At 44.7% G+C, this 117,001-nt stretch overlaps 2 protein-coding genes across 3 annotated transcripts; both read right to left on the bottom strand.

Moving 5' to 3' along the window:
- Positions 1-30,043: 30,043 nt before the first annotated feature.
- On the bottom strand, positions 30,044-37,004 carry RASL10A (RAS like family 10 member A). The gene is made up of 3 exons (XM_044288553.1): positions 36,789-37,004; positions 32,122-32,243; positions 30,044-30,305 (listed from the first exon to the last, which is right to left on the bottom strand). The coding sequence occupies exons 1-3, from the start codon at positions 37,002-37,004 to the stop codon at positions 30,044-30,046; spliced, it is 600 nt and encodes a 199-aa protein (XP_044144488.1).
- A 28,252-nt stretch (positions 37,005-65,256) lies between these two features.
- AP1B1 (adaptor related protein complex 1 subunit beta 1) lies at positions 65,257-105,788 on the bottom strand. 2 transcript variants are annotated; one of them, XM_044275284.1, is made up of 22 exons: positions 105,663-105,788; positions 100,536-100,597; positions 99,598-99,703; positions 99,190-99,325; positions 95,747-95,992; positions 95,266-95,456; positions 94,966-95,187; positions 94,756-94,876; positions 94,569-94,664; positions 94,246-94,361; positions 93,273-93,438; positions 92,849-92,947; positions 92,415-92,674; positions 92,043-92,247; positions 89,554-89,583; positions 87,554-87,688; positions 87,088-87,233; positions 86,875-87,004; positions 86,132-86,216; positions 84,681-84,767; positions 74,452-74,606; positions 65,257-65,681 (listed from the first exon to the last, which is right to left on the bottom strand). In XM_044275284.1, exons 2-22 carry the CDS (start codon positions 100,570-100,572, stop codon positions 65,607-65,609), a joined length of 2,844 nt encoding a protein of 947 aa, XP_044131219.1. In that variant the 5' UTR covers positions 100,573-100,597; positions 105,663-105,788; the 3' UTR covers positions 65,257-65,606. The 2 variants fall into 2 exon arrangements, with proteins under 2 accessions (XP_044131219.1, XP_044131220.1); XM_044275285.1 differs by lacking the exon at positions 105,663-105,788 and adding an exon at positions 105,493-105,560.
- Positions 105,789-117,001: the final 11,213 nt, after the last annotated feature.

Below are 117,001 nucleotides of genomic sequence, written 5' to 3'. Positions count from 1 at the left end.
TAACGGTGTCCTCCACAGATCCACCCCATAACGGTGTCCTCCACAGATTCCCCCCCCCCCATAACAGAGCGTCCTCCACAGATTCCCCCCCCCCATAACAGAGCGTCCTCCACAGATTCCCCCCCCCATAACAGAGCGTCCTCCACAGATTCCCCCCCCCATAACAGAGCGTCCTCCACAGATTCCCCCCCCCCATAACAGAGCGTCCTCCACAGATTCCCCCCCCCCCATAACAGAGCGTCCTCCACAGATTCCCCCCCCCCCATAACAGAGCGTCCTCCACAGATTCCCCCCCCCCCATAACAGAGCGTCCTCCACAGATCCCCCCTCCCCCCATAACAGAGCGTCCTCCACAGATTCCCCCCCCCCCATAACAGAGCGTCCTCCACAGATTCCCCCCCCCCCCCATAACAGAGCGTCCTCCACAGATCCACCCCATAACTATGTCATACCCAGCTGCGTCAGCGGCTCATATGGGAAAATCCAAGCAAATAGACCTCTAGCACAATTCCCTTAAAATATCGCATTGCAGATCGTTATTGCAATTTTTAGGGCCCTAATCGCAATCGCACAAAATTCCCATATCGTGCAGCCCTAATGCATGCCAAAGGTGCATAATTGATGCTCAGGATCCATTTTCTTTATTCTGACGATTCATAATATTTCTATGGGTCTTATCTTCCAGTGATGCTTTCTGTACCAATATAGCCAATCGGAACAATCTACAAGGGGTTTTCAGCCATTGCTTTTTGTGGGAATATGGATATGTGGATTTATGGATAAGCAAGTGTAATGTTAATAGGGGAGGAGGTTTAGAAAGTTCGGGCAAATGTATAGCTGAAAACAAGCTGAATGGACCGTCAATTTTGTATCCGCAAAACAAATTGGATTGTCTACCTCAGAGGCGAGAGTCGCACTGGGTTTAGGCATTGTCTTCACTGGAACTTTTTTGGGGACGTTAATTCCCACAGAAATAATCTTGTTTTTGTTACGATGAAAGACAAGGTAGCGTGTACTACTCGGGACAGTTATGGCAAAGATATCCCAATAAATATTAGCCTAATGTTCAGCTAATGAACATCTATGAGCCTGATCGATGTATATGGCAGGAGAATGTGTATGCTGAATGTAAAGCCCAGACGTGCTGCGAGACAAGCCTCACTTATGGTTGACATCATGGGAGACAGATCTTATGTAAAGCACTTGAAAGAGAAAATGTATTTGGAGCAATACTGGAAATGGGATTTAGGAGTGTAATCAATAAGTGTACTTAAGAGTGAGTGTTAAAAGAAGGGTTTTTTTCTGGTCATTTAAAGGTACAATACCACTATTGTTGTGTAATTCATTGCTACATTATCCGATTTCCAGCCATTATACACCAGTAACAACCACCCAGAACTTAAAGGGAGTCTGTCACCTCATTTTACTGCTGTACTCCAGCTTGTCAGTTGCTTGCACTAAAAAACAGTCTTTATTTGATATGCACATTATGCCGCAAGTGCCCAGGAGGGCGTTCTCCATTCTGCATGTGCCCAAGCCCGCCTGTCCCAAAGGGTACAGAGCTCCTCCCCTCTCCCTGTGATGTTATGCATCCCCCTCCATGAAATGCTGCCATTTCAAACACCATTGTGGGCATCGGCTTCCCGGCTTGTAATGCGCACGCACCGTCGAGCAGCACATTGCAGGCCTGCTGGAAGAAGAGGAGCTGAGAAGCCAATGTCTACAGCAGGGATCAGCAACCTCAGTCTGTTCAGAAACTACAACTCACAGAATGCTTCATTCACGTCTATGCAAGTTAGAAGAACAATAGAGAATGTGTGCATAATGGGAGTTGTAGTTTCACAGCAGCTGGAGTGCCGAAGGTTGCTGATCCCTGGTCTACAGTTTCTCATCTTCCTACAGAAGTGAATCTTGCTGCTGTGTGAGCGGGTAGTATTTGCATGTTGCTGGCCTCCCAGAATTGATTTTACTGGTGGGCCCTAGGCACCTTACTCCGACACTGCCTACAGACATCCCTTGACTTTTTTTTTATTTATTTTTCCCCTCAGATGGAATAGTTAGACAGCCATGCTCTTTTTTTTTTTTTTTTTTTTTTTTTTTTATTGCCACAGGCCAAGATAATGGCCATCTAGAGAACCACAGGGGCAGCAGACCAATGCTACGTAAAGTTCAGGGTGGTGTTAAAAATTCAGTTTAGCACAGAATATATATTATAATATTGCAATATTTTAACATTCCATTCAGCTTTAAAGAAATCACAGCTTTATATCCATATGTAGAAGTTTAATGTGTATGATGTCTTATTGTCAACCAGTCAATGATTCAGGTGGTAAAGAAGAGGACATAAGATATTTTTCTTCCACAGTTTAACTGCTGATGTCATGTGCGTCTTACCAACGTATACAAACTCCTACGGTTCCCGCCATCTGGACTTTATTACCGCAGTTGAAATACATGTCCATTTGCTGTGGCGTGCATGAACCTTCTTTTGCTCTTCCATATATAATAGTTGCGCCTTTTGGCCAGCTCAAAACTGACAGGAAATCCTAACCGAAAAGTGTTCCTTCTGATAAACCAAGCCATTCACTTGTCGAAATTGACTGTTTGCAGAATGCTTTTATAGAGTTGATATTTTACTCTGTGTAATATGCAATTTTGGTGCTTTTTATCCCTTCTTTGCTCGATAATCCAATGTAGTATTCACTGTGCGCTTGGCCAGCTTTGACCAAACAGGAATGAACTTGACTGAAGGTATCAGACTATTCCTAAATTGAGCACCTCTGCAGGTGTAGCTTAAGTGTGACGTATCCGCTGGGTCCCCACCCTGATGAAATTAAATTCCAGGTATGAGACTGTCGGAACAATAAGGACTAGAATGAGTAGTGAAATGTTGAGGATCGGGAGCAGAAGAGAGGTTTCTGTGTGAGTGCACCGGTAATGTACGTGCAGAGGTGTGTGTATCCAAGAATGGCTGTTGACAGAAGAGAAGTGTCTACTGTAATGTTGATTCTTGCTGCTGATTAAATATTTTGGGGAATTTGTTTGCTGCCGGTGTTTTTATTGTGTTTATGACTCATGGTAAACCACATGCAAGGCCTGACCTGCTGTACTCATGCTCCACTTTTAGAAGACCCAATCCATGAAGCTCCAAATGGCCACCATCCTCAATAATAGCAAAGAATGCAATGGGAAATGTGTCTGGAAGATGACCACCAATGTTTTAATTATGAAAAAGGATCCCGTGTATACAAAAGCAATGGAGCTAGAAGCAAGTAACTTCTCTGGTATGTTCCATTCATGTGACCTGACAACAGAACGAGGCTTTGTTCACATGGGAATCATATCTCCCACACATCGGTTTACTGTATTAAAAACAAGATGTGAGGTCACAGAGTTGGGGGCTTTTTTGTATTTGTTAAATAATTTTGACAGCTATTCATATGACTAGGTAGAGCAGTGTGTGCCAGTAGGAAAAATACTTGATAATATATGTAAATAAACAGAAGCTATTGATGATGTTATTCGTAGGTCTTGGCAAAAGAGGGGGTGCTCCTAACCAACCAGCAGTACAAAAATAAGACAAAGTAATACCAAGGAAAAAACAGGCGTATGTCAAAATATATATGGCATTATTATTCTAGGAATTAACAGGCTTGGTTTCTCCCTGAGTTTTCGCTGTCACCAAAGGTTAGTTGTCTGTTTTAGAAGTTGATGAGGATGAGGTTGATTTGGATGTACTTTCAGTACTTTTTCGCATTACTGTAAGTGCACAAATTAGACTTTAAAACACATTAAAAACCAACATTTTGTATAGCCATGATGAAGTGACCATACCCAAAGGTGTATGTGTGTGTGTGTGTGTGTGTGTGTGTATGTGTATATATATATATATATAAATATATACACAGTACAGACCAAAAGTTTGGACACACCTTCTCATTCAAAGAGTTTTCTTTATTTTCATGACTATGAAAATTGTAGATTCACACTGAAGGCATCAAAACTGAGAATTAACACGTGGAATTATATACATAACAAAAAAGTGTGAAACAACTGAAAATATGTCATATTCTAGGTTCTTCAAAGTAGCCACCTTTTGCTTTGATTACTGCTTTGCACACTCTTAGCATTCTCTTGATGAGCTTCAAGAGGTAGTCACCTGAAATGGTCTTCCAACAGTCTTGAAGGAGTTCCCAGAGATGCTTAGCACTTGTTGGCCCTTTTACCTTCACTCTGCGGTCCAGCTCACCCCAAACCATCTCGATTGGGTTCAGGTCCAGTGACACTGGAGGCCAGGTCATCTGGCGCAGCACCCCATCACTCTCCTTCATGGTCAAATAGCCCTTACACAGCCTGGAGGTGTGTTTGGGGTCATTGTCCTGTTGAAAAATAAATTATGGTCCAACTAAACGCAAACCGGATGGAATAGCATGCCGCTGCAAGATGCTGTGGTAGCCATGCTGGTTCAGTATGCCTTCAATTTTGAATAAATCCCCAAGCGTGTCACAAGCAAAGCACCCCCACACCATCACACCTCCTCCTCCATGCTTCACGGTGGGAACCAGGCATGTAGAGTCCATCCGTTCACCTTTTCTGCGTCGCACAAAGACACAGTGGTTGTAACCAAAGATCTCAAATTTGGACTCATCAGACCAAAGCACAGCTTTCCACTGGTCTAATGTCCATTCCTTGTGTTCTTTAGCCCAAACAAGTCTCTTCTGCTTGTTGCCTGTCCTTTAGCAGTGGTTTCCTAGCAGATATTCTACCATGAAGGCCTGATTCACACAGTCTCCTCTTAACAGTTGTTCTAGAGATGTGTCTGCTGCTAGGGCGGTCCACATGTGAGACATTTTCTTTGTAGCGCTTGATGGTTTTTGTGACTGCACTTGGGACACTTTCAAAGTTTTCCGACTGACTGACCTTCATTTCCTAAAGTAATGATGGCCACTCATTTTTCTTTACTTAGCTGCTTTTTTCTTGCCATAATACAAATTCTAACAGTCTATTCAGTAGGACTATCAGCTGTGTATCCACCTGACTTCTCCACAATGCAACTGATGGTCCCAACCCCATTTATAAGGCAAGAAATCCCACTTATTAAACCTGGCAGGGCATACCTGTGAAGTGAAAACCATTTCAGGTCACTACCTCTTGAAGCTTATCAAGAGAATGCCAAGAGTGTGCAAAGCAGTAATCAAAGCAAAAGGTGGCTACTTTGAAGAACCTAGAATATGACATATTTTCAGTTTTTTTCACACTTTTTTGTTATGTATATAATTCCACATGTGTTAATTCATAGTTTTGATGCCTTCAGTGTGAATCTACAATTTTCATAGTCCTGAAAATAAAGAAAACTCTTTGAATGAGAAGGTGTGTCCAAACTTTTGGTCTGTGCTGTATATATTTGCGAAATCCTTTCCTAAATGGCTAGTCTATGTTGACAAAGTAGTTTTTTGTCCTGAAGGAGTAAATAATAATTAGCTTCTCTGACACTAATCTTAGTTATGGCGAACTTTTTTTTTTTTTTTTTTCAAAGGAGGAGATGGAACTTTTTTTTTCAAAATATTAATCTAAAGGTCCATCTAGCTATTGATCCGTCATCATAGTGTATTGATCCCAGGGGACTCATCATGATGGACGTTAGCAATCTCTACACCAACAAGCCAACTAGAGAGGCTGTACAGACCACTAGAAGAGACCTACCGACATATCTAGATAGTCGGGATTTCAACACCCAGAGAATTTCTCTTATTGTTGTAACAACTATGTTTTCTGTTTGAGGGCTTGTCCTATAAAAAGGTATCCAGTACCGCAAGGTGGTACTATTTTTGAAGAATGGTTTGTGTATGTAATTGTCGTCTGTGTTTTGACAGGGAACAGTCAAGTCCCTCACTGAATTTCAGTGATTTTTCACTAAACCACATCGCATGACTAATTCTGTTTCTTGATGTGTTAGTATAAGTGTTTCTGTAGTAAACACACAGACAAGAACAGTTGTTAAAATCCAAAAGCCATCACCCATATTCACTGATCAATTTGCTTCTTTTTTTTAATCAAATCTTTATTTTCAATTTTTGACAAATGTCCATCAAATTGACATGACAATGGCAGGTATACAAACAATAAATAACTAGAAGAACTCCATAATCCGTTACGGTCACATTAATTGTTAAGTAACATAGCACAATAGTGATGTAAGCTAGATAAGTAGCCATACTAATTAGCTGTGTTTTAGATCAAACAAACGACACTAAGAAAATGACATACTGAGGCAGACCTAGTCATGGCCTACATATAATAGTTAAGACAACTCCTTGCACAACAATCCTATTATACCTTACCTATATCCGGTAAGAAGTGATATACATACTGCATCTATGTTCTTCGATTAGTGTAGCTCGTATACCACTCCTTCCATTTATCCCAAGCTACAAGAAACTTATCATGCGCTAGAGTCTCCCAGCTAATAAGTTCCTCCAACTGATAAATCTCCTGAACCTTAATAGCCCACTCTCTCAAACTAGGAGTTTCTTTGGATAGCCAGTACTTTGGAATAAGTAGCTTTGCTGCAGAAATCAGTTGTGCAGGTAAAGCGTTATTAGCTAGTTTATAGTGGCTATCGGGAAGATTGAGCAGAGCCACTAATGGGGTAATGGATGAGCTAATCTTGCATATCTTTTGAACGTCCCTTGAGATTAAGTCCCAATACTTTGCGATTTGAGGGCACGACCACCATATGTGGTACATGGTTCCTCTATCTTCGCCACATCTCCAACATTCTGCTGCTACTGAAGGGGAAATGGTGTGCAATTTATCAGGAGTTCTATACCATCCTGTGACTATCTTAAAAGAATTTTCCTGAATCTTAATGCATCTTGAATTGCCATGGGAATGTGCAAGAATCCGTCCCATTGTACCTTCATCTAGAGCTTGGCCAATTTCCTTTTCCCATCTTTCAATAAACAGCGGTTTGGTATCAGAATCTATTTCTAATATTTTATTGTAAAGTCGAGATACAATGCCTTTGGCGTGTACCGTTTGATTCCATATAGCATCATACCAAGTAGGGGTATAATTACTCGAGGTGTTCGCTAAGTACTGGGTGCATACCTTATTAAATTGAGAGTAATGGGTTACGGCCCATGGGATGTGTTTGAACCTAGCTCTCAAAGCATGGATATTAGGAACCGTCCTGTTTTCCAATAAGTCGCCAATTGCTACTTCTCCTAATGTCGCCCATAAACCCATGTCATCATGAAAATCTGCATGCAATAAATAAGGCAAGCATCCAGTGGGAGTGAAGGGCGACAGGCAACTGGAGGGGTGTAAATGCTTCGACAATTTAAACCAGTTATTGACCATGCCCCATAGGGAACCTGGGATTGTGTCTGTGTGAAGGGACTTTTTGCTGGGATGCCATAACATGGCTAATGTTCTCGGTCCCAATATCTTCCAGCCTAATTTAGCAACTCTAAAGTTATTTAGTTATTTCTGAATGAAGTCTCATTTGAGTTGCCCCATAGTAACCACAGATATCTGGCAGTCCAAATCCTCCCTTATATTTAGGTAACGTTAGTTACTGGTATGCCAGTCTAGGTTTAGCATTATTCCATACAAACGCGGAAAAGGTTTTCCGTACCTGAGCCAGATATTGGGGTCGGGCTACTGGTACAGTCTGCATTAGGTACAGCACTTTAGGAAAAATATGTTTTCAACACATTCTTCCTACCTAGCCAAGTCAAAAAAGGAAATTTTAACTCCTTCAGTTGGATTTTAATGTCCTCTAATAACTTGGGATAATTAAATGAAAACAGTTGATTGGGATCCCTGGTTATGCGAACACCCAGGTAACCTATACTATCCGTTTCCCATTGAAAGGGGTAATCTGCTTTTAGGCGGGCAATGGTTGCCTGGGGTGTGTTAATTCCTAAAGCTACACATTTGGCCAAGTTAATTCTGAAATTGGACAAATCTCCAAATATATCCAGCTGTCTCAGAAGTGCCGGGAAAGCTGCTGAAGGGTTAGTCAGTAATAGTAACATATCATCCGCAAAAGCCGCTACTTTGTGGGTCTGGGAGCCGATGCTAAGACCCTGGATGTTTTCCTCCTGTCTTATGGCTTGAAGTAAGGTCTCTAGGCGTAATATGAATAAAGTTGGTGATAGTAGGCAGCCCTGCTGGGTCCCATTCCGAATTTCTAAATGAGGGGTGAGATTACCATTTACTCGTATCTTCGCTGTGGGTGAGGAGTACAGAGACAGTACAGCGGCTATGAATTGAGGAGGGAAACCAAACCTATGCAAAGTGGCCTCCATGAACCTCCAATCCACTCTATCAAATGCCTTTTCGGTGTCTGTCCTCAGAAGAGTGAGTCCTCTACCATGTGTCAAGGCATATTGTTGAGCTAGTATCACCCGGAATGTACTGTCCCTGCACTCTCTGCCCCCCACGAAACCAGACTGCTCTGGGGAGATTAAGACTTTGAGTAAGGGCGCGACTCTATAAGCTAATATCTTAGCCCAAAGTTTAATGTCTGCGTTAAGCAGTGAAATTGGCCTATAACTAGCCGGTAAAGCCGGGTCCTTCCCTGGTTTGGGCAATACTGTGCTTCAAGGGATTGCTTATGCAAAGGTATACCACCTAGTAAGGAGTTAAAGAGGGAGACTAGATGGGGACCTAATATGGGAAGAAATTTTTTGTAATAAGCTGCCGTGAGACTATCTGGTCCTGGACTCTTGCCTTTAGGAATAGTTTTCAAAACCTTCTCCACCTCTCCCAGCGTTATAGGGGCTGTCAGAATCTCCTCCTCTGTTCCAGATAATTTTGGCAAAGTGAGATTACCTAGATAGGTCATTATCTTGCTGCACCTTTCCTGAGCTGCACTACTAGTTTCGTCCCTCCGTATGTTGTATAAATCTTGGTAGTATGATGTAAATACCTTTGATATCTCATTAGCATCAATTGTTAATACTCCGTCAGGGGTCCTCATTTGTTTGATATGATTGCTCTGTTCTCTTTTTGATCATTGCCGACAATATTTTACTTCCCCTATTTCCATGGACATAGTGTTTTTGCTTCACTCTTAAGTAAGCATTAGCGGCTTTAACGATTAGTAGGGACCTAAGTTCCTGTCTGAGGGTTACTAATGACTCTAGGTCTCGTAGAGCTAGTGACTCCTTATGCGATTTTTCCAGCTGAGAGATTTTGAATAACAAATCCGTTAGCCGTTTTAATCGCTCTTTTTTAAGATGGGACCCCTAGAGCTATAAACTCCCCGCGTATCACCGCTTTATGCGCCTCCCATATAATAGGAGGGGTCATGTCAGAATTCACATTAATTTCAAAATAATCTCTAAGTTTTTTCGATATAGAGTCCACATGCGTTTGAGTATCTAATAGCGTATGATTAAGTCTCCATGACTATTCCCTCCCAGTTACTTCTGGAAACACAATGACGCAACTCATCATGGCATGATCAGAGACCGTTATATTGGTAATGTCAGCTGACTCTACTAGGGTTAAGTTTTGTTCAGGAATAAGAAGGTAATCGAGTCTCTGATAAGACTTATGAGGGTTTGAATAAAAGGTGTAATCCTTTTTGTCCCCGTGAATGGAACGCCACACGTCTACCACATGTAGATCACCTAATCGTGTTTTCAAGGATTTCAGAGCTCTGAACGAGACAGCCGACTTCTGTGATGAAGAATCTAGTAACGGGTTTAAAGTTAAAATTGAAATCCCCTCCTATGAACCTCAAACCAAAAGAGAAGGCGGCTATCTTTTCCAGCGTCTCCAACAGCCAACTCACCGGTTTGACATTCGGGGCGTGCAAATTGCATAATGTAATTTTCGTGTGGCCTATCTCACAGTTCAGCAATAGGTATCTACCCTCCGGGTCACTCAATTGGGAATGGAACGTAAAAGGTACACCTTTTTTCAGCCCAATGCTAACACCCTTGGAGGCAGGATTATCAGAGCATGAATGAACCTAATAGGTGAAAAGAGGAATTGCCCAAGTTAGGTATACAATGGGGGGAAAATGCGTCTCTTGTAGCATAATTATGTCTACTGCTGCATTTTTAATTATCCGAAAGATACGACTCCGTTTAACAGGGCCTTTGCAGCCATGAACATTAAAGGTTGCTATATTAAGTACTTGAAGGTGCATTCATGTGACGTTTTGAAAAACAACAGCTATCGCGTGTGGTAATGTGACCAGAAAATGGAGTAAATAACATTAGGTACTTCTCAAAAATAAAATAAAAAACATCAGTAACAAGGTATGAACTACCTGATATTGCATGAGCATCTGTGATCTACAGATGCCCTTAAGTAGTGGGAGGGGGGGGGGATCAGTCTACTATAGTATATCCTGATCGGCCTAGATCTCTCATTCTATCCCCTATGGATAAACCAACCCGGATATTTTACCACCCAGTCGCTGACAAACCCGCGTCTAGTGGGAGTGGAATCAGATTCGAGAGAATATGATAACTTATAACTCTAAAACATCACATCTTAGCATTAGGAGAATGTAACGGCCATCCGTAGTAAATGCTATTCAAGGCCAGCAGTATGTGGAGAGTGCAATATATCAGCTTAACAGTTGTTCAATCTATAGAGTGGACGGCCTTGAGGTGAAGTAGACAATACTCTACAGCTCGTCGAACAGGAGATCAAATGTCCAGTTCTCGGTTCACAACTTTCTTGTTGCGCCCTGTTCGTTGCTGCTTCGGCTTCATCCAGGGCGAGATCTTGGGTAACGGTGGCAAGTCTTCTTCCGGCGCCACTGGCAGCCATAACTGCACTTCCTCAGGCGGCAAGTCCGTCATATCCCAAAAGGGAGTCAGATCAGCAGGAGAGCGGATAGTGAACCGGCGGTTCCCCGCCGAGATCAACAGGCCAAAGGGGAATAACCACCGATATGGAATCTTAGAAGGTCGGTTAGCGGTTTCAGCAATCTCCGCTTCTGAAGTGTGGAGGCTGCTAGATCCTGAAATATCTGTATGGCTCTTCCCTGTAATGACACTTCTCCTTTCTCCCGCGACTTTTTCAGAATCTCCTCTGTATCTCTATAGCTTAATAAGCCACATATAATGTCCCTGGGGTTTTCAGAGGAACTGGGCTTGGGTCTCAGCGCTCGGTGCACTCTCTCAATAGTAATGCCCTTAGCTCTATCTTGGCCCAGTAAGGTTGTTAATAACGAGTCCATCACCGCAAACAGGTTCTCCCCAGCATCTGCCTCAGGAAGGCCTCTTATTCTTATGTTGCGCCGCCTGTTCCTATTTTCCTGATCTTCCATCTGTAGTAACAGGCTGTTCATGACTCTGGTATGCGAGCCCAGCAAGTGTTTAACCGTTGTGTTAAAGGAGATCAGGGTGTCCTGGGCTTGCTCCAGAGACTCCACTCTATCTCCAATATGGCGGACCTCCGCTTTTATAGTGGCGAGATCTGCTGCAATCGGGGCTAAAGCCCTGTGAAGAGCGCTTTCCAGAAAATCTCGGGTGAGCTCCGCCGAGTCTTCTCCAGCGTGTGAGCCACTCACTTCGTTTGATTCTTCATGCACCGCTGCACAGCTTGCATCTCCAGCCACCACTTCTTCCCCACCTCGCTTCAGCTCCATCTTATGAGTGCGCGTGGTTTGCTGAGAAGCTGGCTTCTGGAGGAACTTCTCCATGTCGGAGGGCTGTGAGGTGTCTTTCCTTTGCTCAGAGGTGGTTCTCGACGAGTCCTTGGGTTGAATCTTCATCCCTTTATTCGGGAGGTGCTTAGAAATGTGCTGAATAGAGATCTAGTGGCAGGAGCTCTGTTCTCAAGCAGCCGCCATCGAGCTCGGTCAGGCCACGCCCCCTGATCAATTTGCTTCTTCATGTAAATGATGCCGGTGAAGTGCGTCTGACCCTGAGACCACTGAGGTAAGACTGTGTGCAGTGTGAAAATGTAACCAAAGTCCCCACATTTACACATTCACTTTCAGACCGGAAGTTCCAGATCAAGGGACCTTTTTCATGCAATAGTGACTGTGATCTATCTCATGCAGAGTACGCCATTCAGAAAATTATTTCCCAACTGTAATCTGGTGGATTTACACATACCAATAATTGGCCAGATTATCGGGAACGACCGATCTGGCCATCTTAACCACTTCAGCCCCGCTAGCTGAAACCCCCTTCATGACCAGAGCACTTTTTACACTTCTGCACTACACTACTTTCACCGTTTATCGCTCGGTCATGCAACTTACCACCCAAATGAATTTTACCTCCTTTTCTTCTCACTAACAGAGCTTTCATTTGGTGGTATTTCATTGCTGCTGACATTTTTACTTTTTTTGTTATTAATCAAAATGTAACAATTTTTTTGCATAAAAATGACATTTTTCACTTTCAGCTGTAAAATTTAGCAAAAAAAACGACATCCATATATACATTTTTCGCTAAATTTATAGTTCTACATGTCTTTGATAAAAAAAAATGTTTGGGTAAAAGTTATAGCGTTTACAAACTATGGTACAAAAATGTGAATTTCCGCTTTTTGAAGCAGCTCTGACTTTCTGAGCACCTGTCATGATTCCTGAGGTTCTACAATGCCCAGACAGTAGAAAAACCCCACAAATGACCCATTTCGGAAAGTAGACACCCTAAGGTATTCACTGATGGGCATAGTGAGTTCATGGAACTTTTTATTTTTTGTCACAAGTTAGCGGAAAATGATGATTTTTATGTTATTTTATTTTTTTCTTACAAAGTCTCATATTCCACTAACTTGCGACAAAAAATAAAAAATTCTAGGAACTTGCCATGCCCCTCACAGAATACCTTGGGGTGTCTTCTTTCCAAAATGGGGTCACTTGTGGAGTAGTTATACTGCCCTGGCAATTTAGGGGCCCAAATGTGTGAGAAGTACTTTGCAATCAAAATCTGTAAAAAAATGGCCTGTGAAATCCGAAAGGTGCACTTTGGAATGTGTGCCCCTTTGCCCACCTTGGCAGCAAAAAAGTGTGACACATCTGGTATCGCCGTACTCAGGAGAAGTTGGGGAATGTGTTTTGGGGTGTCATTTTACATATACCCATGCTGGGTGAGAGAAATATCTTGGCAAAAGACAACTTTTCCCATTTTTTTATACAAAGTTGGCATTTGACCAAGATATTTTTCTCACCCAGCATGGGTATATGTAAAATGACACCCCAAAACACATTCCCCAACTTCTCCTGAGTACGGCGATACCAGATGTGTGACACTTTTTTGCAGCCTAGATGCGCAAAGCGGCCCAAATTCCTTTTAGGAGGGCATTTTTAGACATTTGGATCCCAGACTTATTCTCACACTTTCGGGCCCCTAAAAAGCCAGGGCAGTATAAATACCCCACATGTGACCCCATTTTGGAAAGAAGACACCCCTAGGTATTCAATGAGGGGCCTGGCGAGTTCATAGAATTTTTTATTTTTTTTGCATAAGTTAGCGGAAATTGATATTTTTTTTTTTTCTCACAAAGTCTCACTTTTCGCTAACTTAGGACAAAAATTTAAATCTTTCATGGACTCAATATGCCCCTCACGGAATACCTTGGGGTGTCTTCTTTCCGAAATGGGGTCACATGTGGGGTATTTATACTGCCCTGGCTTTTTAGGGGCCCGAGAGTGTGAGAAGAAGTCTGGAATATAAATGTCTAAAAATGTTTACGCATTTGGATTCCGTGAGGGGTATGGTGAGTTCATGTGAGATTTTATTTTTTGACACAAGTTAGTGGAATATGAGACTTTGTAAGAAAAAACAAACAAAAAAAATATATATTTCCGCTAACTTGGGCCAAAAAAATGTCTGAATGGAGCCTTACAGGGGGGTTGATCAATGACAGGGGGGTGATCACCCATATAGACTCCCTGATCACCCCCCTGTCATTGATCACCCCCCTGGTAAGGCTCCATTCAGACATCCGTATGATTTTTACGGGTCCACTGATACATGGATCGGATCCGCAAAACACATGCGGACGTCTGAATGGAGCCTTACAGGGGGGTGATCAATGACAGGGGGGTGATCAATGACAGGGGGGTGATCAATGACAGGGGGTGATCAATGACAGGGGGTGATCACCTGCCTGTCATTGATCACCCCCCTGTAAGGCTCCATTCAGACGTCCGTATGTGTTTTGCGGATCCGATCCATGTATCTGTGGATCCGTAAAAATCATACGGACGTCTGAACGGAGCCTGACAGCGGGGTGATCAATGACAGGGGGGGTTATCAGGGAGTTTATATGGGGTGATCAGGGGTTTATAAGGGGTTAATAAGTGACAGGGGGGGGTGTAGTGTAGTGTGGTGTTTGGTGCGACTTTACTGACCTACCTGTGTCCTCTGGTGGTCGATCCTACAAAAGGGACCACCAGAGGACCAGGTAGTAGGTATATTAGACGCTGTTATCAAAACAGCGTCTAATATACCTGTTAGGGGTTAAAAAAAATCACATCTCCAGCCTGCCAGCGAGCGATCGCCGCTGGCAGGCTGGAGATCCACTCGCTTACCCTCTGTTCCTGTGAGCGCGCGCGCCTGCGTGCGCGCGTTCACAGGAAATCTCGGGTATCGCGAGATGACGCGCCGATGCTTCCAGGAGGAACAAATCAACCACCTCCCGGACGCATCGGCGCGTTAGGCGGTCGGGAGGTGGTTAATGTGCCGCTGATCACTCTATGAATGTGCGAAACGCTCATTCATCGGGCGATCCTGTTGTTCGTGCAGGCACTCCAATCATCGTTCCTGGGCGTCAGATTACGCTGTCTAAACAGTTATTTGCTGCCCAGAAACAATGATTCTGTATGGGGACGAGGGATCACAATAGCCACCCCTCGTCATACTGTGAACGAGATCGCTGAGCGTCCACTGACTGCTGTTCCACCGGCCTGTGTAAACCTGTCTTAACTCCCTGGGTCAACGACCGTTCTCCAGAAGTCAAACATAACCTGTAATATTACACTCCAGAAATACATCCAGGCCTCTCTTGAACTCTTTTAGTAAGTTCACTACCACAGCCTCCTCTGTCAGAGTTCCATAGTCTCACTGCTTTTACAGTAAAGAATCCCCTTCTATATGTTGCTGTAGAAATCTTCTTTTCTCTATTCGTTGTGGATGTCCTTTCATCACAGTCCTGAATATAAACAGATCATACTATTAAAATGTACAGGTGAAACTCGAAAAATTTGAATATCGTGCAAAAGTCCATTTAATTCAGTAATGCAACTTAAAAGGAATTGCATTAATGCAGCTTAAAATTAGAATTTTGTGAAAAGGTTCAATATTCTAGGCTCAAAGTGTCACACTCCAGTCAGATAATGAATCCATACCCCCTGACAACAACTAAAGGCTTGAAATATCTCGCTTTGCATGTAATGAGTCTCATATGTTAGTTTCACCTTTTAAGTTGCATTACTGAAATAAATGAACTTTGCACGATATTCTAATTTTTCGAGTTTCACCTGTATATAGTGGCTCACCCCTTGAACTATGGATGACCTTTTAGTAAGTGAAAATGTGTTTTCGGTACTCAGAGCTAGAAAATAATAATACAAAATAAAATATAATCACCTCTCGAGGACCAATAAAAAATATTTAATATAAGTAAATCAATGCAATATACAGCATTAATAAAAACTGTATAAAACATAAGGAAAAGCAGACAATGTAATCGTCCTCTCTGCTGTATGCAAACGTTGAGCAAATACAGTTTGATTAAATATTTGCAGTCTAGTGACATTAACCAGCGGTGTACACTGTGTATTTGTAGTTATTTCCAACTATATGCCATCACCACTCTGGTAGTTATTTCCAACTCTTTACCTTTATGTGTATATAGATTATATACTGTATATACCCAGTTTTGTTGGCAGCGTATGTAGACTACATAGTCTGCTTTTATTATATTTTGGTTGGGGAAATATCCTTATAGACAAAGTCCAACAATATGTGTATATATATATCTCTATATCTGCCGTTCTTATTCACAAGCAGTTCAGGTATTGGAACAATGTTGCATGTCTTAGGCTACTTTCACACTAGTGTTGCTAGAATCTGGCAGGCAGTTACGGCAACGGAACAGCCTGCTGGATCCGGCAAACCGTATGCAACGGGATACTTTTTTTTTTTTTTCCAGATCCGTTTGACAGATCCAGCAAAATAACTGATCCGTCTCATCTGTTATCATCCGCTTTCAAACGGAATAACTGGTCCAGTATTTAAACTTTTCAAAGATCAAAAGAACCAATTTCAGATGGAAATTGTACAGTGGCTATAAAAGAGGAACGAAGGTCCCATATCCCTCAGATGCTGCCTCAGAAGATAGCAAGCAAACATGATGCCAGACCACATTCAGTTTGGATTTTAGGCTCTAATCCTTGTTTCCCACTGGAGGAGACGTCTTCGAGCCAGACGGTGCCGTCGCTATTGGGTTCATCAGATCACTTCGGCCCGAATGAGAAGGGGTGCATTTGAAGTTCTTTTTCCCGAACTGTGGAATTATCCTGACAAGTTTATTAACTATCTACGGATGTCTCCAGTTTTGACGATCTGCTACGAAGTCTCTAGTCGGATGGAAAGACAGGACACCATTTTCCATCGAAGTATTTCACCTGCAGAACGGTTAATGCTTGCCATAATGTAATTAGTACCGTATTTGTCGCCCTGTAAGACGCACCGGCCCATAAGACGCACCTAGGTTTTTGAGGAGGAAAATAAGAATAAAAATATTTTGAACGAATAGGTGTGCTTTTGGTGGGTTTTGAACTAATTGTGGTCTGTGGATGGCGCACTGTTATGGTGGATCTGTGGATGGCAAACTTATGGGGGATCTGTGGGTGACGCACTGTTATGGGGGGTCTCTGGATGGCACTGTTATGGGGATCTGTGGATGACACATATATAGCATCTTATGCTATATGTCATCCACAGATCCCCTCCATAACAGTGTCCCTGTAGTGAATGACCCTCAATAAAAGGGGTGGGGGTCGCATCTGCTTTTATAATGACAGCGGGGCCCGTGCAGTGACTGTATTCTACTACACGGGCCCCGCTCACTGTATAATCGTATCTGTATTCTGTAATAGTTATGTAAATACCGGTACTTACAACTACAAGCGCTCGGTAGGTAGCAGAGAGGAGGGAGGAGGCAGGACGGGCGCTAGCAGCGTGAGTCACTACGTCATGCGCCCACGCCACCTGCTTCATTCATAAAGTGGGCAGCGCAGGCGCGTGACACGCCGCCCGCCCGTCCTCCAGGCTTGCCTCCTCTCTGCTACCTACTGAGCGCTTGTAGTTGTAAGTAGCGCTGATTATGCGATTACCGGTATATACACAATTAACTACAAACCGGATTTCCAAAAAGTTGGTACACTATACAAATCGTGAATAAAAACTGAATGCAATGATGTGGAGGTGCCAACTTCTAATATTTTATTCAGAATAGAACATAGATCTCGGAACAAAAGTTTAAACTGAGAAAATGTACAATTTTAAGGGAAAAATATGATGAATCAGAATTTCATGGTGTCAACAAATCCCCAAAAAGTTGGGACAAGGCCATTTTCACCACTGTGTGGCATCTCCCCTTCTTCTTACAACACTCAACAGACGTCTGGGGACCGAGGAGACCAGTTTCTCAAGTTTAGAAATAGGAATGCTCTCCCATTCTTGTCTAATACTGGCCTCTAACTGTTCAATCGTCTTGGGCCTTCTTTGTTGCACCTTCCTCTTTATGATGCGCCAAATGTTCTCTATAGGTGAAAGATCTGGACTGCAGACTGGCCATTTCAGTACCCGGATCCTTCTCCTACGCAGCCATGATGTTGTGATTGATGCAGAATGTGGTCTGGCATTATCTTGTTGAAAAATGCAGGGTCTTCCCTGAAAGAGATGACGTCTGGATGGGAGCATATGTTGTTCTAGAACCTGAATATATTTTTCTGCATTGATGGTGCCTTTCCAGACATGCAAGCTGCCCATGCCACATGCACTCATGCAACCCCATACCATCAGAGATGCAGGCTTCTGAACTGAGCGTTGATAACAACTTGGGTTGTCCTTGTCCTCTTTGGTCCGGATGACATGGCGTCCCAGATTTCCAAAAAGAACTTTGAATCGTGACTCGAACAGTCTTCCATTTTGCCACACTCCATTTTAAATGATCCCTGGTCCAGTGAAAACGCCTGATCTTGCTTAGAAATGGCTTCTTCTTTGCACTGTAGAGTTTCAGCAGCAAGTTTTTGGCAACGGCGGATGGCACGGTGGATTGTGTTCACTGACAATGGTTTCTGGAAGAATTCCTGAGCCCATTCTGTGATTTCCTTTACATTAGCATTCCTGTTTGTGGTGCAGTGTCGTTTAAGGGCCCGGAGATCACGGGCATCCAGTATGGTTTTACGGCCTTGACCCTTACGCACAGAGATTGTTCCAGATTCTCTGAATCTTCGGATGATGTTATGCACAGTTGATGATGATAGATGCAAAGTCTTTGCAATTTTTCGCTGGGTAACACCTTTCTGATATTGCTCCACTATCTTTCTGCGCAACATTGTGGGAATTGGTGATCCTCTACCCATCTTGGCTTCTGAGGGACACTGCCACTCTGAGAAGCTCTTTTTATACCCAATCATGTTGCCAATTGACCTAATTAGTGTTAATTGGTCTTCCAGCTCTTCGCTATGCTCAAATTTACTTTTTGCAGCCTCTTATTGCTACTTGTCCCAACTTTTTGGGGATTTGTTTACAACGTGAAATTTTGAATCAACTTATTTTTCCTTTAAAATGATACATTTACTCGGATTAAACGTTTGATCTGTCATCTACGTTCTATTACAAATAAAATATTGACATTTGCCATCTCCACATCATTGCATTCAGTTTTTATTCACGATTTGTATAGTGTCCCAACTTTTTGGGAATCCGGTTTGTATATCTGAATAACCCATCCAGTTTTAACCTTTTTACCATTGATAGAACATTTTAGGGTTAGTTTAACTCTCTTTGGTAATTAACCTCTCTGTCTCCAGCTTGGCTGCCTTAATCTGTCTTTTACATATTTAATTTTTTTCTTATAGTTGTTTAGTGCTTCTTCACTACCTTCCTACTTTAGTAATTAAAATGTTTTCTTTCTCTTATTTATTGCCTCATGTACATTTTTATTTATCCATATATTTTTATTTTTTACTGTTCCTAACCCTTGTATTCCCACAAAACAACTTCTATCATGCCCGGACAGCCTACAAGTATGCACTGTTCAGAATGAAAATTTGTCCTTCAATATACTTTTAAATATGCTTCATAACATTCAATACCCATGACAGTGTTGACTTTTGCACCACCATACACCGATGGCCTGCTTTTTTTTTTTTCACCAGTACACATCTTTCTTGGGTATCGAATGTTCAGGCTTATAATGTACAATGTGGCAATCGCTATTCATGAAACCACTATCATATCATGGATAGCGATGGTTCAAGTTTAACAAGTTCAAGTCAACACTCTGCATAGTTCTAACCTCACAGGGATACTGATTATTCTCTACCTTCTCTGAGTGAGTTGTTCATAGTGAGTGTTATTCATGCATCAGTGATGTTTGGGATAGAGTCTGGTACATTTCCAAAAAGGTTCTAGAATATTTATTGTTTTTACTTAGTTATTATGTGTTTTCTAATAGATTTTAATATACAATTTTATTAGCCCGGGTTTTAACAGGGCAGCACCCCCCCCCCCCCCCCCCCCCCCCATGGTCAATAAATTTGGAGGTAATACCTCTGCTTGTTTGTGTTTATATATCATCATTATTGTTGTGATGTTTTTCAGAATTTTTACCTCTGTTGGTAACATCTGCATGTCTTGAGGGAGAAGCGTGTTCATGCCTGTCCTCAAAATCCTATCTACACTGTTTAACACTGAGAATGTAATCTATGGGGACAGCGGCTCCACAGAATTGCTGAATGAGAGTCAAATGTAGCTTCCATTAGGAGGGGTGGTTCATGGGGACAGTGCTGTTCTCAGTGAGGGAGGGTGGGAAGGGAGCAATGCTGCTGCAGTTAGGAAAGGGGTAATTTGAGCAACATTGTTGCTGCCAGTAGGGGTGGGGTGATCTGTAGACAATACTGCTGTATGTGAGGGAGCAATAGGAAGAGAGGACAATGCTCCTGTGAGTAGGAAGAGATTGCTGTTTTCAAGTGTAGAGAACTGGGGACAATGCTGATGTTATTGAGGGTGAGGTTAGAGGGACAATACTACCGCCAATAGGGGAGGGTGTAAGGTATGATTTAATTAAGGGGTCTGGTGTGGGGTCTGAATTTATGTTGTTATAGAGATACCAAAAGGCTGCAGAAGCCAAAGTCTAGGCAACAAATGTTTCAGTCTTATAGAGAAGATTTCATAAAAGAAGAGTTTGTGTCGCAGTGTAGGGGGAGGGGAGGAACACCAGAATGACAACAGAAGGAAAATGACCAGGAACTAGGCATCAAGGCTAGGGAAAGGGAAATAGTGACCACCTAAGGAAACCCTAAACCTAGCCCTAACTCCTGTTAGTATGAATAGACCCTGAAGGTGGGAATATTCATGCACCGGAAAACTAGGCCGTAGTAACCCTGAAAATCCCTAGGATTAGTTAAGGGGTCTGAGACTACTGGTTCCTTCCCAGATTAATGAACCAGCGTCCCCCTGAGGCCTAGTAAACAACAAGCAAATGGGAGCAACAAAATACCAAGAGAAGTACACTTATCTTCAATAGAAAATGGATGAGCAGGAACTCGGATGAAGACCACACACCAGCTCTTCCAACTCCAGGCAAAGAATATCACCCGCATGATATGAAGTGTGAGTCCAGACTAAATAGAGGAGCTGTAATGACCACAAGCTACACCTGAGACAAGAGGTGTGGTCATTACCAACAACAACACTGCAACAAGTGAAAACAGGCTGTCAGGTGACCTAACGTGCAGCCAGTCTCTCAGACCTTCTAACCTCTGTCACTGGAGGGACCGTGACAGTATATTGCCATGCTCAGAGTTTTATTATTAATATTTTATGCATCTTTTATGAGAACTTTGGGGGTAACTTATTAAGACCGGCGTTTTAGACACCAGTCTTAAAGGTTATATATAGGTTATAGTTACCTGGTCCCTGGCACCCACTTCACTCCTGATCACGCACAGCTGCTGCATCTTCCTGTCCTGCGATGGTGGGGAGGGGGGCGGTGTTCAGCCAATAGCAGGCTGGGACGGGGAAGAGCCTCCCTAGCATCACAGGTGACACGAGGGAGGCTCGTCCCTGTCATGGCCTGCTATTGGCTGCCCCCCCCCCCCCCCCCTTCACAGGATGTTTTGATCCACGCTACAGGAAAATGCAGCGGTGGTCCTGCGGGGATCAGGAGTGACATGGGTGCCAGGGAGCAGGTAACTATAAGCTATATAAGGTGCCCAGACATTGTCGGTGTCCTTATAGGGGTTGGATAACCCCTTTAATAACCTTTGCAGTGGTGGTGGATGCGCCTAAGTTATGCTGAGGCGCCGGACTCTACATGACTTACGCTTGTCCACTGTCTGTCTAAATCTATGACAGCTCCCTCGCTGGCATAGATTTAGACCATTTTCTATGCCTAAAACAGGTGTGGAGGATGATAAATTAGATGGGCCTACCGGCCCTTTCCCGTCAAATCCACTATACCTTTTTTGATCTGGCGTGCTCAGGAAAAAGTCACAGATTACGGAGCAAATAACCTTTGTGCAGCAATCTGCGACAAATATACACCAAAAAGTGGCTTATATCTGTTAGTAAATGCCCCCTTGAGCTTTACTACTGTACAAAATGCCTGCCTTGATGTAATTTGGAGGTTCTATCAGAAAAAAAGGCGTCTACATAATAGAGGCAGTCCTGAGCATGGGACCCCTTTCTGTGAGCCACAGTGGAGAGACCTGCTTCAAACAGCAGCTGTCCTTTGGGACGATGTAGAAAAACCACTGACTTTAATAGATGCTGCCTCGTCGGGGATTTTACTCTCGCCTGATCAGGGGTTGCCCATACCAGGCAACCCCTTTAACACAGTGTCCAGCTTTTTCAGAATTGGTCCTTGATCTCTAAGGAACAAAAGATACATCCACCTAGCCAATTAGGTCAACCATTTAGCAATAAATGGGGTGAGATTTTGCAGCCAGATCTCTCCCACATACAGTTTATTATCCTCTCTTGAATCCTAGATGGTGACTTTCCTTGAGGTAGTGGTATGCTATTTTCATGTGATTCTAAAAAAAGTTGTGACCATTTGACATATGGTTACAATGCTGTATGTATTTTGCATTCTTTGGTTTGATTCATACTTAAAGGGAACCTGTCACCCAAAAATCGTCTATCAAGCTGTTTACAGTACCTTATAGTGCTGTGTCCTCGTTTCTTGATGCACTTTTTGTTCGTTTTGCCGCATGTCTGCTCATTCAGAAATCGTAGTTATATTCAGCTGCTGCCCCGTGCTTCAAGTCAGGCTTGAAGTCACGGGGGCAGCGGCCTCGGCGTCTTCCATGGCCCTCTCCCCGCCCCCTGCCTCTGTGACTGACACCCGAACATCCGAATCCGGGACCGCGCTCAACGGCCGCATGCGCAGTAAAGGGCGGCAGGAGCGCGGTCCCGGCTGCCGCGCGTACTACGCGCCGTCTTACTTTCGCCGCACTGCGCATGCGCCCGACATCCTGTATCAAACGCGCCCGCGCCCAGATGCCGGGCGCGGGCGCGTTTGATACAGGATGTCGGGCGCATGCGCAGTGCGGCGAAAGTAAGACGGCGCGTAGTACGCGCGGCAGCCGGGACCGCGCTCCTGCCGCCCTTTACTGCGCATGCGGCCGTTGAGCGCGGTCCCGGATTCGGATGTTCGGGTGTCAGTCACAGAGGCAGGGGGCGGGGAGAGGGCCATGGAAGACGCCGAGGCCGCTGCCCCCGTGACTTCAAGCCTGACTTGAAGCACGGGGCAGCAGCTGAATATAACTACGATTTCTGAATGAGCAGACATGCGGCAAAACGAACAAAAAGTGCATCAAGAAACGAGGACACAGCACTATAAGGTACTGTAAACAGCTTGATAGACGATTTTTGGGTGACAGGTTCCCTTTAAGATCCATCACGTATCACTAGGTCATAAGGCTAGACATCTGCCTTCTGCAGGACCATAAGGGTACTGCCACTGCAGTTTTTGAAGCCAAGACCAGGAGTGGATTTAAAAAAAGAAGAGATGTAGCATCTGTCCATAATACTTTCTATCATTTTATAATCCACTCCTGATTTTGGATTCCTACACTGCATCACAAAGTCTGTAGTTAGGTATGGCTGCACCCTAACCTACTCATTGACTGCGTTGCCCCAGTAGTTGCCACCACTCTGGCAAATAGGATGGAGCAGAGAAGATAAGTTCTACAGTGTGCACTCATCCTTAGTATAATGTATTCATTTTTTTTTTTTTATTAAGTAATTTTTATTAGCATTTTAATAATACAAACATAAGTCCCCAGCCCCCACATATAATGCATTCTATTACAGCACAATTACAAGCTGCTTGCTTGGGTTGTTCCATAACCCTCAGTGACTTCAATAAAGAGTGCTATGCACAAGCAAGTCTATGGGAACATTGGCTACATAGAGCACTAGGCCATGTTTCCCACTGGGCAGGGGGGGATCACCCAGGGTACCAACAAGCTAGCTTTAATTGGGCTGTCTAGAATCAGATCATTATTAAATATCCTCCCACCCACCCAGCAGGTCCTGTTGAGGAAAGCAAACCAATCTGCTCCCAGATGCTTAGTTCCAGCTCTGTGGGTCTCAGGCTGTCTTCAGTGCGCTTTGGTTACCTGCACATAAATGTCAGGCATGGAAGGGAGGTCGTGTCCACCGCACGTCAATGACTCTCCGCAGTACTTCATGCTGCATGTGACCACAGTGACTGTAGCCACACTCCAAACAACTGGCTTCTTGGACTCCAAGAAAGAAATGTGTCCTCCAAGCAGCCTCAGCTGCTGCAAAGTATTACCCTCATAAAATAGGATCAGTCTCCTGTTGAATTCTGCTGACATCTGGGGCATCATGTATGAACTCTTGAAGACAGAAAGTGGAGACTTACTACAGCAGGGATCAGCAACCTTTGGCACTCTAGATGCTGAGAAACTTCAACTCCCAGCATGCAAACATGCTCTGCTACTCTTCTAACTGCCCTATTTTCCAATCTAAAATAACAGATCTCTGATGGAAATGGCTCAAACGGATGCCAATGTGCATAACTGAGGCTCAGGATTTGTTTTTTTACAGGATCTGTTTTTTCTTTATTTTTATGTTCTTCTGATGGATCAGAACAGAAAAATAAACAGTGATGTGAACTACATGTAAAAACAAAAGATTAAAGCAAAAAAATTCTAAATAACACAATGGACACCTAGAGTCATGTGTCCCCCAAGTTCATATCTGTGATGTACATTATATGAAAAGAATTATAATCTTTTGAATGTGCTAGGCTCTTTATAGATCAGTCAAAAAATGTATACTACTGCCATCTGTAAAATTAATCCATTCTGGGGGGGGGGTTCAGATGGATCCAAAAACATGTGGGAGGGGGGGGGGGGAATCATTAAGCCTACTGGTCCATAAAAGTGGTGTCAAAAAGTTGGATTTAAAAAAAAAAAATTAAACGTTTCTCAAAAAATTGGGCAGACAGATGATTAAGAAGGCCAGCTCTGTCCTAGGATGTCCCTTTGATCCAGTGCAGGAGGTGGGTGACAGAAAAACTCTGGCAAAATTAACATCACTGTTAGACAATGTCTCGCACCCCATGCATGAAGCTGTTGTGGAGCTGGAGAGCTCCTTCAGTGACAGACTGCTGCATCCTAGGTGCACGAAGGAACGTTATTGTAGGTCCTTCCTCCCAGCAGCGGTTAGGATTTATTGTTCCCAAAAAAAAACAGTAGTGAATTTTTTTAAAGTAAATTCTGTTATGTTTTTCTTGTATTTTTACTCTTTCATTTCTAAATACTCTTATTTTTGCTCCTGTTGTGAATGTGATTTATGCTGTTATGCCAAAATTTCCCCACTGACGGACAATAAAGGGATTTTCTTAAGGCCTCTTGCACACAAACGTTTTTTTTTTTCAGTTTCCGTTCCATTTTTTGCGTTCCGTATACGGACTGTATACGGAACCATTAATTTCAATGGATCTGCAAAAAAACGGAAGGTACTCTGTATGCCTTCCTTTTCCGTATTTCTGTTTTTCCGTTCCGTTCAAAGATAGAACATGTCCTATTATTGTCTGCATAACGGACAAAGATAGTACTGTTCTATCAGGGGCCAGCTGTTCTGTTCTGAAAAGGTGCGGGTGCTTTGCGGGAACATGCACGATTTTTCTGCGTGAGTGCAAAACATTGTAATGCATTTTGCACGTGCGTGAGAAAAATTGGCATGTTTGGTACCCAAACCCGAACTTCTTCACAGACGTTCGGGCTTGGGATCGGTGTTCTGTAGATTGTATTATTTTCCCTTATAACATGGTTATAAGGGAAAATAATAGCATTCTGAATACAGAATGCATAGTACAATAGCGCTGGAGGGGTTAAAAAATAAATAAAACATAATTTAACTCCTTAATCCACTTGATCGCGCAGCCGGCATCTCTTCTGTCTGTCTTCTGTGCTGTATGCAGGAACAGGACCTGTGGTGATGTCACTCCGGTCATCACATGATCCATCACCATGGTAAAAGATCATGTGATGGATCATGTGATGACCGGAGTGACGTCACCACAGGTCCTGTTCCTGCACACAGCACAGAAGACAGACAGAAGAGATGCCGGCTGCGCGATCAAATGGATCTTGGTGAGTTAAATTTTTGTTAAATTTTTTTTTAACCCCTCCAGCGCTATTGTACTATGCATTCTGTATTCAGAATGCTATTATTTTCCCTTATAATGATCGGGTCTCCATCCCGATCGTCTCCTAGCAACCGTGCGTGAAAATCACACCGCATCCGCACTTGCTTGCGGATGCTTGCGATTTTTACGCAGCCCTATTCACTTCTATGGGGCCTGCGTGCGTGGAAAACGCACAATATAGAACATGCTGCAATTTTCACGCAACGCACAAGTGATGCGTGAAAATCACCGCTCGTATGCACAGCCCTATAGAAATGAATGGGTCCAGATTCAGTGCGCGTGCAATGCGTTCACATCACGCATTGCACCCGCGCGGAATACTCGCCCGTGTGAAAGGGCCTAAAGGAACACTCCATGCAGAACTGTTAGGCCTCTTTCACACGGGCGTGTGCGCCCTATGGTCGTGCTGCGGCCCGCAAAATGCAGGCTGCAATGCACGAGCACAGTCCGTGGGGCAGCTGCAGCGGATTCCGGACCCATTCACTTAAATGGGTCCGCGATCCGGCTGTTCCGCAAAAAAGATAGGACATGTTCTATCTTTTTGCGGAACGGAAGTACAGTATGAAACCCCACGGAAGCACTCCGTAGTGCTTCCGTAGGGTTCCGTTCCATGTTTCCGTTCCGCACCATTACGCATCTCCGGATTTGCGGACCCATTGAAGTGAATGGGTCCGCATCCGTGATGTGGAATGCCCACGGAACCCCGTGTATTGCGTATCCGCAAATGTAGTCCGCAATATGCCAACGGGACGCACACGTTCGTGTGAAAGAGACCTTAGGCCCCTTTCACACGGGCGTTGCGGGAAAATGTGCGGGTGCTTTACGGGAACACCCGCGATTTTTCTGCGTGAGTGCAAAACATTGTAATGCGTTTTGCACTCGCGTGAAAAAAATCGCGCATGTTTGGTACCCAAACCCGAACTTCTTCACAGAAGTTCGGGCTTGGGATCGGTGTTCTGTAGATTGTATTATTTCCCCTTATAACATGGTTATAAGGGAAAATAATAGCATTCTGAATACAGAATGCATAGTAAACTAGCGCTGGAGGGGTTAAAAAATAAATAAAAAATAATTTAACTCGCCTTAGTCCACTTGATCGCGGCCCGGCATCTCCTTCTGTCTCCTTTGTTGAATAGGACCTGTGGTGAGCATTAATTACAGGAACAGGACCTTTGGTGACGTCACTCCGGTCATCACATGGTACGTCACCATGGTAAAAGATCATGTGACGTACCATGTGATGACCGGAGTGACGTCATCAAAGGTCCTGTAATTAATGCTCACCATAGGTCCTATTCAACAAAGGAGACAGAAGGAGATGCCGGGCCGCGATCAAGTGGACTAAGGTGAGTTAAATTATTATTATTATTATTATTTTTTAACCCCTCCAGCGCTGTTTTACTATGCATTCTGTATTCAGAATGCTATTATTTTCCCTTATAACCATGTTATAAGGGAAAATAATAATGATCGGGTCTCCATCCCGATCGTCTCCTAGCAACTGTGCGTGAAAATCGCACCGCATCCGCATGTGCTTGTGATTTTCACGCAACCCCATTCATTTCTATGGGGCCTGCGTTACGTGAAAATCGCACAATATAGAGCATGCTGCGATTTTCACGCAATGCATAAGTGATGCGTGAAAATCACCGCTCATGTGAACAGCCCCATAGAAATGAATAGGTCGGTATTCAGTGCGGGTGCAATGCATTCAACTCACGCATCGCATCCGCGCGGAATAATCGCCCGTGTGTTTGTTTCTTTTAAAATTGTTTTTATTGTTTTTACAACAAAAGGATCATACATTCGTTGACATTGCCCTACCAGGGCTCAAATATAGGAATACATTTGAGACAGTACAATCAGATTGGTTACAATCAAAGTATTAGATAAACATAGAATCAAAGGAACAAATAATAAGGGGAAGGGGGGGAGGAAAGTCGGAGGGAGAGAAAAGGAGGGGGTGAGGATAAATACTCGCCCGTGTGAAAGGGGCCTTATACTGTGTATTGCCTGAGGGGTGGTACATGTCATCCAAGAATAGAAGTCATGTACTGCCCCAAACTCAGGCCCTGAACTGGACATAATTGTGCACACCAAAGCTTTAGACCTGTCTGACAAAAGTGTCCTAACTCTAAGGCTACTTTCACATTTGCGTTCGGGGCTCCGGGGCTCCGCTCTGAGTTCAGTTTGAAGGCTCTCACAAGCGGCCCTGAATGCATCCGTCCAGCCCTAATGCATTCTGAGTGGATGCGGATCCGCTCAGAATTCATCAGTCTGGCAGCGTTTGGGCTCCGCTCCGCTCAGCAGGCGGACACCCGAACGTTGCTTGCAGCGTTCGGGTGTCCGCCTGGCCGTGCGGAGGCAAACGGATCCGTCCAGAGTTACAATGGAAGTCAATGGGGGCATATCCGTTTGAAGGTGACACAATATGGTGCAATTTTCAAACGGATCCGTCCCCCATTGACTTTACATTGTAAAGTCTGGACGGATCCGTCTGATGCTACTTTCACACTTAGAATTTATTTTACAATATAATGCAGACGGATCCGCTCTGAACGCAAGTGTGAAAGTAGCCTAAACCAGTCCATTAGCTGGAAGGAATCCCCCTCAAAAATAAAACAAAATAACTAGAAAATAACAGAAAATGGATATAAACGTGTTTTTATTTTATTACTTCAAATGCTGTTAAGAAGAATCAATATACACTTGTGGAAGATAAGAAATCGCTGCATATATTAACTTCCCCCCCACCCCATGCCCATCTCCAGAATTACATTGAACACGACATGTAACTGAAATGTCATACATGTGATCTAGACCTTTTATACAAGTTTCATGATAATGCTACTAATAAAATGGACATGATAACAGTGAATTAATGGAGGAGCCCTTTTATTACTGTGTGACATGACAGGTGGAGAGGGAGATATTTTTGCTGTTGGTGTACAAAGGTCTGCCGTTATCATAGGCTTTGACAAGGTAATATTTGTGTTTGACATACTATTCAATCCTCATAGAACATAAGGCTGAGCGGAGGATTTAGGACTATTGCTTGTGTCAACACTGGCACTCATATAGCAAAGCTATCTCAGAATATGTGGCCTTGTTAGCAATGACAGCCAACCTTTTTCACTCTTCTAGTAAAGACAATGTACAGTAGTCCTTATCATTGGTAAACGCCTGAAAAGGGAACTAAAGCTGGCTATACAGTTAGTGAGCTCTTGGGCCTCATGCACTAGAACCGTAAGTTTGGTCCATGTCCGATCCACATTTTTAGTGGATCACATGCGGACCCATTCATTTCCATGGATCCACAAAAAATAAGTGGCCATTCGGCAAATTATAGCGCATGTCCTATTTTTGTCCATTTTGTGCACAAGAATAGGTATTTCTATTGAGAGAAGTAAGAAAATTGCAGAATGCATACGGATGGTATCCTTATTTTTTACGGATCAATGGTTTACGGACTGCAGAAAGGATACAGTTGTGTGCATGAGGCCTTAGGGGCCTTTCACAGGGACTGATAATCATCTGAAAGGAACGCTTTTCTCCTCATTGAAGCAATGGATCGCTAAGTGAAAGGTACCATTACATTCAGCTGAGCTAGAACTACAAGGCGTTGTGTCTGGTTTACCAGTAACTTTACTGGTGACAGATTACCTTTAATGGGTCTTTCCATGATATAACATTGCCAGCCTTGCCAGAAAGGGTAAAGTCCTTCTCTTGGTACCATACCATACACATGTCCATATGAGTGTGGCACTGCCAGGTACTGCGGCTAAGCCTATTCGGATGAATGAGGCTGAGCACGGTCGGGCTGCAGTAAAGGCACAGCCACATTTGCATGGACATTGTTGTGTCAGGTACTGGAGAGGGAACCCCATTAGTCAGATGGCCTATTTAAAGATATCCGTGGAACCCCCATTAACTCTACACTGCCATTAAATCAGATCAATTGCTTTAGTGACAAGGACACTTTGAGAGATAGCTTCAGTGTATGAGGCCCTCTGTGCAAACTGTATGAGGAACGAATGATCATAGTAATGATTGTTCATCCCCTCTTCAGTTTTGCAGAGCATACTTTACAAGTGGTGCCTCTGTCCTATATGATGCAACTTTCTCACATAACACTGCACCGCTCTCTGTGAAGCGCCCCCTGCAGGCAGATGCTGGGTGTGTTGCTCCTGCTTCTTGTCGTGGCACTAATGAGTAGTTCCTTGAAAAGTAGCAGAATGTGCCAGTTGTTTCGAGCGGAACATTCCAAGTAGCCACATTTCCAGCTCTTCTTTACCAGAATAGACAGAAGGTGGCGTGGTACAAAGCGATGCTTCTGCTGGTCTCTCTTGTTCCCAACCACCACGATAAGTGCGGGTTTGCTGGTTCTGCAGAATGTCAACCAGTAAAACATCATTGTGAAATCATGTCTCATAAATGCCAGCCAGAAGACAGGGATCAAATCAACAGAGATCAAATCCAGCACCACCTTCAAGACCATTGAAATCAATGCTGGTTTGTTCACATATATCATTTGTGTCTGATCGGTAGTTTTTTTTTTTGCCTGACCCGGACATAACTGATGGCAATGTTGTGCACTTTCTGCTCCAGCCCTGCATTAGTTTGCCATCAATTAGATTGAATGGTGAACAAATGTGAACAGGCCCTTAGAATTTGTGTCAGATTTTCATTAACAGAAATCAGTGAATGAAATAAAAATTTTCTATAAGTGTTAAAGTTTTTTTCTTCCAGGAGATTGATATTGATCCCCTGTTCTCAGGTTAGGTCATCAGCATTTGATCAGTGGGGCCTGACACCCAACACCGCCGCAGATCAGATGATTGAAGTGGCCGCTGTGGGCACGTCACGGCTCACCAAGCACAGCGCCATTCATTGTATAGTGGCTGTGCTTGGTATTGCAGCCCAAGCACATTCACTGGAGTGGGACTGATGAATGTGATATCACTGGTCTAGGCAGAAACTGCAGTGCCATGACATCTTCAAGCAGCTGATCAGCGGGGGTGCCTGGTTTCGGACCCCCAAATTGATGTCCTTTTCTGAGGATAGGCCATCAATATTGAACTCCCAAAAAATGCCTTTAACGCTTAAAAATGACTATGTATTAGAGGTTCAGCCTCTGTCCAGTCATTGACAGGACCAGAGTAAAATAACAAAAGCAGGATAGTAACCCATCTATGGCTACAATTAATCCCTACTCCTGAGAGTTTATCTCCATGTTACAAATTCACTGTTCAAACTATATTACACATTACAATGTGGTTCGGATAACGCAAGCTGAATGAAATCTGCTCTCAAGTGTGCATGGCTTACGTTTTGCGGACAAGAATAGGCATTTCTATAGTGGGCCTCCTGTTCCATTCCGCAAATTGCAGAAGGCACACTGGCGGCATCCGTTTTTTGCGGATCCTCAATCTGCGGACCGCAAAAAACACATAAGTGGATTTTCACAGACCATACGAGTGTATTACTGTACAGCGGCGGCGGCACAAAGCGCACGGCATCATAGCAACCTATAACACCGTGCACTCAGCAGGGTGGCAGGCCGGGTTTTCACAGACCGTGGTCCGCGAAAATCCACGTATGTGTGAATGAGGCCTTAAAGAGGACCTAACAGCTCTACTGACATGTCTGTTTTAGTGATAACTTGCATGCTAAATGTGATAACAATTCTGGAGCATCTTTTCATATAACTCCATGTTGTGCCATTCCTCTATTAATCCTACTAGAAGTATATGAATGGACAGCTGGGTGTTACCAGTTGGGGGTGCACCAGCAGCACCCATTGGATAGTGTCAGATTGTGCAGAGACACCTCCCCAACTGATAACACTCAGATTGACCTTCATTGTAGACTGTTGGCAATTCATTCATAAACTTCTAGGAGGAATAATACAGGAACAGCACGAAAGAGTCATAGTAAAAGATGCACCAGAATTGTTATTACATGCAAGTTACTAAAACATATGTATCAAGAAAAGTGGCAGGTCCGCTTTAAGGATCTTTCCTGACTTTGGCAAAAAAAAATACATAAAAAAATGTATGAACCTGAGCAGAGGGTATTGAGTCCAAATAAGCATAGGATTCTTGTTGACAAGCTGATTTAAGGGTTTGCAATATGCACTTTCCTAATAAATACCGTAAGCACAATTTGTCATAAATGTAATTAATTGTATGATGATTGTACCTCTCTATGATTTGCTGCCTTAACTGCTTTACATGGTGGAAACTCTCAGGGCTACAGATATCAAAGACCAGTATGAAGACCCTGCTGTTCTGGAGACCCCGAAATCGTGGATCCAACCACTCCTGGGAAGAAAAATAAGAAGGGAAAATCAATATTGGAGCTCTAAGCATTTCGTTCTTCCATGTAAGATGTAGTGACAGCCTGTTATTTATATTTCCATGCTCCATTAAAATGCATTCACTGTCAAATATTTCCACACACCCCTCTAGTTCTCACACTGACAGCCATTTGATAAAAACTAGTAGGTACATAAATGTGTGGACAATTCATAGGACACGAGATAGTCCAACATCGGGCTCTCAATTTGTATATGGATGTTAGGATTGATTACAAACCATTTTATTGTGTTCCCTTTTAGACCCGGGGTGAACTGGTTATAGACCCTACAGGGAGATTTCCCGATGGGCCAATGCCCAGAGGGGCCTCCCAATCCCTTCAAATGGCTGGATACACAATGATCCAATGCTCTCAACAGTAATTAATGCTTGGAGCATCAGGTACTTATTCACATGGCCGACGGCTGCAGATGCCCTCCTGAATTCAACTGTATCACTGTCCTCAGTATGGGGATACAGTGGAATACCGCAGCAGGGTCGGCAGTATTTTGTGCTGCACTGTTGTATTTGCTTGTGCTAGGACGGTATTTTGTGCTGCACTACAGTATTGCTGGCCCCGCCTACTTCTGTTCCTGCCTACTTCTATAACCCCGCCTTCTATCATTTTGGACCCGCCTACAACATTGGGCATCTTGTAAGTTTTTTTCCAGGGCCACTTCAGGCTCCCAGTCTGCCCCGTTTAGACCTCATGCACACTTTAAAGCTATGTGCACGGAGCCTGTATGGTAGCAGACAGAGACCCTATAGGTCGGTATTACCAAGCCTCTGCCATTCTGTGTGCCTTTATATGGAGCAGGGAGAGCACCTGTATAATAAAACATAGGCATATCACCCATCTGTACAACGAAAATCAGTAATACCTTCCTGTGCATGAGGCCTAATAGCATTTACTGGTCGCATACAGTGTTACATCAAGACAGCATATAAATATATATATATATATATATATATATATATATACAGTGGATATAAAATGTCAAATGTCTGTGCTGTAAAAAAATGAGACAAAGATAAATTATTTCAGAACTTTTTCCACCTTTAATGTGGCCTATAAACTGTACCACTAAATTGAAAAACAAACTGAAATCTTTTAGGTGGAGGAAAGAAAGCAAAAAAAAACTTAAATAATGTGGTTGGATAAGGCCTCATGCACACCCTCTTATAACTGGGGATGTAGTTGTGTTCAGAATTAAGCAATCACATTCAAAATCATGGTAAATAGGAGTCAGCATACACCTGCCATCATTTAAAGTGCCTCTGATTAACCCCAAATAAAGTTCAGCTGCTCTAGTTGGCCTTTCCTGAAATTTTCTTAGTCGCATCCCACAGCAAAAGCCATGGTCCAGAGAGAGCTTCCAAAGCATCAGAGGGATCTCATTGTTAAAAGGTATCAGTCAGGAGAAAGGGTACAAAAGAATTTCCAAGGCATTAGATATACCATGGAACACAGTGAAGACAGTCATCATCAAGTGGAGAAAAGAACTGGACGTTCCTCCAAAATTGATGAAAAGACGAGAAGAAAACTGGTCTGGGAGGCTACCAAGAGGCCTACAGCAACATTAAAGGAGCTGCAGGAATATCTGGCAAGTATTGGCTGTGTGGTACATGTGACAACAATCTCCCGTATTCTTCATATGGGCTATGGGGTAGAGTGGCAAGACGAAAGCCTTTTCTTATGAAGAAAAACATCCAAGCCAGGCTACATTTTGCAAAAACACATCTGAAGTCTCCCAAAAGCATGTGGGGAAAGGTGGTATGGTCTGATGAAACCAAGGTTGAACTTTTTAGCCATAATTCCAAAAGATATGTTTGGCGCAAAAACACTGCACATCACCAAAAAAACACTATACCCACAGTGAAGCATAGTGCTGGCAGCATCATGCTTTGGGGCTGCTTTTCTTTAGCTGGAACTGGGGCCTTAGAGGGAATTATGAACAATTCCAAATACCAGTCAATATTGGCACACAACCTTCAGGCTTCTGCTAGAAAGCTGAACATGAAGATGAACTTCATCTTTCAGCATGACAACGACCCAAAGCATACATCCAAATCAACAGAGGAATGGCTTCACCAGAAGAAGATTAAAGTTTTGGAATGGCCCAGACCTGAATCCGATTGAAAATCTGTGGGGTGATCTGAAGAGGGCTGTGCACAGGAGATGCCCTCGCAATCTGACAGATTTGGAGCGTTTTTGCAAAGAAGAGTGGGCAAATCTTGCCAAGTCAATATGTGCCGTGCTTTTAGACTCATACCCAAAAAGACTGAGTGCTGTAATAAAATCAAAAGGTGCTTCAACAAAGTATTAGTTTAAGGGTGTGCACACTTATGCAATCATATTATTTTTTTATATATTTTTTCTTCCCTTTCAGTTTGTTTTTTAATTGAGTGGTACAGTTTATAGGTCACATTAAAGGTGTGTGGTAATGTGAACAGTGCTGGAAGGTGTGTTGTCCCACTTCAGGTACCTCAGATGGGTGAGACAGATAAAATCAAGAGAGTGGCAGTAGTCTCAGCAAAGCATAGTTTGCTGAGACATTTTTGTATACATTTTCTGGGCTGGATTTTACTTGGACTGGTGGCTAGGCTTGGTAGAGGGAGTTGCCAGTCCACACCCTTCCAGTACGGGTTTTCCTTTCTACCTGAGGTGATCGCAGGTGAGGCCTGCTGTAATCAGGCTGGCATAAAGCGCCTCAGAGTAGGTCAGTCTGAGGAGGGAAAGCAAGACTGTTCTGTGAAGCAGAGGCTCTGTGTGTGGTCTCAGTCAGGAGGACTGAGGGGCCACAAGGCTTTGAATAGCCTGAGGTTTGGAGGACCTAGCGACACCTATAGAATGGGGGTTGCACGCCCAGCGTCTGGAGAACTACTGGGCCACACTCCCCCAAAAGGTACTGGAGTTGCCACAGCCTTGAGGCTGCAGTATTAATGTTGGCTGAGGAAAGCCGCATATAATGTCCATGTGTGAACTGAGCTCTATGAGTGAGGTAGGGACGTATTGTGTTTAGGTAGCGCCTAGACGGGCAGGAGTTTATTTGTGTTTTAAGTGTTGGCGGTGCAGGAACCTCACCCCACCCAGTGATGTATAACTGGACTATCCTTTATAAGAAGACTGTCAAAATAAATGCACAGTTTGGACATGAAAATCCGTTGTCTGTTGAGATATCTGTGTGACCCCCTGAAAAGAGACGATCCCTTACAGGTGGAAAAAGTTCTGAAATTATTTATCTTTGTCTAATTTTTTTACATCACAGAGACCTGACATTTTAACAGGGGTGTGTAGACTTTTTATATCCACTGTATATATAAAATATATTGTCCTGCATATTTGGAAATAATTTGGAAATGGGCCCCTTGCACATAACAGTATGTATCTTATGGTCCGCAAAATTTGAATGACATCTGTGTGACGTGTTGTATCAGTTTTTTTGTGGAGACCCCTTGACTTCAATGGGTCCATGGTCCACATCTTGCAGCAAATAATAGGACATGTTCTGATGTTTGGGGAATCCACACAGGGATCCAGAAAGCACACAGATGCCTTCCATATTTTGTGGAGAGCAAAATACATATGGTCGTGTGCATGAGGCCTAATAAGACAGATGGCAAGTGTTCACCATTACAGTGTGTGCTTCATGCCAACAAAAATATCAAAACATAAATGACAGGAAAAAAGCATATAATTTAAGGGGCTGTCCAGGCTACAGATATTGATGATCTATTCATCAGTGTCAGATCAGTGGGGGCCCGCCTCCTGGCACCCCCGACAATCAGCTGATTGAAGGGGCTGCAGTGCATTTGTGAGCACTGCGTCCTCTTCAATGTTTACCTGTCTACACTGTAGCGGTGGTGCAATGTACAGTAATTACACCTGTTTGTCCCATTCATGTGAATGGAAGTGGAAGCTGTAATGTCACTGTGCCACCACTACGAGGGAGACGATATTCAGGTAAATAGTGAAAAGGACGCAGCACTAACAGGAGTGCGAGGCACCTTTAAACAACTGATCAGCAGGGGATGCCAGGAGTCTAACCACCACTGATCTGATATTGATGATCCATCCTGAGGTTATCAATATCTGTAGGTCGGACAACCCCTTTAATGCCACAACTGTGATGATTGGATGATAAGCTCATGGGAAAATGTCACACTTTCACAAAACTGTCAGAAACTATCAGGATTGCCAACCATCCATAAATTCCTGGACTGTCCATAAAAATCAAACACCCGTTTTCAGTGTCTGAAATAAAATTGATGTGTCCCTCAATTTTTAAGATGGAAAAACTGGAATTACAATCATTTTGTGGTTCACTAAAATGTGTTCACATCAGTATATTGACATAGAGACACATATCGCTTGTAATCTTTATGGTTCCAATTTGTCTGTAAAAATGTTGGATTTTTGGATAAATTGTCCATTAAAAAAATCTGGTTAAGCTTGGAAATAATATACTGTAAGGATTGTTTTATTTAGTATGGCAATATGGAAGTGCTCACCTGTCCTGCAGAGCCTGGGTATCTTGGCAGGTATGGTAAATCCAGGATTAGGAGCTCATACATCCTCTCGCTTAGCACAGCAGAGGCTCGGTACAGATGCCTGCTCTCTGTTGGAGTGTACTCCTCCTGGAACTCCTGGGCTACAAACTGCCGGATGATGGAGGTCTTCCCAACTCCAGGCGCCCCCAGTACTGCCACTTGCACGGTCTGCACCATGGTCATAGAAGCACATCTGCTCTCTCATACATGTCCATCAGAAACCCACTATTACCTTAGCATTATGAAGAAAAGTGGCATTCTCATTCTGAGATCTGCAATGACAAAGTGCAAAATGACCTTAAATATAGAGCTAATCCAAATATCCATATTGCTTTGTGAAAATTTAATAGGACAAAAATGATTATATAAAATTAAAATACAACGCATTACAAGGGGACGCTGAACCTATAGCTTGTGCAGTATTCATTTGATGTGCACCTACTGTATTTCAGCCTGGAGAAAGGTGGATTGTGGTGTTCTTCACCAAGCTTACTTGACAGTAACTACCCCCATCATCTCTAGTTCTTGATGCATTCATATACAGATTCTGAAAAACCACCACAAATATAAATGGATAATAGCACTACACACAAAAAACACACGGATGCATGGACATCACCACTGTGTTAGGGGAATGTGTCCTACCTTTGGGCTGATTTTAAGGCTCCATTGAGCTGATGAGTGCTAGCACTAGACAGGTAAGCAGATTACAACCCAAGGTCACCTTCAGGTGAATGTAAGAAGATTTTCTATGGCATGAGATCAATTACAGCACATACACTGCTCACTTCACCCCCTTCCTGTTATGTGCACATGCTAGACTTACCCTTTGCGCCCACATGCAGCAGGATCTCAGAAGCAAGCACTAACCTTCAGCACTATGGACAGCGGCGGTGCATCCAGCCAGTGCTCTGGACTGTACCTCCCCCACTGCCTCTATACTGCTGAGAGCAGCAGGATTCTGGGTATGTGCTGCAGAATACAAATAAGACCCCCTCCCCCTTTTTACTAAACTGCGGCATCTTGTATCACATCAGTAGAGGGGTCTCCATACACTAAAGTCTATTATTGCTGGGCTGCAAACACATATAATCTACAGTACCCCAACTTCTTAAAAGCTGGCATCACTTTCCAGTGATAGAAGTCGAGGGAAGAAGTCACCTACACCCTCACCTAAAAAAAACCTTTGTAATTTATTTTACTTTATTGGATAGTTTGACACAAAAGTCAATTACATAAAACCATTAATTACCATGTATGCTATCTACCAACAATCTATCCTTCTATTTCATGACTATGTATCTGTCTATACATCTATCTCATATCTATGTATCTAACTATAGGTGCATTTACACCCACAGAGGTAAAGCCCATTGTCGGGAAGGAAGAGTTCCTTCCCGACAGTCAGCTGCTCGTTAAGTGGAGGTGAAGGACTACATTTATATGCAGCGATCACCTCCACAGTCTGAGGACAGGGATGGCTATTGAGATTGCTCCTCCCCATACAGCTGCATTGTATCTGGGCAGCAGATCGCTGTTTAGATCCCACAATCTGCTGCCCAGAAATTATCATTTAGTTGCACAGGATCACACGATGAACGAACATGCGGTGATCTGCGGCACCTTTACATCATCTATCTATTTATTTTCATGTATATCTAGCTATTATCTACCTATCTATCATCTATCTAGAGTCTCCTGCATTTCGGGATGCCAGTTAATAGTAAATTAACAGTAATAGTGTAACGGGGCACCGAAGGCGCACTCGGTCTCCCATCAGCTGCAGACCTGCTGCTTAGCTTCGGGAGCGAGGATCTGTATTTGGCCTCGTTTCCAGGGCGGCTTTGCTAGCTGGGAGGCTCCCTGCTCCTAGGTCTGCCTTGAGCGCCAAGCTGATCACTCAGTGCTCGACTTGTCTGTCTGTCGGTCATGTGATGCTGGCCACGTCACATGACCCTCACTCCCCACTATAAATACAGGCGGCCTGCTGGCTACAGGTTGCCTGTGATTTTCGTTTCTAGGGCTGTGTGTACTATTATTATTGCTTCCTACTTGACCTCTGGTATTGACCTTGTTTGTTTCCTGACCTTGCTTTGCCCGCTCCCTTGGTACCTTTGCTATCTCTCGTATTCGACCTTGGCTCGTTCTCGGATTTCTTCTCCTGCCTCATCCCTTGTATTGACGTGACCTCCCGGACCGACCTCGGCTACTTGACCCGCCATTGCCTTTCCCATCACTGGGTACTGTTGTCTTATCTACCTCCCTGTCTATCTGTTTGCCTTAGTCTTGTGTACCGCCTTCTGCCTTGGCTGTCTGTTCCTCTCTTTCTCTGCTCTGCTCTATACTTACGTAGGTCAGGGACCGTCGCCCAGTTGCACCCCGTCACCTAGGGTGGGTGGTGCAAGTAGGCAGGGACAGGGTTGAGGGTGGCAGTTTAGGGGGTGCACTTCCTCTCTACCTTCCTTACCTGTGACAAAATCACAGGCCTCAAATTAACATGGACCCTCTACAGAGTCTCACCGAGCATGGGCAGGGTCTTGCCCAAATTGTGCAAGAATTAGGGGAGAGGTTACAGGTACGGGAGACCGCCCAGACACCCCCCATTCTCGCTCCCGCCGCCATTCAGGTAGAACCGCATATTAAATTACCTGACCGGTTCTCGGGTGACCGACAGAATTTTTTAGCTTTCAGGGAGAGCTGCAGACTTTATTTTCGACTACGACCTCACTCCTCGGGCCCTGACCGACAAAGAGTTGGGATAATCATCTCTTTGCTTCAAGGGGACCCCCAGGAGTGGGCCTTTTCTTTTCCGTCTGACTCCCCTTGTCTTAATTCTGTCAACCTCTTTTTCCAGGCACTAGGGGTCCTTTACAATGAGCCTGACCGAGCATCTGTGGCTGAATCTAATCTAAAGGACCTTACCCAGGGAGAGCGGCCCGTGGAAGATTATTGCACCCAGTTCCGCAAGTGGTGCGTTCCCTCGGGCTGGAACGAACCTGCTCTCAAATGCCAATTTAGAGCAGGGTTGACAGAGAGGTTGAAGGATATGCTGGTCTGCTACCCCAGTCCTGACTCTTTAGCCATCAGATTAGACAGACGGATTAGAGAGAGAGAGCTGGAGCATTTGTTTTCTTCTCATCCCCTTCTCAAACCTGAGACTCCTCCTACCGAACCCAAGATGGAGGCTCAGTTGGATGAGCCCATGCAGCTCGGGATGACGCGAAGAGAACTACGCCGTCGTGGCTCTTGTTTTTATTGTGGCGATTCCGACCACTGGGTTCGTCAATGTCCCAAAGCTCCTCCTTCCGGAAGATCGTCCAAGTCAGAGGGATCCAAGGACAAGGTATTCCCAGAGGTGGTAAGAAGCAAACTATTGATGCCTGTCTCAATTTCCTTTGGGGTCTTAAAGGGGTCAGGAAGTGCTTTTGTGGATTCTGGGTCAGCATTTAGTTTTGTTGATCTCAAATTTGTTGAACGGGTAGGCATCCCAATGCTAAAATTGTCCACCCCGGTCCAGGTGGTTGCTATCGACTCTACTCCCCTCCTGGGGGGCACGATAAAACTCTGTACTCCTGAGATTACCCTGTCTGTAGGGGTCTGCCACTCTGAGAAATGTTCTTTTTTCATTTTAGAGAATCTTCCGGTACAAGTAGTTCTTGGTATGCCCTGGCTTTAGCAACATAATCCGGTCATAAACTGGAGTTTGGGCGAGTTAGAGAGATGGGGTTCCAACTGTAGTTCAAGCTGGAGTTTCTTTTGATGCCATTCCTCACTTTATTGCTGATTTTCATGATGTTTTTTCCACTGCTGAGACCGACATTCTCCCTCCCCATAGGCCTTATGACTGTGTTATTCGTTAATTTCTAACAATAATTTGTTTTCCCTTAGTCCTAATAGCAGCACAGATGGGGTTAACTGCCCCCTGTGGACTGGTAGGACCGGCGGAATTTTTAATGAGCCCAAGAACCAATAAGCGATCTTCAGCTCCCTCAAAGGGAGGAGATCGCCCCCCAGCCCACCGTGTCTGTAACAAGCATAATGTACCTAGGGTGGGAAATTTGTGTGCTGCTGTTAGGACTAAGGGAAAACAAATTATCGTTAGAAATTAACGATTCCCTTACGTCCTACCAGCAGCACAGATGGGGAGATAGCAAGAAGAATCCCCTAGGGAGGGTCCTCATGCCTGGCAGAACTAAGAACTGTCTGCCCAAAAGCCGAAAACTCTGCCACCCTAGCATCTATCCTATAATGGGAGATGAAGGTTGACTCAGAGCTCCAGGAAGCCGCCTTACAGATCAACTCTAAGGGGAGAAGTCTTCTCTCCGCAACAGAGGTGGAGACAGCCCTAGTAGAATGCCTCACAAACTCCGGAGGATCTAGAGATTGGGAGACGAAAGCCTCCCTAATGGCTTCCTTGATCCAGCGACTAATGGTAGCTTTAGACGCTTTACGGCCTTTAGACTTACCGGCAAACAGGATGAGGAGATTCTCATCTATCCTGAACTCTCTGGATCTATCCACATAGACCTGGAGGCACCTTGAAATATCCAGCTGGTGTCTGGCTGGAGTATCAGAGGAGGAGGCTGAAAACAAAACTGGTAAAGAGATTACCTGGTTAATATTTTGGAAGGTTGGAACCTTAGGCCACGTAAAAACTTCAGGAGTACTCTGTCCTGCAAGATGATGTAAGGGTGAATTGCAGAAAAAGCCTGTAGTTCAGAGATCCTTTTGGCTGAAGCTACAGCCAGAAGAAAAACCACCTTTAAGGTCAAAAATCTTAATTCCACCTCCTCCAATGGCTCAAAGGGGGGAAGATGCTAACCCCCTGAGCACTACTGAAAGATCCCACTGGGGAATAGGTTTCAGTATAGTAGGCTTTAGTCTTTCAGCTCCCTTCAGGAAGCGTTTGATGAGTGGGTCCCGAGAATGTGGCCTGTTAAGGCAGGCCGAGATGGCACATATCTGTACTCTCAAGGTAGCTGGAGAGAGACCTTTATCTAGTCCATCCTGAAGGAATTGTAATATCGCAGGAAGGGACGGATCTGCAGACGTCACCTGTTTGGAATCACACCATGACACGAAGATTTTCATGATTCTGGAGTAGGCCTTCTTTGTAGACTCTGCTCTGGAATGTGACAAAGTTCTCAGGACCGACTCGGAAAGCCCTTCTATGTTGGGAAGGGACTGATCAACCTCCAGGCTGTCAGGTTGAACCTGTGCAGATCTGGGCAGAGGTGAGTGTCTCACGACACCAGGGTCTGCTCCGGGGGGAGTCTCCAGTATTGTCCCCGACTCATCTGAATGAGCTGGGTAAACCAGGATCTCCTGGGCCAGAACGGTATGATGGCTATTACCGAGGCCTGATCCTGACGGATTTTCGTCAATACCCTCGGTATCATGGAAAACGGAGGGAAGATGTAAGCCAGCCTGAACCTCCACGGTATCGACAGATCATCTATCGCCAGGGGGTTGTCTTCCCTGTACAGGGAACAGAACCTCAGCACCTTGGCGTTGAACCTGGTCGCCATGAGATCCACCTCTGGCATACCCCATCTGTGAACTAACTGCCTGAAGATCTCCGTAAGCAGAGACCACTCCATGGTCAGGTAATCCTCGACTTAAGCGGTCCGCAATCATATTGAGGGAGCCTCGAATATGAGTGGCAGATAGATGGGAAAGGTTCATCTCTGCCCACCGAAGAATTACCCCGATCTCTGACAGAAGGGGCAATGATCTTGTGCCTCCCTGCTTGTTTATGTAGAGAACCGCAGTCATATTGTCTGACTGGACTTTCACTGCTTTGCCCCGGATCTGAGGGGCGAAGTGAAGGAGGGCTAGCTGGATAGCTCACATCTCGCGAAGATTAGAAGAGAGACGCCGCTCCAGAGGAGACCAAGATCCCTGCACTGGGGATCTGTCCAGGTGAGCGCCCCAGCCTTCAAGTGACGCGTCTGTAGTCAATATGAGCCAAACTGGTTGGGTCATAGACTTCCCTGCTGGCAGATGGAACCACCATCTGAGGGAATTCCAGGTTTGACTGGACAGGGAGCACAGGAAATCTAGCCCCGCAGGGCTGCCGTTCCATAAGTCTAAGACCTCCGACTGAAGAGGACGGAGGTGCCATAGCGCCCAAGGGACTGCGTCCGCAGCCGCTGACATGAACCCCAGCATCTTCATGAGAGTCCGGATGGAGACTCGACGAGGGACATAAAGGACCCTTGCCAGGTCCTGAATCCGCGCTCTCCTTTCTAGAGTCAACTGGAGGGACATCTCCACAGAGTCGACCACGAATCCTAAATAATGGATTGAAGTCGATGGGCTCACATTCGACTTCTGCCAGTTGATAATCCAGACCAGGCGGAGGAAAAAGGAGATTGCGATCTGAAGATGGTGGGTAAGGATCGGAACTGAAGAGACTATGAAAAGCCAATCGTCCAGATAAGGAACAATAGTCAGTCCTTGAAGTCTCAAAGCTGCCACCACCGACACCACCACCTTGGTGAAGATAAGAGGGGCAGAAGAGATTCCGAAGGGAAGAGCGGCAAACTGAAAATGCCTGCGAACCCCTGAAATCTGGACCGTGATCCTGAGGAACTTCCGGGAGGCGGAATGGATCGGGATGTGGAGGTAAGCATCCTTGAGGTCCAGAGTAGCCATGACGTCCCCCGGGTTGAGGATGTGGCTGACTGACCTTATGGTTTCCATCCGAAACCTGGTTTTCCTTACAAATCGATTGAGGAATCTCAAGTCGATGATCATCCGGAGATCTCCCGTCTTCTTGGGAACCAGGAATACTGGAGAATAAATCCCTAGGCCTCTCTCCCCTGCCGGTACCTCCTCCAGAGCTCCCTTGGAGATATAGTCCTGTATGTAGGACTCTAGGATCTTCTGTTTGGCAGGCCCGAAATTTCGCGTGGCGATGAATCTCTCTGGGGGGAGAGAGATGAGATCTACCCGGTAACTGGCAGAAACTATACCCTGAACCCAGGGGTCTACAATCTGCTGGGCCCAAATATGTTTGAAGTGGGAGAGACGGCCCCCCACGGGAATCTGGGGGAGGGGTACGGGAAAATCTAGAGGAGTCACGGCAGGGGCAGCAGGGTTTAACCAAGAGCCTCTGGGAGGCCCATAGTCAGGAGGGTTTCGCCTCCCTGGTGGGTTTGCGGGAGCGTCTCGAGGATCTACGAGACGGCCCCCCCCCAATCTCTACGCCTAGCCTGCTGCCCTGAACGGCCTCCGCGATCCTGCCTGGTGCGTCCCCGAAAGGGCTGCTGAGGAAGACTCTTCCCTTTCTTGTCGGAGAGTCCCTCCATAATCTTATCCAACTCGGATCCGAACAGCCTGTCCGGCTCGAAGGGGAGCCCACATAAATTAAACTTGGACGCGTTGTCCGCATTCCATGGTTTCAGCCATAGTGGTCTACGGGCGGCTGAGACCAGGGCCATTGTTTTGGCTGCCAGCTTTAACTGCATCTGAGCGGTATCGCACAGAAAATCCGTGGCCAGATTGACTGATTTGAATGCGGTCAAGATGTCATCCCGGGAAAACGCTCTGGTCAACGTCTGTCTGAATCTGGTTCAGCCTGGAGCGTAGGAAGGAGGCAACTTCAGTGGCCGCAATGGATGTCGAGGCGGAGGCAGCGGCCGCCGCGTAACCCCTTCTCAGGGTGCACTCTGCCCTCCGATCTAGTTTTTACTTTTACATCCGCTGACGGCTAGGAGTAAGTGGGTAAGAGATGTTGGCGAGCTAACAGACGACCAATGGTCTGACATACTGGAGGCAATACCTCTCTCTTCTTTGAGTGAAGGACGTAAACTCTCGCGGCTGTTCATTGTCCACAGGGTCTACAAGACACAGTTTTTTTTGTTTTCGCATAGGGTATAGACCTACAGATGAGTGTCCAAGGTGCTCTAGTGAGTCTGCAGATTTGATACATATGTTGTGGAAGTGCGAGAGGCTAGGGAGCTACTGGGAGAGGGTGACTCAAAGGATACAGGATGTGTACAAGGTACGGATCCCGCCTGACCCTAAAGTGTGTGTGTTGGGGTATGTCTCTGAGCTGACGACTAGTCAGGTACATAAAATAGCAATAGGTAGAACGTTATATGTTGCTAGAAAGTTGATCGCCCTACACTGGATACAGACGGCGCCGCCCACAGTGGGTGAATTCTTAGGTGCAGTTGACACGATGTTAAGTTATGAACGAGTGGTGTACCAGAAACGTGGTTGCCCATCGAAATTTGAGAAATTATGGGAACCATGGTTGTCGTTTCGGCGTCTGAATAGGACTATTTAGTAGTATGCCTTTATAATTCTTATGCTGAGTTGGGGGGGAAGGGATGGGTGGGGGGGTTGGGGTGAAAATTGAGTGACTTACTGTCTGGTAACCTGATTGATGTCAGAATTATGGGAGATAAGTCTATGTGTCATTTTTGATTGTGTTCTATGTTACGGTGTATTTACATTGTAAAAATGCTCAATAAAAATGATCTGATTTAAAAAAAAAAAGCTGGATTCCCACAGTACACTGCTTGGGAAAGAAGAAAGAAAATTATTGAACAATTCTTTGTCTTGTATAATATATTACACATCACTTTGCATCATTCCCTCATTCCCTCCCCCCTTTTTCCTTTGCCTGCTTCCCTTATCTCAGGAATGTTTCTGTTAAGGTGGGGGAAGTGAGTCTCTGTAGCTCACACTGGATACAACACCTATCCATTAACTGACCATCTTTTACTGCTGTAATCTCTAGGATATTCCCTAGTTAAACACACACATATTATTAGGGTAACAAAACTTAACCGGTTCATTTCGGAACATTTAACACAAGCGCCGTTCTGATTGCAGACACTGGGGCACTTTCTTTCTTTCTTGTTAATGCCATCAATTAACATCCTGACATTTCTCTGTTTTCTTCACTCATTAGAACTCCCCCCCTCAAAATCACGGGAGTTCTGATGCCCACAGTCTGTAAGCTCTAACTTCACAGATTCTTACAGATCTTCATCCCTGTTGCCAGGGGGCGACCTCTGTCCGAGTCTACACTTTCTCTAACATTCTTTTTCACATTTTAACTTTCAATTCTTCCCTCGCTACTAGCTAGGGGCTGTATTTTCTCCTTCTTCATAATACTGGGACTGACCCATATCAAAACAACAATATTTCAGACTGACACACACACAAAACAGAGGAGTGATCAGCACCTTTAACCCTTTCCTCCGCAGACAAAGGATTCACCCTCCCCTCTGGTTGGCTCAAATCTGACTATCACGTCTGACTAGTCAGCTGGGATTCCCCGCACGTCTTCCCCCCAGGGGTCAGGCGGGCTCCGTCGCATCTTCCTGGGGTCAGGTCAGGTGGAGAATATCTCCGCAGTCTTCCCTTAGGTCAAAGGGTCATGAAAATCTACCATCTTCCTGGGGTCAGGTCAGGTAGTCTCTGCAGTCTTCCCTTAGGTCAAAGGATCATACGGCTCACATTAGTCTCCCTGGCCAGGTCAGCCGGAGTTTACTTTGTCCTACACCTCGGCGCTACAGCGCCCCCTTCCCAACCAGGAGGTTACTGTCCCCTCCCTTTGTCTGTGGTTTTACCGTCTGTGCTCAACTCACTCCTCACATAAATCACAGACACACACAAAACATATACACACCAGAGTGATCTATAATTTCAGACTATTGGTTCTATAGACTCAAAGCTTTCAGCATTACAGCCGACTACTATACTTACATCGGTACCACCTTACAGCAGACTGAGCTATCTGAGCATGACGAAGTAACTAACAGAAAGGCAGATGAGATAAAAAGTTTTCTCACCTTTCTTTGAGGTTGCAATCCTCTCTCCTCTGCCGTTCGTCAAGCTCAGGAGCCCGTCTTGTCAGCTGTTTGACGCTACGTTCGCTCAGAGTGCCATCTGGGGTGCCATTTGATGAAGCCGCCCTAAATTAGGGCATTTAAGATACACTCTGGTGTTCCAAATCAATGTACCCCCCCCAGGGGTTAATATCCATGCGTGGCTGAGAGACTAGACACTGACACAGAAGTTGGTCAAGGCAATCTCTAACTTTAATTACATGGGGGTAAGCGTATATACATCTTCAGAAGAGGGCAGTCCTCACTGAGGCTAAAACATTGTTTCATTGGTCAAAAAGGAAGAAGAGATAAGAGAGAGGAGATAGCACCCTGGCTTCTGCGCACTGGGTCCTACTTTGGAATGTGAACTAATGTAAACATCTGGTTACCATCGCCATTTTGTAATGGAGTTTATTCTAACAAGAATACTGCCTACGTCATATGTGACACTTCAAAGAGCTGCTTCTCTATAGGCAGTGAATAATATATACATATCATCAAGCCATATGATTGGCTTACGCATTCCACCACACTCTATGGGACACCTGTAGAAAGATGAGAAATCAGACACTTCCCACAGCACAGCTCTTTGCCCCCCTCTCTAGTCTTGAAACAAAGAGGGGAGGGGGGTGGGTGGGCACTTGGAAGTAGAAAAAGTTAACTCATTAAAATCCTAGATATACAAAATATAGAATAAAATTCACACATCTTTAACACATGCCTAGCTCTAATAAACTAGCAAATTAAAAAAAATTACAGTTATCCTTTAAATGCACATAAGCAACGTACCATACGTCACTTGCATAATGGAAAAGCAGCGGGCCCTGATGGGTATACAGGGGAGTTTTACAAAGCCCTAGTAGAAAAAACTTCGCCAGTACTAGCTTAGGTCTTCAATAAAACACTACATACAGGTTCTTTACCGAATGAGGCGACAATGGTATATATTAAAGTCCCCCCAAAACAGGAAAGATGTGCTCGAACAGGGGTCTTTTCAGCCCATATCCTCGATTAACCAGGACATTAAAGAGGTTATCCAATCTCAGACAATGGGGGCATATCGCTAGGATATGTCCCCATTGTCTGATAGGGGAGGATCCCACCACTGGGACTTTATTATTTTATAATAAATGTATTCACAAATACCTTTCATTACTTAGAATGGCTTGTTTTGTCTAGGGAGCAATCATTAGGAGAAATAAAATGGCCGCTGTCCTATCAGTACACACACAAAACCTATCCTAATCAGAGAGGAGGACAACTGACTTCGCCACAATGAGGCATAGTGCCTCCATAGGCATCCTCCTCTCTGCTCTGCTTGTCAGGAATCATGATCCTGAATACAGGGGAATCTGTGGGAATGGAGATGATGAGGAGACATAAGAGGAGGGTGAGGTGTGGCCATTTTGTTTCCCCTGATGATTACCCCAGACAAAACGAGCCATTATAAATAAAGAAAGGTATTTGAGAATATATTTATGATAAAGTAATATTTAAGTATTTTCATTTTCTTAGTTCCCGGAGAACCCTGGAGAATCTGCCCTTTTAGTATCCAAATACAAGCCACTATGGGATCATCCAGAGGGGCTACAGGACTGGCCACTAAGGTTGAAATGGAGATGGCAGAAATGTGGTTTGCGACAGGCCAGAGATATGATGGACAGGGACCAGAGAAGATGGCTGACTCCAGGCTAGATCCAATCTAAGTTTTTCATGGAAGACAAATCTTTCCTATGTATTCCCCAACTTCATGGGTTCTGCACCTCGAGAGCCCTTAATATATCTTCTGAAGTTCCTACACACCTCTTAGATGACCTGATTGGCCCAGATACACAGAGTAACTATCTCCACACTCTACAATCAAATGTGAAACAACTTTCTGAACCTAAACCCAAATAAATTATCCGTCCCTTGGCAGGTTAGAACTAATGACCCCGAGATCTCAGAGGTAATCCTGAATGGATGGGACAAAATACGTAAACATGTGATCAATGAACGATGGCATGAAACATTTTAAACTCATTCATTCAGCACTTTATGGATTTAACATACTACAGTCCCCAAACTTCCCCGCTAGAATAGTGGCCTGTCCTAGATGTACTTTGCCTCTCACTGATCGATGACCTTGGGTTTGGACTTGCACATATAATAACCCAGAGTTGTATTACTATTTCTAGGTATTGTATTGTATGATTTGCATATGCCCTTAACCTTTTTCTCTCCACAGACTTAGGAGGGGAAGGAGCCAGTATGTCTTGTGTCTTTGGGTTCATGTGCTGTTGCTACACAGGGAGGACCAAGTGGTAAAGTCACAAGCAGTGTAAACATCTTTAAAGGGTAACCCTGCTGCTAAAAATGTGAGTTAAGAGGGGACCAGCCCTCACGGGAGCTATGGAAGGTGCCTTAAGGTACTGTGCACTGCCTTAGAAAAAATGTGTCAAAAGCTACCAGTTTAGTCACCAGGGTGACGAAGTGTAAAGCATAATTAGACCTTGATGCATGGAAGGGATTACAGGAAGAAGCCACCCTCCTATTTGCAGGCCTTCTTTGCATAGTTGTGGGATAATGGAGTAAAGACACCCCCACACTTTCAGTGGTACTAGGGCTCAGTATACACAAAAGAAAGTTAAGAATAATTGCTTTGTGCAGTCTTTTGGTTCTCTGGTTATACCAAGAGGGAAATGAGACACCCTACTCAAAAGGGCAGAGAACTGTCGGTAGCCTTTGTTATTTCAGTTTATATATATGGTGATAGAAAGTGATATAAAGCAGCACTCTAACTTTCTAACTTATAAAGGGAACCTTGGAGCATAACCTAAGAAGAAGCTGTGGATGGCTTGGTTTTAAGTAAGGGTGTATGTAATACCCCAGAGTGGTATTACCATTTCTACACCCTGCTACTGTCTCTAATGGGCTAACCATAATGTCATCTGTGTATTTATTCCAGGTCCTCTTACACTGTGCATTAATTGCTCTGATATGTAACTGTTATTTGTTGTATTTCATGTTATATGCCTGGTTCACCAGCAGGTGGCAGCGTATATGGCAGAGAGATCTTTAAATAGAATGGAACTTACCATTCTATTTTCCCTCTTTTGGGAAGAAGGGGGCCAGTCCCGTTTCCTACCAAAGGAGGGTCTGTAAGAAGTTTTCAGTCAGTCTGGGTCTTAGTCTATCTAGTCTAGAGTTTGAAGGAGAGGAGAATCACCCTGACTCCTTATTGATTCACTGACAGAGTGTTGCGAGCCAAAGGCACCCCACTCCAAAGGTACCAGAACAGCCCTAAAGTCCAGCAACCAGACTAAAGCCGAGTTTAGCACAGCAGAGAGATAAAGCATAATACTTAAGTTTGCCTGCCAGTTTATGCCAAAACCTATTGGAACCAAGAGAAACACCACTTCTTGAATCAACTTGTATCCATACAAGTAAAGTTGTTGAACTTTATAAAAGTCTGGACTCAACTATTTTTCCACCTCTACCATTACTCTCCCCTTTATTGTTTCGGAGCCTAAGCCTGGGAAGAGATGGTATCCAGGTAGGAGTACTGTGACACACACAGAAAACTATTGGGGCCGAACCACATCACTTTGCATTCCGATAAACATGGGACACGATCGGCCAAGGGGGGGCCGCACGTTGCGCACAAATTCCATAACTTTTTGGCAAGACATTATAACTTACATATGGGAAGTTTAGACGATAGGGCTACCGTTTACTTCTCAATTCCTATTATTTCATCAATACAGACCTCCTGAGGAGGATACATCGGGAAGGCTTGTCATTCCTAATATTCACTCTATTCTTTTAGTAGCCCTTCAAAGCCTTTTTGCTAAATGGCTTGATACTAATCCACCGGATAGACAATTTGTCATTGCACAAATGAGAAAACTACTGATAGGGGATCAGCCTTTTTTCATGAATGGAAAACCTTTATCGAATTGCATTATACAGAGACAGAAATACTAGATCTGAAGACTGCCATCAGATATATGGAGTGGTACTGTCAGGCTGATATCCGGGCATCGTTAGGCAAACTAAAACTTGAAGACATGCCTTGAACAAGTGAACGATGGGGGAACATTTTGAATAGTACAGTATATGCGGGGAACTGGGGATACAGCAGCTTTCCTCTTTGCATCATCGTTGCCTTCTGGAGAGGTAGGGGAGATCTAAGAAGGGTGATTCGTGGTATTTATGGGAATGAGAGGGTGAATGTATTAAATGTACTAAAATGCATTCTTATATTTTTTTTTGTTTAATCATGTTTTATGTTTTTATGGAGATCAAATACTCACAGGTCTTGTGTACTGTGAAATGTAACTGATTGTTAACTGCTTAATTTGTATGTCTTCTTCATAAACGCCAATAAAAATGCATTACTTTTTTTTTTTTATAAAAGGGCATTTATTAATAGTACAGGGAAATATAAATAAACTATCTAGCTAAAGAACAGGAGCAAAGGAAACATACAAGTAAGGGGTAAGGAAAGAATTGCCAAATGTCGAAACTGCTGAATTGTAACTGTATATATACTATTTCTGATATTATGAACGCCATCCATGTTTACTTCCAACACCATCACCATCTCATATCTATCAATCTATCTATAAAAGTAAGAAAACCGCGGCACATCCATTAACGTGACATGTGCTTTATTCACCAAAAATGCGACGTTTCGGTTCACTCCATGGAACCTTGGAGTGATAACAAAACAATGGTGCCAAACCAGTATATAAACGGGTGTTACAATTAATGAATCAATACATGTAATTAGTGCTAAAAACAATTCATAAATTACAAAAGTGTGAGGTGTATCCCTGTTACTATGAGGTACATTGTTATGACGATTATGTTGTCCCTCATGGTATTCTTAAGTGATGATGAGCTCTCATGTTCTTTGTCCTCCTATGTAATACTTTATACTGATTTAGTCTTAATAGTGGGGTTACATGCGACACCAAAGCATTATTACATCATTACTATGTTATAATGATTACTATTGTAGATGTTATGCCCATGTATGTTGGATCACATGTTACGCCGGATTTGTGATGTGGGCGGGGACGGCTTTGGTTGTGAGTGCGGACGCATTGCGATCATGTGGTCAGGTTGGTCACGTGATCTTTGGCGGTCCGCCTCGCTTCCTCGGCTTGCAGCTCTCACGTCAGTGTTCTGCGTCCTGCCAGGCTCCGTAGGTGTCGGCCAAAAGAGGGTTACGTCATAGACATGCGCACTCTTGTGAGCGAGACGCCGCTCCTCCTCCCGTGCTGGTTCGTGGTTCTCATCTTTTTCATTGAGTAATTATGTTTTTAATCTTACACCTGTCACATTTTATGGATACCAATTATGTAATTATGAAAATTATGGATTTTTAGCACGTAAATAATGTTTACATTTACATATGAATTTTACACTTTGGTAATCACAGTTATTTATAAATGGGAATCATGTATATGTAATGTGATTATGGATGTACTGTATACACACTTTTGTAATTTATGAATTGTTTTTAGCACTAATTACATGTATTGATTAATTAATTGTAACACCCGTTTATATACTGGTTTGGCACCATTGTTTTGTTTTCACGGCTTGAAAAAGGTTCCATGGAGTGAACCGAAACGTTGCATTTTTGGTGAATAAAGCACATCACTTTAATGGATGTGCAGCGGCATTCTTATTTTTATTGATGCGTAGGTGGTAGGCTCACTGCCCCAACCGCTGGCAGTCCGTTCGTACTTTGGTCTGGTGGTGCTGCCCAGAAGTTTTTATTCTATCAATCTATCTATCTACCTATCTAAAAATAAAAAAACCTTATTGTCCAGAGTCCACTGTTTTTTGGCGCTGCAGGATCTATAGAAGTAGGCAATCTTCACCACAAACAAGTTCAGATATTTAGATCCACGCTGCTGATATCCCGAACCAGAAATCCAAAGCAGCTGGGAAGACCAAGTTCTTTTTTAAAAAAGTGTGGCGAAACCTGGGTCGGGTATAAGTATAATCAATATCCTTGGCTAAACCTAGTGTAGCAGTACTTAACTATCTTGTATCTTCTCTGATTTGTGTCTGAGAGGGATTAAAGGAGGAGAAAACCAGGAGAGAGAAGGGCAACATGGCCAGCTTGCAGTAATTGCCTGCCTGGGTGCTCGTGTGGAGAGGAGGAACTTGGTCTTCCTAGCTGCTTTGGATTTCTGGTTTGGTATATCAGCAGTGCAGATCTAAATATCTGAACCTATCTATTTATCTCATGTCTATCTATGTATTTATCTAAGTCAGGGGTGCGGCCCACGGGACCATTTTATGTGGCCCCCTGCCAGAACATATTGTGAAAATGCTTATGGAAGCAGTCATTAGCATGTGGGAGGCACAGGAAGGTGAGTACAGCGCACTGCTAGCTGTACCAGTGAGGGGAAGTGAATCTGCTGAGTGGCAGTGCTGTCCAGAGCTGGAGAGGTAATTTTTTTAATTTTAAATGTCTGATCTGAGGTCTGAGGCAGCTCATTATTTTGGAGTGCGGATGCACGCCTTTCATTCAAGAGCGCTGACTTTCTACTTCCATCTATTCCCTACAGTAGCACCAGTTTGATAAAGGCCGTTATTGGCCGAAATGTAACACCAGCCGCAGATTCAATAAAAATACCCATGATTCATTAACCTCCCTGGCGGTATGATTATGTCAGGAATTTTGTTCCAAAAGCGGTACCATTTTTTTGCATGGAAATTTGGTGTTATGTATTGTAGGCCTGCAATTCTTAGTAATTACTTACTTAAACCTGACCAAAGAAGACTCTAGTAGACCTCTCAGATGTGATAAAGTTCGAAAAAATAAAATCATGAGTTATAATCTAATAAATAATATAATTTTATTCAGTAATGTAATTAATAATGAAATTTGTCAAACAAAAGAAAATTCAGTAAACATCCTGGGTGTGGTAAATTTTGAAACATGGGACTGCACATACAGTCATGTGAAAAAATTAGGACACCCTTTGAAAGCATGTGGTTTTTTGTAACATTTTTAATAAAAGGTTATTTCATCTCCGTTTCAACAATACAGAGAGATTAAAGTAATCCAACTAAACAAAGAAAACTGAAGAAAAGTCTTTTCAAGATCTTCTGTAAATGTCATTCTACAAAAATGCCTATTCTAACTGAGGAAAAAGATAGGACACCCTTGCCCCTAATAGCGAGTGTTACCTCCTTTGGCTGAAATAATTGCAGTGAGACGGTTCTTGTAGCCATCTACCAGTCTTCGACATCGGTCTGAGGAAATTTTACCCCACTCCTCAATGCAGAACTTTTTCAGCTGTGAGATGTTTGAGGGGTTTCTTGCACGTACAGCCCTTTTCAAGTCACCCCACAGCATCTCAATGGGATTCAAATCTGGACTTTGACTTGGCCATTCCAGGACTCTCCATTTCTTCTTTTTCAGCCAATCTTTGGTTGATTTACTAGTATGTTTTGGGTCATTGTCATGTTGCATGGTCCAGTTCCGCTTCAGCTTTAATTTTCTAACTGATGGTCTCACATGTTCTTCAAGCACCTTCTGATACACAGTAGAATTCATCGTGGATTCTATGATGGTGAGCTGACCAGGTCCTGCTGCAGCAAAGCAGCCCCAAACCATGACACTTCCACCTCCATGCTTCACAGTTGGTATGAGGTTCTTTTCTTGGAATGCTGTGTTTGGTTTACGCCAAACATGTCCTCTGCTGTTGTGTGCAAATAATTCAATTTTGGACTCATCTGTCCAAAGAACATTATTCCAGAAGTCCTGGTCTTTGTCAACTTTATCTCTGGCAAATGTCAGTCTGGCCTCGATGTTTCTCTTGGAAAGCAAAGGTTTCCTCCTTGCACACCTCCCATGCAAGTTAAACTTGTACAGTCTCTTTCTGATTGTAGAGGCATGTACTTCTACATCAACAGTAGCCAGAGCCTGCTGTAGTTCTCAAGATGACACTTTAGGGTTTTTGGAGACCTCTTTTAGCATCTTGCGGTCTGCTCTTGGGGTGAACTTGCTGGGGCGACCAGTCCTGGGCATGTTGGCAGTTGTTTTGAAAGCCCTCCACTTGTAGACTATCTTCCGGACAGTGGAATGGCTGATTTCAAAATCTTTTGAGATCTTTTTAAATCCCTTCCCAGACTCATAGGCTGCTACAATCTTTTTTCTGAAGTCCTCTGACAGCTCTTTTGCTCTCACCATGGTGCTCACTCTCACTTCAACAGTCAGGAGCACACCAAACTAAATGTCTGAGGTTTAAATAGGGCAAGCCTCATTCAACATGCAGAGTAACGATCTACTAATTATGTGCACCTGGTGTGATATACCTGTGTGAGATCTGAGCCAATTTAAGAGGGAATACATGTGAGGGTGTCCTATCTTTTTCCTCAGTTAGAATAGGCATTTTTGTAGAATTACATTTACAGAAGATCTTGAAAAGACTTTTCTTCAGTTTTCTTTGTTTAGTTGGATTACTTTAATCTCTCTGTATTGTTGAAACGGAGATGAAATAACCTTTTATTAAAAATGTTACAAAAAACCACATGCTTTCAAAGGGTGTCCTAATTTTTTCACATGACTGTAGACCAACGTCACAATCAGGGCAATGGAACCTGGTTTCCTTTCGGATTTTTTTTCCATTTCCATCTCGCTTTGAGCAGCAAACTACACACATCCTTGTAGGTGCTGCCTTTTTTGCGCTTGGCGGGATGTAATCCATAAAGTGACGACCAGTCAGCCTCTCTGGGTTTACAACGTCAACAGCACGACGTCCAGATCTGTTCACGGCCACTGATGGCGTTTGGTAGTTCACAAAAATCTGCTCCGCCACCTTCCAGATGAAGTCAGAGTGAACAAGAGGCTTGTCACTCTTTCCTTTGTACAGTATATAGGCATTCCACAGACATTGTTCCAGGAGATGCCTGAATATTTTTTTGTAGTATTTTTTTTGTTGCTTCCGCATTGCTGGATAGAATGTCATCGCCTGATCGGCTCTATCGACTCCTCCCATGGTGTTATTATAGTCTATCACAAGTTGTGGCTTTATGACATCTTTCCCACCTCTTGTGTGGACCGTGGTAGTGGAGGTGTTATGTACTGTACTCATTAGGCACACGTCTTTTTTGTCACGCCAACGCATTGCCATCATCTTTCCTTTCTGCCAGGCCACCATTTCTCCTGTTTTCAGTTTTTTCTTGGAAAACATACATGGCAGGCCACGTCGGTTGGCCCTAACGGTTCCATATCCGTCAGTCTTGTTTTTTAGTAGAAACTCGTACAGCTCAGGCGACGTGTAAAAGTTGTCTGTTGTCACACAATACCCCTTATTTAGCATTGGTTCAAGCAGTGAAAGGACTGATGACGTTGCCATCCCATAGCCGCTGTACCTGGGGTTGAATTGTGTTCCTTTGCCGGTGTATATGATGGAATTCCATATATAGCCAGTTGTAGACTCGCAGAGCATATAGGATTTTATTCCAAACCGCGCTCTCTTGGATGCGATGTATTGAATCCAGCTGAGGCGTCCTTTGTAAGCCATCAGACTTTCATCAATGCTGATGTCTCTGTCTGGCACATAGGCCTGCTGGAAATTTGTTATGATCATTTGGAATACTTCCCAGATCTTCTTCAGTTTTGGCGCTGGATGTGTGGCTTCGTCAAATTCCTCATTGTTGGTGAAGTGTAAATTCTTCATTATGAGGGAAAATCGGTACTCAGACATGATGGTGCCAAAAAATGGGGTTGCCAGCAATTTATTGGTAGTCCAGTACCATTTCTGCAGGGGTTTCCCCACCACCCCCTGAAGAAGTATTAGCCCCAGAAATTTCCATATGTCCTCCTTACTCACCGGTTCCCATTTTCTGGTTCTGGAAAACTTGCTGTGCAGAGTAGTGGATTGCTGCTCTTTGTAGCGGTTTGTCTCCGTGACAATCTTTTCAATGACGTCATCAGTCAGAAATAATTTTAGGTACGCCAAAGGATCATTGTGATCAACTTCTACCTTCATCCCAGGCGATCCTGTAAACGGGAATCTTGGCGGTGGTACTGCATCCATACCGCAATCAATAGGGCACCAAGAGCGCACCTCACTGAGCTCAAGTGCAGATTCGTCGCTGTCGCCACTTCTCTGGTCAGGTTCAGAGTCGGATGATGAATCTTTCCACAAATCGCTATCGCTGTCGCTCAATTCTGCGAGGGGCTCTGTGTCGCTGTCGCTGTCACTTATCTGATCCAAACCCGCTTTGGTGATGCTAAAGTGACGCTTTGATGCCATGGTAAAAAATATATTTTTATTTTATTTTTATTTTTTGCTTAGAAAAAACAGCCAGGGCAGTGTAGAATGATCAGATCAAATCTGTCAAATCTGAGGTGATAGTGTAATCTGACAGGATTGTATCACCTAACTTTATGTGTGTGTGTTTGACTTATATACAATGTATTTTTTTTGAATCTCCCGCCCAGTTCCACCTCTGTGAGGCGCTGCGGCTCACAGAGGCGGAACCAGGAAGAGAGATGAGACATCCGCCGGGGCTCTCACCGGCGATCACAGCGGGGAACATCGCTGGATTGCCGGGATTAGGTATGCACACCCGCGGTTCCCTCTGCAATCTACCCCGAGCGTGACTCGGGGTTACCACTTCTGGCAGCGAAAATTAACCCTGAGTCACGCTCGGGAATACCGTCAGGGAGGTTAAGCTACAATCAATTTCTGGAGTTCTTCTGATCTGAGGCTGGGGGGTCTGATCTGGGGGTGTCTGATGGGGGCTGATCTGAGGCTGGGGGGGGTCTGATGGGGGACAGATCTGTTCACGGCCACTGATGGCGTTTGGTAGTTCACAAAAATCTGCTCCGCCACCTTCCAGATGAAGTCAGAGTGAACAAGAGGCTTGTCACTCTTTCCTTTGTACAGTATATAGGCATTCCACAGACATTGTTCCAGGAGATGCCTGAATATTTTTTTGTAGTATTTTTTTTGTTGCTTCCGCATTGCTGGATAGAATGTCATCGCCTGATCGGCTCTATCGACTCCTCCCATGGTGTTATTATAGTCGATCACAAGTTGTGGCTTTATGACATCTTTCCCACCTCTTGTGTGGACCGTGGTAGTGGAGGTGTTATGTACTGTACTCATTAGGCACACGTCTTTTTTGTCACGCCAACGCATTGCCATCATCTTTCCTTTCTGCCAGGCCACCATTTCTCCTGTTTTCTGTTTTTTCTTGGAAAACATACATGGCAGGCCACGTCGGTTGGCCCTAACGGTTCCATATCCGTCAGTCTTGTTTTTTAGTAGAAACTCGTACAGCTCAGGCGACGTGTAAAAGTTGTCTGTTGTCACACAATACCCCTTATTGAGCAATGGTTCAAGCAGTGAAAGGACTGATGACGTTGCCATCCCATAGCCGCTGTACCTGGGGTTGAATTGTGTTCCTTTGCCGGTGTATATGATGGAATTCCATATATAGCCAGTTGTAGACTCGCAGAGCATATAGGATTTTATTCCAAACCGCGCTCTCTTGGATGCGATGTATTGAATCCAGCTGAGGCGTCCTTTGTAAGCCATCAGACTTTCATCAATGCTGATGTCTCTGTCTGGCACATAGGCCTGCTGGAAATTTGTTATGATCATTTGGAATACTTCCCAGATCTTCTTCAGTTTTGGCGCTGGATGTGTGGCTTCGTCAAATTCCTCATTGTTGGTGAAGTGTAAATTCTTCATTATGAGGGAAAATCGGTACTCAGACATGATGGTGCCAAAAAATGGGGTTGCCAGCAATTTATTGGTAGTCCAGTACCATTTCTGCAGGGGTTTCCCCACCACCCCCTGAAGAAGTATTAGCCCCAGAAATTTCCATATGTCCTCCTTACTCACCGGTTCCCATTTTCTGGTTCTGGAAAACTTGCTGTGCAGAGTAGTGGATTGCTGCTCTTTGTAGCGGTTTGTCTCCGTGACAATCTTTTCAATGACGTCATCAGTCAGAAATAATTTTCGGTACGCCAAAGGATCATTGTGATCAACTTCTACCTTCATCCCAGGCGATCCTGTAAACGGGAATCTTGGCGGTGGTACTGCATCCATACCGCAATCAATAGGGCACCAAGAGCGCACCTCACTGAGCTCAAGTGCAGATTCGTCGCTGTCGCCACTTCTCTGGTCAGGTTCAGAGTCGGATGATGAATCTTTCCACAAATCGCTGTCGCTCAATTCTGCGTGTGTCGCTGTCGCTGTCACTTATCTGATCCAAACCCGCTTTGGTGATGCTAAAGTGACGCTTTGATGCCATGGTAAAAAATATATATTTTTTTTATTTTTATTTTTTGCTTAGAAAAAACAGCCAGGGCAGTGTAGAATGATCAGATCAAATCTGTCAAATCTGAGGTGATAGTGTAATCTGACAGGATTGTATCACCTAACTTTATGTGTGTGTGTTTGACTTATATACAATGTATTTTTTTTTAATCTCCCGCCCAGTTCCGCCTCTGTGAGGCGCTGCGGCTCACAGAGGCGGAACCAGGAAGAGAGATGAGACATCCGCCGGGGCTCTCACCGGCGATCACAGCGGGGAACATCGCTGGATCGCCGGGATTAGGTATGCACACCCGCGGCTCCCTCTGCAATCTACCCCGAGCGTGACTCGGGGTTACCACTTCTGGCAGCGAAAATTAACCCTGAGTCACGCTCGGGAATACCGTCAGGGAGGTTAAGCTACAATCAATTTCTGGAGTTCTTCTGATCTGAGGCTGGGGGGGTCTGATCTGGGGGGGTCTGATCTGAGGCTGGGGGGGGTCTGATGGGGGACTTATCTGAGGCTGGGGGGGCCTATTGGGGGGTCTGATCTGAGGCTGGGGGGTCTGATGGGGGCTAATCTGAGGCTAGGAAGGGTCTGATGAGGGTCTGATATGAGGTTGGAAGGTCTGTTGGGGGTGTGATCTGAGGGGGGTTTGATCTTAGGCTGGGGAAGGTCAGATCTGAGGCTGATGTAGGCTGGGGGGTCTGATAGGAGGCTGATTTAAGGGTGATGGAGGTTGGGGGCGGATCTGAGGATGAGAAAGGGACAAAGGCAGGGACAATTGCGAAGAAACAGGCAGGGAGAGTAAAAGCTGGGTAAACCCTTTCTGGACCCCCCCTGGGTTTAGCTTGGCTGCCATTAATGCCAAATAAAGAACTAAATATATAACATTCTTAACTTAAAAATTAGACTGCTATATGTGGTCAAAATGGCGCCTCTACTATTTGTAATATTTAGTACAGGCGCCATTTTGTGCTGCAAAAATACAGCGCTCTAGATTTTTTTAATTGAAGGGCAATTTCTGTAACTTACCCCTCAGATATATGTTTGACCAAATACAGCAGTCAAATTTTTAAGTTGAGAATTTTGTATGGCCCACGAACGATGTTACAAATATCCAAATGGCCCTCGACAGCAAAAAGGTTCCCCACCCCTGATCTAAGTCATCAGTATCTGATTGGTGGGGGTGCAACTCCTGGCACTCCCGCCAATAAGCTGTTTGAAGAGGCTACGGCGCCCCTGGCCAGTGAAGTCATGTTCATTGGTCACATGGCCTAGTAGCAACTTAGTATCATTCAAGTGAATGGGCCTGAGCTGCATTACCAATAACAGCCACTGTACAATGGACATCTTTAAACAGCTTATTAGCAGGGGTGCCATGAATCAGACCCCACGATCACATATTGGATAATTTTTTATTGAATATTGAATTTTTTAACACCTAGGTTGAAGTACGGAATCTGGGATCTTCTCTAAAATCTATTTTAGTTTCAAAAGTCATTTATTTGAGGTTTTGTGATTCAAGAATGAAAAGGTACAGTAGATGGCATATTATAAATCAATATTGCATTATAGGTCATCATTACAATGGTTTGTTAGAAGAGATCTAGCATAAATCGAAAATAAAAGAAAAAAAAAAAAACAACTTGGATCAAGTGTTACAGAGAAAGATGAGTGTTACAGGTAATTGTACAATCCTGCACAAATATTTTATAGCGTGAAGGTGTATCTGAGGTCTACAGAAAAGGAAGACGACATCCAAGGATCCCAGACTTTCTCAAAGATATTGACCGTATCTGTCCTGATTGCGGTGAGTCTTTCAGAAAGAAGCAATTTGTTAATCCTATCCGTAACCGCTTGTTTGCTAAGCGAGGGCGTGCGCCACTTGAAAGCGACATGGATTCTTGCAGCTAGCAAGATAAATTGTGACAATTTAAAATTAGGCATAGACAATCCTGAGGGTTTATCTCCCAGCAAGCAGAGAGGGATCGTAGCCAAATATCTGCAACCTAAGACAGAAGCAATCAGTGAGCAGATCTGGTCCCAAAACCGTCTCACTACCGGACATCCCCACCAAATGTGCTCTAAAATCTATTTTAACACCACAGGATTTCCATAAATATATGGAGAAACAGAATACTTTTCTTCCCAAATGTAAATCTCGAACAGAAGAAATCTTTAAAGGGTTTATATCAATACATACACAAGGGAAATCTGTCTAACGCACAAGGGTGCAAGGAAAGGAAAAATGTAGTATGAGGGGGTAGTGGGAGATAGGAAGAGTATAACTAGACTTCTTTATATATTCTTGAATACTAGCCACACACACAAAAACCATACATCGTCCATCCCTGGAACACCTCCAAGATACTATCAAGCTGGCCAATCAGCACATCCCAGAACATGTCACAGGGATCTCCCAGGTCTGGAAGAATCACCAATCACATGTTCACAGGTATGTCCCTCTGCGGAAGCTGCATTTCCGGCAATACATGTGGAGTCTCCATACTACAGCACATCTTGTTCAAGTGATCTTGATGTTTGATTCCAGCCCCATGGAGGTGTCCGCTATTTTATATGTGCCTACTCTTTTGTACATTCTCTCTTGCACATTGCACTTTTTGGGGGAAGGATTGCTTTGTTTTGTTTTTTAAATGTGTTTCATATGAATGTGATGCCGCATTATATTTATATTCATATTGTCTTTGTTCTCTTAGCACTTGCACTTTATATATGATATGGATTGTCATTACTTTACTAACAACACAGGAGTGACTGACTAAATTATTGTACACCATCACGTCTTGTGGTTGTGGTGACCTTATGTCAGCTATCTCTGTATGCACACAATGCTATCAATCATTGATAAACCCTCCCTCCTCTTTAAAGAAGAAACATTACTAAAAAATAATTGCACTGACATAATAGATACAAAATTATTTATAGGCCAAATGCTCAGTCTGATTCGATAAAATCTGATATTCTTAGCCAATATATTTTGATGTGATAAACGCAGCCGTCCTTTCGATGTGGATAAGGATCAGTACTTTTTACATTGCATCTTCAGTGTCAGTGCTGCCCCTCCCTGGGCAGCCATGTTGGTGGAGAAGAGCCAGCCTGAACCAGGGATCCAGGAGAGGAATAAGAAAAATGACATGTCCTTGGGTAGGTGACTATTGCTTATGCGGGGCTTCGTTTAGAGGCAGAACATTTTATAGGCATTCAGAGTGACCCAGCTGCAGCAGGCTGAGACTGCATATGCTGGGCCACTTCCAAGGAACTGGGTTTGAACATCTCTGGCCTACACGTCACAGCTCCCTGGTGCCGGACCAGGGCTCACTTTAACAGATTGGGGATCATTTACTAAGAAGGCTATGCCAGCTTTTAGTGTGTAAAAAAAAAAAAAAAAAAAAATCACAAGACCCCATTTTGCGACTTTTTAAATGCCTGTAAGACAAAATGAGCCTTTACACTATCCTCGTCAGTGAAGTGGTGGAGGCGGTCTGGGCTACTGGACCCTGCAAATTCCTAGCATAAATGACGATTGAAAACTACACTTATCTAGGCGCACGGACTGCAGCAGGATGCACTTTATTTACAAGACATGCTCCTCCTCATAAATAAGGTGCATTTGAAGATTGAAATCCCTTGCGGGCAGGGCCCTCTCTCCTTCTGTACCAGTCTAACTCTTCTTCATGCTCATTGCATTTGTCTGTATTATGTATGTATACCCCTTATCATATGTACAGCGCTATGGAATGAATGGCGCTTTAATAATAAATAATAATTCTACGGATTCGAAAGGCTGGTCTTAAAGTCAAGTCCAGCAGACCCGTAGATATACAGGGCTGGTATTCTATGGGTTAAAGTCCCAGCTCCATACGGGGGTGTATGTCATTTCGAAAATGGGGTCACATTTTGGGGGCTCCAACTCTAGGGGTACCACAGGATGTCTTCAAATTATACATACTTCCCCAAAAACTATTCCAGCAAAATCTGCCCTCCAGAAACCATATGGTGCTCTTTTCCTTTTGAGCCCTGGCGTGTGCTCATACTGTAGCTTATGACCACATTTGGGGTGCTTCTGTAAACTACAGAATTAGGGTAATAAATAATTTGGTTTGTTTGGCTGTTAACTCTTGCTGTGTTACAGGACAAATTGGTTAAAATGGAAAATCTGCCAGAAAACTAACTGAAATTTTTAAACTCACCTCCAGTTTTCTTTAATTCTTGTGGAACACCTAAAGGGTTAACAAAGTTTATAATATTAGTTTTGAATAACTTGAGAGTTGTAGTTTCTAAAATGGGGTCATTTGTGGGCGTTTTCTACTATGTAAGCCCCACAAAGTGACTTCATAACTGAGCTGGTTCTTTAAAAAGTGGGTTTTGGAATTTTCTTGAAAGCTTTAAAAATGGTTTGTAAAATTCTAAGCCCTTCTATTTTATGAGGCGTCACCATCTGTGTTAAATATCGAAAATATAGAATTTTTTCCAATTTTGTCAATCATGGATTGTTTTACATTGACTAAGATTTACCACTAACTGGAGTACTAACGTACAATGTGTCACGAGAAAATCTGAGATTGGCTTTAATAAGTAAAAGCATTACAGAGTTACAAAAATCAGCCTGGGGTTTAAGGTGAAAAGTGGCACAGTAATGAAGGTGTTAATAAATAACCCCATTGTGGTCGACTGTGCTCAAAATGCTTTGGCCTTCATGCAAAACTGTCGTTAGTAAATGACCCCCGAATTAATTAAGGGAGGCTGGATCAACGGCATACTAAAAGCAATTGGCCCACCAGGAGTCTTCCCGGTGGGTTACACTGCCAATTGGCCCCTGTATACAATGGGTTTATTGCGCTAATTTTTCCTTTGGGCAATACGTGTAAAGGGCTACAGTTCATATACAGAAGATGTCGTCAGATAAAGATTTTTGGGGTCTACAAAAAATACTAAATTTAATTTTTTGGTTCATAACACACAAAAAAAAAAACAACTATGAATAAACACGACTAATGTAATTCAACTTATTTAATGTGCTCAGAAAACAAGCAGAGGCAGATTTAAGTAACACACTGATCATAGTTACTGCCAGGACGATAAAGGGATTACAAGCCTAATTGTGTATAGCTCTGGGCTGGATGCATGCCGAGAACTGCCTACACATGGTGCGGGAAGAAGATCGGGCAGAAGAGCAATCAGTAGCTGAAACTGAACAGTTACAAAGTCCCATTTATGTTTATGAAGTATCGCTTTTCACTTAGGTTAAAAACTCCAGAAATGGTAGAATTTGGCAGTGTGGACCCCAATGTAGGATCCAGTTTAGACACTGCTTAAAATAATACAGATTTGGAAACACTTTATTGCTTTTAGTGAGGTCCTTCATGTTTTTTTTAAAGGGGCTGTATGAGATTAAAAAACATTGCTACTTTTGTTCAGAACAGCGCCACTCTTCTCCTTGGACTGTGCGTGGTACTGCAGTTTAGATGTAGAATCTATACTAAATACAGAGAGTAAAGGGAGTAAATACAGAGAACAATGTGCAAAAAGTAACACAGCAAGGATGAGCAAAGAGATTTGTACGAATGAATTCTCCGTCTGTGAGGGACTGTCCCTCTACGGATGATTCCCTACTGTGCCGGCAGATTAACATCGTCGCACATCTTGCATGGCCTTAAAAAGTCTTGCGCATGCTCTGTTACTGCATGTATATGCCTACAAAAACAAATCAGCGATTTTGCACATGCCGCTAAAATAATTTTTGAGGCGCAGGCAAGTTCTTTGGTTTGGATACGTAGGCATACCATCCAAGCATGCACCGATACTTTAACAGCGCATGCGCAAGATTAATTTTTATGCAATTGCTTGCTATGGACAACTACTTTATTGTTTTCCGTCAGAGCGTTTTATTTCCTCATGTAAAAAAACTGTTATAACAAAATGTGTTGGCCATAGCAACCAATCAGATGATTTATTAAGCTGAAATGCTCCTAAATTAGGCGTATTAGGTTTTAAAAAGTGGCCGTGGCGTGGGCGGGGAAGGGCCGTCAGGCCTGTCTCAGTTGCCATTTTCTACTCCTGGTTTTGGCGTAGAAAAAGGTCTAAATGTAAGACAGCTAGGAAGCTGCCTTACATTTAAAATCGGCGGTGGATGCACCGAAATTATGGAGAGGTCTAAAAGGCCGGTCTTAATAAATGTGCCCCCTACTGTATAAAAAGGTGAACCTACACTGTATCCCCTCCTAAATACATAGAAAGGTGGTCTCACTATGAATACTGAATGTTGCGGCTCACACATATCAATGGTTTTATTATGTACATTTTTATCCAAGTTCTTTATTGTTTAAATTAACAGGATCCAGCAGAACCAATACAGCATCCACCATAAAAATGGGGTGGGATCTACCCACATTCTCAGGAGAGAAGAAACGGTTTACCCCCTGTGGGCATAAAATGAAGGCAGGATACAGAGCGACTGTGGGAGTAAGAGAATAAAATCAAGACTATTCATTATTTGGTCCATGTTCATTTATCCCGATTAGAAAAGTAGCAGAGACATGGGCACAAGGCCTCTTTCTTATAAGCCCAGCCTTCATACAGGAAGGTTGGTGATCGTCATACAGCTGGTGCAGAGGAAGGCTTAGTTCTTCAGCACTATTTCGAAGGCTTGGAAGATGAATGGTGATACCTCAGGTGCCCGGCACTTCAAAGATAGCTGTAAACAGAAAAAATAATTTCTCTACATCATGTTACAAAACAACTGTAAGAATTCAAGTAACCCCTCTGTCCCGACCCTGAGCCAGCCAAGAATGCTGTAAGATTTCAGCTCTGAAGGCTGCAGAATTGGAAATGCAGGCTGTACAGGAATACAACATAAGTAATGTTTCTAAGGCGTTAAGGCTAGAATTGCTTTTTGCAATTTTGTTCTAGGTTTCAGTGCTCCAGACTAAAAAAATAAAATAAAAAAATTATGACCTAGGAGCCATTAGCTCCTAAACTGAAAAATTTAGGAGCCAAATACAATTTTTAGTCGACAAGTTTAAATACATATATAATTCTGATCTAAAAAAAATTGCCACATTCACACATCAGTGATTTACATCATTGATTGTGAGCCAAAACCAGGAGTGCAGGCTACACAGACATAAGGTATAAGGGAAAGATCTGTTCTGTGTTTAGAGCCGCAACTGGCTTTGGCTCAAAAATCACTGATGGAAATCACTGACCGAACACTGATGCCTCATTCACAGTCAGTTTTCGGTTAGTGATTTCCATCAGTGATTTTGAGCCAAAACCAGGTGCGGCTCTAAGCACAGAAGAGGTGCAGATCTTTCCCTTATACCTTATGTCACTGGAGGCTCCAATCCTGGTTTTGGCTCAGTGACTGATGGAAATCACTGACCAAACACTGATGTGTGAATGAGGGCTTTGACTGTGTGAATAAGGCATTACTGTGTGCAGTGTCCCGCATCTCTCTCCTCCTCCTCATCACATTTGGTCCTCTTACAGCTGAACTTAAAAACTTTCATCACTGATGAAAACTATTTCTATCGTTCAAAATTTAGGGTTTATTGGTCTCAATAAACCGTCAAAATGTCAGCGTCACTTGGCAATCCTGTGCTGAGGCATCATCTCTCTTTTAGATCCAAACCAGCATGTTACACAGGGCTCAGGATTAAATGGGTCAAGTAAAGGGCCTTCTGAGCTATTTCTGATTAGATCCTCCAGTGTAGAAATACGAATTGATTGCATACTTTTGATTTAATTCTGTTTTGGGAAGATAAACCTTCGTTCACATGGAATTCTACTATTCAATAGTACCATCCTGGGATATATATATAATGTATTGATCAACTTTGATTTAAGCAGTTCTCTGGGCTTGATATAGGTCACACAGAGACAGAGCATTATTAATCAGTATAAAGCCGTGCGCTTCCTAAGTCCAGAAAGGAGGATCGCTCTCTCTCACACGGAGCGTGAAACCGTAAGGGACACGGCCATGTGGAAGAGGTACTGTACTCTTCTGGACTACTCTATACTGGGCATACTACTACACTGCACTAGTCATAACTGTACTCACTGTAGATGGTCACACTACCCTCTGCCACACTGAGAAGATCACACTGCACAGACCACACTGAGAAGACCCCACTGCACTGCACAGACCACACTGAATAGACCTCACTGCATGCAGTGCACAGCGCCGGACACGCACTCATACGCTGCGGTCAGCTCGGGTCTGCGGGCCGGTCACAGCGGGACCAAACCAAGCCCAGCATGCTTTGCTCTGTAATGTTTCTCAGGGAGTGCTCCACTTGCTCCATTGTTCCCTCTGCTGTTCACCTCTAGATGTTAGCTAGGTGTACCAAGCCCTGACATATGTTAAGGGGGGTTTCCACATAAAACGAGATTTTTGTATAACTTACCAGTAAAATCTCTTTCTCGCTCTTCCTTGGGGGACACAGGAACTCTTGGGTATAGCTTATCTCCATAGGAGGCGTGACACTAAGTAAAAGACTGTTAAGCCCCTCCTCCAGCAGCTATACCCTCAGCCTGGAGAGAGAGACTTCCAGTTATGTGCCCAAGTAGTGCAAGACAAAGGCAAGGAGTAACCAAAACCAATACCAACAAGCCAGAAAAAAACACCCGAAGGCCAACAAAAAAACAATGGGCGGGCGCTGTGTCCCCCAAGGAAGAGCGAGAAAGAGATTTTACTGGTAAGTTATACAAAAATCTCGTTTTCTCGCCCAATTCCTTGGGGGACACAGGAACTCTTGGGACGTTCAAAAGCAGTCCACAAACAGGGAGGGACCACAATCAAACGCGAACCAGGCACCGTAAACATCAAGGCACCGCCGCCTGCAAGACCAAGCGGCCCAAAGCAGCATCCGCCGAGGCATAAGTGTTCACCCTGTAAAACTTGGTGAACGTGTGCAAAGAAGACCAGGTGGCCGCCTTGCACAGCTGTTCAGCCGAGGCACGATTACGCTGAGCCCAGGAAGCCCCGACCGCTCTGGTAGAATGAGCGGTAACACCAAAGGGCGGATCCCTGCCCCGAGCACGGTAAGCCTCAATGATAGCCATCTTGAGAAAGCGGGCAACAACCACCTTAGACGCCGCCAGTCCCCTGCGCGGACCCTCCGGAACCACAAACAGAGAATCCGTACGCCGAAAGGGTCTGGTCACATCCAGGTAGATCCTGAGAGCCCGAACAACATCCAGACGGTGAAGCTCCCGCTCCCGGGGATGCGACGGGGCCGGACACAGAGAAGGAAGGACAATATCCTCATTCAGGTGAAAGGCGGACACCACCTTCGGAAGAAATTCCGGAACAGGACGGAGAACCACCTTGTCCTGGTGAAAAACCAAGAAGGGCTCCACGCAAGAAAGAGCCGCCAACTCAGACACACGCCGAAGGGACGTGATAGCGACGAGAAAGAAAACCTTGCAAGACAACAAGCGAGGGGAAACCTTGCGCAGAGGCTCGAAAGGGGAAGATTGGAGAGCCGCCAACACAATGTTGAGATCCCAAGCAGGAACAGGAGGGCGATAGGGGGGAGCACAGTGAGCAACCCCCTGAAGAAAGGTCTTAACCGGACCGAGCGGAGCCAGCGGACGCTGAAAAAGGACCGAAAGAGCCGAAATCTGACCCTTCAGGGTACTGAGACCCAAGCCCAGAGCCAGACCAGACTGCAAAAAGGATAAAACCGTAGGAAGGGAAAACCTCAGAGGGGGAGTCCCCAAGGCCTCACAGAAAACCAAATAGGCCCGCCAGGTACGATAATAAATCCTGGCCGAGGCCGGTTTTCGTGCACGAATCATGGTACGGACCACGTCAGCCGAAAACCCCCGCCGCGTCAGGACCGCGGTTTCAATAGCCACGCCGTCAAACGTAGCGACCCTAAATGCTGGTGGAAGATCGGCCCCTGAGAGAGGAGGTCCTCTCTGAGAGGCAGAGGCAAGGGAGCGTCTGCCAGAAGCAACATAAGGTCGGCGTACCACGGACGACGCGGCCAGTCCGGGGCGATCAGGATAGCTGGCGTGCCCTCCGCCGCAATCTTCCGAAGGACCCGCGGAAGAAGAGGCAGGGGCGGAAACACGTAGAGGAGCGAAAACTCCGTCCAGGGGAGGACGAGCGCGTCCGCGCCGTAAGCGTCCGGATCTTTGGCCCTGGCCACGTAGATGGGAAGTTTGTAGTTGAATCTGGAGGCCATGAGATCCACGTCCGGACGACCCCAACGGAGACAAAGAGACTCGAAGACGTCGGGGTGCAGAGACCACTCCCCCGGGTCGATCGTCGTCCGACTGAGGAAATCCGCCGCCCAATTGTCCACCCCCGGAATGTATACGGCCGAAAGGGCCGGAACATGAACCTCCGCCCAGCGAAGGATCAGAGACACTTCCCTCATCGCCGCCGCGCTGCGAGTGCCCCCCTGGTGATTTATGTACGCCACAGCCGTGGCATTGTCCGACTGGACCCGAACAGGGCGACCCTGCAGCAACGAAGTCCAGTGTCGGAGCGAGAAAAGAATGGCTCTCAGCTCCAGAACATTGATCGGCAGTCTGGACTCCGACGGAGACCAAGTGCCCTGGACGGACCGGGGAGGAAACACTCCCCCCCACCCCCGCAGACTGGCATCGGTGGTAATCACCAGCCAAGTCATTGGCAGGAAGGACTTCCCCTGAAGAGGGGTCCGCAGCCACCAGAGGAGAGAGGAACGAACCTGGGGGGAAAGGGGAAAATGCCGATCCAGACTCTCCTGGGACTTGTCCCAAGCGGACAGAATGGCCGTCTGAAAGGTGCGGGAGTGGTACTGCGCGTAAGGAATCGCCTCGAAGCAGGACACCATCTGACCCAGGACCCGCATGCTGAACCGGAAAGAAGGACGGCGGTGGGACAGAAGGCTCCGAACCGACCGATGGAGGAGCAGGCGCTTCTCCAACGGAAGACGAACCACCGCTGAATCGGTATCCAGCAGCATCCCCAGAAAGACCAATTGCCGGGAGGGAACCAGAGAGGATTTGGGTAGGTTGATAACCCAACCAAACTGGCGCAAGGTCTGCAGCGAGAGATCCACGCTGGCTGAAGTCAGTGACAGAGAAGGCGCCTTGATCAGGAGATCGTCCAGATATGGAAGCAGAAAAACTCCCCTGGAACGAAGTAAGGCGAGGACCGGGGCCAGGATCTTCGTGAAAACACGAGGGGCCGTCGCCAGCCCGAAGGGAAGGGCAACGAACTGGTAGTGTTCGGACCCCACTGCAAAACGCAGAAAGCACTGATGACACCGTGCGATTGGAATGTGAAGGTAGGCGTCCTGGATGTCGATGGAGGCCAGGAACTCCCCCTGTTCCAGAGAGGCCACCACCGACCTGAGCGACTCCATCCGGAACCGCTGAAGACGAAGGAAGCGGTTCAGTCGTTTCAGATCCAGAATGGGTCGCACCGAACCCTCCTTCTTGGGGACCACAAAAAGGTTCGAATAGAACCCCTTGAACCTGTCTCCCATGGGAACCGGGATGATGACCCCTTTGTCTAGAAGAATCTGAACGGCAGCAAAGAAATCGGCCGCCCCTCGGGAATCCCGGGGAACCCGAGAGCGAAAGAACCGAACTGGGGGAAGGGACGCAAGCTCGAGTTTGTATCCGGAAGACACAACCTCGAGAGCCCAGGCGTCGGAGACGTGCGCCTGCCAGAAGTCCCTGAACAGGAGGAGACGTCCCCCCACCCGGGTGGGTGGGGGCGCACCTTCAGGCGGGGGGCTGCTTGGTCGCGGGAGCGCGAGCAGGTTGAGATTTGCGCCAGGAGGGCTGGGTCCGAAAAAAGGGTTTCTTACGCCTGTCCTGGACAGGATTAGTGGACGGACCAGAAGCGGAGCGAGGAGCGGAAGCCCTACGAGAAGACCTGAAACGGGGGAACGAGGGACGACCACGAGTGGAGCTCCTAGCTTTGGATTGGGGAAGATGAGTACTCTTCCCCCCCGTGGCTTCCGAGATGATTTCATCCAAACGGGTTCCGAACAAACGAGCACCAGAGAAAGGAAGGCTAGTAAGAGACCGCTTAGACGCGGCGTCCGCCGACCAAACCTTTAACCAAAGCTCTCTCCTAGCCGACACGGCCAGAGCAGATGAACGGGCAATAAGAGCTCCTGCATCCAGGGATGCTTCGCATACAAATTTTCCAGCCTGAACTATAAGTTGAGTCAGGGCACGGAGGTCTTGAATAGGGACGTCAGATTCAAGCTCCAGATCCAGCTGAGATGCCCATTCTGAAACCGCTTTACCCGCCCAAGCGGAAGCAAAGACTGGCCGAAGTGCGGATCCGGAGGCCGAAAAGATACCCTTTGTAAGGGTCTCTACACGGCGGTCTTCAGTGGATTGTAATGAAGAACCATCTGCGACGGGAATAGCCGTGCTCTTGGACAAACGGGCCACAGGGGGGTCGACCTTGGGAGGAGACGCCCAGTTTGTGATGCAATCCGCCGGAAACGGATAACAAACATCCAACTTTTTTGGCGGGGTAAACCGTGCATCAGGACGGGCCCAGGCCTTAGAAACCACTGACGAAAAGTCAGCATGGAGGGGAAAAACCGCCGAAGCCTGTTTCTGGCGAAAGAAGGAAACACTGGTTTTCTCAGGATCAGGAGGATCATCGCGAATTTTAAAGGTATCACGGATACTGTTTATAAGGTGGCCCACAGCGGAAGCCAGCTTTGAAGGCAGCGCCGAATCCATATCCCAATCGGAATCAACCAGCTCCCCTTCAGAGGGCAAATCCTGCAAGGAGGAAGGGCCCGACTGAGAACGCACCCTTGGGGGGGATACCGAGGCATCCGAGGATGACCGGTGATCCACCCTAGGCCGCTTCTGGGATTGGCGGGCTCTAGAGGAATCGCCTGCAGAGAGAGACTCAGACGGGTCGGCCAGGACAGCGGACCCGGAGGGCCCAGCAGGGGAATCATCCGGCTGCGACAAGGGCAACGCATCTGCAAGTCGGCCCACAACGCTAGTGAGACTAACCACAGCCTGGGAGAGGGATCTAGCCCAGTCAGGGAATCCAAGAGGCCAGGGGGTGACACAACAGATGGCGGACCCTGCGATGGGTCTTTGCAAAGCGAGCAATGCGGATCAGACTGCCCTTGAGGAAAGGGCGCCTTACATGCGGTGCAGGTATGGTACCAAGGTCCCACTGGCACTAAGGGGTCAGACATGTTGGTAGAAGCAAAGAAAAAAACCCGAGTCCAGGCCAGGGGGCTACAGTGAGGAAGGGTCAACAGTCCTACCAGGTCACAGAAGGAAGCTGCAGCAGCAGAAGAGCGGCGGTGTGCAATCAGAGCAACGGTCCGTCCTGCAGTGAGCTCCCAGAAGCACGCCGGCACGAGAGTGGGCGGGACTAAAGAGGCGCGGGAAGAAAGTCGTGCGGCCTCTGAATGAAGATCAAGCCAGCGCTGGCCGGTCCGAAACTCCGCCCCCCGCCGAAAAAATTATCGCGCGCGCGCGCGCGATTCAAAACCCGCGCTCCACCATCACAGGACCCCCGAATGGCCCCCGCCGAGCGGAAGCAAGGTAGGAGCCCAAGGAGGAGGGCCGGGAGTCGGCGTCCTGCCATGCAACGGCACAGCGGTCGCATACCCGGCCGCCCTCAAACAAGTCTCCCCCATGAATCATCGCCGCCGCGCCGCTCCAGACAAAGCAGGGCGCCCGGCCGCCGAATCGCGCCTGCAACAAGGCCATCAGTAAAGGGGAGTCAGAGAGGAGCACCGAACCCTCCGGAGAGGGGAGAGAGGGAGGGGGGGGGGGGGGAGGGGAGCGGAACGGCTGCACTAGCCACCTCACCTGCGACGTCTTCACCCTCTAGTCCATCCAGCTGGGACGCCCCTTCAGCCACTGGCACAGAGTGACAGTAGCTGGAGAGGGGCTTGCAGGTGGGCGACCCAGTGCTGGCGGGATACAGGGGAGCATGAGCTGCCCTGGTCCTCCTTTTCTTCTGTGGGGGAGGCAGCAGGGCGGATAACCGGCCCTGGTGCAGCTCAACCCCGGGAAAACAGAGAAGTCTACTGCGACTCTGTTGTCCCTGTGGAAAAATCCAAGTGAAAAAAAGTAAAAATAAAAAAATTAAAAACTCTAAGTCTTCACAAGACAACTCTGCAGTGCAGAGAGTGTCTTGCCTCCTTGACACTAAGCAAAAAACTGGAAGTCTCTCTCTCCAGGCTGAGGGTATAGCTGCTGGAGGAGGGGCTTAACAGTCTTTTACTTAGTGTCACGCCTCCTATGGAGATAAGCTATACCCAAGAGTTCCTGTGTCCCCCAAGGAATTGGGCGAGAAAAGCTAATTTCAGCAAGATGAATTTGATTCTTGGGACAACTTATATAAAAACTGATTACATGTCCCATTCTACCATGGTGTCCATTCCTCATTGTAAAGGTAAGAAAGGGTTGGGCCTAATCATTCCCTACACCCCTTGTCTCTGCAGCTTGATCCTTTCCTCCATTCTCCCAACCCAAACCCCTCTCCTCTCTTCTACTTTATCACACAGCTGGGATCCCCTGCTCTGCCCCATCTATTCCTCCTGTAGAGATTATATTCACTGCTGCTGTATGCCATTGCTGATCAAGTTACTGCACTGCATCTCAATGGCACCCTGCAGAACAGACATGGGGGACGAAGAGTAGACAGACAAACCAGGAGAGGGTGGTATCTTCACATGCCCGATCCTTTAGTTCTTCGTGAGATATGCCACTGACAAACAGACATATGTATGAATAGATCGATCGCGATTGCTGACGGCAGACAGCTATCTTATGTGTAGTGCCTCCCTTAAAGGGGTTGTTCGATTTCAAGATGAAAAAGGACCATTGTGATGTACCTGCAATAAAGCCTTCCTTTCTAACCCTAGAGCAGGATGGCCTCATCCATATTTACTGCAGCACTTTTCAGTAAAAGAAATGTATGAAAAGTGAATCTGTCCTTAGCATCAGTTTTAAAGGGTGATCAATGCCTTCATGAATCATGATAACCATGGACATGAAAGCAGTGATACGAAGTAGATACAAAGACAGATCACTAAAAGCTAATGATCAGACTAGTCAGACTCCATATATAAATGTAATGACCAGACACAGATTCCCATCTCGGACTCTTCTGTTATTATCCACAGGATATGCCATAATAGTCTGATAGATGTGACTCCCACATCAATCTTGAGAATGGAGGCCCATTTGCCAACTGCAGTGTATGGAGAGGTGGCCGCACATGCACAGCTCTACCTTCCCTTCTATAGGAGTTCCTAAAGCAGCCGAGCGCAGTTGCTCAACTATCCTTGGAAATCCTATAGAAGTGAAAGTAGAGAGCCCCACATGTGAGATCACCATACACTGCAGCTGGCAAATAGGGCCTCATACTAGAGATTCATGCAGGTCCCACATCTATTGGACTTTCATGGCTTTCCTGTGGAGATGGGAACACTCCTTTATTACCAGATACTTACTGCACAGCTAAGACTTCCAGGCTGCATCCTCAGTTCTGCTAGCACCCAAATGCCATTTGTGAGCTTTATAGACTGGTACAACATGTCCTGACCATCAACTGTACGTCGAGCCACCGTGAAGACATTGCTGGCCTGCAGCTTATTGCTGACAGCGTCTGTGAAATCAAAGCAGCATTATAAATCAAATGGCTCAGTACTAAACTTACATAAAAAAAAAAAAACTAACTAGAATGTGACTGCAATGCTGTCATTAATAGTCTAAGTCATCACTGCTATGTTAAAACTGATCAACTCCCCCCAAAAAAAGAAAACATACTCCCTTTAATATCACATCCAGTCCCAGCAGTCATTGTGAAACAGGAGATATTGAGATGTATAACGCACAGCAATAATTAGATTTAGAAGCATAAAAATAGAAAAAAAATTACTGTACATTATCTATGAGCAATACTCAGTGGAAGTGTTATAGACAGTAATGTATCAAGGCCAGAATATTGCATCACGCCACTGGCCACGATGTCCCATCACACTGCCCCATCATATTACCATCTACAGTGCTCCATCATTAATCCCTTTAGCTTAGATATGTGACTTGTGTGCTGAAGCCCCAGCAAGGCCTAACTAGCTCCGAGCGATTTTCCTGGCTGACCGATTTGTGGTGCTGTCGTACCCTCTTGCACCCTGCTACCCTTTCTCAGAAATCTGTTTGGAGAACTGTACTGGCAAGCACTAACGAGTGCTTTGAGTCACTCTTCAGCACACCCTCTACTTGTCTTTACGGTGCTACTCACCCCGCTGTCAGTGTGTGTGTGTGTGTGTGTCTGGACATGAGACAGACAGGGGCGATTCTCAAGATGGCGCGTCAAGACAAGAAAGGCAAGACAAATGTGGTGGCATAGCCTGCTTGGAATACACTATAGACTGGCCTGGGGCCTTGATAAGAGACAGAGGGAGGTCCCTCCCTTCCTCTAAACCACTCTGATGACAGGTCACTATTGACCGCGGCATCAAAAGGGTTTAATGTCCTAGATCGGCACTTCTACCAGTCTGGGCCATTAGAGCAGGAACCAGGCATGTGAGAGCTGAGCTCCCACTCTCCTCTGCACGAGAGACCCGTGCAGTGCTGAGACTAGATCACCAAAAAAAGGCGGTTGCTGATTAAGGGGTTAAGGGAATTTCTTATTACATATTTAAAAATTTAAGAAAAGTGGGAAGCAGATATTAGACTCATCTCTATAGAACAGCAATTCTTTTGATGGTTCCTCAACTTTGTTAGTGTCCAAAGGCTTTCATCATTATATCTACTCCACCATGTATATTGGTCCCCATAATTTTTTTTATAAAATTGGTATATACGCGCTTATTCTCGGTGTACCGCTGACTCTGCAGAAGTTTTTTGATAGGTTTTGGTCATGAGTAGCGATTTGTTGTTTTTGGTCTAATCTTGTAACCTATATCTCATCACCTTGTCAAATCTGACTCTCCCTTTCTCCCCTGACCTGCATTTTAGAATGAATTGGTGACAAGGTTCCAGATGAACATGTCAAATTGGCTCTGTAACATATTCTTTACCAGGCATGGAAATTAATACCTAAACACTGGTGAGACTGTGAGGCTCCAACTTTATCAGAATTTTTGGGTAGGATCTATCCTACGATTAGACTGTAGAAAGGAATATACCGGAAGAGTAGAGCTCCTTCTAAATTTTAAAGAATTTGGTGGATATGGAGACATGCACAAAGGCTTCCTACAATAACCTGAGTAGAATAGAGTAGCAGTTTAAGGTGAATGATACAAGAACTATGAGAGGTCATTTTCCTGGTCATACTTATTGTAAAGTTTTAAACTTATGCTTAAAGGGAACCTGTCACCGGGATTTTTTGTATAGAGCTGAGGACATGGGTTGCTAGATGGCCGCTAGCACATCCGCAATACCCAGTCCCCATAGCTCTGTGTGCTTTTATTGTGTAAAAAAAAAAAGATTTGATACGTATGCAAATTAACCTGAGATGAGTCCTGTATGTGAGATGAGTCAGGGACAGGACTCATCTCAGGGTAATTTGCATATGTATCAAATCAGTTTTTTTACACAATAAAAGCACACAGAGCTATGGGGACTGGATATTGTGGATGTTCTAGCGGACATCTACCAACCCATGTCCTCAGCTCTATACACAAAATCTCGGTGACAGGTTCCCTTTAAGACCGGAAGCATTTTGCAAGACTGAATAGGGGGATGGCAGATGAGGGAGGTTCTGTTTTGTGCTTTGCATTATTCTGTCTCTGGCATTGTGTTATAGGAAAATATAATATTCTATAAAAAATTGTATCTGATAAAAAAAAAAAAAAATTGATCTCTTCCGTTTTAGGCTACTTTCACACTTGCGCTTGATCGGATCCGTTCTGAACGGATCCGATCATATTAATGCAGACGGAGGCTCCGTTCAGTACGGATCCGTCTGCATTAATAACTTAGAGAAATTTCGCATGGGGGACGGATCTGCTTGAAGATTGAGCCATATGGTGACATCTTCAAGCGGATCCGTTCCCATTGACTTACATTGTAAGTCTGAACGGATCCGCACGCCTCCGCACGGCCAGGAGGACAGCTGAACGCTGCAAGCAGCGTTCAGCTGTCCGCCTGTCCGTGCGGAGGCGAGCGGAGCGGAGGCTGAACGCCGCCAGACTGATGCAGTCTGAGCGGATCCGCTCCATTCAGACTGCATCAGGGCTGGACGGAGGCGTTCGGGTCCACTCGTGAGCTCTTTCAAACGGAGCTCACGAACGGACCTATGAACGCTAGTGTGAAAGTAGCCTAAAGACAGTAGTCATATGCAGCGGCATGGATCTGCTCCCTGTCAGCATGTAGAGGAGCAGAGCTCTTGGCTCCTTTATTTGTAAGTTGGGGGGGGGGGGGGGGCATGGCTAGTATGCCATCTGCCCATGGTCAATTACAACCAAAGCATCTGAGTGCCCACTCCTGGGGCCCAAACGACTGCCACACACAGATTGAGTGAACCGTTTGGTTGCTATGGCAGCCTCAGGTCTTCTGAAGGCTTGGAGGCCTGTCATGGCTCCATAGAAACATAGTGAATCTCCTTTAGGCTGCAATGTTAAATCATTGCAGTCAATGGGAGAAATGATCAGACAATCACATATTAAAGTTAAAGGGTGCATAAAAAACAAAGAAAACTTTTTTTTAAATATAAAAAAAAAAATATATTATATAAAAAAAAAAAATAATCAACTCCTTTCTCCATTTAAAAAAATAAATATCAATAGTATCGCTGGGTCCCAAAATGCTAGAAGTATTAAAACATAGCAGTATTTATCCCATACGAGGAACGGCATAACAAAGAAAATCAAACTGGGCGAGTTGACGCTTTTTGGTCGAGTCACCTCCCAAAAAAAAAAAAACAGGATCAAAAGGTCATACTGGTATCAACAAAAACTACAGATCACCTCACAAAAAAATGAGTCCTCACAGAACTTGGTAGATGTAAAAAAGTTATATGGGTCAGAATATGGTAATGCAAAGAAAAGAATAATTACCGGTATTTTTTTCTTCTTGAAACCTATGCGACTAGGACCTCCTATCCAGGACAGGAAACCTGAAGAGATTAAATGGTTCACACCCCCACCACACCTCAGTGATTCTAATAAACAGACCTCCGGAGGTGTGCCGGTAAGAGTAATTATTGTTTTCCCCTCACCCATGACGGCACCCATGCAAGAATAAACTATAAGATAAAGAATTCAGGGTGGGCTACAGCTTGTAGCACTTTTCTCCCAAAGGCTTCATCTGAGTCAAGATGCAGTCTGTAATGTCTAAAAAAGGTATGGGGAGAGCTCCAAGTAGCAGCGCTGCATATCTGGGTCAAAGAAGCATCCGCCCTCTCCGCCCAAGAGGCCACCACAGCTCTAGTAGAATGAGCCCCGAAGGAGGAGTCGGGATAAGGGAAAAATAAGCCAGGGAAATAAAATTCTTAACCCATCTAGCAATAACACTAGTAGAGACTTTGCGACCTCTGGCTCTACCCAAAAAACTGAATAAGGAGATTTTCATCTATTCTCCAAGATGATGTGGAGTCTAGGTAAAAAACTAAACACCTTCTGACATCAAGGCAATGGAATCTTTCTTCCAACAGATTGGTTGGATTTGGACAGAAAGAGAGTAGAATCGCATCCTGACTTCTATGAAAACTGGAGACCACCTTAGGCTGAAAGGATAGAAGCGGTCTAATAATCACCTTGTCCTCTAAAATGGTAGTATAGGGAGGGAAGGCAGAGAAAGCCTGAATTTCTGAAACCCGTCTTGCAGATGTTATAGCTGAAAGGAAGGCCATTTTGAAAGTAAGCATTTTAATAGAAATCTCAGTTAATAATTCAAATGGCTTTTGTGATAGGGCCGAAAGGACAGTATTCAAATCCCAGGGGTTAGACACGGGTCTTAAAGAAGGGTGCATTGTTGATGCTGCCGACAAGAATCTTTTAATCCATGGATGATCTGTTAATCAAATAAATAACTTAAAGCAGCTACCTAGACTTTTAATGTAGATGCTTTAAGATTCTTGTCTAGCCCTGCTTGCAAAAACTCTAGGATCTTTGGTATTTCAAGAGACTTAAAAGGATGTGGGCTATGTCCTAAGAAAGCTGAAAAAACATTCCAAATTGTTATATTTTCTTGAGGTAACCTACACTATGCTGAAGAGTAGGAAGTTGACTACTTTGGCAGATAATCCCCTTCTAGATCAAACTTCCCTTTCAAAATCCACACCGAAGGATGGAGAATTTCTGGGCTGGGATGGACTAGCACACCCTGGTAAAGAAGATCCTCCTTTAACGGAAGGGTCCACGGAGGCTCTACTGCCATTCTTAGCAGATTGGAGTACCAGGACCTCTTTGGCCACATTGGAGCTATCAGGATAACCGAGGCCCCCTGTCTTTCTATTTTCTTCAATACCTGGGGAATAAGGCATACCCTAATTCCTGGCTCCAGTCCTGTGCTAACCCGTCAATTGCTGGTTGAGGGAGAAGAAACTCTCAAATTTTTTGTTGGCTCTTGAGGCAAAAAAGGTCCACTGTGGGAAGACCGTATCGCTGGACTATTTGCAAAAGAAATTATTTGTTTAGACACCATTCTCCTTCCCCTTCAGATGCACTGCTGACAGAAAACGCCTCCTCTTCTCTGCTATATAAAAGATCTTCTGGCATAGAAGTAAAAGGGAATGGACTCATTCCCCCTTGATGGTTTATGTAGGCCACTGCTGTAGAATTGTCGGAATTGTCGACAATCTTCCTGTGTTTTATCTCTGTATAGCCAACTTCAGTGCCATCTCTACTGCCTTTACCTCCTTGAAATTGGAGGATGCTTTCCTCGTGTTCAAGTCCCATCTCCCCTGCCAGCACCTGTTCTGGGAGTGGGCCCCCCAACCCCAAGGACTGGAGTGTGTTGTAATTCTAGTTGGGTCTAGAAATGTCCATGGAACCCCTGTGGATAGATTCTCCGGAATTGTCCACCACAACAGGGAGAGTCTTGTCTTTGAAGAAAGGTGGAAACTCTGATCCAAGGAATAAGGGGAGCCGTCCCATGATTCTAGGATGTTTGCCTGAAGCTCTCTGGAGTGGATCTGTGCATAAGGTACTGCTGGAATCGCTGATGTCATCTGCCTGAGTGCAGCCATTGCTTCCCTGAAAGTGGTAAGAAAGGAAGACTGACCATACTTGTTCCCCGATCAACTCCTTCCTTGGAAGCCGAAGAAAACTTCTTTGCAGACAGGCGTCCAGCTGAATTCCTAAGAAAATGCAAACTTGAGAAGGAATCAGGTATGATTTTTTCCAGTTTATTTTCCATCCTAGATTTTGTGGAGCAGAGGAATTTTATATCTTTTTCTAGTCTCTCTTTTGACTGAGAGACTATTAAAAAAATCGTCCAGATAGAGCAGTAGGATAATTCTAGACAGTTTTACAAAAGCCGCAACTTCTGCTACTACTTTTGTAAAGACTCTGGGAGCCTGACAAAACCACAAAGGGCAGTACTCTGTATTGGAAATGCAGTAACTCTCCCTGGACCAAGACTGCTGTTCTTAAAAACTTTTGGGAGGAAGCATGGATTGTAACATGGCAATATGCATCTTCCAGATCCAAGCTTGCCATCCAGCAATGCTGGAAGAGGAGATCTACAGTTGATTTTATAGTCTCCATACAAAAAAAAATTGTAGACCAGAGATTTGTTAAATTCTTTTAGATTTAAAATCACTCTGAATGTTCCATTTGGTTTCTTCACCAAAAATAGAGGGGAATAAAACCCTTTGCCCCTCTCTGTTTTGGGAAACGGGCAAACTACCCCTTTGTCCGAGAGGGAGAAAACGTCTAATTCCAAAGCATTTCTTCTTTCTGGATTTTTGGGACATGCTGTCTGGCCAAAAAAATCTGGTGGATGAGAAAGGAATTCCAGCCAGAATCCGTTTTCTATCACACTTGGGATCCATTTGTCCTAAGAAATGGACCTCCAGGCTGGGAGAAACTGAGACAGTCTTCCTACCACCTGAGATCTGGCGTCATTGTTGTTTGTCCTTTGGTCTATTGTCCTGGGGCTTGAACAAACCCCCCCAGATCTTTTAGGAAATTTCTCCCCGTCTCTTCTGTCACTCTGCCTACCCCTTTGTCTTTTAAAAATGGCCTGGGATTTACAAACAAAGGAAGTTTTCTGAGGAATCGGGAAACCCCCTTTTTTTTTTTTTATCTGAGACCCTCTCCTCTCTAGGATGTCATCAAGCGAGGAAGCAAACAGCCTAGAACCCTCACATGGAAGAGAGCAGAGTCTAGACTTGGAACCCTGATCCCCCCCCTTCCACGATTTAAGCCAGATAGCCCGTCTAGCTGCATCAGACATGGCAGCTGCTCTGGCAGAAAGGCGGATCCCATCAGTAGAAGCGTCCGTCAGGAAGTCTGCGGCTTTAGAAAATGTAGGGAGGGAACATAGTAATTCCTCTCTAGGTATTTTGTCCTTAATATGAGCCTCCAGCTGATTTAACCATAGCCTTAAGGACCTGGAGACCAAAGAGGCGGCAATGGCCGGCCTAAGACTTGTTGAAGCAGACTCCTAAGCACGTCTAAGATAAACATCTGCTTTTAAATCTAAAGGATCTCCTAAGCAGCCTAAATCATCGAATAGTAGAGCCAATTTTTATGTCTATTTTAGCTACTGGGGCATCTACTGTGGGGGCTCTGTCCCAGACGCCTGCTACCGACTCCTCAAATGGATATTTTCTTTTTACAGAATTAGAAATTAAAAATATTCTATCAGGATTTTTCCATTCTTTTCCGATAAGGGCTTGCATATTTTTATGAACGGAGAAAACTCTATGACACTTAGGGCCAAAACACTCAAAAACCTGATCAGCAATAGATTTAGGTTGTTTTATATCCTCTAATTGCATGGTGGCTTAAAAGGCTTTAAGTAAAGTCTCTGTATCTTCCGGTGGAAAAAGAGCCCTCCCCGCCGAATACTTATCTGAAGAGAAGAAATCATCTGATAAGGCCGGGCCGGATTCTCTATCCTCGTCCTCCCCAGAAAATTCCGAATCAGAGTCCTTATTATAGGTAGACCTTTCGTGAGCCCTTGGGCGACTCCGACTGAGTGATATAGAAGATTTAAACTTCTGACCGTACCAAGGCCTTAATATTTCTAGATAAGCTGTGAGACTCTTCCATAACCAACTTATGTATACATGCTTGACATAGTGGTTTAACATAAGAGGCTGCTGAAGCTACTCTACATCCTCCACATTCTTTATGTTTAGTCTTTCCGGATGATTTCTTTGGTGTTTGTTACCTAAAACAATAAAGCAAAAACAACACTCAAAATTAATTAGGAGAGAATAAATCTCACCAATAGCAAAGCCAAGCTTCCCCACTCCTCAGGACCAATACTGGGCTTGTGGGCCTCAAGGGCTCCAGGGGGTCAGCGCGTCCTGCATCACCTGGTTCCGACATACTGGTGGAAAACCAGATCCTGCACAACACTGTGTGCAGTGGCTGGCTGCCTTCTCCTGCTGGCAATTTATCAAACACGCCTCGGCTCCTTTTAACCCCCAGGCCAGCAGAACGCAAGAGAAGCGCGCCCCGCCATCTTGGAAGCGGGGTGGTGAGCACCCTGCTGCAATGGACCAGGAGCCGTCTGAACACGGCCACAGCGGCTCCCCAATAAGGCTTGGGACGAAGCAGGAAGAAGAGCAGGCTCGGGCAGAGGCTCCCAAGGAGACTGACGCCGCCAGGGATAGATCCCTTAACGGTATAGTAGACCCGGACCTCCCCAGCCTCCCGAGGTGAGAACCAAAGCAAAGCAACGGTAGGAGCCAGAGCTCCTCAGGTACCTCCTATCCAGAGGACAGAAAACCTGAACTGAGGTGTGGTAGGGGTGTGAACCATTTTATCTCTTCAGGTTTCCTGTCCTGGGTGGGAGGTCCTAGTCGCTCACTTGAGATTTGACAGTCTCATACACTTCTTCGCTGGTACTGTATTACACTGCAGTTTGTCTGTACAAAATCTGCGCAGACAAGCCATATGCAACCTGCAACGTGTGCAGGCCCCCTAAAAATGTTGCATCACTGTAATTGTACTGACCCAGGGTAACTGGACAGTCTTACTGCATAGGAAACGTCGTAAAAATGAAATCCATAAAACTAAGGTGGAAATGCGTTTTTTTTCCAATTCCCCGTTTGGAATTTTTTCCCAGTTTCCCAGAAAGTAACTGCGGCGCAAAATAAAATCCCTTGTACGGCTATGCGAGTGCAAAAATAAAATGTTATAGCCTAGAGAAGGTCAGGAGTAAAAAAACTAAAATGAAAAATCCCCCAGAAAATAGCTCTCATGAAGGGGTTAAAGGTGCAGCAAATATAATAAATAATGTGCGCCTTTTGATGAATTTGCTGCACAGTATGCCAATGCAGACTCCGGCAAAACTGATTTCACATATTTCCCTGGTGATAAATTTCTGCTGGGTGTAAAGGCCTTTTGACAAGGACAGGTGCTTGTTTGAAGGCTGATCATATCAAATATGCCACATAAAAATTTTCATTTTCGGAAATACATCTCCCTGTGTAAACATATTAATCTTTCTCCCCATAAAGTAGGATGATAGGCATATTTAAGGCTGTATACACTTCAGTCTCCTTTTAACAGACTGAACAGGATGGAAAAGAGTAGTAAATTACACTTTTGCATCCTTTTTTACCAATATATATGTTAAACATGGAGAGAAAAAAAAAATTGATTTTAATAGTGTCTAAATGCACTACACCCGTGGCAATTAACATGCTACCGTATATTGTCAGTATCATCAATCGGCACTAATTTACCAGCACATAATCTGCCTAAGTAAAAAGACCTTTAGATCAGACTATTCAGTGAGCACATAATACGGAATTTAGTAGAAATGCTGCTTCCTCACAATTGCACTACAACTTAGGGTACTTTCACACTAGCGGCAAGGAACTCCGGCAAGCGGTTCCGGCGGGTGAACAGCCTGTCGGATCCGTGCTGCCGCTATTGCACGCATGCCCCCGGACTACCGCTCCGGCCGGTGAACAGCCTGTCGGATCCTTGCTGCCGCTAGTGCACGCGTGCCCCTGGACTACCGCTCCGGCCCCATTGACTATAACCGGGGCAGGCCGGAGTTCCGGCGGCAGCACGACGAACATGCCGAGAGGCGGCCGGAATAAAACTACGACATGCCAGAGCTCCTTGCCACTAGTGTGAAACTAGAATTAAGCCTCATTCACATCTCTGTTATCTCCAAGGATACTGTGTTGCCGCATCCTCTACTTCCCCTCTGGATCCCCATTGACTGCAATGGGGGACTGGTAGTGAACTGGCCAATTTCCGGCATAAATGCTGATTTAATGGCTGGGCACCTTTGCATGCAATTATTTTTTTGTCCGGCCGACAGCTGGCATTTGCGTCAGATCAGCCAGCTAAATTTCCAAAACGGAGATGTGAAAGTAGCCTTAAATACAGAGCTCACATTCTCTGACTGACTGCATTCAGTATAATGGATGCCCCAGCATATTGCGGCACAAAAAAAATTAAGAAAAAAAAATCTAATATTCTAAAAATAAGGTGCTGTCTTTGGGACACAAGAACACAACGCAATCTAACATCCATTATTTGTACATTAGTCTGTGTTTCTACATGTCATTTATTGTGTATTACTTAATATCACTTACCTGGACTCGGAGGGCAGTCTCTAATTTGGAACTGTGCCTCATTCTCGTTTGGGATGTCTTTCCATGTAGCCAAAAACATCTGTCGCTCTGTTCATAAAAGTGAATAGAAAGTGGCTGAGTCTTTACCCTATGTTTGATAACCCAGCTCTTCCAATCCATCCAGCCCTTCTTTTTTCATAAAAAGAAACACTTAAACGGGTATTCTGGTTATATTAAGTTAGTTATCCCCTATCCTGTGGATAGGGGCTATTAAATGGGTGGGGGCCCTCCCGCTGGGGCCTTGTACCCAGTGGAGAAACCCCCAAAATGAACAGATGAGTGACTGGTCATGCATGCCCTCAGCAGCTCTATTCATTTCTATGGGAGTTCAGGAGAAAGCGGAGAGCTTTACTCGTCAAACTCTGGAACTCCCATAAAAATGGAGTGCTTGTGCGCATGCCGACCAGTCACTTAACCACAAAGTGAACACCATCATCTGTGCTTGTGTTTTCTACAAAATAATGCAGGCACAGATAGTACTCCCTCCAAGTCTCTCCCCATAATGGAGATGGTACATACAGATGGTGCTGTCTTTCTGTAAATGATATAGGCATGAATCATACTGTCTTTCTCAGAGTTGACAGAGTTGAGAGTAATGTTGTAAACAGCTAAAGAAGGTGACTTTTAAAAATACCTTTATTATATCAAAAAGGGGATCTATATATATATATATATATATATATATATATATATATATATATGTATATATACACACACATATATATACACACACACACACACACCACTATATAGTGCACTATATAGTGGTATATATATACCGATACCCCTTTTTGATATAATAAAGGTATTTTTAAAAGTCACCTTCTTTAGCTGTTTAAATTTTCTTTGATACTTAGGTGACAGAATATCTTAGTATTAATCCTAATGATTGTTAGCGTTTTCCTAATGTTGTAGACTGCTACATTCACTCAAACAGTTTTAAAGGGAACCTGTCACCGGGATTTTGTGTATAGAGCTGAGGACATGGGTTGCTAGATGGACGTTAGCACATCCGCAATACCCAGTCCCCATAGCTCTGTGTGCTTTTTATTGTGTAAAAAAAACTATTTGATACATATGCAAATTACCCTGAGATGAGTCCTGTCCCTGACTCATCTCACGTACAGGACTCATCTCAGGGTAATTTGCATATGTATCAAATAGTATTTTTTACACAATAAAAGCACACAGAGCTATGGGGACTGGATATTGCGGATGTGCTAACGTCCATCTAGCAACCCAAGTCCTCAGCTCTATACCCAAAATCCAGATGACAGGTTCCCTTTAAGCCCAGCACAACACTATTCTAAAAGCGAGAACATCCAGGAAGAAAAGAAAAAATGGCCAGTGGGCTCAGAACTTAACAGATAACTATTTCTAAAAGATTACGGATGAACCCTGAATGTACTCACCCATCTTTCCATCCTCTACAAAAAGAATGTGAAGTGGATACACAATACTAAAGTAAAACACATCAATGTTGTTCTTTACTGCCACCTGCAGGAAAATAGGAAAATGGCATCAAACCACAAAAACATTACACTATAGGCCTCATTATATGTACGAGTAGATAATAGTAAAAAAATTGTAAAATACAGAGAAAGTGATTAGTTATCAAGCAGTGTAACAGTCGAACGACTAGCGATAATTGTTTAGTTTGTCGCTCTTGCGATCGCTGACGTAGACACATGAATTATCGCTGTCAATCAAAGTGCAGAGGGCACGGCAGCTGCAGAGAGAGCAGAGCCTCTAGGTGTAGCGGCAACACCCCCGTTGCTCCTAGAGGCTCATCTGCATATATTAAAACATAATTTCTCTCAGCAATGCGGGCACATATGAACATGGGACCAACACAGATGCCTTCTGCTGCCAAGCGCACATGTAACAGGTCAGCCAGTGTCATAGGTACAAATCTGCTGACAGATGTCCTTTAACAACTCAAATATCGACTCGTTCGTCGCTCAGTTGAATTAAGTATCTACTTGTGTATAGGGGTCTTAAAGGGGTCCCCCTGGCTTTCAATACTGATGACCTATCCTCAGGATAGGTCTTCAACATTAAAAGCCCTGAGAACCCTTTTAAGGTTCATAACTATTACATGTTTTGCTGATCTTATTTTTATACAGACGAACATACTACACTAACAGTAATTTACCTGCAAGTTATTGAGAGGTTCCATTTTCATGACAGATCCAACTGTATTTAAAGGAAGAGAGACTTCTGTAGATTGGTTGGGGGCCAGGGGAGTAAGAATCTGTAGTGGAGCAGCTGGTGCCAACCCAAAACTGTAGTAAATTGACAAGAACCAGTTTAGTAAAAAAAATAACAAACACTTGTACCGGAGGCCTTAGTGCAGCACATGTTATACCTGTTGCGATTGAACTGTATAGCAAAGTCAGTCATGACCTGAAGGGCTCGATTGGTGAAATGCAAATCCATGAATACTGCACCAGATCTTCTGGCAAAAGTGCCACTAATTTCCAGGCCTTTGCCTTTCATGGCATGTAGCCATACCTGTCATACAAAACAGAGTGGTCAACAGCTACGCTTACTGCTTGTCATTTTGAAAAGGGTTAAAAACTAAGGCTTAGAGGACATCAGAGTATGTTCAGGGTTCAAACCCTCTAGTATGCACACTAACATTTTAGCTGGAGTGAGTGTGTGTAACAGTTTTACTGAAGCACCCCCTCTACAGACACTATGTATTTGGGGCTGCTGTCCTGTGCTGCTTGACTGCCCAATACTACTCTCAAGTTTTAGCTACTTCAAAGAAATATTAGCACTCATTTAATTTAAATAATGGTTAGGCGGATATATAAAGAAGAATAACTTACTGACTTTGGAGCCACATATGATCCAATAATTGCACCTGTTCCACTACCCAAATCAAAGAGGTCACTAAGTCCTCCAGAGAGTGGAGGGCCGAGGGGGGCAGCAGCCACTGGAGGAGCCATGAATCCAGTAGGCATCTACAAGAGAGAAGAAAAAAAAGGACATATAGTATGCAAGTCAAGATACACATTATTTCACAAAATCAATTAAATATACGCAAGGGCCCACATTTATCAACCCTGTCCTCCAGAAAACTAGAGGCAGAGTCTCAAATTTTGGTATATACCCGTCTTGTGAACAAATCTGTGACTTTTTTTGTGGGTTTTTCCGCCCCGCTTGACACTTTCCAAAAAGTGGGCCGGGGTGGGCAGTGACTAGGACACTGCTGTAAATTATACCTGGAATCTATGGTAGCTCTCCTGCTGATGTACATTTCACTGCAGCACCTCTTTGTCAGCAGGGAGAGATTAAACGGGTTCTCCGGAAATTATTTAAAACAGCTGCAAGCAACATATCTTAAAATGTGAGGCGAACCGGTTACCTTCACTTGCAGAGCTGCCTAGAGGGGTGAGGAGACAGGGCCTCACTATACTCCTCTAGATGGTAATGATGCGTTATGGAGGCAGCAATACCAAACATAACAGGAAGATTTTTTTTTTGCTATTTTCTTTCAATTAAAAGCATATTTTCAATGAAAAAAAAAAAAAAAAAAGCATAATTCTTTTTATAGGATTTTTTTATTGAATAAATGAGTTTTTTTTTTTTTTACTACTTAATAGTTCCACAAGGAGACTATAACAGACAGCTTTTTGATTGCTTTTAAAATGCAATGCACTATCCCTGTAGTGCATTGCATTTTAATGGCAATGCTATTCTGACATTGACCAGCAGGCTGCACCAGAGGGGCGCAGCCTGCTGGAAATTACTGGAGCCTGGTCTGGGGCCTACATCAGACCCCAGTCAGCCTTCACACACATCGGCACCCCGCAAATGGGCCGACGGGAGACAAAGGGAGTCCGCTCCCCCTGTCAGCACTTTACATGCGGTGTGCTCCATTGCCCGCGGCATGTAAAGTGTTAAACAGCCCGGATCGGCACTCTTGCCTGTCCGGGCTGTTCGAGCAGGGCCGCAGCTCTCACGTGAGAGCCGGGTCCCCGCTGCACGGGTGACCCGTGCAGTACTTAGGCTTCTCCGCCGTAAAAAAAAAGCGGAGGCCCAGCCTAAGGCCCCTTATTGACCGCCGTAAAACCACGTATGGGTTGGTCACTAAGGAGTTAAGATCGGCATACAAAATGTGTGCTTTATACATTCTGTTACTGCAGGTTAGCAGACAAATAATGCTCTCTAAGCATTTTGGTGGGATATGAATATTTCAACATTAATATATTAGCTAACATTCACAAACCACTGGAACACCCAGAGACCCAGGCAATATTTTTTTCCTTTTTAAAAGGAACGTTTCTTCAGCAAAGTATACAGTAGAATGCTTAATACCATAGAATCCAAATCCACACACCGTGTTCAATACTGAGCGGCTATTCAGGTTTCTAATCCTTTTTTCCAATGTCCCTCAGGAAGCCATCTCTGCATTATGCGCATGGGTTATTAGGCTGTGGCTACATGGCGATCTTGGCATCAACTTACATGACCGTGAACTGCTGTGTAGCATTGCAGTCACTGCAGCGTGACTTGCAAGTTGGAGGTTTTTCAATTCAGAGATTGCAGCAACTTGCAAGTTAGGCTGCAACCCCATTCACCTCAACAGTGGCTACACATTGATCGTTGGTCATTTGGTGCTTGTCGCGGCCAAGATAGCGGTGTAGCCCCAGCCATAAGGTTTCTTACAGTGAGCAGCCCATATTACTTTTTGAAGACAAGTAAAGTGAAAACAGTGGGTGCAATCAATAAAATGGCTAGCTTAATAAGTAATAATGTAAAAAGGCAAATCACTGAAATGATACACAAAATGCCCATTAATGGAAAAAAGGCTTAAGGCACTTACATTTATATTTGGACCCATGTCACCACCCAGCTGTGAAAGAAGAAAGAATTCTTTAAAACAAGAAAAGTTCCAATAAGAAGATCAAATTGAATAAGTGTCCACGGAGCTACCCTAGAGTCCCTAGGATGTGATGACGATTCCTAGTGATTGCCTTCCATGAATGTAATTCTGCACAGTGTGTGATGAGTCTGGCGAAACCCTAGGGGGTTCAAAAGAAACCCCAACAATCCATGCAGTATACATGTATAGTACGCCCTAGCATACCCCTTCTGTGTCTTCCACAATCTTTGGAGTTGAAGCGGATGGGAGGGGAGGCAGAGTACAGGCAACCAGAAAGAGGCAGGGAGACACACACAAAAGCCGGAGAACAGCAGGCAGGAGCAGCACAAGAAAAACAATGACAAAGAGAAAAAAGGGAAATAAAAGATCAGCCCCATACATTATGGAAGAGAGATTAACTATTTTGAATTTTAACCCCAAAGTCAAACCTAAGAGATATCGAGGGGCTATTGAAAGTAGGATTTATTGAAGAGGGCTGCTGTGGATGCTCACTATTTATTACAGGGCCTTAGTACAGGGCCTGAAGCGGAGGTTAAAAAGAATATGTCACCATGAAATGCAATGTAATCTGCACACAGCATGTTAGAGAGCAGGAGGAGCTGAGCAGACCGAGATAGTTTTATGGGAAAAGATTCAGTAAAACTTACAATTTAGGCTACTTTCGCATTAGCGTTTCTTGCGGATCCGTCATGGATCTGCAAAAACGCTTCCGTTACAATAATACAACCGCATGCATCCGTCATGAATGGATCCGGTTGTATTATGTCTTCTATAGCCATAACGGATACGTCATGAACACCATTGAAAGTCAATGAGGGACGGATCCATTTTCTATTGTGCCAGAGAAAACGGATCCCTCCTGACACACAATGTAAATCAATGGGGACAGATCAGTTGTCTTGCTCAGAGCACCATGTCGTGGACAGAAAAAAGTTGCATGCAGCGTTTTGGTGTCCGCCTCCAAAGCGGAATGGAGACTGATCGGAGACAAACTGATGCATTCTGAGTGGATCCTTTTCCATTCAGAATGCATTAGGGCAAAACTGATCCATTTTGGACCGCCACTGTGAGCTCATGACTGATCTCAGAAACAGAAAGCCAAAACGCTAGTGTGAAAGTAGCCATATACATTTTTCTTCTCTGTTATCAGTGACTGACAGCTATCTATGTATACACAATTAAGGCCCCTTTACACTGACAGATCAGACCGACGATTGTCAGGAAAAAAAGTGTGCCTTCTTGACAATTGCCTGCTCATCAGTGAAGGAGACCAGTGCTATTTCATGCAATGATCTCCTCCACAGTATGCGGAATGATCACTAATGCCATTGGGCAGTGTAGAGGCCTTACACAGAGAATGTTATCAATCACTAATAGCACCACCCACATGAAAAATGAAGTTAGGGCTCTTTCACACGAATGTAAGGGCTCCGTGCACGGGCACCGGCGGTGGGGCAGCTGAATGCGGATCTCAGACCCATTCACTTGAATGGGGTCCGTGATCCGTCCGTTCCACAAAAAAAGATAGAACTTGTTCTATCTTTTTGCAGAACAGAAGCACGGAATGGAACACCACAGAAGCACTCCGTAGTGCTTCCGTTCCGCACCGCATCTCCGGATTGGCGAACCCATTCAAGTGAATGGGTCCGCATCAGTGATGCGGAATGCACACGGCTGGTGACTTGTGTATTGCGGAACCGCCGTATGCGGCCCGCAGCCCTTACTTTCGTGTGAAAGAGGCCTTGACAAGAGGAGAGATTTAAAGGGGTATTCTGATTATATAAAGTTATACCCTATACATAGGATAGGGGACAACTATTAGATCAGTGGGCATTTTACCGCTGGGACTCCCACCGATCATCAGAATGGGGGCATCATACCCTGTGAAGCCCCCTGAAATGAACCGAGTGCCCGGTCGGACATGCGCACAGCCACTCTGAGTTCTGGAGTACAGCACTCCAATACATTCTCGCACTCGCATAGAAATCAGTGGCTGCACGCATGCCTGACCGAATGCTCTGTTCATTTTTGGGGACTCCACGGGGTACGAGCCCCTTGTTCTCGTGATCAATAGGATTTGCAGTGATAGGCTCTCTAGTGATTTAATAGTTATCCCCTACCCTGTAGAGAGGGGAATAACTATATAACCGGAATACCCTTTTAAATGTATAAATTAAAAGTTTTGCTGAATCTTTTCCCACAAGCTATACATCAATCTGCTCCGCTCCTCCTGCTCTATAACATGCTGCCTGCAGATTGCACTGCACTTTCTGGTGTCGGCTCCAGAACAGGATGACAATATGGCATACATTAAACATGCTTTCTCTTGTACTACGAATACATTTTACTGATATAAAGACTGAGCGCCCTTTTGAACAGTCACAAGTACAAAATGTAATTATTTTACAGGGGGAATGTTATTTCCATACCAGTGTGTCCAGTCCGCCACTCAGGAGATCCACTCCACCCAACGGTACAGAATTTGTAGTAAGGGGAGGTCCACTGACTGGTGGTGCTAAATCAAGGTTAAGAAGGTCACCCAACAGGTCGCCCTGGGATGGGATGACTGAAGGGTGTGCTTCTGCTTGGGGTTGCACTGTGGTAACTGTATCTGGACTCTCTGCGCTCTCGTTGCTGTAGACAAAAAACAAGTTAATTAGGAAGAGTCTGTCTGTCATTTAATACTACTGCCCCTGTTGTTACAGCCTACCAAACATAAGACATCAGCCACTGGCCATAAAAGCCATACTTTATATGGTACATCAAACCCATAAGAAAATTGGCAACCCATAAACACTCACGAGCCAGTTCGAGGGGGTAACCTTTTGGGAACAACTCCACGACTTCCTTCTACAAAAGCATTTGGAGGCTTGTGGTAGACAGAGGCTAGTGTACCAATGTAACAGATAAGTTCCTCCAGCAAAGTGGGCTCAATGAGGTCAGTTTCTTCGGAGATCAAAGGTTTTTCTGCCAGCACCACCTCCTTGGCAGCAACAGGATCTGTGGAGAGCAGTCGCCAGTATATATAGCCACGATCTCGGAGATCAGGGTTATCTGAATCCTATGATAAAAAGATAAGCAGCACATGCATTAATCACTAGTCGTGGTCCATAACATAGTCACCTATTGTCCACCTCCTCAGGTATGTACTTCTTATAAGCTGATGTGAAATTACAGCTTATAGGCTTTACACAACACTGTAACCAACATGGAAAACGTTGTGTGATACACCCACCTGAGTTGCCAAGCTTAGTACTTGCTGTACCAGCTCCTGTGTCTCTGTTGGCTTCTTTAAGAACAGCTTTACAATAGCCGTAAGAAGTTGCAGTTGAACCTATAGCAGAAATACATCATTGAATCAGTTTAACACAGATAAAAGTGCTCCGCATACATCTATAGCTGGTATGCAGTCTATTCTAGCTCAAACAACTAGACTGGCACTGTGCGGACAACAGGGAAATCAAAAGCTGTGACAGTCCCTATCTGATCCTGTACTATTAAACTAAATTTAGGTGGAGAGCCTCTTTAAAAAGCATTTCTCTTTCATACAATATTACGAGTCTTTAAAATAAGCTTAAAAGCATGTTTATTACTTTATTATCGACATAGCAGATTTTACTGAAATCAAGGCAATGTAGAGTGCCACAAGCAAGACTCACCTGAGTGCTCTCATCATGGAATCCCTCCAAGAAGCTTTCCAGCAGCTCATCTGCATTGTCAATGCGCTCCGCATACTCTCCTACTATCCAGATCATGGCAGCCCTTGCCTCTGGTTCATCAAGAGAGTCCAGGTTTTCACACAGTGTGGCGATGACGCTCTCGTATCTAATCAAGAAACAGAATATGTTTTTGTTACCCTATTATGACATGCTGGGAAATTATTAGGTATGCATAAAACGGACAGATCTGACAACTGTGACTAGCTGCATTTTCATCCAAGCTAATACTCATTACAAGCAAACAACTTCTCTTTTATATGAAAGAAATTCCACATACAACAATAAACACCAAGGAAAACACATCATCCAAGTACAATAACACATCTATGCGCACTACAAGTTAGAGTATCCAGAGCCATCTACTTGTTGGGGCACACATCTATGTGCATTACAGGTTAGAGTATCCAGTGATACCTACTTGTTGGAGCACACATCTATGCGCATTACAGGTTATAGTATCCAGTGATACCTACTTGTTGGAGCACACATCTATGTGCATTACAGGTTAGAGTATCCAGAGCTAACTACTTGTTGGAGCACACATCTATGTGCATTACAGATTAGAGTATCCAGAGCTAACTACTTGTTGGAACACACATCTATGCACACTACAAGTTAGAGTATCCAGAGCTAACTACTTGTTGGAGCACACATCTATGCACACTACAGGTTAGAGTATCCAGAGCTAACTACTTGTTGGAGAACACATCTATGTGCATTATAGGTTAGAGTATCCAGAGCTAACTGCTTGTTGGAGAACACATCTATGCATACTACAGGTTAGAGTATCCAGAGGTAACTACTTGTTGGAGCACACATCTATGTGCATTACAGGTTAGAGTATCCAGAGCTAACTACTTGTTGGAGCACACATCTATGTGCATTACAGGTTAGAGTATCCAGTGATACCTACTTGTTGGGGTACTTTCTGAAGATGTCCTTTATGACCACAATGGCTTCTTGAACCACATAATTCACCTTGGTTTGAATAAGATCCAGTAGGGTGCTCACACAGCGCTCTGCAGATTGCTGAGAGGGAAGCAAATCACAATTGAGAATCTATTTCCATCATAGACTTTGAATGGGGCAGTGATCTATCATGCGATCTTGTGACTGGCCAGAATGGTGGACCTATGTTCTAGAGATTGGTGGGAGTCCCAGCAATCGGACCCCCACACACCCAGCATATGGATAAATGCTTCTGTCGAACTGCATATCTGCAAAGTCATTTCATACCTCCACTTTAATGGCACAGCGTCCAATTGCTCTAACAGCCTTCCGTACAAAATCTACATCCACCTCTGTGGCATATTCCTTGAGTTCAGCCAGAACCTAAATTATTTAAAGGAACAAATGATAATCAAAAAAAGACAGATATACTAAGTGGAAGAAGGCTACATATGCATATAATACAGCCACTAACCTGGGCAATATTTGCTGGAGATGCCAGTCTGATCATGATGTCAAGTTTTTCAAGTTTAACATAGATTGGGTCATTATATTTAACAAAGAAAACTTTCATCTCATGCTTCAAAATCTCAGGCCTGAAAGATAAGACACGTAAAATAAGCAACAGACTCCCGTTTACGTCAAGCATTGATAATGCCAGCCTTTATGGAAATTAAAATAGTACCGTTTCTGCACAATTAAGTTGATGTTGCGCAGTGCAACATACTGCAATTCTGGCTCAGCAGACAGCAAAGTAACAAGAGGGGGTGCCAGCTTCTTTAACAATGTCCCATAGTAATCCAAATCTTTTGATAAGAGTTCCATGAGTTTCATGAGAACCTTCACTGCAGAGAGGACCACAGCTGAATTGGCATGAGAAAGCCGCGGCGTAACACGTTCACAAACACTGTGGAAAGGACAAGGACATCAAATATTGGTGTAAAAACCTCAGAACTTACTTCCATTTAAGCCACTGCCAACCTACCTTTGAGCTTCCCGGTCATCTTTTGGAACATAGTTGGCCAAACAGTCCAGGATGAAGATCTGACCCCACTCTGTACACTCATTAAGAGCAGTCAGCAGCTTATTGATTGACTGTGGGTTGAGGTCCAGAAGGTTACTATTCGGGTGGGACTCTGCAATCTCTGACAGAGCTGCCACAGCATTAGCCACAACCTAGAATGAGAAGTCAGAAAGCACATTTACAACTGGGTATACTACAAGTATAGTACTTGACTGCAACAGCACCTATGCTCTGCATTATTTCTAACCATTTTCAGTGATGAACATTAACTTCGAAAGACCTTAGAGTACTACAAAAGTTCTAAACTGGCAACAGCCTCTTTGGGTATAGAGATGCCCTGACACCCGGCTAGTCAACTTATAGGATCTGCTGTCATAATTTTACACTCTCCACCGGTACTTTGTCCCTCATCTCTCACCAACAACAATGGCAGTTCCCTTACCATAGGATTGGAGTCAGAAATTAGATCTTTCAATGTATCGAGGAATCCCTGATCTTCCACTAACTGGGCATTAATGTCATGCAGCTTGGCAACACACACTGCCGCCGTCTTGCGCACATATGGGTCCTCATCCTTCAAGCACTTGCGCAGTGGCTCGCAGAGATACTCCGTGATTTTGTCCACACGGATACAGCCCATGGTGCGCACAGCTAGTGCACGGATCAAGGGGTTTGGGTCTTCACAGTCCTGAGAAGAAGAAGAAAGAAGAAGCCAAAAAATGTCAACATCAGAAGTGATTCTAAAATAAGTAGAATTAAAAAGGTATTTAGTACAGTAGTTGGCATAAGATGAATGTTAAATAATTACTCGTCCATTCTAACATAGTGTTAGGCCTCTTTCACGCGGGCGTTGCGGGAAAATGTGCGGGTGTGTTCTGCGCGAGTGCAAAACATTGTAATGCGTTTTGCACTCGCGTGAAAAAAAATCGCGCATGTTTGGTACCCGAACTTCTTCACAGAAGTTCGGGCTTGGGATCGGTGTTCTGTAGATTGTATTATTTTCCCTTATAACATGGTTATAAGGGAAAATAATAGCATTCTGAATACAGAATGCATAGTCAAATAGCGCTGGAGGGGTTAAAAAATAATAAAAAATTATTTAACTCACCTTAGTCCACTTGTTCGCGTAGCCCGGCATCTCCTTCTGTCTCCTTTGCTGAACAGGACCTGGGGTGAGCATTAATTACATGAACAGGACCTGTGATGACGTCACTCCGGTCATCACATGACCCGTCACATGATCTTTTACTATGGTGATGGAACATGTGATGACCGGAGTGACGTCACCACAGGTCCTGTTCATGTAATTAATGCTCACCCCAGGTCCTGTTCAGCAAAGGAGACAGAAGGAGATGCCGGGCTACGCGAACAAGTGGACTAAGGTGAGTTAAATTATTTTTATTTATTTTTAACCCCTCCAGCGCTATTTGACTATGCATTCTGTATTCAGAATGCTATTATTTTCCCTTATAACCATGTTATAAAGAGAAAATAATAATGATCGGGTCTCCATCCCAATAGTCTCCTAGCAACCGTGCGTGAAAATCGCACCGCATCCGCACTTGCTTGCGGATGCTTGCGATTTTCACGCAACCCTATTCACTTCTATGGGGCCTGCGTTGCGTGGATTATCGCACCGCAACGCACAAAGAGGAGCATGCTGCGATTTTCACGCAACGCATAAGTGATGCGTGAAAATCACCGCTCATGTGAACAGCCTCATAGAAATGAATGGGTCGGTATTCAGTGTGGGCGCAATCCGTTCAACTCACGCATTTGCGCGGAATACTCGCCCGTGTGAAAGGGGCCCAAGAGGTGGAAGCTCTGAAATGTCTGCACAGATGAACGGAAGAATACAATTTAATGGGACCTATATAAGGGGCTCATTCAGACGGCAGTATTTCTGGCTTCTCATTCATTCAAACGGGGCCGCAGAAGATACGGACAGCACACAGTGTACTGTCTGCAGCCCTACAAAAAAACATTGAGCATGTCCTATTCTTGTCCAAATCGCTGTTTGCGGAAAACTGCTGTTTGCAGTTACGGCCATGTGTGGAACGCACACGGCTGGTATCTGTGTTTTGCGGATCCGCAAAACACTATGGTTGTGTGAATGCGCCCTAAATCTGATTTGGAGCTTTATGATAGCATTGGATGCTATATCAGTATGTGTATCATGTACGACATATGAATTGTGCGCTGTATTAAAATGCAGTTGACATGCGCTCAATGTAACTATTTAAGGGCATATTCTGAGCAAAATTCAAAATCTGATGGCACATTCTTTTGAAAAGGGTTATTTCCAGCTGGACATTTATGGCATGTCCACAGTACTTACCTCTAAGATCCTCACCTATTTCAAGAACGGGGCCTGTCTTGTGGCTACTGTGAATGGAGAGGTGGCAGGCCACAGATGCACGACTCTTTCCATTTACTTCTAAGGAGTTCCAGAAATAGGCAAGCTTTTGTAAACTACTAGGAGCGCCCAACATACATAATAAAAGACTGTGCAAATAAAATCACAGCAGATGCAACCGTTCTGTGGTAGTGCAGTGCTGAACCCGTGAAGTGGTTGTAGTGTTTATGAACGAAATCAGCGGTGCCCAACCTGCAGCCCTCCCGCTGCTGAAAAACTACAACTCCCAGCATGCTCGAACAGCCTACAGCAGGGCACGGTGGGAGTTGTAATTTTACAACAGCTGGAGAAACGCAGGTTGGGCATCCCTGAACTCCATGATCAGGTTGTGGTTTCCTTCCCACAAGACTAATATAACCACAGTGATATCTGAAGCGTCCACTTGACTGACAGAGGACCGTTAATATCAGTATTTTAGGGTGTGTGCAAAATACTGTCAAAACTGAAAGTCTTTGTGGCATGCCTTCTTATAGATATTGTATGTTTTATGTGGATGTGGCATGTTTTATACTGATATGGTACATTTCATGTAGCTACAGCACGTTTTATATTGATAAGAAATGTTTTATATTCAGTTGCTTTACATGCTGCAGAATATAGACGTCTGATGATATACAGCAGATGACATAAAACTTGCCTTTTGGCAAACTTAAATGATGGATGCAAAACCAAGCACATTAGAAATGATCACGTTAAATAGTTTTCCCTGGAGTTAACCTGACACTTTTGGTATGGATGCCTCTATGTACCATGAGAACATTGTAGTATACGTTCGTATGATGGCAAATGAAAGGATCTGTTGGGGTCTCAGGACATGGGGCTATACCAGCTTCTGATACGTCATGTACATCAGATGTATTGAACAAACATGATGTGACTATATATCGTTAAAGGCGTTGTCCAAGAATTTGATATCGATGACCTATCCTGAGGATAGGTCATCAATATGAGATCAGCAGGGATCTGACTGAATTTCTAATGTCCCAGATAAGCCCTTTAAGAGGAGTCTGTCACCAGTGACGTCCCTATCCCACTGTTTGCATAGACACATAGCTGTAGTTCACTTGATTAAAACACTTTTTTTCTTTTGTTGATCAAAGGCTCCTTTCCTAAGTTACAATACTTTTTCCTAATATGCAACTTAGGCGTTTGGTGCAACGAGGGTGTCATCATTGCTCGTACCCAATGTCCACTCCTTTCTGTGGTCAGCCCCTCCCTGGGTGCTTTGACTGACAGGGCCAGGCAGTGGCAAAACAGGAAGAGTGGGGCTAGTCACAGAAAGGAGTGGCAATTGGGTGCAACGAGAGCAACGGTGACACCCTTGTTGCACTAAACGCCTAATCTGCATATTAGGAAAACATAACTTGGAAAAGGAGCCTCGGGTCAACAAAATAAAAACAGCATTTTAGTCGGGTGAACCACGGCTATGTGGCTACGCAAACAGCTGGTGACTGAAAATCATCACCCACCTTAACAAAAGTGTTTACAGCCATGATGGCCATATCCGGCTGGCTCTTAGCATAGTTCATCAGGTACAAATACACAAGCTTCTTCAGTTCCAGGTTATCAGTCTGCATGCAGTTCACCACATCAGGAAACAAGGCACTGTCACACAAAGAGGAGAGATTCAATTACACGGTGACATACAATCCTGTCCATACCCATGAAGCGCCCCCCCTCGCCCGCTACTACTAGCAAACGGCATTTATCACCCTACAAATAACTAATGACTTGCAGATCACTGGGCCTCTCAGAAAGAGCTGAACTAGCATAACTTCCTGGCACTAATAAAAGCCATGTCAGCATGTCATTATATGAAAGCCGTCCAACTTCATCAGACCTTCACTGCTATGTGAAAGTCTACACCCCCCGCTCACCTGACATCCTTCCCAACGGTCATAGATGCAATGACTTTCTTCACAGCTTCCCTCTTCTTCTCCTTCTTGTCGCTGTTCAACTCTGCTTTTAGCTCAAAGATCTCACCTGTGGGTGCGAAATTCAAAAATAGCTTTAGCACCGACTACTAACAAGGACGCTTTAGGCCACATTCACATGAGTGTATGCCGGACGTATTATCCTCCTGCATTGCTTGTAAGTGTCACAGCTTGACCAACCCGAACTTGTGGCATCGTAGGGATCCATGACACTGTGAGTTCAGGTCATTTAAACCTGCAGTCAGCCCGCGACACACGAGCGACATGGATGGATAATGCATTCGACGTGCGCTCGTGTGAATTTGGCCTTAGGCCTACTGCACATGACTGTATTCGTTTTGCAGTCCGCAAAATACATATGCGGTCCGTGTGCAAAAAGAAAAAAAAAAAAAAAAAAGCTGATTCTTTGAATAGGACCGGTTCTATAATTTGCGGCCGAGCCACACTGAGACGGACAGCACACGGATGACAACTGTGTGCTATTCGTTAAATTTTTTTTTGGTTTTTTTGCGGACCCATAAAAATGAAGGGGTCCATGTGCGTTCCCTAAAAAATGCAGAACGGACACAGATGAAAAATACGGTGGTGTACATGAGGCCTTAGGGTCCATTCACACATCCATGTGTGTTTTGCGGATCCACAAAACACAGACACCGGCAATGTGCGTTCCGCATTTTGCGGACCGCACATCGCCGGCGCTATAATTGAATCTGCCTAATCTTGGCCGCAATTACGGACAAGAATAGGACATGTTCTATTTTTTTTTTTTCGGGAACGGGAATGCGGATCCGCATAGAAATGAATGGGTCCGCAATTCCGTTCTGCAAAATGCGGAACAGAATTGCGGACGTGTGAACGGACCCTTAGTCAAGAGGTCTTACCTTTCTTGGTGGTGGTGAAATACTTTGAGTCGGTCATGTTTGCACAGGGATGTTGCTCTTAGCTGTAAGAAGAGATACAGGAGGTCAGTGCCTAAGTGGAGAATATTTCTACGGAGCTGAGGCTGCAGGAAGGAACAAAGCTGCACCACCCCCATCCAACAGGAAAGAAAACAAGGAGAAGGTCAGAGGGGAGGAATGGAGCAACACCACATTCATTCTATCTGCATCCCCTGCTGGAGAATCTGTCCGTGCCAGGCTGCAAAACATACACCCCAGTAACATAGGTATACTGGGCCAATAACATGCATGTGCGACACATGGAGATTAGACAGTGAGGCCCACCAGGGACATGGACTGATGTGAATACAGAGATGCAGAATACATCACTTATAAAACGAGTTATTCGCCCGATGTAACCTTGGAATGTAATTTGAATTTGGTAATTACTACACAAGTAACAGGCGGCAGTGTGCAAGGTAACATGAGGTCACCGGAAAGGCTGCTGCACCTCGGAGCGTATTAAAGGGGCTCAATTTATGAATCCTTTACCTTTAGAGGAGGTAACACACTGTGGGCACTTAAGGGGTTGGTGCAGGATCAAGATACTGATAACTTCTCTTCAGGATCACATCGGTGGGGGTCTTTCACCCAGCACCCCCGTCGATCAGCTGTTTCAAGAGGCTGCCGCCCCTGTAACGGCGGTGCAGTGCAATTACAGCAGTTAGTGGGAGAGGGAGCTGTAATTACACTGTACTGCCACTACATTCTACACCCTGAGGAGTCCCCAGCCAATTTGATATTAAAGAGGACCTGTCACCACTCCTGACATGCCTGTTTTAACAGCTTTGCGCATTCCCCATGTAATAACAATTCTGGAGCATCTGTTCTTATGTCTCTAGGTTGTGCCGTTCCTTTATTATTTCTATTAGAAGTTATGAATGGATTTCTAGCAGTCTGCAGTAAGGGTATACACGGGAGATTATAGTCAGCCAACAATTGTTTGTGATGTCTGACGTCTGCGATTACCCAGGCCGGAAAAATTCGGCTGTTGTCATTTGTAGTGTTGTCACAATAGCAGAATTTTAAGTTAGACTTTAGTAGCAAGAAATGTATTGCAATACATTATACCATGCAAAAGAAAAAAAAAGCAACATGGGGCTAATGTGTGAGCATTTTTTTGTTGGCAAAGTATCAATTGCCCGTTATTTGAGGAGGTACCTGCTTGATGGGGTCACTTACTAATAATGTGAGGCACATGGAAGTCTAAATTGATAAAACTATGTGTCCTCACATTAAGGGTCCATTCACATGTCCGTTGTTTCTTTCCTGATCTGAGCTGTCCGGTTTTTTTCAGGACCCATTGAAAATGAATGGGTACAGAACTGGTCCAGATCTGTTCCGCAAAAAACGGAACAGATCAGGAAAGAAACAACGGACGTGTGAATGGACCCTAAGGGTACGTCTACGTAACATTTGTTATGTGACATTAGGTCCCACCAAAAAGGGGCACAACTACACAGATCGGATATTAATAATATATCCTGAGAATAACTCAAATCAGGACCCTGGAAAACCCCTTTAAGGGCTCCTGCACATGACCATATCCATTTTGTGGCCCACAAAACGCAGATGATGCACATGTGCTTTCCACATCTGTATGTCCGTTCCACAAAAGATAGAACATGCCCTAATCGTGGTTGCAAAGTGCGAATAACGGACCCATTGAAGTCAATTGGTCTGCCAAAAGACAGATGCAACGCGGACACAATCTGTATTTTGTGGACATGCAGATGGTAGAGTGCATGAGCCCTAAGGGGGTGCATGAGCCCTAAGTCAAAGGCATCAAGGACAACCCCCTTCGCTGCTGCCCGATTTACTGACTATCCAGTTCTCTGATGTCAGCGGCAACTGATGGCATTATTTGGGGCACACCACTTTGATGAGATGCCGTCTACAGAAAAGGTGGCTGAAGAGACTGACCCCATAAGGCACCAAAACATGAAGAAGTGGCCAGACCTGTCCTACTGGTTTTCCTTCCAGGTAAGGTTTCGGGATTTTAGAACTATGCCACAGACGACGCCACCCTCAGGGGCAGTGTGTTAAAAACTGAAATCTAGTACAACCAGTATTACATTACCCCCCACTGTACCAGCAGTCTCCTGGCTCTCTTCCTGTCCGCTGCTGCTGTCTATGGCAAAGACCACAGCAGCGGTGAACAGCATGTGCGCACGCCGTCTCCTCATACAGCTGATCGGCGGGGGTCCTGGGTGTCAGACCCCCACTGATCTGATATTGATGACCTATCCTGAGTATAGGTCATCAATAGTAAAAGCCCTGAAACCCCTTTAATCCTCCTGCACACGACCATTCTGTAGTCTGCAAAATACAAATGCGGTCCGTGCGCATCCCGCACTTTCTCACAGGCCCCATTGTAGATATGCCTATTCTTTTCAGCAAAATGGACAAAAATAGGACATGCTCTCTAATTTAAGAAGACGGGTGGCATCCCTATGCTGTCTGCAGTTTTTGCGGCCCCATTCACAAAAAAAATGCAGCCTGAAAATACAGTTGCGTGCATGAGGCCTTAAAACGCTTTCACACGTCAGTGTTCGGTCAGTGATTTCCATCAGTGATGTGAGCCAAAATCAGGAGTGGAGCCTCCACAGATATAGGGTATAAGGGAAAGATCTGCTCCTGTTCTGTGTTTAGAGTCGCACCTGGTTTTGGCTCAATATAACACTGACGTGTGAAAGCAGCCTTAGGTATGTCTCTGAACAAAGCTGTCCTCTGGTTCCAATATCAACTACTGGAATTGTAAAGTATAAGGGCACTTTCACACTAGCGTTATTTTTTTCCGGTACCGAGTTCCGTCCTAGGGGATCAATACCGGAAAATAACTGATCCGTTTTACCCTAATGCATTCTGAATGGAGAGAAATCCGATCAGGATCCATCAGGATGTCTTCGGTTCAGTCACCGAACGGCGTTTTGGACGGAGGAAATACCGCAGCATGCTGCAGTATTATCTCCGTCCAAAATTCCGGATCAGATTCTGGAACCGGCATTAATTTACATAGAAATGTATTAGTGCCGGACCCGTCATTAAAAATACTGCAATGCCAGACCGGTAAAAACGTGAAAAAAATATATATAACGGATCCATTTCTCCGGATGACATGCGGAGAGACGGATCCGTTCTTGCAATGCATTTGTAAGACGGATCCGCATCCGTCTACAAATGCCATCCGTTTGCATGCAGATTGACGGACGCGGCAGGCAGTTCTGGCGACGGGACTGCCTGTCGGAATCCTATGCCGCAAGTGTGAAAGTAGCCTTACACAGGCTGAGTACCATTTTTGCTTCTTAAATGGTTTAGGTAGCGTTACTATCTTCCGGCAGAGGAACAGCCTTCAGGATACCACCTTTCCGCACTGGAGCCCAGGGACTATAATGGGACCCGGCCTTTTTCCAGCATTCAGCCAGACAGAAACCGATGAAAACATAATTTTTTGTGATCCCGAATCCCAGCACTAATGCTGGTTCTATTATAGTCAATGAGGCCCAGTAGTGCTCCGGCCCTTTCCGGCTATGCTGTTCCTCTGCCGGACGATTCTAACACTAGTGTCAAAGTAGCCCGATTATTGAAGGACACAAATATGGCTGCTGGAGCGAGCATCTATCCACCTCCCCCAGGTTAACCCTCGCACACTACCATTATAATAGCAGGCTGTGGCTCAGGATCTGGGCAAGGTCAGAAACGGACTATAACTGCAAAGTTACTCAACTAATGCACATCATAATGCAACGTGGTGTACAAAGGGTACACATGAGGCAGTGCCCTAACGCATTGTACACTGGCATTACATCTCTACATTGTCCCTTGGGTCACACACAGGGTGACACTACTGCTAAACCTGGAAGGACTAGATTAACCACTCCTAGGCCTCGATCACACCTCCGCCAAGCAGATCCGGCAAAAATGCCGGCTGTCGGCAGGACAAAAAAAAGTTACATGCAACAAATTAAGTCCGGACGAAACCCAAAATTTATGCCGGAGAGGCAGACAGATTACTGCCGGCCCTCATTACAGTCAATGGGGATCTGGCGGTGAACTAGAGAATTTGGTAATGCCGGGTCCAGCGAAATCTTTCAGGCTGCTCTGTGCCGGATCTGTTTGATGGAGACCTGAACGAGGCCTTACTGGTGAAAGGGACAACTCCAATATACCTCGTACCACAGCTCCAGCACTCCAGCTGTTGTGAAACTACAAGTCCCAGCATGCTCCATTAACTTCTATAGGAAAACAGCCAAGCAAGTGTGCATGTTGGGAGCTGTAGTGCCGGAGGTTACTGATGCCCGTCATATCATATAAATGGGTACCAATGGCATCTCATCACTGTGGACTTATGACAAGATGCAGCCTGTATGTTCTCCGTGACCTCCCACACCGGCTTTCTATGACCCTACTGGTGCTAGGCAGCGAGAAGACTAGGAACTAGTGTTGAGCGAACTTGTGTTTTAAGTTCTGCGCCATTGAGGAATCGCGTTGTGGATTCCGCTACCACGGACCATAACGGAATTTAGAATCCATAACGCGATTCTTCGATAACCCGACACCAAACTTAAAACACAAGTTCGCTCAACACTACTAGGAACCCGTCACATGCAAGATAACCATTGAAGGGGTTGCTCACCCATGGGGACCTTTTGCCGGACCTGGGGTGAGACTCATACTTACCTGACCCCTGGCCTCCGGCTCTACTGCTCCCCCTCATACACATCTAGGGGGGTCACATGGTGATGTGTCACCTACACGTCCACAGTGACATGCCAATGTATGTACAGCAGTGACCAGATCAAACAGGACACATGGATCTGCTCCTGTATTTCCAGCCACGACCCTTGTGGCACTACTGCTCCCAGAATGTCTCGCCCTCCATCACAGCACTCACTTGTACCTCAGGGAGCAGGCTGAGGGATGTCGCCCGCACTGAGTTGTCATTCACCTCTTCCCCGGAAGCTGTGACAGCGCCAATCACACCCCTCAGCCGTCAGCTGCTCGCCCACTTCCGGTCCCACTCTGTCCAGGTCTAGGGGTCGTGACAAGAGCAGGTACTGAGAGACTGACCTGAGTGAAGGACACGGTGACCGGTCCCAGGCTGCGGGCTTCTCGGGTGTCTAGCGTATGCAGACCTTCCTCCTCCTCCCGGCAGATCAACGTAAAGATGGCCGTCACCTGCACCCGGAAGTGACGACAGAAGGGACATCCTGTAGCCGCATCTAGGAGCTGCAGTTGCTATGGAAACCTGGAAACTGACTGAGGGGGATAGATCAGCAGATGCTGTGCATGTCATAGACTTCTGTGCGCACAGCCGAGAACGTAGTGATAGACATAACTCTGCACTCAGTGACCACCGTGTGCACACTCAGGGGCCTGCACTGCCCCTTCACACCCTGGGAATATGAAAGCTTTGCCCTATGTCTGTCCTACATGAACCCAGCCGGATAAAGAAACAGAATGGGATGATCTGTAAATCTCATAGACCCATACTTTATTCACAATAGATCATATATCACGTATCAGATAGTGAAAGTGAGACATTTAACTATTTCATGAAAAAAATTAACTCAGAATGTGATGACGCCAAAACATCTAAAAAAAAAATGCTGGGACAGGGCCATGTCCACTGTTCTTCTAACAGTCTGTAACTGGGAAGTGTGGAGACCAACTGCTGGAGTTTTGGGAGAGGAAAACCTTAGACACCTTACGTGTCTTCATTCAGCGCAGGCACTCTGAGAGGACGCTCGCTTCCTCAGCCCTTCCTCAGTGCGCCTGCGCCGATGACGTCACCTCTAAACCCGAAAGAGAAGACGTCATCGGCGCAGGTGCACTGAGGAAGTGCTGAGGAAGCGAGCCTCCTTCTCTCAGAGCGCCTGCGCCGAATGAAGACACATAAGATGCAGGCGCGGGATTTGAAATGCTGACAGGGTCAGTCGGAGGAGGAGAGCGCTCCCTGCTGGCCCTATCAATCAGCAGGAGGAGGGGGCGTTTTTTTTAAAGGAGGATGCGGCGGCTACCAGCAAGTAGACGCCCTACTTGCTGGTAGTGAAGTCATTTGCATATTTTAAAAGCATGATTGTTAGTAGAACCAAACCACAGAACAAGGTAAGAGCCCTATTTAGGGAATAGTCGTCCAATAAGGATTTTATGATGCCCAAAAATTAAAAATGAGTTTTGGGGGTGACAGAAGCCCTTTAATCTCACGACAGAACAGGCTTTTATTTTAAAGGGTTTCTACCACTTTGATTTCACATAATTGGGTGTCAGACACTAGCGATCCGCTAGTGTCTGCTCTGCCAAACTATCCCGCTATAATAGCTTTTGGGGCAGCCGTTTACCTAAAAAAAGAACTTATATTGATATGTAAATGACCCTCTAGGTGCTATGGGGGCGTCATTAGCACCTAGAGGATCGGTCTACCTTCTCAAGATGCCGCCGCCCAGCGCCTCCCTCCAGCCCGCCCATCTGCTTCGGAATGCGATCAAACGGACGACTTCACGCGCATGCGCCGTGCGCGGCTGTATTCGGCGCATGCGCAGTGAATGTCCGACCGCTTCCCTGCTCAGACATCTCCACTGCACCTGCACCGATGACGTCATAGTGCTCCATCGGCGCAGGCGCAGTGGAGATGTCTGAGCAGGGAAGCAGTCGGACATTCACTGCGCATGCGGCGAATACAGCCGCGCACAGCGCATGCGCGTGAAGTCGTCCGTTTGATCGCATTCCGAAGCAGATGGGCGGGCTGGAGGGAGGCGCTGGGCAGCGGCATCTTGAGAAGGTAGACCGATCCTCTAGGTGCTAATAACGCCCCCATAGCACCTAGAGGGTCATTAACATATCAATATAAGTTCTTTTTTTAGGTAAACGGCTGCCCCAAAAGCTATTATAGTGGGATAGTTTGGCAGAGCAGACACTAGCGGATCGCTAGTGTCTGACACCCAATTATGTGAAATCAAAGTGGTAGAAACCCTTTAAATGAGCTTTGGCCCAGAGAAGACAGCAGTGTTTCTGGATCGTGCTGACATATGGCTTCTTGTTTGCTTTATACAGCTTTAGGCCGCATTCACATGACCATTTTGTGAAACGCCGATCTGCAAAACATGGGCACCAGCGGCATACACCTCGCATTGCAGGGTGGACCTATTGATTTCAATGGGTCCACAATCCACAAGATGTGGCCAAAGATAGGACATGTCAAATCTTTTGTGGCACGGAGGCACAGACTCGGAAACACAAGGAAGCACCTATTGCATTTTGTTTTTATTTACATTTATTTAGATTTTACCCAGCATCCTAAGTTTTTGGGAATTTAGGTTGTGTGTGTGTGTATATATATATATATATATATATATATACACACAGGTGCAAGAAAAAGTATGTGAGCCCTTTGGAATGATATGGATTTCTGCACAAATTGGTCATAAAATGTGATCTGATCTTCATCTAAGTCACAACAATAGACAATCACAGTCTGCTTAAACTAATAACACACAGAATTAAATGTTACCATGTTTTTATTGAACACACCATGTAAACATTCACAGTGCAGGTGGATAAAGTATGTGAACCCTTGGATTTAATAACTGGTTGAACCTCCTTTGGCAGAAATAACTTCAACCAAACGTTTCCTGTAGTTGCAGATCAGACGTGCACAACGGTCAGGAGTAATTCTTGACCATTCCTCTTTACAGAACTGTTTCAGTTCAGCAATATTCTTGGGATGCCTGGTGTGAATCGCTTTCTTGAGGTCATGCCACAGCATCTCAATCGGGTTGAGGTCAGGACTCTGACTGAGCCACTCCAGAAGGCGTATTTTCTTCTGTTTAAGCCATTCTTTTGTTTATTTACTTCTATGCTTTGGGTCGTTGTCCTGTTGCAGCACCCATCTTCTGTTGAGCTTCAGCTGGTGGACAGATGGCCTTAAGTTCTCCTGCTAAATGTCTTGATAAACTTGGGAATACATTTTTCCTTCAATGATAGCAATCCGTCCAGGCCCTGACGCAGCAAAGCAGCCCCAAACCATGATGCCCCCACCACCATACTTCACAGATGGGATGAGGTTTTCATGTTGGTGTGCTGTGCCTCTTTTTCTCCACATATAGTGTTGTGTGTTTCTTCCAAACAACTCAACTTTGGTTTCATCTGTCCACAGAATATTTTGCCAGTACTGCTGTGGAACATCCAGGTGCTTTTGTGCAAACTGTAAACGTGCAGCAATGTTTTTTTTGGACAGCAGTGGCTTCCTCTGTGGTATCCTCCCATGAAATCCATTCTTGTTTAGTATAAAATAAAATAATGTCGCACTAGAATGAGGGGGGTAACCACCAGAGGTGCTCCCACTAACAGACAACACCCAATCTGAAAAAGTGGAATAAATATAAAGTAAAAGTGGGGCACTCTCTTAAGTAAAGGGATCTTTATTGTAATAATATATAATAAATTAAAATTGCAATAGGGTTAATATGACAATAGATAAAAATGATATTCAATAAAATAGTACAAGCAGCAAATGAAATTACAGTCCTATTAAAATTGTATTAAATAACGACATAAATTGCGACATAAATTGATCCCAAAATAAATTAATCCATAAATTAATCCATTATTTTCCACTCTGGTAATAGTTTATGCAGAAGACAAATCAATTGATATTGTAGTTTGTTTAGATATCAAGATTTCCAGGTATATCAGTCTCTTCATATACTTCAGTCTATGACTGAATGCAAAGTCCTCCTGATAGGAAATAGTCACCTGCACTTCAATGGATCTGCAACGTTGTGTGCATAGTGTAACAAAAGTTCAAAATGATGTAGCTGTTCGCTTGTTGCGAATAATGTTAAGAAGCTACTAATACATACAGCGGCGTCCCGCTGTAATGTTTCAACAAGCGATCGCTAAATTCAGTATAATCTTACCCGGAGGTTTGCTGTCCAGCAAACCTCCGGGTAAGATTATACTGAATTTAGCGATCGCTTGTTGAAACATTACAGCGGGACGCCGCTGTATGTATTAGTAGCTTCTTAACATTATTCGCAACAAGCGAACAGCTACATCATTTTGAACTTTTGTTACACTATGCACACAACGTTGCAGATCCATTGAAGTGCAGGTGACTATTTCCTATCAGGAGGACTTTGCATTCAGTCATAGACTGAAGTATATGAAGAGACTGATATACCTGGAAATCTTGATATCTAAACAAACTACAATATCAATTGATTTGTCTTCTGCATAAACTATTACCAGAGTGGAAAATAATGGATTAATTTATGGATTAATTTATTTTGGGATCAATTTATGTCGCAATTTATGTCGTTATTTAATACAATTTTAATAGGACTGTAATTTCATTTGCTGCTTGTACTATTTTATTGAATATCATTTTTATCTATTGTCATATTAACCCTATTGCAATTTTAATTTATTATATATTATTACAATAAAGATCCCTTTACTTAAGAGAGTGCCCCACTTTTACTTTATATTCATTCTTGTTTAGTGTTTTACATATCGTAGATTTGCTTACAGGGATGTTAGCATATGCCAGAGACTTTTGTAAGTCTTTAGCTGACACTCTAGTATTCTTCTTCACCTCATTGAGCAGTCTGCGCTGTGCTCTTGCAGTCATCTTTACAGGACGGCCACTCCTAGGGAGAGTAGCAGCAGTGCTGAACTTTCTCCATTTATAGACAATTTGTCTTACCGTGATCTGATGAACAGCAAGGCTTTTGGAGATACTTTTATAACCCTTTCCAGCGTTATGCAAGTCAACAATTCTTAATCGTAGGTCTTCTGAGAGCTCTTTTGTGCGAGGCATCATTCACATGGCAATGCTTCTTGTGAAAAGCAAACCCAGAACTGGTGCATGTTTTTTATAGGGCAGGGCAGCTGTAACCAACACCTCCAATCTCATCTCATTGATTGAAATCCAATTGGCTGACACCTCACTCCAATTAGCTCTTGGAGATGTCATTAGTCATACTTTTTCCACCTGCACTGTGAATGTTAACATTGTATGTTCAATAAAAACATGGTAACATTTAATTCTTTGTGTGTTATTAGGTTAAGCAGACTGTGATTGTCTATTGTTGTGACTTAGATGAAGATCAGATCACATTTTATGACCAATTTGTGCAGAAATCCATATCATTCCGAATGGTTCACATACTTTTTCTTGCAACTGTATATATATACTACAACACCAAAAAGTTAGGGTCCATTCACACGTCCGTAGTGTATTGCGGATCCGCAATACACCCGGCCGGCACCCCCATAGAACTGCCTATTCTTGTCAGCAATTGTGGACAAGAATAAAAAATGTTCTATTTTTTTCGGGAGCCGCGGACCGGAAGATCGGGGCCGCGCTTCGGAAATGCAGAAGCAGACAGCATACTGTGTGCTGTCCGCATCTCTTCCGGCCCCATAGAGAATGAATGGGTCCGGATTCGTTGTGGAAGGGATCCGGACCCATTCTACGGACATGTAAATGGACCCTTAGGGATATTTGCCTTTCGGGTGAAATTTATGGAAAATGTAAAAAGCTACAGTGATATTATATCATGAAAGTAGGACATTTAAGCAGAAGCATGCAATGGTGATTTTCTCATCTCAAACCATTTATTGAAACAAAAGCCAACAACAGTGGTGGGTATACCCCCACAAAAATGTCATTGTCTCAATAACTCGTCATAGGGCCTTGAGCATCAATTACAGCTTGACAACGACGTCTCATGCTTTTCAGAAGTCGACTTATTTGCTGAAGCATGGCATCCCACTCTTCTTAAGGTCGTTGAGGTTCTGGGGTACAGAGTTACGAGCCTCTGCACAGCAACTCAGCTGATCCCATAGGTTTTCAATGGGATTCAGGTCTGGAGAAAGTGCAGGCCACTCCATTTGAGGTACCCCAGTCTCCAGCAGCCGTTACCTAATGATGCGACCTCGATGAGCTGGCGCACTGTTGTCTATGAAGATAAAATTAGGCCTATGTTGTTCATGCAGAGGCACAGTGACTGGATTAATTATGTTATTCAAGTAGTATGGGGTTGTCACTGTACCATTCACAAAGTGTAGGGCAGTTCTGTTTTGACTAGACACACCTGCCCACACTGTAACACCACCACCAGAGGCTCGTCTGGTGACAACAGTGGCTGATGCATAGCGCTCTCTTTGACGTCTCAAATATTGTTGGTGGCCATCATTTCTGCTCAGCGTGAATCGAATTTCATCAGTGAACAGCACTGAGCTCCACTGGTCCCTCATCCAGCGTAGATGCTCCTTGGCCGATGTAAGACGGTGACTCCTGTGGTCAGGTTTTCTTGCAGATCGTGTAGCATGCAGACCATTGCTGATGTAAACGGTTTCAAAAAGTCTACCGTGACATTTGGTGCCCCTCACCATCCTTAAATGTGCCTGGAGTTGTGTTTTATTCATCATCAAGTTCAACAGGGCATTGTTCACAATGAAGTCATCAGTGTGGGATATGGCCAAAGTTCGTCCACTTCTATGCCTTTATGTGCCCCTTCCAGTCTCTCTGTATCTCTGTTGCAACCTGTTGATGACACTCTGTGACATTCTAAGCTCAGTCGCCACTTCCGTCAGAGAATGTCCTGCTTGAAGCCTCACAATGGCGAGATATTGTTGATCAATTATTAGGTGTCATTTTGGTCTCATGATGTCAAAATGTGAACAGCATGATGAAGAGGACTGTTTAAATACCAATTCTAATTAAACCAGGAAATGTATTGGGCGATTCATGGATCAAACACCTGTTGTGAATTTTGCTGTTAAGCTCCTTGTTAGAGAACAGTAAGTTGTACAAAAAGTACTGAAACACTGAACAGTTGGCCATGTGCAAACAAAAGTTTAGAAAAGGTCACATTAAGGTCGCCAATAAAGTTTAGGGTGCATTTTAGGTTCATTCTGAAATTTCACTCACAAGCCAAATATCCCTAACTTTCTGTGAGTAGTGTGTATACAGATATATATACTCCTCAACATTAAAATTGCAACACCAAGAAAGACAATCCGTAAGGTTATCAAAATTGGGGAAGTAGCAGGTGTCACTAATATATGCAGATACATTTTCAAGCACCTAGCTCCAGTCTGTGGTGTGTGGGAGGGGCATAAAAGCCAGATTGAAAGCAAACTTTTTTTAGCCACTTGAAATCGCAAAAATCGGATCAAGTCGTGTGGGATGATTTTGAGATACCTACTGTTCATCAGTGATGTGCCAGTTATCGCCACTTTTAGCAAACTGAGATGGACAGAATCCATGAACTAATAGGCCTTGGTTTATTACTTCAATAGATCGCTACATACCTAGGCCGAGATGTCAGCACTTTTCAACATTGCGTGTCCTAGTGGTTGGAAGAACAATGACGAACTGGAATGATAGAAAGAGGAGCACAGAGGCGAACTTCTGAACGGACGTATCATCTGATTAAAAGAATGGTGCGTAGTGATCCATTTTGTACTGCAAGTGAAATTGGACATCACATTCCAAGCCTAGGGCAGTAAATGGTGTTTACACAAACCATCAGAAGTAATTTGTACAACGTTGGACTCTTAATGGCTATCATGGTGCATAGCAAGACAGCATTGGAGGATGGAATGGAGGTCTATTCTCTTCAGCAATGAGTCTCACTTTTGTCTCGGACCCAATAATAGCCAGAGATTGGTCTGGAGACCATGTGGGCAACAGTATTAAGAGGCCTTCACAAAGGAACCCCACACCGGTCCTACTTTTGGGATTATGTCATGGGGTGGCATGGTGTACAGTACCCAGACCCCTCTAGTCTTCATTTCAGGTACACTAACAGCTCGGCGTTACATTGATTTGGTCGTTAAACCACTTCTACAGAGATTTCTCCAAAGTGTCCCAGGTGGCATTGTAACGGTCCGTTTCAGCAGACAAGGGGTTAAGATCCGTTTAGGCGATATGCCCCTTTCTGAGAGACAGGCACAGCTACTGCAGAAGACCAACCTCCCGAACTGGATACAAAATAGCACTCCACACTGGAACCTCGCAAATAGCTGCCGGCAGACGAACAGGAAAAGCGTACAGTCAGCTTACACTCCTGGCAATCAGTCTCTAACAGCATATAGGGAATCCCCCCAATAACGAGACAAGGCTCCGTCTTGAGGGTCAGCAGTGCTCTGATGTGCTGGCACACCCAGCCTGGTTTTTATTACAGTTTTTCAAATACAGAACAGATACAACACATCCCCACAATGCATCATGGTTTCCTCCTCTCTGTCCCAGAGACAACCGAAGGCAATCCAATTATCTCTCAGGACAAAGGGAGATCACCAATACACATGTGGAGACAACAGGACAGACATCACCATTTAAACACACAATGGCACACCCCCACAGCAAACACAAACATTTAACATATCCCCAGATAGCTCAAGTCTGAGTGCATATCATTAGGTGAATGGCACTCAGAATACACGAATACAATAATATTAGCTATCTGGGTGCCCTCACATAACATACAATTTAACCGAACGCATAATAACATAAAATACAATTCTACAGACAGATTTAAGCTGTGCGGCCGGTCTGTCTTCTCCTTTAAAGTTACTATGGGCCATAATCCTGAGGCAAGAGGCCTTCAAACAGCCCCCTCCAAAACACTGTGGCGAGGTTGTTTTCGCCACACATCTCCCCCCCCCCCCAGGGAAGACTAACCAGATACCTGACCTCACGCCGGTCAGTACCTGAGTTAGTCTGGCAGCCCACCCACAACCCAATACTGGACCTGTTGAATTTAGTAGGCTGTCTCTGTCCAGTGAATCCACCAAGGTTATATTGGTAGCTGGTACTCCCGGTCTCTGAGTTGCTCCCTGGCTTGGAGTGGAGGTTGCTTTGTGGGCAGGGATCAGCGGGACTCTGCCCTGGTACCAGCACTACCATGGAAGAAGCCTGGTTGGAGTCTGGTTGTTGGAGGGGGAAACCGACTGTCTCCCCTTTGGCCAAACAGCCCGGTTGCTGGGGAACAGGAACAACTGTCCCTACCCCCTGTGCTGTAAGTGCAGAGACCATACCCCCTGTGCTGTAAGTGCAGAGACCACGGTCCCATCTGCACTGTTGTGGGGCTTACTGTCTCCCCCTGGCGCTGGGGAGAGGTGGGTAACGAGCTCCTCTCCCATACATACTTCCAGCCGCTGGGGAGGGCGACCGACCGCCTCCGCTCCCAATACAGTGTCCTGCTGCTGGGGAAAGGAGACTGGGCTCTCTATTCCCTGTAGGACACTCTGCTGCTGGGGGACAGGACCGACTGTCTCTGCCCCCTGTAACTCCACCTGCCGCTGGGGAATGGAGACTGGGCTCCCAATTCCCTGTACATCACACGGCCGCTGGGGAATGGAGACTAGGCTCCCAATTCCCAAAAAATCATGCTGCTGCTGGGGGGCAGGAACAACTACCTCTGCCCCCTGTAACTCAGCCTGCCGCTGGGGAGGAAGGCCGCTGCTCTCCCCTCCCTGCACTTCACACTGCCGCTGGGGAATGGAGACTGGGCTCCCTGTGTCCTGCAACTGTAACTTCCGATGGAGGTCCACCCAACGTGGCAGCTGACCGTCACCTTTTGCCCGGTATAGTAGGGTCTTGAACACTAGACTCCTCACGAACTTCACGGATTTCTCAGCTGGATTGGGTCCGAAGAAGTTCAGTCGCAACCACATCATACGGTCAAATTCCTCCACAGAGTATCTGTACTCCACTGCTGGTTCCATCCTGGTGCTTTTAGGGTCGCTGTACTGAGACATGCGTTGCCCTTAAGTTGTAAAATCCAAAGAAATGGTGTCTCCTGTAGCTGTCCTTCTGGCTGTAGGAACGATCCCGCTGCTTGCCACCAATGTAACGGTCCGTTTCAGCAGACAAGGGGTTAAGATCCGTTTAGGCGATATGCCCCTTTCTGAGAGACAGGCACAGCTACTGCAGAACACCAACCTCCCGAACTGGATACAAAATAGCACTCCAAACTGGAACCTCGCAAATAGCTGCCGGCAGACGAACAGGAAAAGCGTACAGTCAGCTTACACTCCTGGCAATCAGTCTCTAACAGCATATAGGGAATCCCCCCAATAACGAGACAAGGCTCCGTCTTGAGGGTCAGCAGTGCTCTGATGTGCTGGCACACCCAGCCTGGTTTTTATTACAGTTTTGCAAATACAGAACAGATACAACACATCCCCACAATGCATCATGGTTTCCTCCTCTCTGTCCCAGAGACAACCGAAGGCAATCCAATTATCTCTCAGGACAAAGGGAGATCACCAATACACATGTGGAGACAACAGGACAGACATCACCATTTAAACACACAATGGCACACCCCCACAGCAAACATAGACATTTAACATATTCCCAGATAGCTCAAGTCTGAGTGCATATCATTAGGTGAATGGCACTCAGAATACACGAATACAATAATATTAGCTATCTGGGTGCCCTCACATAACATACAATTTAACCGAACGCATAATAACATAAAATACAATTCTACAGACCGGTCTGTGCGGCCGGTCTGTCTTCTCCTTTAAAGTTACTATGGGCCATAATCCTGAGGCAAGAGGCCTTCAAACAGCCCCCTCCAAAACACCGTGGCGAGGTTGGTTTCGCCACAGGCATTTTTTAACAGCACGCCAGGACACATGTTACTTGTGCTACAGTCAGCAGCCTGTGTGGGCCAAAATGTGCTACCATGGCCCATCTGGGAAATCATTGGTTGGCATTTGCAAAGTGAGCTGCCAGCAGCAAATCTTAGTGATTTGTGTGCCCATGTGCATTCAGCATGGCAGAACATTTCTCAGACATCCATTACTAATCTCATCGATAGCATGCCGAGGTGTTTAAGTGCTTGTATTCCTGTGCGTGGCGCTCATATACTGGCATCTATACTGTTCTATGCAACCTTTTTAATAATTTTTTTAAATGAGAGACTCACAATTTTTATGGAACTGATGCTGGAGTTACGTTTGTTTTTTTGTGTGGCGCTCATATTTGATACTAAATAAATCGATATTTTGAATGTTATGTTTCCATTTTTTTCCTTTGCCCATCTTTAACATGAACACCAAAAAGAAGGGAAGAGGGGTGGCACAAAAGAATATAGATAAATATAAACTTTATTGAGGTCTCAACACGAGACAATAAAAATAGAATACAAGTAGAAACAACATTGAGGTGGAATTGGAGCACACTGGAAAAAATATATATACATATAAACACGGCACCACTATTATATACGCATGTACACATATTTAGGAAAATCCGGACTGGTAAGATCATCTAAATAGCGTCATAAATAACATGAACCGGATACCTAAAAAATATATATATTAAGACAAAGCCACAATGACAACCCAGAATAGAGATCCAGAGTGGTACAGACAATATA

This window comes from Bufo gargarizans, chromosome 1 (assembly GCF_014858855.1).
Source record: "Bufo gargarizans isolate SCDJY-AF-19 chromosome 1, ASM1485885v1, whole genome shotgun sequence".
NCBI lineage: Eukaryota > Metazoa > Chordata > Amphibia > Anura > Bufonidae > Bufo > Bufo gargarizans.
This window is presented reverse-complemented; position numbering and strand designations above follow the sequence as displayed.

What these genes read in the sequence shown, in the direction of transcription:
- RASL10A (XM_044288553.1), bottom strand. Translation starts at nt 37,004, where the DNA reads ATGGTGCAGACCGTGCAAGTGGCAGTACTGGGGGCGCCTGGAGTTGGG. An exon ending in ACCCAGGCTCTGCAGGACAG is followed by an intron (nt 32,244 to 36,788) that starts GTGAGCACTTCC and finishes TTTTCTTCCCAG; the next exon opens with GAGTGGTTGGATCCACGATT. An exon ending in AGGCAGCAAATCATAGAGAG is followed by an intron (nt 30,306 to 32,121) that starts GTACAATCATCA and finishes GACATTCTGCAG; the next exon opens with AACCAGCAAACCCGCACTTA.
- AP1B1 (XM_044275284.1), bottom strand. Translation starts at nt 100,572, where the DNA reads ATGACCGACTCAAAGTATTTCACCACCACCAAGAAAG. An exon ending in ATACAGTTCAATCGCAACAG is followed by an intron (nt 87,005 to 87,087) that starts GTATAACATGTG and finishes AATTTACTACAG; the next exon opens with TTTTGGGTTGGCACCAGCTG. An exon ending in TGTAGAGGATGGAAAGATGG is followed by an intron (nt 84,768 to 86,131) that starts GTGAGTACATTC and finishes TTTTATGAACAG; the next exon opens with AGCGACAGATGTTTTTGGCT.